Source organism: Gavia stellata, chromosome 18 (assembly GCF_030936135.1).
Source record: "Gavia stellata isolate bGavSte3 chromosome 18, bGavSte3.hap2, whole genome shotgun sequence".
Classification (NCBI taxonomy): Eukaryota; Metazoa; Chordata; class Aves; order Gaviiformes; family Gaviidae; genus Gavia; species Gavia stellata.
In genome coordinates this window covers 17,358,785-17,495,108 of record NC_082611.1, presented here as the reverse complement: position 1 = coordinate 17,495,108, position 136,324 = coordinate 17,358,785, and the positions used below count along the sequence as shown (strand labels likewise).

The window sequence follows — 136,324 nt, the reverse complement described above, 5'->3', positions numbered from 1 at the left end:
AAGTGGATTGTTTGTATTACAATCTTTCTGCCTTTCCTGTCAGCCTGCATTATGCTTTTGAATATTCACAAGTACTTTAGATGTGTGAATTATGTAACAGGAATCTAGCTCGAAATTCGCTCAAAGTAGGAGACAGATCACTTGAAGCAACATTAATCAAGCAGATCAGGTTTTTTTCCACCCCCCAGAGATCAACACACAAAAATCATTGAGAAACCTTTTATTAAGTGATTAAATACTAAGGAATTGGTTGAAAGAAAAAAAGTTAAAATAACTCTTATTTTGGGACTGATGTTTTGCAAATGATTTGCACCAAATGACATAGGTAGGTAATGTTAGGATAAGGTAAGTGAAGTTTAGGAGCTTTATGCTCTGCTACTGCACGAGGTACTTAGCAGCAGAGAAAAGTAGCTATGAGACTAGCATTTTGATTTGCACAAGCATATGTAATCTCATAATGTGGAAAACTGTAAATTTTGAGTTTTTAAATGTTTTCTAGCTGTGTAGAAACAATTTCTAGTTCAAATCTGTGAACCATGAAAATTAAACACTATATACATATGAACAGTAGACCTCTAGGACAGGTGTTCTGGCAGAACACTTGTCTAACACCCACCTAGCGCACGGGCTGGCAGTGTGAGTTACTGCACCTTGCACAGTCACTGCCTTCTCCTCCGAGAGCTCCAGAGTACTGCCGGGATTCTTTGAAGATGATTCTGATACTGAGATAACCATTGTGAGCCATATAATTTCAGAAGCATTGCAGCAGGGTTAAACATCAGGACTAAGGGAAGGCAAGAAATCCCAGGGCAAACAGTACACCTTTCTGCCCAAGGGCTATGGGTCATATTTGTTTTGCTAGAATTCCATTTGCAATCTCATTCGGACTCATCTTGAGCACAGTGTAGTCCTGAAATCAATGGGAACCTCCATTTTAGGCCACTAGACTCTCTGAGAGCCTGCTTTTTAAAAATGTGTTGACCTGGAGAGCTATATGCCTGTCTACTACTCAAGCTTTGTTGCATCTTTGAGAGGACTGATGAGAAACCTGACTGGATCAGAGCCCAGCCTGTTAGGCAGGGTCTAACTCACTTTGGCAGTGCTGCATTCACTTTAAATACCTGGTGGTGGCCATCTTCTGACAAGAAACAAAGAGTTCATACGCTGTGTCCTACATCTCTGTTCCTTCTCAACCACAAGGATTTTTAAACCAACAGCTCCTGTTTCTTAATCTGTAGACTAGGGTGGAATGAAGCTATCCTGTGTCCCTACTGCTTAAGCTGGGTGATTATGTGAAGAACATCACAGAATTCTTGAAACCAGAGAATAAGGATGTGTAAGGTGAAACCTGATGTTGCTGTAGATCATTGGTTGCCCAGCGAGTATTGCCTACTCGTATTGAAGAATCATAGCCTGTGAACAGTCCTAGAAACAGTGCTTGCCATTCTCTTTCTTTTAAAAGAGAGTATCATTAGCTGCCTTTACTTTCTTCTTCTCTAACCCACCACAATGAGATACTTAAAAATAGTTTTATCCCAGTCCTCTAAGCTAGTAGCTAGAGCAGTGTCCTGGGGAGCAGGAACTAGGAGTGCAAATGTTTTAAGCTCGAGAAATCATAGAAAACATGTCTCTAATTCCTGTGCTAGGGCTCTAACAAGACTCAAGAGAGGCTTGCTGGTGCTGCCTCTTAATTTGGGACTTGACTTAGAGGGAAATAAGAATACAACTGAAGTGTGTGTCAGCCACCTGTAGAAAAGATTCTCTGCTATAAGAAACATGGGGTGTATTGGAGCTAACTGATCTCAAGATAGAAGGCAGCAGATTCCATTATCAATTCCTGGAACCATCAAGTTCACAAAGAACAACTACTCTTTAATATAATAAACACTCTCCTTGAAAAGAGCGAATAATCCTGACTCCCCTTTGAACACTTAAGGGTTTGTGCTACTTGTGACACAGGGAGAGGATAATTCTGATGTTAGATTCTAGCAATGATGTGATGGTGACTGCTTTATGGTGGTGAACAAGACACAGCTGTGACTACTAACTTCCAATCAATATTAATTTGGATTATAATTTCTTCAGACACTGTAAACTGACCTCAGGTTTACATTACAGAATTGTACATTAATTCAAATAAATCACACATCCAACCAATATCGCTTGTAAGCTTGGTACAATAAAAATATAATACATGAAGGGAATGCTCAATGAGCTGTTATTGAGTCATTATAATTCATATCTTCCACAAAAGCAAATAGGAAAAATGGAGAGGAGTTGTCGTTATGGTAAACTTGCATTATATCTAATAAGGAATACACTTGATTCACAGGATAAAGCCCATCCTCTGTCATGTTATTTTAGGCAGTAGTGAATTCCTGAGTGTTAGTGCTGACTTGCATGAAAGCATTTTAACTGGAAAATTCTGGGCAGAAAATGTTAGTCTGGGTCTTTTTTTTTCTTCTTTTTTTTTTCTTAGTTCTGGGGATGATTTAAAGGCCTGTGATCTCGACTAGTCTCATATTGTGATCTGTGCCAGTGCCTTACCAATCCTTTTGTCTTCTGTCTCTTAACAATCCTCTCGATACACCCTGGCGTAGACAGTCACATAAATCCTCAGCGATGTGCTCAGTGCTGTGTTACCTCTGATGTTCTGCTCCCTTGGCTCTGACTTGTGGTTCCTGGATGGTTCAGGAGTGTTTCTTACATCCTCTTGGGGCCTTTGACTTCAAGCCTCTAGCCAGCTTTATTAAATCTGGATCTTGCTGAATCTGAAAGGGAAACCTTAACCTAGCCTAAACATGCTAGATGTACATGTAGGCAGGATCCCTATGTTGCTTTAACCAACTGAAAAAGGCATTTATGCTGGTACTTGTTTTGGTGAATTATGACAGCGCAAAACTCCTCGCTCTCAAAATGGCCCAATTTATGTAAGTAATAAGACAGCTCTCGGTGGTGGCACAGTGAAGTGTGCTCTAGGAGCAGTGCTGGAAGAGCAGTTCAGCAGAAGCATTTGGTATACGTTGTCTGTTTTTATGAAGGCTTCTCCATATTTATGCTGCCTCTTTCCCATAATTGTTCAATGAATGGAGATAGTCAAGGGAAAGAAAAGAACTGATCCATGCCATGCGAAATGCACACGTAGGTGTGGAGGAGAACTGGCTGGCCCAGGAAGTAATGAAAATAGGGTGCACGTCTGCATGCAAGAAGGGATCCTAATCATCAGAGCCTTAGAAAGAGGGGAGGGGAAGGTCATGGAATAAAGGAAGATTTAAAGCCTCAAGCTCATCAGAACCAGAGCTGACTTCAGAACTGGCAGAGCTTGTAATAAAGAGCATAAGGTGGCACAGAGCTTGACTGGTATCCTTTCTGGGAGCTTTCGTGTAGCTTATATCAAATTCCTTGAATTGCTATGCATGCTAATATATAGCCCAAAACAAGTACAGTACAGGAATGGAGAGGAGTATTTGAGGTGGAAAGTTTTGGCTTGGTTTTTCTTCTTTTAATAAAAACCAGTCAAAATAGCTAAATAACTTTTAAACCTGCTTTCTTGGTCACTGATTCACAGATTAATTCTGTTCAAAGCAAGGTCAGCTATGGCATCAGACCACACTGCTCAAGACTTTATCCAGTCCAGTCTTGAAAACCTCTTGAAAACCTCCAAGGACAAAGACTGCGCAGCTTCTTTGGGCAGGCTGTTCACCGTTTGACCATTCTAATGGAAAACGTGTAATGTGTAGGCACAGGAAAATAAGTGGAGTAAACTGTGCAGAAAGCTTTTATATTGCATCAAAAGTTGCTCAAGAAACATGCCACTGGGAGAATTACTTATTTACTTTATGAGGATAAGAGGGGAGAGCTGTAGAGAGAAGTAAAGAGAGTTCATACAAAGTTGGAATTCGTCCCCCTGAGCTAATTTGCTCTGTTTAGTCCCTTCCTTTTGATGTCCCAAAGGGAAGGTATTAATGTCTAGGTGAGGCCTTCATGTGCCATCTGCTTATTCAAGAGGAACCGTAACCGATCTGCCTTAAGTCTCAAGATGCTACCTCTCAACTTCAGGTTATGAAGGGTGCTGTTAACTTCCAACTCCTATTTATCTGTTCTGCGAAAAGCGGTTATTGCAGTGTTTGAGCTGGACATACTGAAGCCAGAACTTGCTGAGTAATTCTGGAAGCTTTAGGAAGAAGTGTATGTGAGCAACATTAAACCAATCTAATTTTAAAATACTTATTGTGGATTGTGCTGCATCCTGTTACTTTACGTGCGTTTTTTGAATACACTTCACTGTCTGGCTTCATGTAGCCCGAGCGTGGTATTGTTAAGAGCTGCTGTGTTAGAACAGTGTCAGTGTATGTATCCTAGGTCATAAATTGCATCTTTACCTGTCGCTGCCTTCTGCGACTCGCATGGCCCTGTGCAAAAGCTCAGCTGGGCACCCTGTTCCTTGTTCCTTTTTCCCACAGGTCCCTGATAGCAATTTACCTTTCTCAAGACTTTTCCCCAAAACAAAGTCGTCATAAGAGCCCATGCTAGATTTTTTTTTTTACTACGATAGCTTTCCTTTATGATACGTTTCATTTACATTAGAAAACATTTTGTCTTTTTTCCTAATTTTCATGACCGCATAAATGAAGTTCAGTTATTAACATGCATTAACATTTCAAGAAACTTTTGAGATATTTTTGTGACTTTTGCTGATGAAAGGCCACTTCAGTAGTGATCTAACAGATCTAATTGTTTATTTTTATAACTGTGATCGCTGGAGTTGGTGCATCAGAATTTGTTGGAAGAGGATGCTACGTCCTGTGGCGCCTGTGTACTGTGAACCGACCAACATGAATGCTGTTTGGTCTCCTTCTACTGAGCCTAAGTTGGATCTGACGTTTCACTTGGATAAGTGCTATTCTGTCAGCTTTAATGACTAATACTCTTCTGCTCTATCTATTAAAGTACTTTTACTGTATCTATTACAGTACTCTTAGCGAACAATTCTTCTACAAGAAGCAGCAAAATGCAAGGTTAGCAGGGTATAACACAGGAGAAGAATAACCTAGAAAGACTGAGTCATGTTGTAAAATAGCATTAAGAGTTGCGATTTTTCAAAAGAATTTGATTCTTTTGAAAATAGATATATCAATGACAGGTAGTGGCTAGCTGGGACAGAAGAACAGTTTCAAGATTAAGAAAAACTTTCTCTGAAGAAGGACAATGAATCAAATTAATAATTTAAAATAATGACACTACAGCAGAAATGAATCCCCATGCCCTTCCACCCACACCGGTGGTGCTAGTGTTACGATAACAGTTGGTGAATTTCTGGTGAGTATCAGTTAAGCATATAAAATACTCTCAAGTATGCTTTATATGTGTTTCAATAGAAATGATTACTGTAAAATGACTATTAACGATGAGAGGCGATGACTGTTTCAGCACATGAAAGCAAGGGAGAAGATGGGAATAATGAGAATAAGGAAGAGACAGATGGTCTTATAATAGGGGCTGATGATTTTCAATTCATTCAATGTCTGCTCATCCACTGGAAGGGTGACCTCTAAAAAAGTTTAAATGGCCAGTTGTGATGGCTTTCAGATGCTCCTCAGGCCAGAATGGGGTATAAACGTCTGTAAAAGCGAAGTATTTATTTGTATGAAGCTTGATGAGGGATCCAGAGAATCTGCTAGAACAAGTCTATGTTTTCTCTGGCGCAGAACTCTCTATTTGTAGCAGTGGCTCGTTTGTTTGAGACCACATTCTCCAAAGCACTGTATTTGATCTAATACTGGGGTTTGGGGGGAGGTTGCTGCTTCTGTATTCATCAGAAAGCGTTATCGCAGTGATAGCACCTCATAATTACTGAGGTGACATCATCAGACAAAGAACACCACCTTCTAGATGCAAAATCTCTCTCTGTGCCAGAAGGCCAGTGTCCTGCTTTATTGCCGGCTCTAAGCAGCTGTACGCCAGCGTCCTTGTGGTTCCGCGCTATTTACTGAGTGCAACATGACGTGATATAGAGAGGAATTTTTTAAATTTTCAGTTTTGGTAACTTTTGTAGGAAAGCGAACGTCTCTAAAATTACTGTAGACAAGAGAAGGGAAAACCAAAGGACCCCTCTGGTAATACTGCCAGCTGTGTCTTTTGGTTTTGGTTTTTTTATTGAAGTGAGATGATCTGCTAAGAATAAGCATTTAAAAGTTCAAGGTTAAAATGAACATTAGTTTATGCAGTGTGATCTGTGTTGGTCTTTAGGCCAGCAGTTGATCCTCTGATCCTTAACCATAAACTCTCAATGGGCTCATCACCTATCAGAAGGCAATGTTCAGCGCGTTCAGGCGGTTCCTTGGCAGAGGGAGCAGCCCCTCCTCCTCACCTCCCAGCCTGTGCTTTCTGGAGTGCCTGTATCCATCTAGTGCAGTCTCCAAACATGCAAACTGTCTCACCATATTTCTGTAATCCTGGTGGGATCAAAGCTATGCACGTTCTAATTCCTCCTGTTTTGTCTCCTATGTGCACAGGCACTTGAGATGGGCTCCAGCTTGTGCTGCCTTCACAAGGAACGTACCAGAGCCTCCCCTTCGCTGTTCACAGTGCCCCCATTTCTTGTCAGGCTATCATCATCATTCCAATAGTTTGAAGCCCTCCTCATAGGTTAGCAAGCCTGTTGGTAAAGATTCTTCTGCCCCGCTTTTTCAAATGGATCTTTTCTCTCTCCCATAGTCTTCATTCATCAACAGACTAAAAAGGGAAGAAACCCTATAGCATTGCAGTCACTTTTAGTCAAGCGTAACTATAGCCATGCTCCAATTCAAATCATAAAACCGGACATGAATTTCAGGTGAGGTATTTAATAGTAGTTCAGCATGATAGGAAGCATCGTCTTCAATTCTTAAAGAACAGCCCTGGGCAGGTTGGCACCCCATGCTATCGTGAACTTTAACTGTGCAATCTCAATGTTGTGTTCACTTACCTTTCTGTTGCACCTAACAGGCTACCTCTTGTTAAGAGTACTGTCACATTCTCTCTTCAGGCACCGCACAATTTCTCCTTGTCCCTGTATCTCACCCCTGCTGAATGAGCGGCAAGACTCTATTACGAAAAACAAATGCCATTGTGTGCGTGTAGCAAGAGCTAATCTCAGCTGCTTTGTTCTATAACAAAGCAAGAAACAGCTCCCTAGATTAATAGGCAAGGTGAAGATGAGGCTGTTCAATCCATCATCAAATTGGTTCACTTTAAGTGTACTACAGAGCAGTAGGATTACCACTATTCTCTAGCAAATCACTAGGGAAAAAACAGACGGAAACATTATTTTCCCTTACTAAGATGAAAAGGTTATACATAGAGATGTCTAGAGAGATTTTTAGGATTGGGAGGATGTCTGAGAACAGAAGAAATAGCCTAGGCAAAAGTTGAAATGTTAGAATTGGAACAAAAAAAGTCGCGAGCTCCAGTTGTTGTCTTGTTCTTTCATACTTAACCCTTCCTATTTCCCCCATTTCTTTTCCTTTTTTTTCTACTTAGTGATAATCATGTTGTCTGCCAGATGGCTCCAGGGCACAAATTGTATTCAAAATCCTGCTAGTGTTTTCTCCACAACTCTCCCAACAAAACTTTGAGGTTAACTTTAAAAAAAAAATAAATTGAGGTATTTTAAATTATCAAATGCTGCATCATTTTTGTTCCTTCTGGTTTTGAGCCTTTTTAGACTTGCAGCTTTGCAATCTGCAGGGGCAGAGTTGTCTTCAATCTCATGATTTCGGCAACTTGATTTTATTGTTTAAATCAATACTCAGCATTAGGTATGTCATAAAGGACTGGCAGTGAAGAAATCATGTGGCTTATTCAAACCCTGGATCACTTGCCCTAAGTCAAACACAGAGTCAGTGGCAGAGCTAGTTGTCTGTGGGTCTGCTGCTGGAGGATATTCCCCGTGGTGGCGTATTGGCCTCTGCTTATAAACAAAAAAAAAACCCCTACAAATCCCTCCCCCCCCAGACCCTGCACATAGTTGTGGGTAGTTTGTATGTAGTTGTAATTGCATCCTTCTCTTCAAGAAATTATAATGCATATTAAATAAAATGAAAAAGCGTTTCTACGGCTCTGCTATACAAAGCTTTCTGTAAAAAGATTTTCAAAGCCGACTCCCATTCACCCTGCTGTAGGAACTCACAGTTGACATTTTACTTGTCGGTAGAGCAATATGTTAGATTATATTAAAACATTCTGCCAAACGGCAGTGTGTTTCATTTTATTGTTGTTTTCCAAAGACTTTCATAGCCAGATATGAGATGGAAAGCCATCTGCTTTGCCAATTAAAGTAGATTGAGACATGGAATATCTGTATTGTGCTCATTCAAACTCCATTCTAGAAAAAATATACGCTTGTCTTTAGTGCATTCAGTGTGCTGGGGAAGATGGGTAACATTCTTGCTGAATTGGGCACAGTTGTATTGTAAACGTAAGTGAAACTTACTTGTTTGACAAGCTTTTGTTTGTCCTAGTATGTCAACAAAAGGATTCTTTACTTCCTGTTGCTACTGACTGTATATAGACCACTTATTTCTCTGTCACAAGGTAAGGTACCTGCTATGGAAAGCTGGTGACATAACTGGTGGCTAAGGTGAACCGAACTAAAATGCTAAATAGCATGCTAAAAGACAAGGACAAATTACTAGCAATGAAAAATAGTTCTGACTTGATGAAGTAAGGAAACTTTTTCACTGTTTGGATAGTCAGTTATCAGAACAGGTTGCCCAGACAGTTTGATTGACATCTCTCCTTGGAGATTTTTAAGACCCAACTAGTTCAGGCCCTGAGCACTGTGGTCTGATCCCGTTGCTGATCCTGCGTTGGGCTGGGGGCTTCCGAAGGTCCCTTGGAGCCCGCGTTGTTCTGCGGGTCTAAGCGTTAGCAGCGAAGTCCTGCCTTGCTGCCCAATTCACTAGGCTGGCTGCAAAGGGATTCATTTGGTTACTCGTTAAAGGGCAGATTTACACCTAGGGAAGGCTGCATAATATGTGAGACGGAAGAGGAAAAGTTCCTTTTTAGCAGAGATTTGTCTGCCTCTAAAGCAGGATTTTCAGCCTCAATAATCTCTGGTGTCCTGAAAGGCCTGGGAGCCCCCTCTGACAGGGCAGGCTGGCTCTGCTTTTGTGTTAATTGGCACTTTAATTGCATTAATCTGACACTGTGGTTCCACAGTGTATGCTGCCACTTAATTTGGGTAAAGTTCGCTTGTAGAGTAAGATACGTGCAGTGTTTGCCTGCAGCGTTTCAGTCTTGTTTGTTTACTGGACAGACTGAACAGGGCGCTTAAATGCTGGCTCCTGCTCATACAGCATCCCGAGGCCGTTCCCCGCGGGTGCTTCGCAAGGTCAAGGCCACATCTCTTGTTTTCGTGGAGCTGTCACTCTGCCACTCCGCACAGAAAACCTGACTGTTGTCCTGTGCGGAGTGCTAGTCTATTAAAGTCCGTTATATGACGTTGTGTTGAAAGAGCATCTAACAGCGTTACGGTCCGTCACGCCCTTAGCTTTTCTCCCTTGTCGCATTTCAGAAGCCCTGGGTCACGCAAAGTGGCCAGCCTAAAACTGAGAAACATCTCTGATTAGTATGGTCTTGGTTTTGCTGAGCTGATATAAATCACGTCTGTTAAGATAATGTGAAGTTTGAGGAGTGGTGTCTGCAGCAAAGGTGGAAGCCGGTCAGGCCAAAAAATGCAGCCTGATGATTGCAGTTGTTAGAAGCAGCGGGGAGAGAGAGAGAAGCTGAAGCTGCCACTGACTCAGTGGTTTAAAAGTTGTTTTTAAACCCAAAATCTTAAACCAATGAAGCTGTTGTAATTCTTTCACTAATTTAACAGATCTAAGATTTCTCTGCAGATTCTTTTGAGTATATAACTTAAAAAATTACAAGATAAATTTTGTTTACTTTCTAGAGATACAATCTGCCATAGCTTCTGCCCCCTCCTTTAAAGCTCTTACTTGTTAAGGACTGTAAACAGCACTTAACTGATGCTATCCTGCTTCCAACTAGTTTGAGGCTGCCCTTTTGAAACAGTTTTTCTTGCTGCAGTTTTTGATAAGCTTTTGCAGGGTGTAGTCTGGCAGCACAGCTAAACTGATGCAGTGATGGGCTGCTGCTGAAAGGACGATGTTGTACAGTCTCAGCAGCTCCCTTGGGCTGACAGCGGCATTAGACCAACCGTGCATCGAGCTACTCAGAAATCTAAACCAGTAGAAAAATCAATGTTTTTCTTGCCGGTTAACTCTGGGCTGGCTTGGTACGAGGTCAGCTGAGCTGCTGGCAGCAGTGCAACTAAGAGGCTAGAGGAAAGAGAGAGGAGTGGCTCATCTGTATGGTTAAACTATTTTCTTAGACTTCATTTCTCTTGTATTTATGTCCATAAACCAGCACTGCAGCTGAAACAAACAGTACCCCATCTTCTTACCCCTGCTGTGTTTCCCACAGCTCCAACAGCCCGTCCTCTGTTGTGACAGTCAAGAATTTGCGTAGCCATGTGCTGAACTGCAGTGGAGAATTTGCCTGGCTTGATTTTGTTTTGATGCATTAGTTTTCACCAGGTTTCCTTTGTGTCACTGCACAAATGCTTGCACCGGAGCCAGCAGGGTGAGGAAAAGGAAGGAGCGAGTGGCCCAGCGTGCAGGGGAGGGTGACTGCTGATTTGACTGGATTTGGATTGCCAGCTTCAGCTCTCTTAACTTGTGCCTGCAATTACAGTATTAGGCAATGCTTCTATCTGTACCCAGTATTTCACTGGTCTGTGAACATTTTAAAAATGTTTTCTGGGTTTATGAATTTGTCCCCGTGACTTTGGGGAAATGTTCTCTCTTTTTTTTTTCCCCTCCCTGCAGATTTTCTTTGCCATATGCACTGTGTAGGCTGCAACAGCCCGTGGGGTTGAGATTCAGGTGGCTGACTGATCCCTCACTTATGCCATTTGTCCCAAGGACATAGCAATGGGGAAGCTGTATTTTTAATGTTTGCTGGGGTGGGGCAAGACTTGTTTAAATCACTGACTATCTTTAAATCTTATGACTGACTGGGAGACACCAGATAGGGAGGAAGAGGTAGGGAAAGAAGATAGCAACTATGAGGCTCAGTCAGAAAATGTTGGATCCCAGTGTTGCAGAGGGAGGTCTTGGAATGGGCATGTACTACAGAGACTGAAGGAAACACTGGTAGCTAGAAACCTCTGAAAATTTTGCCTCACGTCCACATTCATTTCGACTTTCATCAGTCTTTAAAGAGGCTTTGCTAACACTGAGGGGGATGGGAAATGGTAATGATGGCAGTGGTGACCCTTCTCAATGGGAGCGAGCTGGGCAGGTTTGCAGGCAGCGCGCAGATGCGTTGCTGCTATGTGGAGGTCACTTGTAGCATGATCAAGAGGAGGCAGGTAACCTTTATTGGCCCACTTAACATAACTGCGTCATCCACGGCATCCTTGCGTCTTCCTTTTCCTTTAATCTTCAGTCACGCTCTTCTGTCCTCACTGTCATTTGTTCCTTACAGAAGGAATTAATATATAAATATGCTTATGTCTTTTCCTTTCTTGTTCTTGCAGATGGAATTAGCTTCTCCCTGCAGAATACATATCCATCACTTCAGAGATTCCAGTAGTTTATATTGTTGCAGGTTGCTGCTGGAGTCTCTCATTCAGAATGATTTTGCATCATGACCTTTCTGCTTTATTACCCCTGGGAGCTGTCATGCCTGTGGTGTTGTTTGTTATTTATGTTATTTTCTATATGTTTTGCAGGGTGATTTCTACAATGCCAAGCAATCATTAGCAGTCTTCCTAGCTTTTGTAGGGCTATTGCCGCTATTAGTACTGGAGAGTTTGTACAGCAGACACTTTGCATAGTTGTCCAAAGCAGATTTTTGGATTAGAATTTATTCCCTCTGTGGCCTTGAGAGAGACACTGACCTGGGTTTCGCACCAGGTACAGGTGATTTACATCAATTCCCCTTACCAACTGTAAGCATCTTCTCTGCAGGCTTTTTCAGCATGAATTTCAACTCCCAAGACGCAGGCGTTTATGCCAAGTTGTGATGCATTGTACCAGCCAGTCCCCAGGCCTCTGTTTGCAGCCACTTTCCTTGTGTGCTGGGTGGGATTTGGTGGTTTGCTACTGCCTAGAGACTGGTAGGAGGAGATTTTCCTTTCTCAGCGAGCACACTGTTGCCATACTTATGGATATACATTTCCACCTGAAAATTTTAAAAGGTTGCCCGCTGTTTAACCATTTTCAGATGTTCTTCTTACTTCCTTCCTTCTGTCCCACGGGTATTTCAACTGAGTCCATATTTCCTTTCTGCAAATGCACTGTAAATGTGCAGATTTGACCATGTCAAAGCAACTGGAGTTCTAATTATATGCATATTTTGCATAGAAAAAAACAAAGACTCAAAAAAATCTTAGTTCAATCCCCAGTTAATTAGCTTTCCTACCTAGTTGTCTTGCTTGAGTGGAATTGAAGAGACTAAAATTAGCAAAATTCATGGCTAAATCCTTCCATCAGTTGTTTGCCACCTGTTTAGTATTGTAGGTTCTATCTGAATCTGATTGTATGCATTCGTATCTTAGCTACTTTATCATGTTTAGTTTGCTATTCACCATTAACGTTACCCAAATTTAAACTAGGTGCCATTAAAAATACATTTTTGTGTCTGATGCTGCTATTGGGATAGTGAACCTTAGTTCCTAAAATTCAGTCTCTTGGTATCTTTGCTAGATTTTAGTTCTGACTGGATGGAGAACTTCACGAACTCAGCGAAACACCTCCTCCAATTGCTTTGTGGTGTTCAGCAATCAAATAGTTGCTTTAGTCTACCTGGTCTGTGCTGTTCTGCAAGTGAATGCATCCTGGAAGATTAAAATTACGCTCATCAGTTACTGTCTACAGAGCCAGCCATGTTTTCTTACTAATCCATTATGCTGGAATGAGAATGTCTGTCTTAACTGCCGCTGCCCTGCTACCATCAGCCTGCTTCTTCCCTTCTGGGCTGCCACATCTCTTACTTGGCTGGCTGCAAGACTCAGGTTTTCTAAGTCTGTGTGGGCCTTTTTGTAACCTTTTTTGTTATCATTGGCCTTTCTTTGAATGGGTTGAGACTTGTGATTTGCTTCTCTTCCGCAGCACTGCAACCACTGTTCTACCTACCTTTTTCCATTTGCTCTTAACTGCATTTATCATAACTTTGTCATACTATCATTACAATAGTGTTTCTCAGCATATTTTTATCTAACAACCTGCTATATTCAAAAAAGAAAACCAACAAACCACCTTGTGCAGTCTTACTGTCATGGTTCTCCTTTGCACCCAAATACTATATTATAGTATATGGCTATACTTCTCCAGCTTATTGATAGGGCTTTTTGCTCCCATTTTGTTTGCATGCGTGCAAATGCATGAATTTAATCTGATTTGGTTTGTGTATTATGAAGCTGCAGTCATTTCACAAACCCCTTCTGGTGTTCAATGGAGTATTGGTTGAAAACAACTACCAAAGACTGCTTTCCAAAGAAAGCCACTTCCATTTTGTAACAGCAGTAATTTTCTGTGGGATGAAGACCAGTGAACTCCTTTTCAATGTAATAAGTGAGGTTTCAGCCACTGGGAATGTATGGTTGATTTTCAGGGCACTGTTCTACCTGGATTACATGCATTATATCCTGATCCTCATGGGCAAAGTAAGTAGGAGCTCCCATGTTTCAATTAAGACCTTTTTCTCAGAAAACATTTTCAATGCTGAAATGTTCCATTCTCATTCTACCTGTGAGTGCCCTTAACTGTTGTTGTAGGACCATCCAGTTAGTTACTTGACTGGGCAATGTGACAGCTTTTCTAATGCAGTTGTTTTCACCTCTTACAGGAAGCAGCAAACATGCTTCGTCTTATGCAGAACAGGCTGAAGGAAGAGGAGCAGCACCTGCTGAAGAGTGGAAGTAAGTGGGATTTCTTCACCGCTTGTGTTAGCAGAAAAATTAAGTGCTGGCTACTTTATGTATAAGTATCCACTTAGAAGCGGAGGGGACATGGGATAGATGGCAGAGTCAACAGGCTATATTAGAAAAGGGAATGATAATAACTTTAAAAGGACAACAGTGAAATGGGGCACCTAACCTCTCTGAAATGCTCCTCTGCCTTGTAAATTTTACCTGTAGTGCTGAGGGACAAAAACAGTCATCCACTAACCATGCTGCGCATTTGCAGTGAGCAGATTTTAGGCTTCATTTTACTATTATCCAAGCCCATGCAGGCTAGCTGTGGACACAGCACTTGTCCCAGCACGATGGGATTGCTGGTGAAAGGTTGGTTTGCGAACAAACTTGGTTAGAGGATTCTACCCAGCAAAATGCTTGCGTGTAGGTGAGTAGTCTCATTGGTTTGTGGGACTGCTTGGCTGCCTCGTAGTACACATGTGCTGGCGTGCCTTGCAAAACTGGGGTATAATTTCTGTCCTCAGCAGTTAGCCTGCCACATTGCATGGCGTGGAGTTCGGTTATGTGTTCGGACCAATTCTTTGTGATGTGTCTATCAGATCATAACTTTCACAGATGAAAAACTCTCAGCTTGAAATCCTTTTCAATATTGCTAATCTTCAAAGTGGTGTCCACGTTTGTCTCCTCGCATTTGCTCGATTTTAGTGTACCTGCAAAATGTGAACGCAATTAAGATATGGGGTTTTTTCTTTTTTTCTAAACTTACTCTTAATTAATTAGAATTCTAGCTGAGGATCAGAAGGGAATAATAACCTCTTGAGAATTTGTAGAAAGCTAACAAACCAGATTTTGCTCCTTTTGAACCAAGCATCAGCAAGAACTTCCTCATTAATTTACCCCTGTGAATTTAATATTGCAGTATGTGCATTTTTTATATGGTAGTGGGAGAAAATAGAAAGGAAGTTAATTCTTGGGATCAGAGAGAGAGTTCATGAAAGCTGAGATTGAGTAATGACATACGTTGCGCTTCACAGTTTGTTTGCTGGCAGAGATTTTCAGAGCAAGCTCATGAAAGAGGAAATTCACTCATTTCTGCCCATCTTTGATCTCATCATCTTATGTCAATGCAGTAAAAAGTGAAGAAGTTTTAGCTGAAACATAGGATTTGTAATACAAATTACAAGAATGTGGAATTGTTTCAGGTATTTACTTGAGTAAAAAAGTCCAGGTCCTGCTATCTGACAGTTTCCAGGGTAAATAAGTTCAAGAGGAGAAGAACATCTATCATCAGTAATTAGCGTTATGAAAATATAATGTGAAAATTTGCTGACCTGCTTTTTCCTCGACTGTGGATTTTTCACTTGCAAAACTATTAGTCATTTTGCATCTCTGAAATAATATCAACCTTGCCTTTTAGTGAGTGATTTAACTGCCACCTAACAACGTATGATTATGACTTTTAAAGGCCTAAAAATACGATCATAATACATCTTTATTCAAGTACTTAGTTGTCATAATTAGTATTTATTCTAGTGATAAGAGCACCAGGGTCCTCGTTTTCAGTGCTGGCTCATTTATTGACTGTCCCACAACCTTGGAAAATCAAGTCATCTTTGTCAGCTCTGCTCTGCCTTTATCTGCGCACGGTGTGGAAGTCTGCAGAGTTGCAGAGGTGTAACTGAGACGATAAATTTGACTCTTGGAGGCTGTTTCCCCAGTCGCGAGCACAGAGCACGGCTTCATTACTGGGTGCTGCAAGGTTAATTTATTGAATGTTGTCAAGCTCTCTGAGACCACGGTTTGCTGACATATAATGATCAGATACCAGGCTGTGCTTTCCCCTCAGACCAGACTCCCCTCCCCTCATTATTAATTAAATGATGCCCTTTATACAATTCAAACCCAAGAGATTTGCTTTGATTAGAGAACGCAGAGGTTGGTGTCTTAAATGGCGTAGTGCCCCATTAGGGGTATGTTTACAGAATGGTTACGTTAATCCTAGCATCCTCATCACAAGAAGAAAACTTATTTTGTGCAAGAGGAAACAAAGAGGCAGCAGCAGAATCAGTGCAACATCACTGAACAGCTTTGCCTACCCAAACCTCCCCAAGGGTTAATTGTGGAATTCATACTAGAAATAGGAAGCACGATAAGGGATGGAGTTTCTGCCCTCCCGAGGGCCCTTACAACCTTGGTCTGGCAGTCAGTGATTTTATCGAGTACTGTGAGTGTTGTGCGTATCGTGGGGAAATGGTGTGAAGTGCTACAGGCATGAGCACTTAAACCTTCTTTCACCTGTGTTCGCACATTCTGCAGGCTACATCCCTCCTTCTAAGATAGGATGTGCCTTGTTAATGAGACAGACACAAGGAAGATTAAAGAAGGGCTTTTCTTCACCATCAGAACATCTTTCTAAAGTAGGTTTTGGGAGAAAAAATACTTATTCCATTTGCATTTTTGAGTAATCCCCACACACAAAGCAAAGTGCTTTTATGTTAAGTTGTCTTACATCTTCAGTTTGTCAAAAAACTTGGGACTTTGCTGTCTGGACCTTCAAACCAACAAATACATCGTGCCTGCTCGCAGGACTGTTAAAGTAGGACCTGCTCTTACCTGGTCTTGCCTGTGCAATGGGTTCTGGAGACAAATGGATTAGTTTCTTCCCCTTGTAGCTGCGCTCAGTGGAAGGCAGGCGGGCTGGCCTGATGTCTCCCAGTATGCTACGACTCTCCGGCTGAATCTTCAAGGTCTGGGGTGGCAGAGGTGAGCTTTGTTTGAACAGATGCATTGCTTTCCTACACAGAGGGGTAGCACGTGGGGCCTGTGCCTCCTGCGAGGGAAAAGGAAGGTTCTCTAACTCTAATTGCACTTTGCCCCTGAGAGCTGCAAAACACTTAATGAGGCTCTTCTCACAGCAGAAGCTGGAATCTGGTGATAAATTTGTTACCATTAACTGATAAAAGTCAGCATCCATTCTGCCCCTGTAAGCACTCTTACCTTTGCGTACCGTCGTAATTGATGCAGTTCTCTTATTGTCTGGATCCTTTGACCTTATCTCCTGCTAATTTGGTAAGAAGGGCTGCAAATTAACAGTTCATTGCAGAAAAAGTTGCAGGAGTTCTGGACAGCTCTCGGTTGAGTTTCAGGCTGAACTAACACTAGAGAAACCTAAATCATATTTCTTGTAAAGAAAAGCTGTGGAATGTAGTTTGAATTGTGCTGGTTTGTATGAAGAATATAGAAAGCCAATGGATATGTATTGGTACTTGCATAAGATTTGCAAAAATGTTTAGTATAATTCAGAAACAGCCTGGTTCTTTTTTTTCTTTTGCCAGCATACATTGCAAATCATCTTTTATTTCCGACAGAGCATCTCCATAAAACCACTGCTCTTAAAAAAAAAAAAAAAAAAGAAAAGCTAACACTAAGTTATATGAAAAACCGTTCTTAAATTATGTAAAGATGTTGAACTCTAGATACAGATCGGGCTTTGAGTATTATTTGCATGATGAAAATATACACAATTAAGCATTTGCAGCAGTGCAGAAATGTTGTTTGTGATGAGTGGTAAGTAAATTGCTGTTATTTTTGTAATCTTTATTTCACATAAGATGCTCTTAGAGAAACCAATATATGATGTGGTGTTTTTCCCACAGCGTGCTGCCCCTGCGGCACATCCGAGGTTGGTGCAAAGTAGCAAATGCCAATTGACTGAAACTCAGGGCATGGTTTCCTTGTGGTTAATGGCACGGCGACTCTGAAAATATTACATAAGACACTGCTTGGATGAGCACTCTGAAGGCTGTTGATAGAATTATTGTCAGGTGTAGATACGTGAAGAGTTGCTCTGATAATGGTTTGGCGTGAGAGGAGAGGGCTAGGAAGCTCACTGACCACAGCAGAAATTCAAGATGTTTTTTCAAGTTCATCCAAGGTTGAAAAAACATGTTTGCTGAGCAAAAAGTAACAAGGGGAAATGTTTCTAGATGGAAATACATTTTTTTTTTCAGACTGATCAGCTTATTACATTTATAGATCTATCTTTCTCACTTTTTTTACACCCTTTTGCCCGTGTGTTTTCTTGCTTTCTTTCTAAGATCTTTTTGGTCAATTTAAAAGCAGACTATATAAACTGTAGTTAAAAAAAAGTAAAACATTTTGGTTTGAAAATATAAAAGTAAACGCTTTGAATTTTTCAGAATATTTCTTGTATTTCTTTTGGGTAACGTTATGCCCAGGGTTTGATTTCAGTTTGCAAAAGTATTTGCTGTAAAACTGCATTTTTCATGGACTGTACCACTTTCTGGTGCGCCGCTCCAGTCAGCCCACCCTGCATACCGTTGCTTGGTCTGTAGAATGAATAAACATCCATGTTACGCAGCGTTTGGAAATTGGCACTACTTCAGTATTGTTCAGCAATAGCAACAGGATTAATTGATGCTCCTGGAGAGCCTCAGTTCTGCTCGATACACAACCAAAGCGTTTCTTTGGCCAGATCTACTTACCGACCTAACTCCTTCTTTTCTGACAACCAAGTAAAACGCGCTTAGCTCTATCGTCTTGCTCAATTAAACAGAGCAAATAGATGTTGTGCTTCGGATAGCAAATCGCATGATGCTGTTGCAGTTTGGTGCTGCACTGAATCTCTTGTACCCTTTCTGCTCCAGAATTGATGCTTTAAAATCTGACAGGAGATAAACAAAAAGTCCCATTGCAACAGTTGCGACATTTGAAGTGTAGCAGTGAGTCGCTGGGTAATTCCCACAAGGGTGAGATGCCTGGATGATATTGCTAATGCTCAGCACTGTCACCAGCAGGATGCTCAGACCATCCATCTTCTTGTAACAGATGCTTGGAATTTGTCCACAACAGTCTTGTGTTTTGCTTGTTAAATAATTGCAAATTCACGTTCTAATTTAATAGTACTTTGATGGATTCTTGGCTTTTAAGATCATAGAAATAGTTATGGTCACTGAATATGACCTCTGTCTAAAACGGGCCAAAAAATATCTTAGCTACTTATTCCTGTGCCAAGACTACAAATCCCAGTTTAAATGGAGCTTATCATCGAGACTTATTTTTAATTATTACAAGTGACAGAGACCTATTGCTTCCCTGGGCAGTGGTTAATCATCCTTGCTGTTAAAAATGGGGGTTTGGATACTGTAGCAATAGACCATTTTAAAATGACCAAGTGAGGTAAGAAAGTGCGCTTAAACCTCTGCAACCTCCTGGTTGGTGTTTGTTGGTATGTTATTGCCCAGTTTTCATATAAACAGGTCTGAACATTCAGGCTTTCTGCTGAAGTTAGTAGGAGCCACAGGTGTTTGGACCTTGATCCAAGCTCTCCCTACCAGGATGAACTTTTCTCAGAGATCAGACAAAGGATCTCAGTTTTGTGCTAAGGACAAAGGATGTTCTGTACTGAAATGTATATATCAAAGCATTTCTTCCTGTCCAAATTGCAGAGCTGCGAATTTGTAAATATTCAGGCTGGTGTACACAACTAGTGTCTCTGAGTTTGGTGAGGCACAAGTATGGGTTTGGTAGAACTGAGTCTTTCAAGTGGGAACTGAACTTCACTCTCCCTTTGGTCACATTAAAATCCCAATCCACCCCTTTTTTTTCCCTATTCTAATATTTCACGCTATTTATTAAATGGATTTTATTTCGGATCAAGTGGCCATCAGTTGCCCACTTGATTTTCTCATGATGGTTTTTTTTCACCAAAATCAACATCCTGCTGAATCCAGTCATTGTCGTGGAGCCAGTGCCTGTGTTTTCAAAGCAGTGGCTTTTATTATGAAATTGAACATGCTAACCAACACTTACATCTAATTCTAAAGCATATCAATAAACGATGTCCTTTGTGCTCATTATCTTCACCACAGTACCTTATTTTACAGTTGGATACATTTACTTGAATATTTATGCAAACTAACAAATCTGTAATGAAATCACTGGTAAGTTATTAAATCATGCTGGGTTTCCTTCAAGCGTTGCAAATTACCAAAAATTAAATCATTTAAATATAGTATTATCGGTCCAGGTATCTGCTCCGTTTTTTTCTGGGAACAGTAGGTGTGCTTGGGAACAAATAACGCATCTTCTGAGAGCAGTGGTTTTCGGTTGTAACCAGGCTGTACTTTTTGTGGCTGGACTGCTTTAAATGAAACCAATTTAGTTGACTTTATGAAATGGAAATGTTGAAATGTAAGGCAAGCGGAGTTTAAATGTATTCTCTCCCAGGTAGTCTGATGTTTTGCCAGTATTCTCCATGCAACAGAGTAAATCACAGCAGTGGGGAAATGGACCAAGCGCAGTTATAGAGTTGTTCTGTTGATTACCTTTTCATAGTAAAAATACAGGAGCTTGTTAAAGTACCAGCCTCAAGCTCCTGTAAGCTGCCAGCGTTGGCCTAGATTTGGGCACGTGAATTGCTGAATAGCAGTTTATTGTGAAAAGTCAAGTAATCTTCACGTAAACCCATGCAAATCTCATAAGCCAGCTCCATTAGAATGTGTTCTGTACTCCGTGTACTAGTACGTGGGAATTTGTAGCAGTATGCTTTATTATCTGTGTTGCTTTATGCTAATACTAAGAAAAATCTGTGTTTTCTCCATAAAGACTGTTCCTTGTCTCCCCGGAATTGATGTATTGTAACTGCTGTTATGCAGTATTACACAGATGTGGTTGTGACTTCTCCTAGGGCAACAAGTAGTTTCTTTCTGTATGTTGTTAAATGAAAGTCTCTGAATTGTCACCTTTTTATGAATACCAAGAATATTTTGTTGAAAACTGGACACACTGGGCATGTACAGTGAGGGATGTAGGACAGCGGAACCCTGTAGTGCTCTAGCTAGGACGTGTCACACACAGCATTAGACTAGTCTGCCGTTTAATCCCGCTAAGAAGTGTGTACTCAGCTCGTCTGTATCTTGTGTACTTAAATGAATTTTCAGCAATATACTCTGCTTCTGTGTCCTTGGGATTTTGGCCCAGCACGATTCTACTCAGCTGATAGCTCGGATTGTATACTGGACAGAGCTGGGCTTTGTGATAGCAGCCGTTGAGCTGGGTTAGAGCAGTACATTTATTTTTTTGCAAACGAAAAAGGTGCTCGATGTCTTTCCAAGTGGTGAGCAGGAGCCTTGGAGGCACAGATTTTACTGTTGCTGAATCTGCATTTGCAGCTGCCACTTTTCTGATCCACCGGCGTGCGTTCACTGTAGCAGCACAGTGACACTTCGTGTTGGGGTACGTGCATTAGAATTCCAGCTAGGCTATTCAAAGAAAATCCAATCTCTTGCCGTAGATCCAAAACAAGATGTATTTCAAGGTCACAACTTGGTAGGAAAAAATTATGCACTGTGCTTTTATGCTGATACTTCACCTGATTGATCTTCTCTTCATTTGTGGTGAAAAGTAATCCAGGATTTTTAAAGGTGTAAATGAAAGCTAGGCATTCAGTTGCTACTGGCTTGGCTTGTGGAGCGCACTGTGAGAGACGAGGGGTAGAGCTGGGGCACAAGGCATGCGTTTCTGGGGCTTGCCAGAGGTATTCTGTGGCATCCACGCGTGGGCTGAAGAGCAGAAAACTGCGGCTTCACCACTGACAGGTGAGAGTTACAACATCTGAGTTAGTGGGGGAGAAGGATAAAAGAAATAGTGTGAGAAAGAGGGGACTGAGAATAGCAGAGAACCTGAGGGAAAGAAGAAAAGGGCTGAGTGAGGGGGGAAAAAAAGCTGTGTTTAAAGCATTGCCTTTCATAAAGCAGCAGTTTGGGGCCCTCCAGCCGCTGATGCTCTCTCCACGGTAGGTATCACTTCTAATGCAGAGCACTTATTCACCCTGGGAATCTTCCTGCAAGTCCCACTTTCCAACAGAAAGATACTGTAGGGAATGATATGATGAAATGAGCTTCCTTTTTGCAAGTTGAAAAGGGTCAGAAGTGACTGGAGTGCCCAGGAGTGGCTCTTCCCAAGGAGTTTGCCTGGGTAAGGACTGAACAAAACCTCGCTTTCCTGAATACCGGGTAAACAGAAACAGTATTCAGGTCACACAGCAGTGAGCAATTCCTTCACTTGCCAAAGAAGAAAGTGCAACACAAATAGAAGTTGTAGCTAACATTGCTGGAGCCTTGTAATCTTACCAGGGTATCAAATGTATCCCTTGCTGTTATATTTTTGTCATTAACTTAATATTGCAATGGAAAAGATTCTGGAAAAATGTCTAATATTTGTATATTGTCCGATAATTAAATATTGCAACGATGTGTCAACTCATTACTAATCATAATTAAAGTCGTTATTTCCATTTTCAGCTCAGACACGTGTGTAATTAAATGTACCTGGGAAAGAATTGCCTATTTTCTCTAAATAATTGACAGCCATTGTTGCTGCGCTGGATGCTGACCTCACACGGGGTCCTGTTGCCTTTGTCGTAGCATGGCTGATTCCGTAAGCTCCTGCAGGCGGGCCACCACACAGCATCATCTCTGAGCTGTAGAATCAGCTGGTGTAGAGGGGCTCATCTCTACACGAGTGAGAAGAGTTCATAAGATGGTAGGAGCTGAGGATCTGGCTCATTGATTGAATGTTTGAAGAGGGAGGTAAATAATTGCAAGTGGGCAGTAGCTGGAAAGTAGAGCTTGGTCTTAGTGAGCCAAGGAGCTTGCACAAGCAGGCTGGCATGAACAAGGAGAGAGGGAAAAAGCTCATGGGATGGAAGGAGACTTAAATGGAGCAGAGCCTGCTCCAAACTTTCCACACACTTCTGCGCCAGCTTCCCACGCACTGTTTTACTTCAGAATAGGGTCAGAGGAGAATCAGTTTGGTTGACCATGCATGTGAACGTCAAGGTAGGACTCGTACAGCTGACATGGAGAGCAGTCTGCCCTTCTCTTTGCAGGCACGTCTAAGTATCTGATGACTTTTGTTACCCTTTCAAACATCTGAAGGACAATTTAATCTAAGTCCTTTAGGTTTGTTCCAATGTGGTGACTGGGGAACTGGGAGTAAGGGACAAAACAGGCTTTAGTTTGGCTAGGAAGAAGAAAACAAAGGCAGATTATGAAAATACTGGAAGAAGTTCTTGCATCCTGGGAAGCTTTCCGGTCTCTCCAGGCATCTTGGGTTTGGCTGTAACTGCTTTCATTTATCTGGGGATGTCATACTGTGCTTTTCTAACCTATGATTAAATGAAAGGCAAAGAGTCTAAAGGGATGGTTTTTGATATTGCTTGTCTCAGAGTAAAAGACTAGGAGATGTATTAATAGGCCCACACTTTCCAAATGCTTTTAAAAGAAGATCTTTATCTTTAAACCAGTTGCTGAAGTAGCACCTTCTGACTGTAGGTATGTTTCATACCCAGAGAGTGTATTTAGAACAGCACCTTTATGGTACAATTTGAGGATTGTCCCAAGACAATTGTTTATCTTGTATGCTGCTTTGGCACTTATGTGTGGAAGGATGCCTGCCTTAGGATATGGACGTTGGCTATTTCCCTGTGCTCGTCAGTAGAGCCAATGCTCTATCTGCGACCACATTTTTAATTAATCTCAGACTTGAACAAAGGTAGAAACTGCTAGCATCTCTTCCATCCAACTGCTATTCTGAGCTGTGGGTTGGTTTGAATGATATTTATCAACTGCTTTTGTTTTAACCAGATAATGATGATTCCGACATAGAGATTCAAGAGAATGAAGGATCCAATAGTGAAGTTGAAGACAGGCAAATCATGAAGCGGCGCACCGCCACGGAAACACTACTGCAAGGTATCTTAACCTTTCCTTAGTTGCCTTTATTCAGAAAGATATGCTGGAATTATCTGAGTAACCTTAAATGTAAGAAGACCCTGTTATCATTCAAGGACATTGACCCTGCTCAGTTCTCGTGAGCTGGAGGAGGACAGTGTCTTGTGGAGAAAACTTAGTGCTTTCAGGGGGGCAGATTAAGGATTATTTACTGAAAAAAGTACCATGTGAGAAAAACCCTTCCTTGGTATCGCCTTACGGATTCTGGAAGTAGCTTTACACAAAGCCTTAGAAAAGTAATACCATTTCTCATTGCAAATGAGACACTCATTCTAGTAGAGCCTTCTTCAAAAGGAGACCTTTGGCAAGTCCATAAAGCCACCTGCACTGACATGGTCACGGGTGCAACACACCTGAATTACTTCTTTCAGGAAAGGACCTCTGGCTTCTGCTGCTGTTTATGTGGCGTGGACCTGCAGCCTCTGGCTGCTGATTCCACTAGGGCCCTCGTCAGAAGCAACTCAGAGAAACTATTGTCTGAGGGTCTGTGTTTCACTTAGGTGGAAAAAGAAATGTTCTACTTAGTCTATAGTCAAGCAAAATGAAACCAGAAAATCAGATTAGTTCTCCCTGGTGTTCTTGTTAGTGGTGAGTGATTCTGACCATCAGCAAAAGCCTCTCTGAGATCTGGATGAAGTGCCTGCGTGGATAATTTCATGTGCCACTACTGCTGCTGGAACCTGTTACTTAGATAAACTGCAAATATGTGGTTTTTTCTGAGTTGAATTCTACTCTCCCCTCTCTGACTGAGACCAGAGCAAGAAGCTGAAGATCTCAAGTCAATATAATTCAAGCATTTTGATCCTCAGTTCCTCTGTTTTTCATAAAACTTGAAAATTCTTGATAAGTGCTAGAAACAATAATATTCGCTAAGGATTTTTACTTTGCAGTTTTTCAAGGAAAGGTTTGTACGCAGTTTTTAGAGCTTTGGAGGTGACTGTGTAATCGTCTGTGATGCCTCACCTCAGAGGACATCATAACCTAGCAATACAGGTACTGGCTGCAGCCAGAGTCAGCTGGACTGACTATCAGTTTTAGGAGTGAAACAGTTTTAGGAGCAAAAAGCTTTATAATAAAACATGTAGATTTTGTTGCAAGTAGAATTTTTTCTGGGGAGAGCTTTGTTATCATTAATTACACTTACTGGAGACTTGGCATTAGCTTGTCAGACTTAAAGCAAGCGGTTCAAATCCCTGAGATGTTTTCTCTGCTGTGCTGTTTAGATTGCTTTCTATGCTTTCATAGGTCTCTTCCTAGTGTTTAGTAAACTACTTCTGGCAGATAATTATCCTCTGACTTTTGCATAGTCTGAGCATGCTGTGACTGCACAGTCACCATCCCAATCTTTACTCTCCTTATCTCTGTGTAAGTTGGTAGCTCTCTATCCTCTTTTTGCCTCTCACCTGCTGTGAACTATTGAAGCAGCTCCAGGTATGTTAAATGGCTCCTGACATACCTTTCCTAAAGGTCCTCCAGAAGGAGTAAGGTTGTATTCCCCCATTCTAACTTGCAACACTTCAGTCCTACAGTGCTCCAGTGCAATTTCTGCTGGCAGAGATGGATACAAACGTTGTTAGACTCTTAGGGGAAGGGTTGTTGGCTCACTTTTCTGCTTTGCTGAGGTTACTCATCATCCTCTTGGGCAAGTCGCCCAGTTGCTTTAGCTGTAGCTGCACTGTGAGATTAACAGCGAGCACTCTGTCCATACCGCTGACTTTGGATCAAAGTGCCTACACTTTTTGTTTAGGAAAACTCAGCCTTGGGATATCTCTGCTTCTGGTGCTAGAGCTTGCTCAGTCCTGCCCATTCTTATCTGTCCAGAACATACAAACAAAAGCTTGGACTGTATCAAGACACCAGTCAGGCCAAAGGTTTCCTTCGGGAGCTCCAGCCTGATCCAGAGTGCGCACTTACGTGACAAGCAGTTCTAGCCTTGAGAACAGGCTCAGATCTGCACCTCTCCATCTGTGTAAACGGGCCCCTTTGGTCCAGGACCCTCACTGATAGTGTGGTTATATGTTTGAGTGCATGACCCTCACCATCTGAAGTGCTGGAGACATGTCAAGACCTGAGATTAATGTCAGGTGCGTCAGCTTCTTTTGAACATCAGGCCTGAACATTCACTGGCCGTTTGTCATTAAACACACCAAGAATCTATACATGTGCTTCAGGATGGGTAGTTTGCGTTTAAAAGGTACTTAATTATTAAGGCAGTATGACAAGAATATTATTTGTATTAATTACTGCTTTTTTCCTTGACTCAATTCAAGAGATTTCAATCACTTTCTTTTGAAGCATTATGTCTCCTTACACAGTGGTGCTTCTGAACCATATTTGCTCTCAAACTAAGGAGAAATGGTCCACTGTGGTCATTTCCTGTAGATGCTGTGATTCAGTTTTACATCTCTAATTTCCAGGTTATTAGTATTGTAAGAGGAGACTTCCTCCCTCTGCCTGTAATAGGTGGGGAGGTATTCCAGTGTGTTTTGCCATTATAGAGGCAAGATTTGCACGGAGGGATAATCTCTTTTATTAAGCCACTTGGTATAATTGAGAAAAATCAACACACTTTCACCCTCAAGAGTCCTTTCATCAGGTTTGTCTAGATGCAGCAAAATTCAAACTAAATGCAGCTTTGACAATATCACTCCTGGTTTTATTCTTTTAGCCAATTAAAAGACTTGAAGGTATAGGATTTAGTCTCCCATGGAGCAGAAAAGAGTGTTAGCTAGGGGAGACATGACAGGCTGCTAGCTCCTGTGGTACAGAGAGAAAATCGAACCCTTATTTCCCATGTACAAAGAGGAATAGGCAGTAACAGGTTAAGAAGGAAGCTGTAATGCGCTATGGAGCTTGTATCTCCTTTGAGGTCAGTGGTTCTGATTCAACAGTACAGCAAACCCAGCTTTAGGAAGCCAGGAAGGCTTCTGGACAAGGTGGGAACAGGCATGGGGAAGAAAATAAATGGCTAAAAGATAGTCGCCAAACTGACACTGGCTTACTGGGTTTGTGAAACTACAACCCGTTTTGTTATCACAATTGCAGGCAAGTCTCCTCCTTGATGGGGCTTGTTATAATAAAACCATGTGTCACTAATCATTTGCTTTTGTAACTAAGAACATTGATTTATTGTCTGTAACTTTTAATTTGAACATTGTCAATGTGAATAAAAATTCACATCCCCTTTTATTCTGTCTGGCAATAGGTAAGTGAGGCTGTTACACAAATAAAATAGAAGCAATGACTTCCCTGAGGTCAAACCGTGAGTTAGTGATGGCGTTTGGAATAAGACTGTTTTGTCAGAGAACCAAAGAAAAAGAAATTCTTGCTGTGTTGAAGGTCTTAACTGTCTGCAGTGTGGAGAAACCTCTTGCCTGAAACAGGCCATAAACCAGTAGTTTGCAGCAAGATGGTTGTTCATGTGCAGATGGGGTGGACATCGGGGTGAAGAATGCAAAGCCTTGTCCTAGGAATGTGGAAGCTGCCAGGTCAGGCATGAGGTCTGTCTAGCCTGGTCTTCTGTCTCCAGTGCTGGCTGAAAGAAAATGCCTGGGGAGGAGTGTAGGAACTTCCCTCAGGTTCCCTCTCACTCTCAAACCATTTCAACCCTCATCAGGATTTCCTGAGCTGGATGTGGTTTCCATGAATTTAGTTTAACCCTCAGTAGATGGTTGTGGTTTGTTTTTTTTTTTTTCTAAGAACCTTTCCAGTTTCCCCTTGAACTAAAGTGGATTTTTTTCATCCATGCTATCAAAAGTGGCAGATTTTGAAGCGATGTTGTGCAGATCTGTTTTTCCAGTCTCATTTGGACCAGAGTTCTGAAATACATTTTGGAATTGTGAGCAAATTCAGGATCTCTCCTCTTCCCAGCGGTGGCACTGGCTGGTTGCACAGCCCATGGCACTCAGGCCCACACTGTGTTTGCAGCAAGGTAGGCAGTGGAAAAGCTGCTGAATGAAGCAGAAATGATCCATGCTTGCAGAACTGTGGAACTGTACCTGTCTATAGTAAATCACCCTCTGTTCCACACTGCCAGGATCTTTCAGCTCCTGTAAACCAATTATCCGAATGCTTTAGCTCTTAGGTTTCCTTCTGTAATGTTGGTGTTAAGGGACGTTTTTGTCCTGTTTGGACCACAGAGACCATTTCACTACCGAGACAGTAACAACTTCAGTTCCGTTTGGTCTTTATTGTAAGAAGACAGCTTTATAAAACTCTGAATGTTTTTCAGTAAACAATCAGTCCAAAGTCAAACAGTGAGAGAGCAGCTCTCTGGGAGCCTCTTACCTCCGCAGAACTGACCCGGAGGATCAGTGTGGTAATGATGCGCTGGCAGCCACGTTAGTGAGTGTACTTGCTACAGAACGGATAAAATCTTTGCCGGTGAAAACCTGTGCTGTTTAACATCGCAAGAACAAATATGCCTCTGGATGCAACAGATGAGAATAAAGGATTTTTATTAAGAAAGCAAAGTGTACCTCATTGGAGAAGGTGGAAGCAAGTATGGAACAATCAAACCAGAGATGAGTTCAGGGGCAGACAGAGAGCATGGTCCCGTCTCTCGGTGGACGTGGGCCGGCTTGCCAGTGCCAGCGGTTCCCGTGCTGTAGCCAGGCCTGCGGGATCCCCAGTCCTGTACAGATGCATCTCAAAGAGGCAGCGTGCGCAGAGCAGCGCATATCCAAAGCATACTGCTGATGCTATTGTGGCAGACACTCGGTGTTTTGAGATGATGATGTTTAGCCTCCCTGTCTTGGTTTTCTTCTTAAACGTGAGCTTGTGATTATTAAGTAGGAGCTGGCTAGCAGACGTTGGGAAAGGGCCGAAGGGGGGGAAAGGCTGCGGAGGCTGAATTAGCCCTCGTTTTTTCAATCCTGTAGGGAGAATGGGAGCTTTGACATAGTAGCAAGAAATCTCAGGTGAGCCTACACAGTCCTGTTTCCAAATCCCTCTGTACAGCATGCAAGTTGAAAAGGTGAAAAGTCCTGTTCTCAGTAGAAATGGTCAGGCTCCGCTTGTGGAAATTCTCTCTCCAGCTTGTTCAAATTTCTGCTACTGAATTTCTAGCATGTTTTCCTTCCCTCTAACCTCCCCAGGTGTGTAGAAACCACAGGTGTGCCATCAATGTGCAGGGGAGTGGAGGGATTCAGTTAGGAATGTGCAACAGCAGTCTGCTCCTTGTTGGATATCTTGTTCGCGTTGAGTTCCTGTGGCTGTCACCTGCCTAATTTTGAAAAACACATGTTAACTGGTCTATTTCTTCCCTTCTCTCTGGTTCCTGAAGGAAATAACATCTCTGAGTCCAAGACCAAGGAATGTATGCAAGTGCATTTATCTTTACAAATACAATATGATAAGAAATCTGCAGGTTTTCTCAAAGTGTTGCATTCTTCTCAGTTGTGGAAATGAGTCTTGATAAGAACATGCTGAAGCCCACTACAGTTGTCTTGGCATCATTCAAATGCTGTGTGATCCCATCCGCTGATCTGTCAGCTTCATCCGTAGGGACAGCTGCCTCTTACTGGCATGCAGCTCAGTGCAGGATGTGATCTCCCTCGTTACTGTTCCCAAGTCATTCAGAAACCCTTAAGAAACAGTGATCGGGGTCTCCCCACTGCTGCAGTCAGACTACCTGGAGCTTGTGTTTTTGAAAAAAAAAAAAAGCAGAAGAAAATGTCTTGTTCAGAGTCATGCCACACTTGATAACTAGGGAGGATTTGCCAAGGGTGTTGCACATGCAAACTTCAACCGCAGACTCAAGAAACTGTCAGTGTCATCCTGATGTCCCAGCAGTTCCAGCATGGCAAGGCCTGAGCCTCAAAAATACCAGGAATCTGGAGTTCACATACTCGGTGGGGCTTGCAGGTTCTCTGCATCTTATGCTTTCAGAGGCCAAAATAGGTTTTGATGTCTGCACAGTAAGGGAGAACTGTAGACCTGATGTGGTGTCAGGCGGATAGAGGTGAGTCAGATGTGAACAGCAGCCATGAGACGGCTCAGCTGGGCACTGAACTCTTCTTACCTTTCCTTTCCATGTGGGATTTCTGATTATTGTTTGTAACCCCAGAGCTCATCTGAAAATCCCTGCCTGATTTCTTGGCAGTTAACAAGAAGTACAGAGCAACAGAAATAAAAATCTCTTCTAACCTGGCCAGGCTGCTCTCTTCCTGATGGTTCTTCATGAACCCTGCTGTTTGCAGGCATCTCGTTGCATGTGTTTGCCCTGGGATGTAGCTTGATGGACATGGTGCTGTGTGGTGTTGGGTGGGTTGTGGCTTGTTGTTGTTGTGTGGTGGTTTTTTTTTTTTTTTTGTTGGGTGGTTTGTTTTTTTTTTTTTTTCCCAGGTTGGACTTGATGATCTTACAGGTCTTTTCCAACCGTAGTGATTCTGTGATTCTGTGATTCAAAGCCTGTGAGGAGAAGAATGGGTCTGGATTTCACACATACCGTGGTGGTGGCAGAGGGAGAAGGCTGAGGCATAAAGAATGGGTCTGGTGGGAAGGTATTTGGCTGTGCATTAGCAGGATTCGAGTTCTGCAGCTGTTTGATAATGCATGAAGTCAAGGGGAAAAAATTCACAAATGTACCTGCTCTCAGAGCACCTCAGAGGACTCTTCCAAACCGGTATTGCTCTCCATCAACTTTTAAAAAGAAATCCCTTCCTTGTGAACTTCACAAAGTGCAATTTTATCCTGACGGGGGCTTTGTTTACATGGCATACAGTGGGTCCTTGTGACTGTGCTCCTGGAGTGAATATGCTTTTCTGGTAAAGCAAATCAAGTTCTAATTTGTAAACCTTAAAAACATTGTGGAGAGTCAGATTAGTCTCTTCTTCCGTGCCTCTTCGGGTCAAGCGGGAGGGGAATAAACAATCAATGCTAAGTTTTTGAGCCACTGGGTCTGACTGCCAGTGCTTTGAGAAATCTAATCTGTGGAGGGAGAAAGCTGATATAATTGCTTTTCTCATTTTCATGTATTTCTGTGTGGATCTCTGCAGATTCCTACCCCCAGATAAATGTCTGCAAAGTCTTTAGTTTCCTGATATAGTAGCTGCTGGACAATATTACCAGGTTCATGTAGCTGGGGAAAGAGGAGCAATCAAATGAGTTTGGAAACACCGAAAAGGGGCTGCAGTTTGGAATTCACAGAAATGAATTTGTCTTCACTTGAAATAGAGCTTCCTCCCACCATGTCGGCATCTGCTTCCAACAGAGCTGTCTTTGGCTGTATGTTTTGTGTCAGCAAAGTTAAGCGTTCCCTGGGAGGGAGGAGGTGTTTCTGTACGTTTTCAGCCTGTATTATGGCCATTGTGACACTGGACCTAGTGGAGAAGGAGGCAAGGTTGTAAGTTTGAAGTGGTGGGATTGAGACAGGCAAACGAGCAAATTTCTTCTTCATGGAGGGTGTAAGAAATAAATAGAAGTATGCTCATCCTGGGTAGCAGCTGTATTGTGCTTAATTAATCATTGTACTTTGGCAATGCCTGGAAAATGCTGCTGAGATCAGAGCCTTGTGCTAAGGGCTACACTTGCGCGTAAGAACGCAGTGCCCAAAGGGCACACAGATTGGAAAGATCAGGCAAAAGATTTATCCCAATTCCCTGTGTGTGGAGGCGATGCGGAGGGAAGGGAGGTGTCTTATCTGAGCTCACGCTGTGAATTTGCATTAAGAGCTGGAGACTGAATGCAGATCCTCCAAACTGGGAGAAAAATGTTTCAGCTGCAAATCTACCTTCCCCTCATAGCAGGTTGTCCTAACCTCTCAGGTTAAGTGTCGCTTCTTGCTGTCAGGCGCAGGGTTAACATATACCCACTGCTGGGTAAGAAGATGTAAATCATTCTAGTCCTGTGGATCCATTGTAGGCAGCTGCACGGGTTAGTACAATGGCAAGCATCACACGCAGAGGAAAAATGGCAAATGCTCACAGGCTTAAAATCATGGATACACGTTCGCTTCTGATCTTTGATGGCTCAGTGGCTATAAACCGTGGCAATGCACGGAGATTAGATTTGAATCCAAAGGTGCAGTGAATTACAGTCTGTTCATTACTAGCATTTTACCTAATTATCACTTTGTACAGCCTGTCCCAGCTGAATTCACATTATCTGTAAGTAAACATAACAGGCTCTCACCCGCTTGGAAGCTGCGTGAGCCTCTGTGGCCAGAGTGGTGCAGCACTAATGCCACAGCAAGCTGAGCCCAGCTAAATTGAACCCAGGAAATTTCAAGCGACAAACACCCCCATACCTGCCAGCTCTCCCTGTCCTGTGCAGATGACTCCTCTGTTTCCTGCCTCCCCCCAGTACATGCGGAAATGCACCGCCGCCATCTGTCACTCCTTGCTCCCACACACGGAAACTTGGTTTACGATCTGAAAGTTAAAATAGCGCTTTGTCATGGAAGCTCTTCTACCAATGTGGAAAATCTGCTTTCTCTTCTGTTTAGTCTCCAGCATTAATGCACAACGTGGAGCTCCAGATCCTTTGCATCCTGGAGTGTCTCCTGTGAGTGTCCCAGGGTTGTGCTACAGGACCTAATCCTGCTGATCCCACCGTTGCTAGTTCAAAGAGGTGCTCCTGGCTTAAATGATGTAGGGATCAAAGTCTGGGCAGTACCTGATTCTCGTCTTCCTCCAAATGTAAGCAGTTAGATACCCATAAGATGTCCTTACTGTATCTACTGATGGAAGAGCAGCATCCTGCAGACCTTCTGTTAACACTCTCTAAGCTCTTCCTGTGGCATTTTTGAACTGTCCTATTTCATCAGCTCTCCTTATGTGAAATCCTGACTCTCTTCTATGCTCAGGATCTCTCTCAGCTTTGTCATGTCAGTAGATTTTAGGAGCTGCTGCTTTCTCCTTTGAGGTAATAATTCCCTAACACTTTATGCTGAGCCTTTTATGTAGCAAAATTGCAGTTAAACTCTTGGAGCCATCTGTAGGCTGGGCAAAAATGTGGTTCTGTGGTCCTCTAATGATGTCAGTTGTAATTGTCTCCGAATTTACATAGTTTAGTCTAGTGTATATTAGAGCAAATGTCTCTAAAGCTTGAAGCAAGATCCTCTGTCCAGGAATCTTCTTATAATTCCATCTCCACTGCCTGTGTTATCAGTAACCAGACAGATGGAGGACACCGCTTTTCAGATCCTTTAAATTACTCGCCTTGACGCAACAAGGGGTTTTTGGTGACTTCTGGTTGAGTTAGCCAGCTTTTTGCTACAACTAACCCAAAACAGTCGGCAAAGGGGACGAAAGGGACCTGTCTTCTTTTGTACTTTGGGACGTACAAAAGAGGTTTGACAGGATATATTTCAAAGTTGCTTTGTTTTAATACTAAAAAAAATAAAATAGATTTTGTCTCGATTGGAAAAATCCATATTTGGCATAGAGAAAACTAGTGATGACAGGAGATAAACAGATGGTGAAATGCAGTGGTCACAGCAGGACTGTTAAATAGACATCCAGTTAGTGCTGAGTGACTTCTGGTGGCTGCAGGAAGCAGGGCTGAGTCAACCAGTCAGCCCACGCGCAGAATTTCCCCAGTCACAACTCTGCTATACCCATTCCCAACACCTTCCGGGCTCCCTTCTAGCAAAGAGACCATCTTCCCCATTTCATATGGCCTCTACATAGCCAAAAGCAACAAAGCAAGGCCGCAAATGTGTTCTCCCTTTTCAGTGAACTCCCTACAGCCTTGAGATCTCCACCTGCTTCTTCAGACCTACACATCCAACTCTCAACAAGAAATTCTTGAGGTTTGCCTTGGCACTGCCTAGGAGTCCTGTGAAATGTCAATCCCTACTGCAATATCAGAAAGGATCTGAGCAGAGCGAGCTCTCTAAAGGACAGAAGGCTTACCACGTGGAAAAGATGGGCTTTTGTTCTCTGTGCACCAAATCAGAGGAAGGAATATGCCAGTTCACGGAATTGCTTAGGTTGGAAGGGACCTCTCTAGATCATCCAGTCCAACCCCTCTGCTCAAACAGGATCAGCTAGAGCAGGTTACCTAGGACCACATCCAGTTTGGTTTTTAATGTCTCCATGGATGGAGACTCCACACCTTCTCTTGGCAACCTTGTTCTAGTGTTTGACCACCCTCACAGTAAAAAAAAAAAAAAAAAAAAAAAGTGGTTTCTTGTGTTCAGATAGAATTTCCTGTTTCTTAATCTGTAATTGCCTCTTGTCCTGTCAGAACTGTCATACCGGCATAAGGTAGCTCTGGAAATACCATCCTGATTGGAATTGCTGTCAGCCTTACCCTCTTCTACCTTCTCCTGAGCTCTGAGGTTTAACAAGGGGGGTGACTTTACGTGCATTGGGATCTCATCCTGTCACTGCCATTTGAGTAGTCCTCTAAAAGGTAAATCCTGAACATCATCTCTCAATCTCCCTTGGTGTTAACCATGAGCCAGACTTTATGGTGATTCTCTTTGCTCTTGCAGGAAGAGCTGGCGCACGGATCGTGGGAACAATGCAAGGTGGAGACATGGAGGAAGATGTAAGTAACCATCCCATGTGCCCGTAGAGCTTCTCTGACAGTGCTTTAGGATGACAGTGCTCTCCTCAGCTAGACAAACACCTTTTTACCTGCCAAATCTTCATGTCCCAGGCCTGCTTCTCCCCTCCTCTTCTCCACCTGACTGTTCTCTCGTCTGCATAGACAGATATTTTCCTATTTTTCTTTTGCTCTTAGAGTCTCTGTGCGCTGCCCTGTGCTTTAACCTCAGCCTGCAGTGTCTAACTAGCAGCACACAGGCTGCAGGAATGCTGTTTTGTTGAGCTGTTGGGGCAGAGTGCTAGAAAGAGGGGATCAGTGCAGTATAGCGGGAGTTAGGTGTGTGGGTATAAATCGCCTGCATTGCTCTAAAATCACATTCCTTGGAGCCCTCTGAGCAGCCTGTACTAACACACAGCATCAGTCTTCCAGCTGATGGGACAGGGATGAGAGCTGAACTGTGAGCTGTGTCCCTTGGGATCCCTGCCATGCAGATAAAGCTGTCCCATGGCTCCTGGCTTTGCATCTGGTTACGGTTGACCTGGTGAACGGACAGTGGCTGAACAGGTACACCCAAGTTTGTACAGCAGGCACTTGTTCTGACTGCTGTGCTCAGCCTTTGGCATATGAACAGCTCCTTTGGCATATGGGCAATCTTTTTATACCTCTGGGCACTTGTAAGTGGCTATATCTGTGCTAGGAAGCTGAAGCCAGCTGCTGTGATACGGTTTGCATCCATACAGTAAGCTCTCCCCACCATCCCAAAAAGGTGCTTGCATCCAAGCTGCCAACCAGGAACAGTGTGGGGATGTCCTGTTCCCCAGGTGATGCTGGAATGTTGTTTTGGAAAGTGCTAGTTGGCACAAGCCAAAAATGTGCTAGGAAATAGCTCAAACACTTAAAAACTATGATGATTGTGAACTTGTATTTGAACCTGTGCTGTCTAATAATTTCCTAGTGTAGATGTAGCCTTTCTGTCTCACTGTCCAGCAGACACCCCACGCAGTGCTGCCTGTCTAGATGAGGAGGACATGCTAGGAGTTCAGATATCTTCTCTGGGCCCAGCAAGAAGCCCTGTGCTGCTGGGGGATTATCCGTATCTCTCAATACTGCCCTGCCTTTCGCTGTCTTTGTGGCATAGAAATTAAGCCACTCTTAAACAGAGGATTTGCTTTTTGAAAAATCCCTTTGCAAAAGCCCATTCCAGACACCAGACCCTGGGGGAGCAGGCTGGCTTGGATCAGGAAGCGGAGGTTAATGGACAAGTCGTGAGCCAGCATGACTGCAGGGTCCCAAGGAGAAGGTTTAAGATGGGAGGGAAGTTGGTGGGGGAATGCACCTCTACAGGACATAAGAATAGTAGGAAACTCCCGATGTTCGCCACCGCATACAAAAGCCATTTGCCACGGCTGCGTGACACTGCTAGGTTAGCTGTGCAAAGCTCTGGGCAGACTATTTCTCCTGCAGGCAGGGCCAGAAGAGAGAGAAAATACCACTGCTGTTAAGTGTTCATTGCAGAGACCTGGAGGCACTATAGTGATAAAGGAGTTAAGTCTCTTGCTAGAGAGGGACGAGCTGCCCTTCTTTCCGCCCATCCTAACCTTTTCTCTGGAAAGAAACTTTCACCCTGTGCTCTGCTGTTTGCTTCTGCCAGACTGGATGTGGTTAAGGCTGTTTGTTGCCTTCTGGGGAATGATTGTATGGCTGTATGTCCAGCCTCTGTCACTTGCTGGTGTGGTGCATGATGCCTGAGCTGTACCTGGCTTTGCTGCCTTCTCCCCTGCTCCCATTCTGGTTACTTTCAGTTTTCTTTTATGTTCTTTTACTTTTTTTTTTTCCCCTTGCTCTGCCTCTCCTGTTCTTCCCACTCTGGTTCGCCAAGGGGAGATCTGCCCCAGCACAGCCGGGCATGCGCAAGATCACCTCCAAGGCGCAGGTGGGTTTCTCTCCTGCAGTTGATTTTCTTCCACTATGCTTTGATTCTTTGGTCTCACAATAGGTATCACTTTAAAGTTAAACACCCTGCAAGGTTTTTAATACCACAGATTCAGCAGAAGTCAGGGCGTTCATTTTTGCCAGCACCGTGAAGTGGGGAAGGAGGTTTGCAATAAATTGAGTGGAGCAGCCGCTGCCTAGCAAAGTGGGGAGCTGCTGGTGAAAGCCACGTGGGCTGTCAGCTCCCAGAGGCAGCTGAGCTCCGGCTTTTCATTATTTTGGAAGGCCAGCAGCACAGCAACCTGAGCTGGAACAAAACCTCTTGCAGAATCTGCTGCTGCTCCCCGGAGCAAGTCCAAATCTGGATCCATACCAGTCCAGACAAACAGCCTTCCCCATAGCCCCCAGGTGTGTGATTACACAGAGTGCAGGGGAGGAAGCGACTTAATGTCAGCCAGCAGTGCCATCCTTTACTTTTGAGCTGGCAAAGATGCCTTGCCATCTGAGAACTGAACTGGTTATGAATTCTGTTTGCTTTCCTGCAGGAGGACTCGGGGGATAGTGAGATTGACCTGGATGAAGATGAGGAGGAGGATGATATGGAAGATGACAGCATGGAAATCTCCCCGAGCAAATCCAGTCACCGAGCAAGGAAACCAGAGCCACTAGAGGAAAGCGATAATGATTTCTGACCCTTTAGTAGCAGGACCAGGAGGCATCTGGAAATACCAACTTTGGGGAGCATGCAGGCCAGGAGCTAATATCCATTGCCATTTGAAAACTGCTTGTCAGCATGAATTCAGGAGTCGGTAAATAATGTTCATTAAACTTGAAAATTAAACTTGGATTGCCAGTCTTGTGACTCCCTAAGCATGAGCAGTTTATCCGTAATGAGAATCACAGTAATGTGGTGCGGTTATTTCCATAATTGCATTAGAACTGGCCCTCATGCACTGCAGTGCCAAAAGTCGCACTCCAGTGAGCATCATGTGCTTGATTTCCCTGCATTTTATTATGTTGAAACAGATTTTTTTGGCTTAATAAAACTGGATGAAAAGCTGCTCTGGGAACACACTTGAATTGATTTTAAATCTGGCTTAAATCTATTTATCCTAAACATATCCTTTACTTAATCAAGGGCTTGCCTCCACGAAGAGCAGCACCAGTCACACTAAGGGAGTGGGAAACTAGTGAAGGGGTCCTCAAATACCACCTTCAGTGTAGCATCTCTCAGTATTTCAGCTGTGTCAGTGGGAGTTGTTCTCAAACTTCAGCGGGCTGTGCTTGAGTGTTCTGAGAGCAGCCGTGCGAGACTGTGCTGGAAATAAATCCGTGTGAAATTAGCCCTTTAATTACACTGGTGCTTTGGGGGTGGACTGAGATTTAGGCACTCAAATGGGCCAGAAGTTGGGCTTTTGTTCAGCAAGTTATACTGATGCCATCAGTGAAAGTGTATTCAGGTGAATGCAAAGGCTGGAGTTTGTCTGGTGTGTTGCCTCTTTTCTTTTAGTTCTGCTTTAGCGTCACAATTTGTCTTCAAGGGAGCAGAAATCAGTGCTTGATTAGAAGAGTTCATTTTGGTGTGTGTTCATCAGGGCAGACAAGAGCCCAGGCTGTTCTCCTGCCCTTCCCTTTATTTTTTACATCAGCAAGGTACTTTGCTTTCCCTTCATCTGAAGTCTAGAGTCAGGTCCAACCCCTCCATTATTGTGCTGAAGGAAGAAATACGCGTGAATTACTTGAAAAACCAAGAGCTTTTTCATCTCTCCATGTCTCTGGCCCCATGGGTGGAACCTTCACACCCAAGGCAGTTCCCCATCAGCAGAGCTCAGAGCTTGAAATGTCACGTCAAGGTGGGACAACAGTTTGCAGGTAAATACAGCAAAGTTTTTGTGTAGTAATGGGACGTATGTGGGTGCACTGATGTGCTGAAATGCACACAATCGTACAGGCTTGAGCTGAACTAGCTGACAGTTAGGACGCTTCCTTGCACACTATGAAGTTAATTGACATTTTGCACCTCGTTTTAAAGAATGCAGACACAGAAGATGGTGTTCTTAGTGCTAGATACCTGCTGCAAAGCCATCAGGGTGGTCCTGCGACAGCCAGTGAGAAAGTGCATGCACTCGCCACATCCCTCTCCCAAGGATTGAGAACATCCTGATTTTAGGACCTGTACTGAAAACGTTTTTCCATGTTATGTAGGGAATCTGTTCTGGTCCTCCCTGTGTGCTGAGATATATCTGACCCGTGAGAGAGATTTCCCACGACACTGAGCCCAGTCTCCAAGTCTGGGCTGCAGTTTGAGTTACGGTTTTCTATGTTGTTTCCCATATTGTAGGCTGAAACGGAAAGCTGACTTAATACCTTTTGTGCTCAGAACCAGAGCCTCTTCAGGCAGCACTGCCACCTAGCCTTTCGACACCGCTGGCCAGGTTTTAGGGTAGCCATGCTTTGCATTGCACCTTCTTGTACCTGGCTTGAACAGCAGCGCCGTAGCAGCCACCCCACCCCGGTGCCAGTTGAAATGCATCCTCTGAGCACGTGAGCTTTTAGCTCAGAAGTGTTTGTGTATAGCTAGGTATGTGCATATGTGGACAGACTGATGAAATATATTTCAAATTGCTGTTAACCCCCTGTTTCCTGGAGCTGCAGGGCATGGGAGCTGGCTCGGGGTTGTTGATCGCTGTCTCCATTGGTGTTTCAGGTAACGTTTCAGCTCAGAGTTAGGCACAGGCTTTGAGCAGAGCTGGACCTGAGCCTCGTTCTGCCCTGAAATAATGGTGAAGGAGGTAGGACTTAAGTCACTCAGTGTCACTGTATCCTGTTGGAGAGCGTGCACCAGCCCCTGACACCTCACAGAAAAGCCATGAGCCCTTTCGTCACACCAGGACAGGGTGCGGGGTCTGCAGCCGGGGCAGCGGAGCACAGTGCGCCCCGAATGTCGCATGTAATGATCCACAACCAAGAGAGGAAGGCAGCGCAAGGCATCTTCTCAGCTAGGAACCAATTTATTTCCAAGTATGTACGTATCGCACAGCTCAGCTCAGTGTTTCTCTCGGATCAGCCCACAGAGGTCCCTGAAGCAGTCGCCCGCTGCCCTGGCTGCAGCAGCAGCGTGTCTCGGTGTGGGCTCTGGCTGGGGTGGAGTGGGGAGAGGGGACAGTGGCTGGAGGGGGGGCTCGGGGGGGGATTGTATAGTTTGGCTGCTGGTCTACCTGCAAACCTGGCACCTTCTGGAGAGTCGCTGGGTCTCTGCCGCGCACATGAGGGCATCACCTGGCACCTCTGCTTTCAGCAGCTGCCTGCCCAAAAGGTGACCTGTTAGGGGGAGGACCCTGCCTGCAGGGACTTTGGGAAGACTCGTCCCAAGGTCACACAGCTTGTCACCGATGACAGCAGCAGAAGACCCAAGAAGTCCAGCCTAAACTTGAGAGGCAGGACTTCATGATAAAGCAGTCCCAATGTAGCACCGAGAAGCATGTGCTGAAGATGGCCCGTCCTCGTGCAGTGCTATTCCTTTTAGATTCACCGTCCCACTCCTCCTCCCATTATCCTGAGGGCTTTTTATTTCCCACAGCCTTTCTAGATGGTTCCACTGCTATGCCTTGGGATGCCTGTCTCTTCCGAGAGGCTTTGATAGAGAACAGCACTAACAAATGCTTCGGTCATGCTCAGCCAGCACCAACCTCTTACTGAGGGCATGGCAAACAGCACAGGTTGCTCTCACTGCCTGGGACCCTGCTCTGAAGTGCCCAGGTCCAGAGCACCACCCGCATCTGAGCAAGGAAACAACAAACCTCTCATCTTTCTCTGGGATTTCAGTGGGACAGGACTGGGCTGCAGGACAGGGCTGTATGTAGCCAGGTGAGAAGGGACTGCTGTGAATCCTGCCTGTGTTTCACCCTGTGTTTCACTCCCGGGATCCCTGCCAGAACTAGAGGGAGAAGAGCTGGCGCTGGGAGCAGAGCCCGGGAGCCCCGGCTGGGGTGCTGCAATGTTTGCCCGCTGCAACTCGGGCTGGGACAAGAGCAGAGCTCCGGGGCGGTCAGGATGCGCCCAGTCTGGGGCAGGGTCCGAGCACAGCGCTCTAACCCTGTGGAGATCACAGGAGGGGGTCGCTGCTGCTGGCGGTGGCAGGTAAGTCACCCACAAAAACAAGAAGGGCTGGCATGTGGGATCTGCCCCCTCCTCCCTCCTGTTTGCATTTCACCCATTCCTTGAAGCTTCCCCAGGGCCTGGATGAACAGGAACATGGCCGCACATCCCTCAGCCTTCAACACTAGTGGGTCTTGACCCTCCTGCACTGCTGATCCGGAGGCCCCAGGTACTCCTGGGCCGTGCCAGGGAGCTCAGGAGCTTTCCTTGCCCCAGCTCTCCTCCCTGAGACGGGTGGGCAGAGGGCTGAGCAGCTCCCCACAGAGGCACGCTGGCCAAAGGGACCCGCCAGGCCACCTGCTCGCTGCGGCCAGGCACCCTCACACGTCCACAACACAGTTGGGTGAGTTTGTCCGGATAGCGTCGGAGATCATCTTGGCTCCTGACTGGCCGATGCGGTTCCCCTGCAGGCTGGGAGCAAAGAGAAGAGGAGTTCAGGCTTGGACGCGAGGCAGAACAGGATCCTTGGTGGGTGTGAGAGATGCTCCCCAGCTTTGCGCCAGCATCATCTGCACCCTCCCTATGCCATCCAGGAGCTCTTGCTGGGACCCGGTCACAGATGACGCTGGGTTTGAGAGGCCAGAGGCAGCCAGGTGAGAAGCTGGAGAAGGCCCCTGGGGAGCTGGAGGGGCTGAGCCAGCACATCCCTGGGATATTTTTCAGAGTATTTGGCTTTTGGGGTGGTTCTTTGCCCCAGAGGCATCCCCAGAGAGGAGCTGTGGGGTTTGGAGCTGTGTGGGGATGGTGGCTGTCACACTGGCAGGAGCACAGGGCGCCCCTGCCCCACTGGGGAGGTCCCTGTAGGGCAGCCGGGAATGGGCAGTGCCAGTGGTGGGGAAGGTCCCTTGATGGTTCCTGTGGTCTCCCCCGTCCCTGCCTTACCATCCGGCTCAGTGGCCACTTACTTCACGTAGGTGAGGCCGTGGTTGCCCTTCAGAGCGGTGGCGATGCAGATGGCTCCGTCCATGCCCAGGGAGTTTTCCTGCAAGCTGTGGCAGGCAGGAGGGTCAGAAAGCACCAGCCGGGGAGATGGGGCCACCAGGAGGGAATGCATGGCATGGGCATTGGGAAAAGCCACCAGCTCAGGGGTTTGCCCCACTGAGAGCTGCTGGCCTGGCCATCCCCTCCCTGCTCCCTCCAGGAAGGTCTGGAAAGGCTCTTTCTGGCTTCCCCCGGGGAGTGGGATACTTACTTGAGCCGGCGGAGGCTGCGGTTCACCTTCAGCGCATTGGCCATCGCCTTGGCCCCTGCCACGCCAATGGAGTTTCCCCGCAGGCTGCGGATGAAGGCGGGTGGTGAGGAAGGACAGCCCGGGATGGCCCCGTGCTGTCCGTGGGCAAGAGGAGGAGGTGGGAGAGGTGGCCCCACACCAGTGAGTCAAGGGACAGGCAAACCAAGTCTGGTAGGACACGATGCAAGGGTGGAAGTGGTGCTGAGCTAAGGAGCCGGGTCTCGGACACCCCCAGGGCACAGTGTGGCAGCCATGGGGACTTGGTGGCCCCACCAAGCACTTACTCCAGGATCTGCAGGCTCTTGTTGACCGTCAAGGCTTCTGCCAGGGCTTGGGCACCAGCTGCGCCAACTGAAGCTACCTGCAGGCTGCAAGAGAGCGAGGACCCTTCAGCGCATGTCGTGAGGTGGCCATGGTGTGCTAATTAGACAAGCTAATAGACAGGCTGCGATGCCAGGGCCCCGCAGCAGCCTGGACACTCACTGGAGATCTGCCAGGGTCGTGTTGACCTTCAGTGCGGCGGAGAGGGCAGCCATTCCCTCATCTCCGATGGCGTTCTCCTGCAAGCTAAGACATGCAAGTGCTACATCTGCCCGTGGCCCGGGGAACCCGGGAGCAGGGAGACAGGCAGCGAGCAGAGGGCACAGTGTGCTGGGCTTTCCCAAATGGCTTGGGGGGGCCCTGGGCCACCATGCACGTACAGCATCCCCAGCCAGGGACATGCGATGGGAACACGGGATAGACTGGAGCGCATGGAGGTGGCAGCAGGCAAAGCCACCTCCCTTGGAGCAGCGTGAGGGCAGAGTCCTTGGGCAGGTCCCAGCAGGAAGATGCTGCCCAGGATCTGCCCGCCCGTGTCCCCACTTACTCGAGGCTGGCCAAGCTGCCGTTGGACTGTAGTGCTTGTGCCAGGGCCGTGGCGGCTTTTGCCTGGATGAAGTTCCACTGCAAGCTGCGAACGGGAGAGAATGGGAGGTGAAGTCCGGGGCTGCGAGGACACCCCAATCCCTGCAGGCTCAGCACCCACTGCTCCCATCCAGCGTGGTGGAGGCTGGGAGGTGACCCATGTGCAAGATCCCGGGGGTCCATCCGGAATGGCACAGCACACGTCCCGTGGCAGGGTGACCCGCTCTCGCAGCCTGGAGGGGCTGAAGCCCAGGAGCAGTGTCCCTGCCCTGCATCCACGCAAGGGGCTTCAAAACCATCCAGGTCCAAGGGGAAACTTACTGGAGGGACGTGAGCGCCCGGTTCTCTTTCATCGCTAAAGCGATGGCCTTGCCGCCTTCGTCGTACAGCAGGTTTGCAGCTAAGCTAGAGGCAGGGGACAGAGGACACAAGTCACACACACAGAGTTTGGGACAACTCCAGCGACACCTCGCAGCAGCGTGGGTGCCCTCCTGGGGCCTGTGGGACTTACTCCAGCTTCCTGAGGGTGCTGTTGGTTCGCAGGGCACGGGCGATGGCAGGGCCCCCCTCCTTGCTGATGGAGTTCTCCCGCAGGCTGGGGAAAGACACGGGGCTGGGGAGCGGCGGCCGAGGCCAGGGCATCGGCTGCTCCCCCTCGCCTCCCCGCTCTGGGGCTGAGACCATCTATTGCAACGGGCAGTCTGTCTGACTTGCGTCCCCATCAGCATCTGCATCCCCATTCCCTGCGCATCCTACAGCGGTGGGCACCGGTGCCATCGGGGCTTTTTCCCAACCTCCTGTCCCTGCTGTCATCGTTTCGTTGCCAGACACGGCAGAACCGATACTGTCCCAAGGGGAGAAAGCTAACGATGGAGAGAAGATGCTTGCAGCCAGAGGAGGGACAGAGGCTACTTTCAGCATCCCAGAGCACTTGTGGAAACAACCAGGCACAAGGAAAAGTTCTTGCGTCCCGCGTCCCGGCAGCAGCTTTTGGCCAGGGTGGCCGGAGGGACTGTCACTTACTTGAGGTTGATGAGTCCCTTGTTGGAGCAGAGAGCCGCTGTCAGCGCGGTGACCCCGGCGCTGCTGATGGAGTTGCTCTGGAGACTGAGACAAATGGGGGAAGGCATGAGGACAGGCCAGGCTTGGCATCACGGGGTGGTGTTTGGGGCAAAAAGTGCCCATTTGCCCGTTTCACTCAGAAAGGCATCTCCCAGCCACGGGAGCCGGGGGAGCTGAGGCTGAAGGACCAACTTTGGGAGCAGCCAGGCCAGGATCAGCATCTCCTGGTCACCGTGGCAGCACCAGCCCCACTGAGCAGAGGTGACAGGGCTTGCCAGCACTTTGGGGCAGCGTGTCCCCAGCCGGCCATCACCACGGCTGCCAGCTCAGCTGGGGATGCGGTTCCTGCAGTCTTTGGGTCCTTGTCACACCGTGGAAAGTCAGTGATGAACCCAGGGCACAGCAGCTTGTCCCCAGGAGCCATCAGCCCTCTGCTCTAGCTGGGTGGGACGAGCTGTCCTCTCTGGCTGCTGTTCCCAAGGGGGATGAAGGTTGCAGCATCCCACCCTGACTCTGCCAGGCCCCAGCCCGTTACCTTCCTCGTTGGCCAATTCCCATCATATTTGAGAGAGAGACAAGGCCCAAAGCTACTAGTATCCTCCAAAAACGGGGCGGGGGGGGAAAATCATCATCTGGGTTGAGGATTAACTCCTTCAGTGCTCCCTTGGTGAAGGCAAGGCCAGTCCGGCTGCTGCCGGCGTTGCCTGGGGCTGCTGCACGGTGCTTCAGCCTTGCACGGAGCACCCACAGCCCCGTGCCCCTCCAGGGAACGTTGGGTGGGAGAGATGTGGGGAGAACCTGGGGCAGTACGAGAGGCTCTGGGGGCAAAGGAGGAAGCCTGGAGAGGGTGGGAGGTGCTGCTGGAGTGAGGAGGCTGGACTGGGCTCTGTTGGGCAAGCAGGAGACCAGGCGTGGAGGGGGGACTTACTCGAGGCTTTGCAGACTGTGGTTCATCTTCAGAGCTTCGGCCAAGGCGACCGAGCCGTTGTCTCCTACTGAGTTGCTGGAGAGTCTAAGACACAAGAAGAAGAGCAGGCATTACCGGCAGCTGCGCTGCAACCGGTTTAGATCTGCCGGCAAAGGATTCGTCTCCCCCAGGCTCTTTCTGCTCCAGCAGTAAGCATGAACTTGCTGTGGTCTCATTTCCAACCTACATACACCTCTACTTGTGTGTTGGTTTTGAGCTGAAATAGCTTTTAATGTATCCACAGGGCCTGGAGACCTGCTGCTTGCCTCTGCTGGAGGGAAGACTTGGCCTCTCGGTTCTTTACATGATTTCCTACATCCCCGGAGATAAGGAAAGCATCTCCGCAGGATCGCTCCGAAAGCAGCGCTGCAGTCCTTGCTCCTCCTCCACCCATGCCAACCCCCGTGGGCAAAGCTAGCAGAGTTCATCCTGCCTGCGTCCCATGGCCCAGCCCCCTGCCCATCACTCCTGCCCGCGGATGCCGGGAGACGTGGCGCTGGCACGGCCAACCCTCCGCCTTGTGCTGCTCTTACATCAGCTCCTTCAGGCTGCAGTTCTTCTTCAGCGCCTCCGCTATTTTCCTGGCTCCGTGGGCTCCAATAGCATTTTTCTGCAAGCTGCAAAGGTGAGGAAGGCACCCATAAGTATCGGGTGCCACGTCCTCATCAGTGGCACCTCGGTCTGCTGGGTGGCTGGGAGGGGGGACAGCAGGTCTCTGTCACTCACTGCAGGGTCGTCAGTCTGTGGTTGGTCAACAAGGCCTCTGCCAGGAAGGTGGCACCGTCCTCCTTGATGGCGTTGTGCTGCAGGCTGCAAGGAGAGAGGATTGAAGCCGTGCGCAGCAGCCACTGCAGTGGGGCAAGGGGCTGCGCAGGGTGGTGGTCACCTGCCCTGGGATTTGCTTGCCCCCATCCCAGGTGTAAGAAGGGCATCTGGCCCCCAAGCATCCCTGCCTGGGAGTCTCCCTCCCTCCTCTCCCATGGGAGATGCCTCCTCCCATGCACCGGCACCGTAGGAGCTCCCACACGAGGGATGGACCTGGACCTCAACCCCAACCCACCGAAGCTGAGAGGCAGGTGAGTCCCAGCACCTCTGGCCCAGGGCTGCCCCGGTCACCGGGTCTCGGCCAGCTGCACTCGTGCTGGCTGCCCGGCACAACCAAACCAGGTTGTGCCCAGGGTCTCCCGACCCGCTGGCCCTCGAGGTGGGGAAAACCTCGATGGGACAGGAGAGGGCTGGATGGGGCTTGTCCTGGGGATCTGCTCCTGGAGGTGCTGCAGAAGTTGAGACTTACTTCAGGGAGAGCAGGACTTGATTTTTTTTCAGCGCATCAGCCAGTGCTTTTGCTCCGGTGGGGCCGATGGAGTTGCTCCGCAGACTGGGGCGAGACGGGCAGAAAAGCCAAGGTTAGCAAAGCCAGAGTGGCATGTGCCCAGTTTAAGCCAAACGCCTCCACGTGGCACAATCTCAGGCACTGCTGAGGTGGGACGTCAGGCTGGCAGCTCGCAAGAGTTACGTTCACCTCTTGAGCGGTGGTGGCTTTGGGGGCTGGAGACCCTCCCCAGCTCGGTCAGGCTGAGTGGGATCTGGCCCCGCTGCGGCTACGGGAATGGTTCCCAGTGGGGAACGTGTGCGTGGAGGGAGCTGGTAAAAAGGGAACACTTACTCCAGTGCTGTCAGGCTCCTGTTCACCATCAGCGACCTGGCCAGTGCTTTGGCTCCCTTATTGCTGATCTGATTTTCTGCCAAGCTGCCCAGAAAAAGAAAAATCGGGTGTTTTTCAGGGGGAGAAAGAGGCTTTCACAGTCCTGGCATGTCCCAGGACGCAGGTGGGGTGGGTGAGCAGAGGAAAGCCATGGGGAGCATTTGGTTCATGGTACAACCAGGCAAAGTGGTGGATGCTCCAAGGTCTGCTTTCCTGGAGTGAACACCAGGCAGCAGATTCCAAGGACAGGGTGGAAAGGGAGTTTCTAGATTTAAAATTCATTCACGTCATAAAAAGGGAGCTCAGATCGCAGCATGGGGGACTCTGTACACAGCCACGAAGAAGGGCAGGGAGGTGGAGAAAGTGGGGACCCATCTGTCTGGGGACAGGCGTCTCCCTGCATGGGGGTCGGGAGCCCATCCCCTCCATCCGTCAGATGCTCTGTGCAGAGCCACAGGTGTCCAGCAAACAGCCGGGACCTTGGGAAGCAGTTTGTTGGGATAAGACATGGATTTCTACCCAAATTTTTAGGAACAGCGAGGAGGTAACGGTCCCAGGAAGGCTGGGTGAGACAGCCTGCCCAGCCTCCACGAGGACACAGGAGGTAAGGTCACCATGCCGGGGTGCAGGAGATCGTGTGGGGCAGTCCTTGGCAGCGGGCACCCTAGGGAGCCAGTGGGGGAGATGTTCCTGGAGGACCCTCACCCTGATTTCTGAGGTGCCCCCAGCTCCACTCTGCACCCCCAGGAAGAGCCCGTCTGCCCTGGGCCAGGTCCTACCTGAGCTTCTGGATCTGGCAGTCCTTCACACTCAGCACGCTGCCCAGCAGCTCCATCACGTTGTCCTTAAACTGGTTATTGTCCAGCCTGGAGAAGATACAAGGAAAGAGCAAAAGCAAGTGTTTTGGAGAACAGAGAGTGGAGAAAGGACAATCGAGGACTGGATGGTAACATAGCCCTCCCATGACATCTGCCCTTCACAAGTGGAAAACCTCAAGCGCAGAAGCAAAACTGACCCAGTGCCACCCCCAGGACAGCGCTCTGCTGATGGACAATGTTGGTGGGCCCACGTCTCCCATCGATACATGGGATTTTGAGTCGCAGTCCAGCATCCCTGCTTGCTTCTCCCAGTGCAATCCCACCGGGACTCACCTGAGGTTGTGGCAGAAGAGGAGCTGAGAGAGCAGGCTCTTACAGACGTTGTAGGTGAGGCAGTTGGAGAGGTTCGTCTCCTCCATGCAGACGTCAGAGACCTGCAGGAGATAAGCCAGGGCAGAGCAGTTCACGGGAGTGAGCATCCCGGCCAACCGCTCGTTCTTCATTGCTTCTTCCACAGTCTTAGCAATTTCCGTGTGCTGAATTTCATACAGGCAGTGCATGGTGTTCACTGTCCGCGAAGAGATGACGTAGTCAGTGTTCAGGCAGCCCTGGAGGAAGCCAATTGCTTGGCTCCTGAAGCTGTTGTGCTCGTCCCTCACCAGCAGCCACCCAGAGAGCAGCTTGTTCACCTGCGGGGAGAGGAGCCCAGAGAGAAAACGCACAAAGATGTCCAGCTGCCCGTCCTCTGCCTGCAGCGACCTCTGAACAGCACTCTTGAAGTGGTTGAGGAAACCCAACTTAGGCCAGGACATCCCGCTCTCCGTGAAGAGGTCAAATATTGCCCGCTTCGCAGCCGTGTAATAATAAATAGCCGCTAGAAATTCCTGTATGGTTAAGTGGGAGAAGTAGTAGGCTGTGAAGGACTGCATCTCTTCTTTGAGTAGAAGTCGACTGCACAAGCTGCTCTGCAGCAAGGAGAGGTCGATGCCATACGCCTTCATGTCCTGCTCGTAAAACACATATTTCTTTTTGAGCAGCCCATAGAAGGCCAGTCTGCCCAGGCTGCCCACTATCTTCTTGCTGTTGTTCACCGCTTGCTCGATCCTGAGTGTTTCTCTCGACTTTTCTGGCCAGTCGCTGCTCAGAGTCATTTTAAAATAATAGGAGTAGATTTCTGATAGGGTCTTAGGGACAACAGTCGTTTCTTGGGATTGATCAGTGCTGTTTTTTAGGTAATAACCGATTGAGGAGCCAGATATCCAGCAAAAGCCAGGAACGGTGCACATGACGTGTAACGACCTGTTAGCCCTGATGTGATGCAGGACTTGGCCAGATAGGTCTCTGTTGTCAAGGAACATCTGGTCCAAGAAGTCCTTCATCTCTGCAGTTCCGAAACCTCGTATTTCCGTCATCCGGTCAACAAGCCCGCCGGGGATTTGGCTGGCTGCCGTTGGCCGCGACGTGACCCAGACAGAAGCCTCCTGCAGCAGGTTGCCACGTATAATGTTGGTGATCAGGTTTTCCACTTGGATCTCCTTTTTGGGATCGGTGCATACTACCGTGTTGGAAAAATCCAAAGGCATCTTGAACTCATCCAAGCCGTCGAGGATCAGCAGGGTCCTGGCGGCTCCCGCCGAGATGCAGTTCGGCTCGGTGATGTGAGGGAACGCCGAGCGGATGAGCCTCTCGGCAGAGAGCTTCTCGTAAGTGTTGAGCTCCCGGAAGGTGAGGGGTAGCACAAAGATGATGTCCCTGTTGATTTCCCCCTTCGCCCAGGTGTAGACAAACAGCTTCACCAGTGTGCTTTTGCCAATCCCGGCCACTCCGATGGTGACAGAGATCCGAGGTGGGATGCTGACCTTGGAGAGAGGCAGGAAGAGCTTCTCCAGAGGGATGCTCTTGGATGCTCTTCGTAGGCCTTTGGTGGCTTCGATCTGCAGGATGTCATGCTCCTTCTGCTGGATGTCGGTCAAGCCTTCCACCAGCAGCAGGTTCGTGAGTCGCTGGAGGGAACCCGTCTCCAAGCCATTCCCATAGTAGCTTTGGAGGCTCTCCAGGTGCTTCTGCACCATGGGTTCTGCACAGAGAGAAATGAAACGTGGGGGTGAGGAGGATGGTAACCACAAGTGCAAATGAGAGACACTGCTTCACTTTTCTGCCATGCCCATGCAGAGGGGAAACTGCACGGAGCCCTTATGTCCGCGCAGAAAGGTATATGCCACGGCCCAGAGGGCACTAATAGGCTTAAATGGCCCTGACCAGCCTCACGCATTGGTTCAGGAGCCCATTTAAGCTCAGCCCTGGGCCTTCAGCCCCTGCCTAAACTATGTTGTAGGAGCACTCGTCTACAGCGCCATCGTGCCTGTGCCTGCTATGGACCTTGTTGATCTGGACCTTGATCTTGGACCTCATTGCTCTGCACTTGCCTGGTGACCACTGGAGTGTGCTTGAACCTGGTTGCCCTCACTGGACCTGATCCTGACCTCTGGATTGACTTCCTGGCTTGACCTCAGCTCTGCCTCATCGCCATGGACTTGTCTGATGAGTTGGACTCCTGGCTGAACTTGGTAACCCTCTCTGGACCTGTCCTCCTCACCTGCCTCAGGTACCATGGCCCCTGGTACAGCGTATTTAAACCCTCCAGCAAAGGCTGGACAAGCAGGGGATGGTGCTGTGAGAGATTCAGAGCAGACACCAGCCAAGGTTAGAGCCTTCCAGCCAGGAGGGGAAACCAGGGAAACCTCTCCTGGCAAGAGAGTTGCAAGGAGAGCCTGAAGTTGGGGCAGCCACCAACGGATGGGTCCAGAGATGCCCAGCCGTCCTCCTCCTGCCGTCCCCCTGTTCCCAGCCCAGCTGCTGGGAGTGACTGGTGTGATCTGGACGTTGAGGACATTAGAGACTCCTCGGGCTGCCCAGAGAGGTGTGCTGAGGGCAGCGGAGGGGCTGGAAGAAGGTCCCTCAGACCTGGCAGAGAGCCCTTGTTACCCCCTGGCTGTGTCCTTCCCCAGCAGAGACCCTGAGATGGCACCGTCACTTGCATGGACACTCCCATCGGAGCTGCCGACTCTGCCCAGCTCTGTGCACATCTTGGGGTGCTCCAACAATCGCCCACAGCCAGGACATGTGTGAAACACCCCTCATTGGGTCCGAAGTGGACTGCCTACCATAGACAGTGATGTGAAGGTAGAGCTGGGAATTGGTGGTCTCGATGAAGGTCTGCAGGGACTGGGAGGCGTAGCTGCCCTTGCCAGCCAGGACGTCCACCACTGCCCTCACCTGCTCGGGCAGGGAGCTCGGCTCCTGCACCCGGCTGGCCTCCTCCGCCGTGAGGAGGTCCAGCCTCCGCAGGTAGCAGATGATCTCCTCCAGGAACTGCGGTGAGATGGACCTCACCAACTGCTTGCGGTAGCGATTGATCCAAGCCTCTGCGGGAGAGGAGAGCAGGAGAGTTGGGTCTTGAATAAGCCCTGGGCACATTGCTCGGGGGTGATGGGGAAAGGCAGCAGTGGAGCACCCCATCTGACTCTGAAGGTAGCAGGGGGTAAACTAGAGCCCTCCAGAGTGACCTGCCAAAGTCCTCCTTGAGATGATGCCATCCCAAAGCTGTGGCAGGCTGTTTTGTTAGGAGCTGCTTGGTCAAGGCAGCAGCTCTCAAAACTGGAGTCAAAGAAACCGAAGAACACAATCATGAAATGACATTTCCTCCTGGAAACCAAGCCCATGCAACGATAAAAGTCTGAGCAAGATCATTTCTCTTCGGAGACAGCCGTTCCCCCTGTGCCAGCACAGTGGTCCCCAAGCCCTTGGACTAGGAACCACTGCCAACCCTCACACCTTGGTGCCGAACCTCGTCCCATTTTTGAAACCGAAACTCAGCCAAGGTGATGGATCTCCACCTGTCCAGCCACCACTCACCTTCCATCAGAGGCCTTCAGTGACATGGGTGATCCCTGGGCGAGGAGCGCTGTGTTGGCAGCAGCACGGCCGTCCCATGGACCACCCCGTGTTCTCCCGGCCGGCTCACAGCATCAGTTGAGGCTCCTCAGCCTTTATCCATGTTTCTGGTGGAAGAAGAGGAAAAGCATCAGCAGCAGTGTGGGCGGGGGTCCACCTTGAGCTAACGTGGTGCTGACTGTGGTTGAGCCAAGGGTCCATTCGTCAGTTTTTGGCTAAGACCAAAGTCCCCGGCACTGTGGACCTGGCAGGGGCAGAGCCGGGACCATCACACTGCAGCATCTTTGCCTAGACCTTATGTGCTACAAACTTGGTGCCTTCACCACCACCACTTATGCCGGTGCCTTTCTCAGGCAGAGTGATTGCATTAATCGCCCTGACGATGCCCCCGTGCCATCCGTCGGCCACCCGGTGAGCGCCTGAGTGCCACCGCTGTCACCGGAGGGACAGCAGGGCTGTGAACCGCTCGTGCCTTTTCCTTCTCTGTGTTGTGAAGGAAGTTGTGGGGCAGCAGGCAGAGCGATGAAGGGCCTGTTTCAGTTTCGAACCCACCTCGCCACCGTCCAGAGCCTCCGTCAGGGCTTGCTGAGCGCGGCCACCACCACATCCTGTTGCAGAGCTCTGTAGATGCTCCACTTTTGGCAGCACTGGTGAACCATCACCCGGAGAAAGAGCATCTACCTGCTCCCTTCCCCTCGGCTGCTGCCAAACCACGCTGAGGGTTTGGTGTTTTGTTTTTAAGAAATTTATCCGCTCACTGAGTCCAACTGTTTTTTGAGCAGAGGTGGAGAGGGAAATGCCTCCACGCCTGAGAGTGCTCCCAGCTTCACCTACGTTCACAGGCGGCGCTGTGCTGTGGCCTCTCCACCAGCCCCAAAGTCATCCCCAGGAGCTGGCCCCGTCCAGGTGGGAACTTCTCAGCCCCAGGGGCTGTCTGATCACGGCAGCGATGCAAACACAGTGTCCCAGTGCCCTGGCCCGTGTCCCGGCGTGGCATCCTTTCCTCACCTCCACCTGGCCTACAGGATGCTCTAGATCCATGCCGTCACCCCCATGCGTGCCGGTCAGAGGCACTGCAAGGAGGTCTCTGCCCACAGGCAGTGTTGCCTTTGTCCAAACCCACTCCTGAGTGGGCCGTGGGCACCGTGGGGGCTTCGGTGCAGCCAAGAGGCACAGGTAACACTGGCTTTCTTTGGTCAAACCCAACCTCTTCCAAAGAGAAAGCACAAATGTTGCTTGACCAGGGAAACTTGGCAGAGTCTCTGGTCCATGGTTAGGTCCATAGTGCAAGGTTAAGGTGCTTGGGACATCCCCTTTGCAGACTCTTCCCTTCATCCTCCTGCCAGGAGATCTATGCCGAGGTTTATTTCCCCCACCAGAAAACACAAGGGCTCAGTCAGCGGCAGCAGCCCAGCCGTGCGGATGGTGGCCAGGCTGCAGGATGGAGGACCAGGCACAGCGTCTCCCAGAGCCGAGTCCCTCACGGACCCCGCTGGCTGCATCTCTCATCAAGACCCCTTCGCAGCATGTCCTACGGAGCGGGGTAAGTGTCCGAGAGGCACTGGGTGACAAAGCACCAGCCCATCCGCGCCTGCCCAGAGGGTTTCACGTGTGGCTTGGACAAGCCCTCGTAGGGGTGGGAGGTGCTGTTGTAGCTGGGTCTGAACCCACAACCTTTCCCTCCAGGAGGGAAACCCGGGTCCTTCCACTCTTCCTCGGCTTCCCAGCTCTGGTTTCAGAGGTCACAGAGGTCCGTGCTCCCCCCTGGCAGTGATGGTGGCCCCACAGCAAAGCTCTGCTCTCCACACAGGGAGCAGCAGGGCTGCGGCAGCAGCTCGCCTTGCTCTTCATCCCCCAGGCAGCAGCTTGGTCAGTTAAGATACCATAAATTAAAGGAGCTCGGTGAGCAATTCACAGTGAAATTGTCACCCTTTGATGTCATCTTGTCTCTAACTTGGAAAGTTCAATTAAGTCTTTGCATGCAGCAGTCCCCGGGTGTCTCATCTTTGCTGTGCAACCAAGAACACGGCCAAACTGCAAGGGGGTTTTGCTGCTTGCAGCAACGTTCCCCGCAGCCTTTCCTCTGCAACACAGCTGGCAAGAAAAAGCCCTTTGATGGGGGGAAAGCCTGCTCTAACGCTGGAGATTATTTGACCGTGTCCTCTGGTGCTACTTCAAAATGTGATCCCGCTGCTGGAAACCAGCAGCCGTGGGTCAGCTCGTGCAGAGGCATCTGACTGGGAGAATAAGGCAGCAGAAGACATAAAGCAGCAGAAGAAATAATGCAGCTGCTGCAATTTTTTTCTGTTTCCAGTGGAAAAATTTCAGGTGGAGCTCTAGGACTGCCCAGTGACGCTGGAGGCTGCATCCCAGGAGGATGAAGGGTGTTACCCACTCTTACGTTGAGCTGTCCGAAGGGTACAGGCCAGCCAAAGCCAATCTCTATAACCCCTCCAGAGATCCGAGGTGTTTCCAGGATGCAGCCCAGCCCATCCCGAGGCTGCCAGGATGAGTTGTCTTCTGGAAGTGCCTCTCTCCACCCTGCCTGAGAGTGGAAAGCGGCGTTCACGGCCATCCTGCACGCACGGAGCTCAGCCCCGGGTTTGCAGCTATCGCTTGGCCGGGATCAAGCAGGGACAAGTGCTCGTCCCTGCCCCACCGGCAGCCGGAGAAGCAGCGATCCAGCGATGGTTTGTGTCTGGCCTGCCTTGCTGCCCGCGTCCCCGGGGGCACCAGGATAAGAAGCTGGAGGGTGGGAGGCTGCCCGGCTGAACTGAATGGTATCTGCAAGCCCCAGGGAGGGGAGCTGGAGATTTTGATGGGAAGAACTTGGCATTAACACGTTTTTTTGCCTGCTGTGGTCCAAGAGCCCAGCCCAGGGAAAACCCTCCTATCTAAGGGTGTCCAGTCAACGCGGATGTGTTCTTCTAGCAGCTTCAATCCCACGTCCTGCCATCCCCACGTCCCTGTTAGGAGAGGGTCCGTGCCCAAAACCCATCAGTGCCTGGGAGCCACAACCACCGTGCTGGAAGGTCCCTGACCGCGTGCACAGACACGTGCTCTTCCAAACAGCCGCTACATTTTTCACAACGTGTGTCGTGTTCCAGGATTCAAACTGCCTGGCATCATCGCTGGAAAACACGGACCTAGACGTAGCTGCTTCTGCTCATCTCTGGCTCTAATTACGTACGTACGCTTTTGCTCCTGGAACTTCAACATGGACCAAAAGCAGCTTGCCGGGGGATCCAAGATGAAGGGACGGTCCTGGGATGGCCACAGCATGAAGGTGGCTGGAGACAACAGATATTTGCTGCCTCTCTGCTCTCCTTGGCCTCTCAGATCTTCCTCCTGCCGGGAGGTGGCTTTGGTTTCATACGGCAGCCGTGTCCCCCCCCCCAGACAGATCCATCACCCTGTGCTTTGGGAATCTGCTGAGGACTCGGGACTGTCCTGCCCCAGTAGCCATCACAGCAGTCGCCAGCAGCATCACAGCCACGTCGGGCTGCAGCGCTCAGCCATCGGAAATCTGTGGCCATCGCCCCGCGGGGGGCTCGTGGGCAGATTCACCGGCAGCGTCAGGGGACGCTGGTTGGCACCTCGGGCAGAGCTTTCCAGCTGGCAGGGGCCTGGGGACCCAGCTGGGCTGGGGACAGGGCTGAAGGATGCCTAGTCTGGATGGGCACCAAAGTGCGTGCTGGTCAAGAGCTCCTGGACGGCTGCAGGGACCCACATGGGGAAAACATCGGAAAATGGGCTGATCTGCAGTATTTAGGTACGTTCAAAGCTTTTTATATGAACTAATAATTGCATCGTTAACCAGGCACTGCAGGAGCGGAGAAACGCCTGCTCCAGCGCAGCTCCGTGCCCCTCAGCCCGGCTGTTGCCCTCTCCCCATCCCATCATCGCAGGGGGGTCCTCAAAGGTCTCCAGTTTGGGGTGATGTGCCTCGGTGCAGCTCGAACCCCTGCAGCACAGCACCCATCTCACCGCTGCTCTCCCTCCCCCAGACAGGGGAACGGAGAGAAACCAGCCCCACGAGACCGTCCCACCACTTCCTGGCGCGCTGGGTTTCCTCCAGCGAATCTCAGGCTCCTTTACCAACGCATCCTCGGAGCTTTTATTTGTTTCTCCTGCCAAACATCCGCCCTGAACTGATCCCGTTCGGCAGGTCAGTGAGCTGCGCACAGAAACATTTGCCAAGCCAACATCTCCAGCCATTCCCCATCACCTGGGGAGCTGAGCAGACCCTGAAGCCAGGATACAGGCTGCCACCTTTTGGCAGAACCATAAAGACTGCACGTTATTAATTTATGTTAATTAAGCAAAGAGACGAAGTATCTTCTGCGTTGTACCCAAATACAAAACTTGCAGACTTGCAGGTAACTCAGTTAGTTAAGCCCACATATGACTTTCAGATGCAGTCTTATTTTTTTTGGTCTGGATTTAATGCTAGCAGAATTTATTGCAATTACAGAGTGACCCCCTAGGCCAAACCTAACCCCTACCAGGCTTTTTTTTTTTTTCTTCCCCAAAACCCCAACCAGAATAACAGGGCCTACACAGAGCAGGAGTTAAATAGCAAGCTGTGGAGGCGAGGAGCTACGAAGGACCCCTGGGGTGAGTGCCAACAGCCCCAACACCAAATCTCACCAGGAAAAAGCAAAGATCAATCTACGGGTGATTCCAAACAGATAAAAACGAAGCTAATTTCAGAGATAAGCTCTCTTGCAGGGTACTGCTGCACCTCGCAAGCTGCAAAATGAAGGAGGATGCGTTTACTGAGCTGATCGTGCCCCCAGAACACTTTACTACGGACGTGCACTCAGCTGATTGAAAAGCGGATCCTCTCCCGGCAAACAGCTCCTGCCCTTCTCGCCTATGGGATCTCAGGACATCAGCATGAAAATTGGGAACGAGCTGCTGCCAGCCTGCCTCCATCGCCAGCGCCAGCCCCATCCGCCGGCCTCAGAGGGGACGCAGAGCTCAGGGACGGTGAGTGGTACCCACCCCGGCACCCCGCCGGGGTTTGGTGCTGGGGGTCAGCCCCAGCTTTCTGCGGTTGCAGAGCATCCCTCCGAAACCGCGGCTTCGGACCGCCAAAGGCGGCCGCGAGTTCTCCAGAAAGAAACCTTCGTGCAACGTGGACGTTGCCCAGGCTGCCCCGAACGTCTGGCCTCGGGTAACCCAAACCCCGGGTGCTGGTGGCATCTCAGTGGGTGACAGCACCCAGCCAGTGCTCCAGCTGGTCCTCTCCCCAGCAGGCCCGTACCTATAGGATATATAGTGCCCCTAATGACCTTAGAGTGCTTAAATAACAGCAGGATTAAGTGTAATGCACTGACGCGGTCCGGCGTGCCTCAGGCACTGTGCCACGCGGGCGTCCCTGCTCAGCTCCATCGCCTCAACCTGCTCCCCGCGCCTCTGGGCCCCACGCAGTGTTGGGGGATCCCCTGCGGTGAAAGGGGCTGAAGAGGGTACCAGCTGCAGCGTTGGAGACCTCGGTATTGCTGGTCCCTCCGGGTGAGCTCCGTGCTGAGCCCCTTTCCCGACGGGGGACGCGGGGGTACAGCTCTGGGTTTCAAGGTCCATCGGTCTTGGACCACCGACCGACCCAGGACCCTGCCTCGCGCTTTGGTGCAATTTTGCACCGTGCCACGGGCAAGCATATCGCTAACCTCGTCCTTTTCTACTTGAGGTACATATTGGTTTTGAAGTGGAATGAATTCAGTAAATGACATCATTAACATGGAGGCGAAAGCTGATGCTGCGGAAGGCGGAGAGGCTCTGCGCGGGCAGGGCAGTCTGGCTGCGGCTGCCTTCGAGTCTGGGCAGGCGGTAGCAGGCAAGGGGACAGAATTTGTGACAAAGGCCCCCACGAGGTCCCACGCGCGTCTCCGTCGCTCAGGGCTCAGTGCCGTGCACCGCCACACCCGCTCCTGCCAGCACCGGCGGCCGTGCCGCGCCAGCCTGCTCTGCCGGGTGCTGCTGGCGGTTGGTCACGTCGTGCCCATCGCAGGGACCTCTGCCCGACAGCTCCTGGCCCTGCCACGTGTTGGCCCAGCGACTCCGTTTCATGTGGCCGTTGCAGCAAGAGGTCTGCAGGAGCACCAAGCGGTGCCCCCCCCTTCTCCCCGTACCCCTCCGAAGCAAAACCAGCCCCACCAAAACCTTACCTCGGCTTCGTGCTGCCTTCCCCAGGTCTGCGTGGGAGCAGGAGGGCAGAGAGGGCATCCTCGTCACAGCGGGAGGATGCAGCCCCTCCGTGCCCCCGCTCAGCCCTTTATCCCCAGAGCTTTGCTTCCTCCTCGCCCGGATGCTCACGTTCGAGGTAGAAAATGGAAGTCCCTCCGGTTGGTGGCCCCGGGGGACCCACAGAGGCAATGGCACGCGGCAGCTGGGGCGATGGATGCTCCAGGCAGCACCTGGGGAAGTGGGTCCGGCTTCCCCGGCCACCGGCTGCCGCTGTTTCTAGCCCGGTGGCTTTTTCTCTCTCTGTTTGCTCCTCACCCCTTCCTGCGCCACGGGTCTCGCTCGATCTTCCTTCCTGTCAGCACAGGGCTGCCGCCTATGCAAATTGATGCACATTATATTTGTGGAAAAACAGCAGCGTGCTGTAACCACCCATAGCCTATATGACCCCCCGACAGCAGTGGCGCGGGGTCTGTCCTGCTAGGATGCTCGGTGCACGGCCGTTCCCCCGGCCACGGCCGCTTTCTCCCAGGAAAGCCACAAACCCAGGCTGACCGACGTCCAAATTGCAAGGAATTCCCCCAAAGCAGAACCACGAGCTCGCCCCGGCCTGCGAGAGCCGAGGTTTTTGCTATGTAAAAATTCTCGCTAATCAGAAAGAGTGGGGAGATCCCATGGAAGAGGCCGGTGTCGCAGCAGCTCTGCCCTTTGCTGGACCATGAAGAGCGATGTTTCCATGAGTAAATTCAAATTGTATCTTGAAAGAGCAGAATAAAGGGGCAGGAATAAACTCCCCTCCCTCCAAAGCCATTTTTCTGCCAGTGCTGAATGTTTTCTCGAATTACGAGTTTATCTCTAAGGAGGTGGATCGCATGGCACCAAGGAAGGCTGCATCCGCACCCGAGGAGCCAGAGCCGCCGGCAGCAGCGGGATCGGCAGGAGCTCCCCTCCCCAGCTCCGCTCAGGCAAGTGGGGTTGATCGTTATTTTGCGTTTTTCTTCTACAAAACCTTAAATTGTAAATCCTGTAACAGGTTTTGCAGTCCTGCAGTTCTCCGCACTTGCAGCTTCGGGGCCAAAACGTGCTGCGGTATCAGAAACCCCGGTCCTTCCCCAAGGGCTGTGTTCACCCCGGGACGGATTTCGCAAGGTGGCACGATCGCCGTGCCTGGATGGCAGTGAGCAAAAGGTATGTTTAGGGCAGGGACGTTGGCGCCGGCGCATCTCTTAGGGCTGGTGTTTGCCTGCTGGGTGGAGGAGCTAGCACCAAAGTTGGGGGGTGTGTGGTCTTTCCAATGGAAGACGGCGTAAGCGGAGGACTCGGCTCCACCTGGGCAGCTCCCAGGGCTCGCTGGGTCTGCTCAGCCCTGGTTCCAGCTGAGTGTGTCCCTCCTGCCCCGTGCAACGAAGGGGAAGGGGGGCTGTGGGGATGATGAGATCCCCCCCATGTGTCCTAAGGGAGCCCTTCCCCTCTTCATGGCCGGTTTCAGGCTTCACCCAGGGAAAGCGGCTTGCTGAGCTGTCGAAGCGCCTCGGTCTGCGCCGCGTCGGGTATGGCAGCCTGGAGAACATCAAGCAGCTGACAAGGGGCCGGCCGGAGACGCTCCACTTTGACAGCAAAGGTGTGGTGGAGGAGCACTTCTAGAAAGTCGGTGTTCCCACCGCGACCATCCGACTGCCATTCTACTTCGAGAACTTGCTCTCCGTCTTCAAGCCGCGGAAGGTCACACAGAGAGACACCTTTGTCCTGGGGAAGACAAGGTCCTGTCTTGTGAGGTCCCTTGCTCTCCAGGTCACTGTCCGGTAGGTCTCATCTGCTCCCACCATGCAGAGGCTCACTGGGGGTGAAGGAACCACCACGGCTGCAGACTGTGCCGGCTTGACCACAGCGAGTTGTAGCTGCATGATGGTCCATCAGACCTGCTTGGTGGGCTGCAAGAAACAAGTGAGAGCCCATTCCTGTTTCTGGTGCTGAGGGCTGCTCTGCAGATCCCCGAGTGTTTCTGGACACCCCAAGTCCCTGCAGTGGGGATGCTGGAGGTCAGAGGTGGGGCTGCACATCCAGGAGAAGCACGGTGCTGCTCCGGCCGTTCACGGTCTCAGCTCAGCCCTGTAGGTGCTCTCGTGGCTTGCCACGTTGATGGGTGCTCTCAGCTCTTCCTCACCGTGTGTTCAGAGGCTGGGTGCTGAAAATTCCAGTCGTACCTCCTCGGAGCTGCGCTGCACTCTGACCGGGGTCAGTCTCTCCTGTACAGCGCTGCCCGTGGGGGACACCCCCATGGATGGGATGGCGGTGGAGGACATTGGGCCTCTTCTGCTTTGCCTGCTGAAGTCCCCGGAGGAGTACATAAGCCAAGGGATCGCGCTGAGCACTGGCAAGCTCACTGAGGCAGAGTACGCCACTGTCCTCTCCCAGCAGACGGGCAAGACCGTGGACGCCAGCAAGGTAGGAAGCGTCTTTTGGTGTACGTGATGTTCTTGAGGTGGGGGAAAGCTGGCTCAGGGCCCCGCAGCCCGCCTTGAGGCGGTGGGGGGACGATCCCGGTGCCTTCCCAACAGCTAGGTGCTCCGCAGGTGCCCGCCCATGCCCGGCTGCTGCTGGCTGCGGGTGGGCACCCCGGCCTGGCAGCAGCAGAGGAGCAGCACACCCAGGCTCTCCCGTTGGTCTGGAATAGTGTGTTGGGGGTGCCTGTACGGGGGGGCTGAGCACAGCCTTTGATTCAGGCAGGGGAGGCAAGTGCTGGGGTGCCAGGTGGCAGCCTGGGTTGCTTGGGCTCTCCTAGACCCCCCCAAGCCCGTGTTTCTAGACCCCCTCAGCCACGGCTCATACCCCGGTGTAGGGAAGGGCTCCCTCGTAGCTGCTCCGGGTCTCTGCTGCTGGGGAGAGCAGGTTGCATGGCTGAGCCGGGTGCTGGCCCTAGGCAGGTTGGGGTGTTCCCTGCCAGGCAGGGCTGCAGGGCGCTCAGCGGCACTGCCCTGCCGGTGGCTGCAGCTTCGGAGGGCAGCCGGCTGGGGATAGAGCCGGAACAAGCTCCTCAGCATCCGCGCGGCACCGTTTCCCCACCACCACCCTTTCTCACGCTGCGCCTGGAGGAAGGGTGGACTCGGGGGGAACTCCTGGGTCAGCACCAAGAGGCAGTGGTGTGCTTCATCCCACCTCCCACCAGCGTGCTCTGGCAAAGGCTTTCCTCCGCCTCGCCCTCACGCTGCAGGGCTGCTGCTTCCTTTACACAACCCCAACCGAAATGAGTCGCAGAGCAGCAGAGCCCTCCTCACCAGTGGGAATAACACAGCCCTCTTCGGCTTCCCCGCATGGTTTGAGGGAAAGGCCCCAGCAGTCCCTGCCCTGTGGCAACAATGGTTCCCCCCCCCGCCCCCAATTCTTTTTTGCAGATCTCACCAGAGTAGTACGAGAAACATGGCTCTGCTGGGACCAAGGCAATGGCCACTATGTTCTGCTTCTGTACCCTGAAGCCGAGGAGGTGAGCCGCGCTGAGCCACACTGCCTTCCCACGAGCGCCCTGGTGAAAGGCTGTGACCCCACCAGAGCTGGGAAGAGCTTTGGTCCATGCGAGCGCTCCAGGGCTCTCCTGCGACTTGGTTGAGACTGTTGAGACCAGCGCGACTAGAAGAAGAGGAAAGGCTGTACAGCTGCAGGCAGGTGAGAGAAGCGCTACCTCCGCACGCTGCCTTCAGGGAGGTGTTTGTTTAGGGATGCTGGGTGTTTTCACGGCTGTAGGGTGGCGGCGGCTTGTTTTCCCAGTTATCACCTTCTTTCCTAGGCAGCTCTGAGCATGCAGCACCCCTCGGGGAGCTGCATGCATAGTACCTCTGGGCCCCGGAGGGCAGTGCCTTCTCTGCAGGTAACCCACGGCAGGCCCCCAGCCAGCACTGGCGCAGGCTCCTAAGCAAACAGACAACACTGGGGTTTCTCCCCGGACCAGGTTCAGGCACCGCAGGTGAGCCGGCGGGCAGAGCAGCACGCCTGGAGAGACGGAGTGCTGCGTTAGCACCACCCCGCTGAAAGGGGACTGCACGGTGACATCCTGCACAACATGAAAGCTGAGCCAATTCCTCAACTCAGACAGCTCTCAGCTGTGGCCCGGCCTTTGGGCTCCTAGAGCTAATTTCAATCGCTGCCCCCCTGAGTTGAGTAAAACCTTTGTAAGACTGTCCAACCTTAGGATTTAAGAGTCATTTAAAAAGCTCCTTCCCCTACACCACAGCTTAAGGTGCTGCATGGGTAAGAGCTCTGGGATGTGGCAGTCTCTGCCTGTGCTTAAAGTCAATCGCAGCACACAGAGATGCTCCAGACATCCAGCCCCCTCCTCCCCTCGTCCGAGAGAGGACCTTCGCTCCTGTGACTGCGGGAGGGAAAGGGGGTGACAGACAAGGCTGGAAGAGTAGACAAGGCAGCGAGGCACAGCAGGTGTTAAATATCTTTATGAAGTCAATCTTATTTACATGGATAGAGAATCACTTTACAGACAGTTTAATCAGGAGGCAACGCGTGCTTTATTTCAGCAAATATTAAGAAGGGCAAGACTACGACATGTCCTTGTTTAACTGGTCGATTAGTATGTGGGCTGATGGTACCTGCACGGTGTAACTAACAACAGCGGGCTACAGTAACCATGAAAATACTCACTGCAAGAGCTCGACTCCACCCAGAAGGAGTGATCCACTTCACTTGTATTCTCACATATGTAGGAACAATGACTCTTTGACCAGTCATTTATGCTACGGGTGTTGCGCTAATGTAATAAAAGACTTTGTCCCAAACTGGCAAAGGGCTTGGTGATGAACCTGTACCCATTCAGAAGCGACAGCATTTGTGTTGTAACTTTATAGTTAATTTTGGGAGGAGGGGAGGGAAACCTGAGGCAAAGTGCAGATTCCATCGCTGCACTCTGTGCAGGAAATCAGCAGGACAAAGAAACCCCGGGGCTCTGAGGAGTCCCAGCCGAAGGGAGACTTCCCACTGGGAGATGCGCAGGACAGCTAGGAGGGCTGTTGTGAAGACAGGGTTAAAACTCACTGACCCACCAAGTCTCCTGGGAGAAGATACGCGGTGCCTAGTTCACCAAGCACATCTAGCATTCAGAAGGGCACCTGAGTGAGCAGCAGCCATCTCGGACTCTGTACAGCAAACTGCTCCACTCTGTGGTGGAAGGACAATTTTTATTTCACATTTCCACTGGTTTAGATTCTAAATAATATTTCAACTTCAATTTTTACCAAATAAGCTTCCAGCAGCAGTAGGGACTGTGGAGCAACCTCGAGAGAGCGCCGCATTTTCTGCAAAGCTGGCATTTTCCTTCATTACCGTTTCCTAGGACGGTGGGTGGGTTTTGTATTGTGATGACTGTTGCTGCCTCAGTGGGTTGTAGCCCCTCCAGCTGGGATTCTCACTGTGCTGCTGCCCGACATCCTTGGCTCTCCAGAGCCCACTGCCAGAAAGATTCATCCCCGACTGCAAAGATGATCTGCTGCTGCTGGCTCTTAGTTTCCAGTGGAACGCTTCCCTGCAGTTGAAGCGAGAGGGAAGTTCAGCGTTTCCTGACTGAATCGGCAGGCAGCAGCCCCCGCAGCCTGCTTGGCGAGCACACCTCCCCACCTGACCTGCCCTCACGCTTTGTCTGCCACGCAGAACAGACCGGTCGGCAGCCTGCGGTGACAGGAAGCTGAGCCCCCGGAACCCGAGACACCAGACTCTGCCATAGATGATTTCAAGTCTGCAGCACTCCCTCACAGCAGGCCAACACCAACTCAATGGCACCCTGAGTTATAATGCTGCGCTCGTTCGTGTGACGGGGGCTTCGCTGTGCTTTACGACAAAGACTGATTCCTTCCTGGTGCTGTAAGCCCGTGGTAGGGGCGAGTCCAGCCTGAGCATACCGGCACCGGAGGCTCTGCAGGCCCACCTGCGCCTCCCGGCAAGCCTGGCCTTGCGATGGCAGCGGAACTGCCCGGTCCCAGCTTTCCCAGCTAACGGCAACGCCCTCGGTGCTTTGAATGGGTACAGCCGCTGAGTGGGTAAGGAAGCAGAGCTGCAGGAGAGGCCAGCAACCTCCCTGAAGATGTATCTAGCATTTTTGCTGCTTTTTGCTGCAGCAACAATGCAAATTAGTCCCTGGCTTTTTGCTCCAGGTCACAGGGGACAGCTAGGGCTTTTCACACCAGTGGCTGGAAGGCCTGAGGCTAAGTGAGAAGCAATGCTGTGTTTCTGCTGCTTCTACCTCCCAAGAAGTGTGAGTTCTGCTTAGTGTGGGGGAAAACCGACAATAAAACACAAGAGGCCTCCTACCTCGGATGGGGTGTCAGGAGCTAAACATTTTCTTAAGTTTGGAGAGGAATCCCTCCTTGTTCTCCTCAGCCTCAGGCCTATCCCCGCCTGCGTCAGCGCTAGCCGTGGCCCTGCCACCTGGACACAAACAGCAAAGGGCTGCAGTCAGATACATCTCCCACCAGTAGCCAGCACCCCTGACCAAGCGAGAGGGTAATTTTAGACAGGGAATGGTCAAGTCAGCTGGTTTTGCCAGCATCTTCGCGTACAGGCATCTCTGCCCGTGAGCGGTCACCCAGGGCTGCGCCTGGCAGCGAGCCACAGTACTGGACCACTTGCAGCAAAAGCACCGGAGAGCCCGGACCGCAGAAGCGGAAGAGAAGACCGTGAGCCCAGGTAAGACTGTTCCATTCCCCTCTCCCCTGCCCTCCAACTGGCGAGGGAATTCTCATGCTGCACAATCAAGTCAGGGACCCCACAGGCTTTGGAAACAAGCACTTGGAATTGACAGTCTGCCACTAAAAACAAGTTGTTAACTTGACCACAGCCAGCCATGACTTTACAGGAAAAAAAAGCTGTGGTGGTGGTCCCTGGAACAATCTCTCTTCCTGTTTCATTGTCATGTCATGACCCTGTAGAGCAAAGCACTGTGAAAGCAGACCGGGAACCTGCCTCACGTACTCCTCATGCAATGCTCTGACAAACAGTATCAAGGAGAAAATGAACTCCGGCTAGAATGAAAAAGGCTACGAGTATTTCGGGACAAGCATCCAGATAAGGAATCTTTCCAGCAGCAACAAGCATAATTTTCCTGTATAAACAGATCCTGAGAAGATGCTTGGCCCTCCAGAAGTGGCTACAGCAAGAACAAAGGAGACCTCTTTGCTAATCTGCTTTTTCTACAGTAAAACCGTCAATAACAAGACCCCCAAATCCTCCTCGAGCTTTCTTTGCACGCAGAGAACAAAGTCCAGTCCTCCCCATCCTCCCACAGCTGACTGCTGAGTTCAGACTGATGCAACGGTATGAAATACCGAGGCCTGCAGCAGAACACGCCTCCATCCACTCAGGGTATTTCTGCTTCCCAGAGCAAGGACACGCTTTCAGCAACAACCTCTCTGTACACCACAAACTACTGGCATTGTTTTTAATCTACCTTGCTGCTTAATTGTGGTAAAAACTGGCAGGCTGGCTTTTTAAAAATTAAGTTTGGAGAGCGTTTTTTTCCTTTGGCACATAAACGTCCTTAAAAAGCTGGAATGAAAGTTTTGTGCTTGGAGATCTCTCCCTTTCCCCCCACGGCTGACCTTTAATGCGTACCCTCAGCGGAAAAGATGTAACTTCTGTGTTATGAAAGCACTATAAAACATAACACTGCTAAGTATTTGGCAAATACTGCCTTCCAATATCCTGAACTTCAGCCTATATTCCTCAGGCTTTGGCACTTGTAGTAGAGAGGACCCAAGCTCCTGGGATCATTTAGCAGCTTTGAAAGACTCTCACCTTTGCCTAGCTGTACACAGTCCTAAACACCCTTTTTGGTTTCAAGCACACAAAGAAATCTAACCAGCTTTAAGTAGTTCATTGTTCCAATATGAGCAAAGAAAAAATCGCTTTCCAATAGCGAAAGACAAAGCTCTTGCCTTACTGTTCTACCGTATGTTTTGCCTTTAGCTGCTACCGGTGCCAGGTACCTCACCCCTGAAACTTAAACCACGTAATTGCTGAATCAACATTTTTGGCCTGGAACTGAAAGAGCAGCTTTACAAAGCTCCCAGCTGACTTCGCTCCCTCCATCATGCTGGACGCTGTCTACTGACTGGAGCCACGACTTGGCACCAAGGGACATTCCTATCCCAGGTTCCCCCATGTGCACAGAGAACGGCTTAGAGCAGCCTTGAGAGCAGCACTCCCCTTCAGCTTTCAAGGAGAAACATCCCCACTGCGGTCAGCAGCACAGCGGATTAGCTCACACAGAAGACTAGCCTGAATCACATTCTCTTTTTCTACCTCTGCTACTAAGACAAGTTACTTCTGGCACAGGGGCAGAAGCAGGGAGCGGAAGGCATTCATCACCACAGCGAGACTCACCACAACTTGTCAGGACCCCAGAGTATCTCAATACCTGCTCTCTATTCATGCACAGATTTGCCCACTAAGTATTCAAGTAAAGCTTTCTGGGAAGAGGCTACCTCCTTGCTTTGTGCTACAGCCCATGAACATCACACTAAACCTATTTATTTCCGATACAACATGCTTGGCAGGTTATGCTGACCTTGGCTCACCTTCCTCCCCAGGAACCCGCAGGAAGCGCTCACCTGATGCCGTATTTGTGACCCCGTTCACCGTGCCGTCCACATCTGCCTCGTCCTCGGCATAGCTCATCATTAAGGCTCTCTGGCGGTCCGTCAGCCTCCTGCAGGTTGAAGACAGAGGTGTTGGCTACGGCCGTCTTTAGCTACAGACCTCCTTAACCTTCTCTAGCAGCACGCACGAGAGGCAGCTACTGGAATTAATACACCTGGCATACACTGCAAATCCCTACGGTGCTCTTAGAACGGGCAATCTATAACCAATAAGCCTCAGTGGAAGAGATATGACCCACTGCATTTCACCAAACCACAGTGAAAAAAACCCCCAAGATTAAGTGCTAAGAACAGTGTAGAGCTGCAACAGAACACACATCTGGTGGGGAGACGTCAGGAAATGAACTCCCTTGCCAAGTGCAGCAATACAAGCTAAAAAGTTTCCTTCACCACAGGAGCAGAGGGCAGCCAAGGAGTCTGAAAAGCAACAGCCAAGGACTTCAGTTCTTTACGCTGTAGGTGTGAGAGCACAGACGCGTTATGAGCCAGAACACTGAATTTATGTAACTGGGATCCAGACAGAGTCACAGACAGCCAGGCAGGTGAAGAATGACTTATATATTTCCAGGGTTTAGGATTTTTAAAGCTGGGTTGCCAAATGGTACTATTAAAAAAAAAAAAAGTCTACCTCACATTAGAATTGAAAGCAGAGTGAGAAATTAATGATCTTGATAAAGCAGTACGCAATTTTCACAAAATCTTTCTGAACAACGTTTTTTGCAAGAAGTTCAAGATTTCACAAAAACTTGCATTAGCTCTACTTACTGAGGAACTTTTATCTTTATGTGAATGTAGTGGTCTCCATAGCCGTAGCTGTTAACCTTGGGAATGCCTTTCCCACTCATCCGAATTCTCTGGTCTGGCTGAATACCAGGGGGTATCTATGAACACAGAAGGGTCACGTTTATTACTCTAGTTTAACCATTTATGTAGTAATTATATTACATGTCTACAATAATTAACTACTTCTCCAGCAAGCTTCAAAGTAGGATGGGAGAGATCTGGTACGCTCACACATCTGGACACATGCAGAAGCTGAGTCAGTAATGATGGAAAAGCTTTTGAAGGAACGAGTGAAGAACCTCGCACAGTCTGCAGACCTTGGAGGGGATCTGTCCAGCCACCCACCTGGCCCTTCCTTTCCCTGTCCCTACACAGCGATAGGAAGGGAGGTGTGACCAAGCAGGTCACAAACTACCTGACACTCAATCCTGAAGCAGTGTGAAACTCTGGACTGGCTGACTTAGGAGATTTGCACCATCTCTGCAGCAAAGGAGAAGTCTCCGCTGCCCCACATCCATTTATGCCCAAGCTCTTCCACATAACGGTACTTACTGTGATATTGATTGTCTCGTACAAGCCTTGACATCTGGCTGTGCCTCCCAGAACAGCCTGTGCTATTGAAATAAGGAGGTCCGAATGGATATCTGCTCCATTTCTTCTGAACACAGAACTTTTTTGAACCTAAAAAGCAGGCAGTGAGCACAGAAGTGAGCACAAATAGAAGTGAGCACACCACCACGAAGTTCTCAATGTAAATGGCTTTGAAAGTTCTCATAATAAAACCTGCCAGAAAGCTGTAGTCAGACCCTTTACCATCCACAAACTGCACAGCTAAGTCCAAGTTGATGTTCAGTCTTTTAGAAAAACACAGATCTTGACATAACTGTAATTAGCCAGAGGCTTAGGAGGATGCCTGCTTCCTGTCTCAGCAACTCCCTCCCCTAATCCTGTTTGTTAATTATCAGTGTCAGTATGATTCTGCAGAGACAGAAAAGACACCGCCTTATCCAGTACCTGAAGGGGGAAAGGCAGAAGAGAAGAGGGGGGGGGAAAGGCAGAAGAGAAGAGGGGGGGGGGAAAGGCAGAAGAGAAGAGGGGGGGGGGAAGGCAGAAGAGAAGAGGGGGGGGGAAAGGCAGAAGAGAAGAGGGGGGGGGAAAGGCAGAAGAGAAGAGGGGGGGGGGAAAGGCAGAAGAGAAGAGGGGGGGGGAAAGGCAGAAGAGAAGAGGGGGGGGGAAAGGCAGAAGAGAAGAGGGGGGGGGAAAGGCAGAAGAGAAGAGGGGGGGGGAAAGGCAGAAGAGAAGGGGGGGGGAAAGGCAGAAGAGAAGAGGGGGGGGGAAAGGCAGAAGAGAAGAGGGGGGGGGAAGGCAGAAGAGAAGGGGGGGGAAGGCAGAAGAGAAGGGGGGGGAAAGGCAGAAGAGAAGGGGGGGAAAGGCAGAAGAGAAGAGGGGGGGGAAAGGCAGAAGAGAAGGGGGGGGGGAAAGGCAGAAGAGAAGGGGGGGGAAAGGCAGAAGAGAAGAGGGGGGGGGAAAGGCAGAAGAGAAGAGGGGGGGGAAAGGCAGAAGAGAAGAGGGGGGGGAAAGGCAGAAGAGAAGAGGGGGGGGAAAGGCAGAAGAGAAGAGGGGGGGGAAAGGCAGAAGAGAAGAGGGGGGAAAGGCAGAAGAGAAGGGGGTGGAAAGGCAGAAGAGAAGAGGGGGGGGGAAAGGCAGAAGAGAAGGGGGGGGAAAGGCAGAAGAGAAGGGGGGGGAAAGGCAGAAGAGAAGGGGGGGGAAAGGCAGAAGAGAAGGGGGGGAAAGGCAGAAGAGAAGAGGGGGGGGAAAGGCAGAAGAGAAGAGGGGGGGGAAAGGCAGAAGAGAAGGGGGGGGGGAAGGCAGAAGAGAAGAGGGGGGGAAAGGCAGAAGAGAAGAGGGGGGGAAGGCAGAAGAGAAGAGGGGGGGAAAGGCAGAAGAGAAGGGGGGGGAAAGGCAGAAGAGAAGGGGGGGGAAAGGCAGAAGAGAAGAGGGGGGGGAAAGGCAGAAGAGAAGAGGGGGGGGAAGGCAGAAGAGAAGAGGGGGGGAAGGCAGAAGAGAAGAGGGGGGGGAAGGCAGAAGAGAAGAGGGGGGGGAAGGCAGAAGAGAAGGGGGGGGAAGGCAGAAGAGAAGAGGGGGGGGGAAAGGCAGAAGAGAAGAGGGGGGGGGAAAGGCAGAAGAGAAGAGGGGGGGGAAAGGCAGAAGAGAAGAGGGGGGGGGAAAGGCAGAAGAGAAGAGGGGGGGGGAAAGGCAGAAGAGAAGAGGGGGGGAAAGGACCTTTGCAGTGGCCTCACAAGCTGGAAGAGAATTAAAACCTCCTGCACCACAAAAAAAGGTGCTGAAGAATAAGTCTTCTCCTTGACAGAGATGCATATGACAGGATACCTACAGGAGAAGAGGGCCCTAGCTGCAAAACACATGCAAAGTGGCACTTAACGTGTATCTGCAAAAGGAGACTGGACCAGGCAGCCTCTCACGGGCATTCCCGCAGCGTTCCCACCGCTGCAAGCAGACAGCTCCTTCACATTTCCAAGTCAAAGACTCAAGGCATCTAGAACCTACTCTGCACTTTGATGCACGCTACTGTACGGGCCTCATCCTGGAACAAGCAACGCAATTCTTCATGAGCAGACTTAACGTTACACCACTTGGTACAATGCAGATCTTCTGCTATCTCGGAAAGTTCACGGGGATCATGTTACCTCAGCTGTTTCAAAGGATCACTGGCTCTTCCTCCTCCAGCCCCCATTCAGTCAGTCAGACTTCCCAGGCAGTTGCAAAGGGAACAAGCAACCAACTTAAATAGCAACAAGATAACAACAGCCAACGAGATAACGATGCGTACCCTGAACGTAATGAAAATTTCTTTCTTCCCCACAGGCATCCGAACTGTCTGCCCATCCTCAACGCCTGCAATCAGAAAAAAAAAAAGGGAACGTTACCTTGCGTTATAATCCACGTGTCCCTTGGATACCTACACCTCTTGCCATCCCCAAAAGCCTGCCACCACAGCAGCACCCGCACATCCAGGAGCACGAGGCACAAGACCTACCAGCGGGCAGCACAGCAACACTCTCCACAGGAGCCCAGGAGCTGTGGCTGAAGGAAGGAGATGTCAGCACATGTTTATACCTCTGAGGCGATCACTGCGCTCCAAGCAGGCTCGCCGCTTCAATCCCTTACAGAATTCTTTGGGAAATGCATCAGACTATGGAAGACTGGGCAGCCTCCACAAGCTGCAGAAAAATTACAGGCTGCTCACCCAGGGCGGTCTTGAAGAAGCAAGTCTTCAGCCCCACCACTCATTTTATCCTCTCTGGTGAGGAAGGCTGTCAGCACGCTTTTCTGAGCCAAGCTAAAGCTTTCAGGATTCCCACCCTCCCTGCAAGCTTCATCAAGGACAAACGAAAGACCCAAGGCAACAAAACCTTTTGAGAGTCTCACTCTTCGAAAGCTCTCTAGAAGGATCCATGCAAGAACCAAAACCTCAGCTCAGGAAGGGCAAAGCAAACATTTATACCCATGGCCAGAAAATTCATCTCATCACTAGCGTTTTCAATTGCCAAGCTATCAACCTGCTTTGTTCTTACAACTGCTCCGCAGCAAAACTTCTTACGTTGCTCTCACATTCGTACCTGGCAGGGACCAGCCTTGCTGCCGGCCGAGTGGAAGCAGATAATTACAGTTATTTAACAGTTATTTAACAGCTGTACATGAGTACAACACTAACCAGCTGGCACAGGAACCATCACTGTCTTCTTTTGTTTGGTTTGCCCCGTTCCTCGACATACTACGCATGGTGTTGTTATGATGGAACCACGACCACCGCATCGTCGGCACGTAGATCGCATTACAAAAGGGCCGGTATTTATCGTCTCCTAGGGAAGAAAATACAGCTCGTACAAATATTTGGTACCGAGATGGTGCTTTTCACTTCCACAAAACGCTGCCAGTGACCGGCCCAGCACATTTGAGTCCCTCTAATTGCACGTGCAACCTGACAGCAATACCCTTTAGCAAGGAGCAGAACAGAAAACTGGCTCAGAAATCCCAAGAGAGTGCTGCTTGCGGGAAGCTGGATCAGATTCAATTGCCGTTGCATTCTGATTTCCACTGAAAACCATCACTACTATGACCAAGCATCTCATGGCGAGGGGAAGGGAAACACACCACCTTCCATCTCTAGGCTTTAATGTGCAAGCAGGAACAAAGCTTCTTACAGTGCTATTTCACAAGGAACTACAAACATCTGTATTTTGAGGAATCCAAGGACAATCCACTTGTATGAATTATTGCCAGTGTCCAGGAAAACATTATGGAGACTAAGCTATGGTCCGAACTGTGAAAGCCACCCACCAGACTGAAGTGCATGAGGCAATGGTGGGAAGAGCTTGCAGTCTCCTCTGACAAACTACAACTGTTCTGTGCAGAAAGGTGCTCTGGTCACAGACTGACTGTCAGTACCCATTTTGATGCGTGGAAATTGAAAGCCTGAAGCTCAATCACAGAATGGTTTGGGTTGGGAGGGACCTTTCAAGGCCATCTAGTCCAACCCCCTGCCATCAGCAGGGACATCTTCAACCAGACCAGGTTGCTCAGAGCCCCGTCCAGCCTGACCTTGAATGCTTCCAGGGACAGGGCATCTACCACCTCCGGGCAACCTGTGCCAGTGTTTCACCACCCTCAGCGTAACAAATTTCTTCCTTGTATCTAGTCTACATCTACCATCTTTCAGGAGAAGGGACAATGGTTTTCAACTATTGCAACAGGCCCTGCTAAAAAGTCTGTCCCCATCTTTCTTATAAGCCCCTTTAAGCACAGAAAGGCCACAATAAGGTCTCCCTGGAGCCATCTCTTCTCCAGGCTGAACAACCCCAACTCTCTCAGCCTTTCCCCACAGGAGAGGTGTTCATTTCTTTATTTACTGTAAGCAGCATGCACCTTCTCATTTCATGATTACCCTTAGGCTATCATCACCTTCCTCCTCCCTCCACCCCTCCATTCAAAGTATCCCATTTAATGCCCAAGTAATTTCAGAATTGTTACATTACATAAATGTGGTTAAGTAATTTCAGAACTGTTACACTATATAAATATAGTTTGCTGGATGTACTGATCAGCTGATCTAGCCCTGATCAGCTTTTAGCTGGGCACAGCACTTCTTTAATACGAAGAAAATCTTCCTAGTGCCTATTAACATCGAGTCCCCATTAACTCGGCTTCACCCAAGATACGCTGATGACCCTAGTGAGAATTTTTCACTGCGGAAGGGACTGACTTGCCCCAACAAGGAAAAGCAGAGCAGAACCTGCGTCTTGAAAAGCACTTACCATGCCAGTGCCATTGCAGTAGTGACAGCGCTGGGCTTTGGTACCAGGTTCATGTCCTTTACCATTGCATCGCTCACAGGAGTCGTTAATGTTCACCACAATCTCCTTGTTAACACCTTTTGCAGCTTGGCTGAACGTCAGTTCCATGATATACTGTACGGGAAACACAGACGTGAATCTACAGCTGACGTGCGATGGGGTCTTAAGCAGACTGAAATATCAAACAATGCTTAAAATACATCCAGGTAATAGATGGGGGGGAAGAAATGGATGGATGCACAACTCATTCAGAAGGGTTTGCCTCACTTGAGGAAGCAGTATCTGTCTCGTATAAATAAAAATGGGTACAAAAGGATAGCAAACATTACAGGAATGATGATTACACCAGTCTGATGAGCAGTTGTGTAGCAGAAATGAGATTTAAAAATAGAAAAGGAGGAAGGTAAAATACAGATCAAGTGTTTTTCTGCTCTCTGGAAAACTCTTAATATTTCTAAAGGTTTTGTTTAATGGGAATGCAGCAACAGGTGAGGGTGAAGGCTTTTAATCCCAATGACAGTATCTGCTCTTCCTCAATAAACTCTTTACTTACCAAGGGAAGTCATCAGCAAAGATGACTGCACAAAATAGGAAATTCTGTTTATAATAAAAAGGTTGGTTTTAGTAAAGCCAGAAGTAGCGAATACCAAGCATTTCTGAAGAGAGCACATGAACCAACACCATCAATACTTAAAAGAGCGTTTAGCTGCAGTACAAAGGAACAAGACATAGCTTTTGTTTTATTATGGGCTCCACTGCAAAGTTAAGCCAATTAAGTTGCAAAATTAAGCCAATTAAGCAGTCAACCTAATGCTGGAAGGCTTGGTTTATAGTTAAAAGGTATTTTGTGGTTTTTAGCATTACAGATCAAAGCAGACACATGTAAATCAACGTAGAGCAGAAAAGATGCCTCTACAACGATGGAATTGTTTGGCAGCACCCACGGGTGTCAGTAAACACCAGATGAAGTAGCTGAAGTCCAGAAAAAATATTCTGTCTGGAGATGTGGAGACTGTATCTACACAGCCTATCAAAAATACGTGACTCTCCACCCATACAATGGGACACTCATGTGCTGAGATTCCCAGAAACAAATTCCTTGCTTAAACTCACTCCCGGAGCAATCTGTGACAGACTAGTGTCCCTCTCCAGCTTCTGAGTTTTTCATTTCTCATTTTCATTTCATTACTCAGAAAATAAATGCACTTCATACCTCCTGCGGCTGGTCAAAGACATTCTGAAAGTCGCCGAAAGGGGACCCTGAAAACTCTCCGAAGATTTTTCTGAAAAGCTCTTCCGGATCAATCGATGGACCACTGCTCCAGTACTGCCGCCCAGCACCGGCACCCGCTGCGCCAGGATCAAAACTAGCCGTGCCGTACGCATCATATTGTTTCCGCTTCACTTCATCACTTAATACCTTTGAGGCAAAAGAACGATGCCATCAGGACACTGTGCAGCTCCCAAGCAACTGGACAGCCTGCATCTGCAGAGCGGCATCTTTCTGGAGAATTCAAGGCTCCTGGTATTTCTGCCACAAGCCCAAGTTCTCAAAGCTTATTGTCACCATCCCAGCTCTCAGCAGCATATGAATTACTGAAAAGCCGTTTCTTCCATGGTAGCTCTCAGCTTGTCATCAGGAAAAGGGCAAGATCTTACTCATTTATAATAAGCAAGCATATCTTATATTATACATTCAATCATTCATACATTGGGTGAAAGCTAGTGGTAAGGGTGCTGGGGTAAATCTGAAAACCCACGAGAGCAAAACCCAGCATAAGAAGATTTCTGAACAAGCTGAAGAGCAGGAAGAAACGGGGCTGAGGGAGCAGAGCGGAAGGTACCTTTGTCTCAAAAAGCTAATAGCTGCTCACAGGTTTTTTTGTTTATTTAAGCTGACCAATAACTCCACTGCAGTGACCACTGCATCTGTGCCAGTCACTCACTGCTAAGAAAGAGCACAAATTGAAAGAGCCCAAAACATTCCCGCTAAATCAGATATTTGGGCTAAGTAATTTCCTGGGGACACTGCTGGGACAGAGCCACTCAAGCCTGAAGTAAAAGACATTAAAAAATAGCCACGGTTTTACAGGAAAACGCACACAAGAAATGTTTCCCCCCATCTACCCTCCAATGTCTCCTCCTTTTCACGACAATAAAATCCTGCATATTACCTCGTAGGCTTCTGCCAGCTGAGAGAACTTCTCTTTAGCTTTAGGGTCATCCTTATTCGTATCAGGGTGGTATTTCTTTGCCAGCTAAACAATGAAAATTGAATTATTAGAGACAGACAGAAGTAATTTACTTTAGCATATCTCACATGCCAGGAAAAACACACTAGGCAAGGCTTGGCACTTGCTATCTGTATTTTAGGGAACTACAAGCCTTTGTTTTCCGTTATCATCCCAATATAAGGAACTACAGAAGCTGCTCCTGGACCTCTCAGCAATCCCCCAGGACCTTTTGGAAAGAGACCCAAGATGACAGCACAGGAGGACCACGCTTTCAAAGAGACCCCCAAACCGACGTGCTGAGCGTTCCCACCGCTACCTCCCCTTGTCTTCAGAGGGTCCAAACACCGGGATCTCAAAGCCGTTTTTATTCCTTCCCATACAAGAGAGGCTGCGGGCGGCTGTGACTCCTCTCTCTGGCTACGGGCCCTCGGACACGGCCTGCCCCGGTGGGCTCCCCCCCGGCAGGGCCCGCGGTCGGACGTGCCTGGTAGTAGGCCTTCTTGATCTCCTTCTGGGTGGCGGTGCGGGGCACCCCCAGCACCTGGTAATAGTCCTCCTTGGCGTGGGCCGCGGCGCTGCTGTGGAAGGAGGCGGCGGCGGCGGCAGCGCGCTTCGTCCCTGCGGGAGAGGAGGGCAGAGGGGCCGGGCTGAGGGCCGGGACGGCGCCGCGAAGGGCAGGAGGCGGGACAAGGCCGGGGGAAGGGGCCCGGGCCCGCCCGGCCCCGGCAGAACAGCCCGCGGCTCGCCGCCCCCCGCCCCGGCCCGCTGAGGCCCCGCCGCCGCCGCCGCCCCCGGCCCCGCTCACCCGCGGCGCAGAGCCCGGCGCACAGCGGCAGGAGGCGGCGGGCGGCGCGAGCCGAGGCGGCGGCGGGCGGCGGCGGGACGCTGAGCCCCCGGACGAGCCAGAGGAGCGGCAGCCGCCCCTCCCCCGGCCCGCGGCTCCTGGCGGCGGCGACGGCGGCGGCCGCCCCGAGCCAACGCGAGGAGCTCCCGGCCGCCATCTTGGCCCGCGCGCAGCGCTGCGCCTGCGCCACCGGCGACACGCGACGGCACCGCGCCGCGCAGGCGGAGGAGGACGCAGCAGCGCGCTTGCGCAGTAGCCCCGCGCCGCTCCCGGGCCCTCGCAGCTGCGCATGCGCGCCGCCGCTGCCGGGCGCGGCTGCCGTCGAGCGGCGGCGTCACCCCGGGCCCGGCTGTGGCGGCCCGCGACGGCGGCGGGGCCGGGGCCGCTGGGGGTGGCCGTGGTGTTCTGCCTGCCGGGGAGGGGAACCCCAGCAGAGCCCCGGCGTGGCGGCCCTGGCGGGGGAGCTCCGGGAGGGCCCCTGCGAGCGGTGCCCGGGGTGACTGTGCCAGGCGAGGGGCAGCGGGAGCTCCGTGCTGAGGAGGCCCGGGGAGGGAGCGGCGGGCGGCACCCTGGGCGGGGGGAGCCAGGCCCCGCACCCCCCTGCGACACCCTCCTGCGGAAGGGCCGAGGCCGCCCGGCCTGGGGAAGCAGCCACCCCGCAGCCGGGTTGGCGGCTCGGTGCTCCGTGCTTGGGGCCTTCTGCTCCCTCCCGAGGGCTGTTCTCCGGCCTTGGCGGATGAAACGTGATCAGAGAACGGAAATAAAGGCTCTCCCCATCCCAGCACGGCTGCGCTAGCACACCGCCTGCGCTGAGGGCAGGAGCTTTTCTCTAGAGAGGAGGATAAGTCAGGCCAAGCGCAGTTCTCTCCTGCCTTCCTTACCAGGGTGGGCGCTTTCAAGCGCTCGTCAAGCGCAGAGGTTCGGCTCCGCGGCGCGTGGGAGGCCGTGGCAGCACGGCTGAGCGGCGAGGGCGATGTGTCGGGGCCTGTCTGCTCTGGCCGCACGCACACGAGTGTCACAACCCGGGCGGTGGGGAGGGAGACCTCGGCTCCACCGGGCATGGGTGATGCCGCGGCCAGGCCCGGAGAGCTCGGTGGGCCCGGATCCAGCCCTCTTTTCTCTTCCCCTCTGCGGCAGCTGTCTCTACACAAAGGTTTCTGTTCACCGCCGGCTGCGGGGCTGGGGAGGGGACAAGGACGCTGAGCCCACCGGACTGGAAACCTCCCGCTGTCCCCATCCTCTCTGCCCGGAACCCGAAGGAACAGCTGCCCTTCACTCCGGCGGGACATTTGGGTGACAGCGGGGGGGGTCGCAGCCCCGGGTGCCCGTGGGCGGGTGGCTTTCGGTCTGGCGATCCCGAATCCCTGCGGGAGGCAGGGAAGGGGCTGCACCCCCTGGGACGGTGGCCCCCGGGATGGCTCCAACGCCGGGACTGAGCCCCACGGGCAGGAGGCTCTGAGGAGGGTCCCGGGGAGCTGCTGCACCGGGGCGGGGGTCTCTGCCCGCTCACGGTGCCCTCGCCGGGGCGGGCACGTCCCTGCGCTGGGGACAGCCGGGGGCACGGGGCACCCGTGGGGCGAGGGGTCCGGAACGGGCGTGTCCACGGCGGAGGGGCGGGGCTAAAGAAGGGCGTGTCCCGGGGCGGGGCCGCGGGGGAGGGCGGGGCCGACGGCGGCCCCGGGGCGGGCGGAGCGGCGCGGCTGGTGCTCGGCGCGGCTCGGTGCAGCCGGAGCACCATGAACCGCTTCAAGGCATCCAAATTCCGGCACACCGAGGCCCGGCTGCCCCGCAGGGAGGTGAGCGCCGCGGGTCGCTCCCCGCCGTCCGGTACCGGGGGAGCGCGGGGGCGACGGGGCCGGGGCAGGGGCGGGGCGGCCCCGGTGGGGCGCGGCCCCGGGCCCCGCTGCTGCGGCACCGCCGGTATGGCGGGGCCGTGCCCAGGTCCCCCGCCCGGTGCCCGGCCACGGTGCGGCAGCATCGTCTGGGCAGCCCCTCCTTGGCACCCACCACTTCCCGCCCGGGTGTCCTCGGAGTCTCCCTGGCACGGGGTGCTCTGCAGCCGGGTGCCGGCGGGGACCCCCAGCCCTCTCCCGGGGCGGTGCAGCCCCTCCGGCCGGGAGCTGCTCCGGTTCGTGCTGCCTGCTGTCCCAGCTCGGCTTGGTACCTCGCCCGTGCTTGGTCCTCCCCGGGCAGCGCCGGCTCCCCTGTGCCAGCCGGGGAAGTGTGCACCCTGAGCGTGAAATGCTGGGCCCTGCTCCCACCACCCCGCTTCCGCAGGCAAAGAGGAAGCGCTGGGGCCCCGCGGGACGGTGCTGAGCTCCGTCACCCTGCCCGCGAGCTGCAGAGCTCGGCACCACCGAGGCTGGGTGGGTCTGGTGGGTCTCACCAGGCAGCATGGAGCCAGGTGGTGCCAAGCTCCGGCCTCTGCCCCACGAATAACCAGCCCCAGCCGTGCCGAGCGTCGTGATCCATCTTGGCTCGTGAAGAGATACTGAGTCAGGGGTGGGTTGTGCTGGGGGAGCCACATCGGGGAGCGTTGTCAGGACACGGAGCCATTCCAGGGGCTCCCCGAGCCGGACACCCTTTGCCCAGCATCTCCACAGCATCGTGGCCGTGATCGAGGCTGCCACCGCTCTGCTGCGGTGGAGGCGGGTGGTGGGATCCTGCCCGGGTGGTTCCCAGCCTTTGGGGCAGACAGGAGCTGGCACAGCTGGAGCAGAGGCCCTGCCACGGATGGTCCCACGTGGGGAAGGGACAACGTGGGCCAGTTGCGTGGCACAGGCTGCTCTGGTTACCAGTCGTGCTGGGGTGGCACGCAGGTGCGGGAAGCTGGTACCCTTCAACATAGGCCATGTGAGCAGAAGCGGAGGGCTCAGGCTGGACGAGTGATGCTGCTAAAAATCATTGCATCCTGCTGCTTTTGAAATGAATTTGGGGGCCCCCCAGGGCCACCAAAACATTTGTCTCCCAGTCGTTGGACTTCAGCACTCTCCTTCCCTGTAACTTCCCGGCCAAGCCATCCTTGCGCCAGGCTGGCCCGTCCTGCGCTCGCACGCCTCTGAAGACCTGGCCAGCACCCGAAACATTCCCCCGGAGCTTCAACTGTAGGAGGGGACAGGGTGGCCCCTGCCATTGTGCCCAGCCGCGAGCATCCCACCATCCCCGTGGCGTGCCAGCCTCGGTGCATCTGCAGAGCAGGTGGCAGGTCACCGAAATCTCAGCCGGCCGAGCGTTTGGCTCTGAACCTCAGGGTGCAGGTGAGCTGCTGCCAACAGCCAGCCCAGGGAGCGTGTGCGTCTGTGTGGTGTGGGTGCTGGGACGCCTGGCCGTGGGGGGGTTATGGCATCCTCTAGGCAGGGATGTCCCTGTCACCACTACCCTGGTGTTGGTTCCCAGGGTGGGGGAGCTCTGTGGGACACCGAGGGACAGCGTGCTCTCGCCCCGATGTGCAGGGAGGCGTCTGCTCTGCCTCCGGCAGCCCACACCGGGCTTGGCACACGGGAAGTGGCCTTTCTGAGAGGCATTTCCCATCCAGGCGTGAAACATGTCCCTGGGAAGCGAGGCCACGTCACCCAACTCTGCGGGGCAGGAGGTGGGAGATGGACGTCTTGTCTCCAAACCCATCTCGGGTGTCACAGTGGGAAACGCTGTTCCTGTCTCCGGCCGAGCAGAGCAGCTTGTTTACAGAGGCGAAGGCAGACACTTGAGCTGGCCGGATCAGGAAGCGCAGTGTAAACACGAAGGATCACATCTGAGTCGCTTCTCCCCTTCAGGCAGCGTCTGCAGGGCTCTTCCAGCAGATGCGCCCTGAAAGCTTGCGGTTCGTTTTAGGGACGTAGCCAGGATGGTACCATATGCTTTACTGGCCACCCTGGCATGCTGCGGAAAGGATCGCTTCTCCGAGGGCTCCCGCCTGCGTGCGGGGACGTTGTGGGGCCGAGATGGACTAGCTCAGCAGTCCCTCTGCGAAACCTTGCTGCAGGGGTCCTGTGTGGTACCCCTAGATGCTGGGAGCCAGGTGTGGCTAGTGACTCCCCTCACCGAGGGACCAGTGCAGGGTGACGGGGCGCAGATTGTGAGACCTTTCCTCCTGGGTCTTGGTCACACTCCAGACCTGTTCCCCATCCTCGCTGCAGCCCCCGGCCCGTCTGCTGGCTGTGGGGAGAGGAACCTCCCTTAGGCAGAAGGGTTAACAGGTCTGCCACCGAGCAGGCTGCTGTGACAAGGACCAGAGGAAGTGCTGCAGGAACTGCTGCTCTCTGTCAGGCCTCAAAAGGAAGCCGTGCAAGGAGAGGAAACCCAGGGCTCGGTCCTTTTAGGGCTGCATATGCAGCTCCCTTCCCTGCAAAGGGCTCTGCCTTGCTTGCAGGGTATCCACCGCTCTGGCCGCCCGTGGGTGTGCGGGCATGGTGGCAGCCGTAAAACACCCGCCTTTGCTCAAGGGTTGGACTTGGCCCTGGGTGTGCCGCAGAGCTCCTGGTCCTGGTGGTCACTTGAGGCTGGGTGTCTGTGTCACCTGGAGCGGGTCCGGCTGATGCTGGGCATCCCGGTGCCCCACAGTCGCAGTGCTTGGCCATGGAGTAGTAGTGTGAAATATTGCAAAGTGGGATTTTGGTTTTGGAGCTGTAATGAAGTTCCTTGTCCAGGCGGGAAGCGTGCTGCCGGAGGTGTTTATCTGCCTCGGTCAGCCGCGGCCCGACCTTCTGGTGCTTCGCAGCCCAAGAGCCTTTGTCCCATCCAAAATTCCCCAACATCAGTTTATCGCAAAGTCCTCTGAGCCTTTCCCACCACGGGCGAGCCCAGGGCTGGGACAGTTTCAGGGAGATGAAGCACTGGGAGCCGGGATGCTCCCGTTTCCCGTTCCTGGCAAAGCTGGCCCCAAAGCCCCCAGCCCCGGCGAGGGGCTGCGCTTTTATGCAGGGAGCATGAGCAGCCACGTTGCCCCGGCCCTCCCAGGGGACAGGGCCCTATAAAGTGTCTCTGGCACAACTCTGATGGTGTCGGCAGCCTCCAGCTAGTGCCAGGTCCATCGGTGTGGGAGCTCCGCTGGGGCTGAGGGTCTCTAGCGATGCTGTGCCGATGCTTCGTTGTCTCTCCTCCAGCCGTGATCTGGCCACGGCATTGGGCTCCCCCGAAACAGACACATCTCTTGACATGGGTTTTCCCTCTCCATCCCAGGCCTGGATCGGGGGTATCCGGGGTGGCTCCGTCACGTCCTGCGGGAACCACGTGAAGGCCAGCTGCCGCTGGATCGCGTTCAATGCCGATGCAGCAGGTGAGGCACGAGGGAAGGTGTGCCAAGTGCGGCTGGGGGAGTGGGATGGATTTCCCCCTGTAGTCCCTCCGGGACTTGTTGCTGGGTCAGCCCCACAGACCCCAGGAGGCACGAGGGCGAGTGGAGGAGGCTTTCCCCAAGTTCCCCCAAAGGTGCTGACAGTCCCGCACCTCTTGGCTTGCATTGCAAAGCTCTGGGTGCCCCTCCACTGTGTCCCAGGCTGGGGGGGCGGTCCTGGGAACATCGTGTGGGCGATGGGCAGGCTGGTGACCTGCTCCTGTGTCCTCTCCTGCAGGTGTTCTGGGCATTGTGCCACTGGAGTGCGAGGACGGAGGCAAGAGGACTGTGTCTCAGCTCTGCTGCCACTCAGGTGAGCTGAGTGTCTGCCGGCCCCGGTCCAGCTTGTTCTGTGCCTCTGCCATGCTCTGCACCGGGGCACCAAGGAGTCGAGTACCACCTCCCACCTCCGCAGGCGGCATTTGGCCCAGCGTGGGCTGAGCGGAGGGGCTCAGGTGCTGAGTCCCAGCCTGGGATGTTGTGTTGGGCTGTCTGCTTCCCAGGCGAGAGGCCGGGGGAGCTGCTGGAGTCCCCAGGGACCATCACCCGTGGGCAGGGTGACCCTGACAAGTCTCACTTGTGTGCAAGGCACAAGCCAACTGCAAACACGCTGACCACTAAGGGCTCTGCCAGGCTGGGCTTTTGCTAAGGAGCCAGATTGATCCATGTCCCTTCATCTCTCGAGCTGCAGCGAGGTCTGGACACGTAGCTCTTGCTCACGCTCTTGCTCTAGTAGCACACCCTTCCCGTGTTACTCATTGCACGCCCTGAAGTTCCCGGTACACCCAGTGCCAGGCTGGCGGAGGAGCTGGGGACGGCATCGCCGCAGGTGTACCCGGCTCCAGCAATGGAAGGAACAGGCCAGACCGGCAGCCCTGACGTGGCCCTGAGCAGCTCTGATGTGGGCAGAGCAAGTGCTGCACGGGAAGAGGCGGCTGGTAGCATTGCTGCGGGCAGAGGAGCATGTGCTGCGGAGGCAAGGGCTCTGCCTCCTGCCCGGGCATGGGGACAGAGTTTTGGGGAGCCCAGGATACCCCTCTCCTGGTGTTGGAGCAGCGTTTCCCAAAACCACCCGTTTCCCAAAAAAATTGCACCAGAGCAGCAAGATGGGAGCCAGTCCCAGTGCCACCTTCCTGCATGCAGTGCCTTGGCATCGCTGCAGTACGGCGCAGCGTGCCCAGCCTGTGCTGCCTCCGCCCAGCTCGGTCCCTGCCCCAGTGGCACAGGGCCGGGCGCGGGGAGCTGCACCATGCTCACGAGCAAGCCAGCGAGCTCCACTGCTCCCAGGGGAGCGCTGGAGGGGTGCGCAGGAGCCAGCGCAACATTAACAGCTTCTTAACGAGATTTCGCACGAGCCCTTTGAAGCCAGCCGTGCCAGAGCAACGCCTGCAAAGCGGGGAAGGGATTTTTCTCTCCTCCCAGGGCAAATGCAGCAGAGTGAGCTGCTCGCTTTTTGTGCCTCCTGGGCCTGTCTCTCCGCAGCCTCCTGGAAGCGGAAAAGTACACAGTGACCTACTTTCCCGAGCATGCCAAATGCATCCGAGGGGCTGCTGCTGATGGTGCCAGCCTTTCTCCCGTGGGGCCCTGACGCCGGAGCCGCGAGGAGCGTCCCTGCCCCTGGCATGCCAAGCCGGAGTGTTACAAAGGGAGCCTTGTTACTAGCACGGCCCCAGCTGGCTGCGGCCTCGCTCGCCGGCATCTGGGCCAGCACAGCCGCCCTTGTGCTGTGCGTGCTTCTCCCTGTGCCTCCTGGGGATGTCCATCCTGAAATGAGAGCCAAACCTGGGTGGCGGTGGGTTAGACAGGAAGCTGCAATTGCGCGGTGCTGCCCTTCAGGGCTCCCGTCCCCCCAGGAAGGGGTGCAAGACCCTGGTGGACAGCGTGGAGGGACTCAGGCTCTCGCAGCAAAGCTGAGCTGCTCCAAAATGCCTCGGTGGGACTGGATCTGACCCCGGCTGCCCGGGCCTGCCTGCGTGTGTGTGTATATGAAAAGAATCTGAGGCTGGGGAATAGCGAAGGCAGGTGGACATGCTGTCTGCAGGGGTAAGATGAGGACAAACCTCTGCCCTTCTCCTTCCAGATGTGGTGACGGACTTTGATTTCTCACCCTTCGATCAGCTTCTGCTGGCTACAGGCTCTGCTGATGAGACGGTGAGTGCTTGGTGCTGGGCACCGTGTATCCCATAGCGTGTCTCTGGGATTCATTGTAGAGCCCGGGGGAGGTGGAGCCAGAGTGATGGGAATAAGAGGAGCCTGGGGAGGAGGGTGCCAGCCTTGGGGAGCGCTGTGGGACGTCCCCAGATTGCGGGGGACAGGGGAGATGGTGTGCGCCGGGGATCGGCCCTCTTCCACCTGGGATGCCTGCAGCTCTGATCCCACCAAGCTGCGATGAGTTGTCACCTGGTGTCCTCAGGGACCAAAGCCTGGAAAAGCAGCAAGTCCAGGTTGAGCGCTGTCGGCACACAGCCGGGTCCGGCTCTCCTGCCCAGGGACTGACCCACCTCTCCCTGGGGCTGCAGGTGAAGGTGTGGCGCCTGCCTGAGAGTGGCCAGGACATGCCCGGCAGCGCGGGGCTGACCTTGGGCCCCAGGGAGGGCCCAGTGGACGTGCTGCAGTTCCACCCCACGGCGGACGGCATCCTGGCCAGCGGCGCAGGGAAGCAAGTCACCATCTGGGACGTGGGGCAGCAGCAGCCGCTGACAGGTAGGCATGGCCGTACCTGCTGGTTCCTGCCTGTGACGTGTATCTCCACCGTGCTGGTACCTGGGCTCAAACAACGGGCTCAAGTCTGGACCTTGGTGTCACCAAACAGGTGACAGGGTGGCTTTTTGGGCAGGGAGCACTGCAGCCCCTCGTCCGTGTGCATGGGCTCCCCTATGCTCTGATGTAGCGGCGTAAAAGGCTCCTGTGCTGCCCAGGGTGTCTGTAGCAGCTTTGCTGGGGATCTCCTGGGGTGACAGGTCTCTATCCCTGCGTGTCCCAGGGTAAACGTGGGTGCTGTGGGCTGTTGCTGACCAGCCTTGGCCAGACCTCAGCTAACCCGACGGGGAGAGGAGACTGGGCGGCAGCGTGGGGGTGTAAGTGCCCTGTGGCTTTCCCAGGGCTCCTGCCCTTCGGATCAAGCTGCCAGCAGCATGGGGACGCTCCTTGCACGGACACGGCAGCGTCCTGATGGGTCCTGGTCCCCACTCTGGCTGCCACCGGCCCTTCGGAAAGACCAGATCATTTCCCCTGGGAAACACTCCGGTGCTCACGGGTGGGAGAGCGATGGCTCCTGCCCATACGCCTGCCTCATCGGCAGGAGGAGCCCTGCTTGATCCCGGTCCTGAGCCTGCTTTCCTCCCGCAGGCCTGGACTCCCATGGGGACCAGCTGCAGAGCCTGGCCTGGAAGCGAGACGGCCGCCTCCTCGGCACCTCCTGCAAGGTGAGCGGCTCCCATGGGCGACCTCCCTGCGGCATGGCCCGGCCCGGCCCAGCTGCGCCCTGGTCCCGGGGGGCAGACGGTGATCCTGTTTTGGGGAGAAAAGGGCAAAAATGGGGTCAGCGAGCGGCGCCGGAGCGGGGGAGGACGGGAGCGCTAGATGGCGCCTGCTGCTCGCTGCCCGCGCGCTGCCGGACACGCTAGGGCGCGTGGGTTGTGTGTAGGCCGCGCATGGAGGCCGAGCGAGCGGGCAGGCCGAGCAAGGAGACAGGCTCCCAGGCCGAGCGGGCAGGCCAAGCGAGCGGGCAGGCTCCCCGGCCGAGCAGGCAGGCCCACAGGCCGAGCGAGCAGGCAGGCTCCCAGGCCAAGCGCGCAGGCAGGCTCCCAGGCCAAGCGCGCGGGCAGGCTGAGCGAGCAGGCCAAGTGAGCAGGCAGGCCCACAGGCCGAGCGCGCAGGCCAAGCAAGCGGGCAGGCTCCCAGGCCGAGTGAGCGGGCAGGCTCCCCGGCCGAGCGGGCAGGCTCACAGGCCGAGCAAGCGGGCCGAGCAAGCGAGCGGGCAGCCCGAGCGAGCGGGCAGGCCCACAGGCCGAGCGAGCGGGCAGGCTCCCAGGCCGAGCGCGCAGGCAGGCTCCCAGGCCAAGAGAGCGGGCAGTCTGAGCGAGCAGGCCAAGTGAGCAGGCAGGCTCCCAGGCCGAGTGTGCAGGCCAAACGAGCGGGCAGGCTCCCAGGCCGAGCGAGCGGGCTGAGCAAGCGGGCAGTCTCGCAGGCTGAGCGAGCGGACAGGCCGAGCAAGCGGGCAAGCTCCCAGGCCAAGCGAGCAGGCCTAGCAAGTGAGCAGGCTCACAGGCTGAGCGGGCAGGCCGAGCGAGCGCACAGGCCTAGCGTGCGGGCTGAGTGAGCAAGGCATGCCTTTGTGCTGAGTATGCAGGCAGAGCAAGCGTATGGCCTGAGCAAGCGGTCTCCCCTCTGCGCTAAGCACACGGGCCCAGCATAGAGGCCAAGCGTGCAGGCCAAGCGAGCTGCCAGGCCCCCAGGCCATGCACAGGGGCTGGGTGAGCAGGACCGAGGGTGCAAGCCCAGCTGAGCGCGCAGGCCAAGCCTGCAGGCTGAGGGAGCAGTCAGCCCCCCTGTGCCGAGGGTGGAGGCTAAGCGTGCGAGCTGAGCGAGCAGGTGGGCCCAAGATGGAGCATGGAGGCCAGCCAAGCATGCAGACTGAGTGTGCAGGCGGCGTGAGTGGTTGGAGCCCCGTCCCAAGTGAGCAGGCTGAGCATGGAGGCTCAGACCCCCAAGACGTGCCGTGGGGTGTGTGTCAGCCCCCAAGCCACACCATGTGGCCCCCAAGGCCTGCAGTGCCGCCGTGCCGTGCCATGTGGGTCTAGCTGGCATGGTGTGTGCTTCCCAGATAGCACCCTGGCAACAAGGCTGGCACCGGGGCACTTTGCTCCTGCCTCTGCGCCCCAGCCACCCCTTTCCGCGGGGCATCCCACCCCCCATTTGTCTGTGGGGTGCTGGGCAGGGGAGGGCTCGCTCCCCTGCCCACGGGAGGCTGGGGAGCGCTGGCAGGTTGGCATCTGAGGCTTGGGCTTCAGCCCTGGCTCTGCTTTGGAGGCTCCCCCCTTCTCTGGGAGCAGTTTTGAGGGTGTTGGGTGAGGCTGTAGGGGTCCTGGGGGTGCACCCCTGCCCGTGATGTGGGACAGGACCTGGAGGACGCTGTGCAAGCCATCCGCAGGGGCAGGCACTGCAGGCAGGAGAGTGATGGGCAGGAAGGAGGGGGGCTACTCGCTCCAGCCTTCTGCCTAATACGGCCTGACATCCCGCTGGCCCTGGGGTCCTTAACCCTCCTCTGTTTTCTTTTTATCTCCACAGGACAAGAAACTGCGGATCTTTGACCCCCGAGCCAGCCCAGCTGCCTCCCAGGTACTATCCCTCCCGGGTGTGCTGGGTGACGTGGTGCAGGCAGCCCTGCCTGACCAGGGTGCCCACTGCCTGCCGTGGGGTGGGCTTGGTGCCCCAAACTGTCCCAGCCCTGGCATAGCTGGGCAGAGGCAACGCGACGGCATGGGCTGAGGGCAGGGGGAATGGGCAGCCCCTCCTCAGGCCCCAGTGGGGTTCGGCACAGAGGACCCCTGCCCTCCCGCCGGGGCCAGCGAGCTCCCCCGGGTGCACTGGCACGCTGCTGCTGGGGCCGTCGGTCTGCAGGCAGTCATCCTGAGCCCCGGGGGTGCAACGGCTGCAGCGGGGCTGCAAGCTCCCGGTTTCTGTGCCGCCATGCAGGAGCTGAGCGAAAGGCTCTCAGGGGTGAGGACCTGCCAAGGGTGAGGGCTGGGCGGCTGGATCCGCACAGCTCAGCAAATAACAGTGATTAGGAAATAAGTAGAGGACTTAAGCCTTGACGTCGAGTTTAAACAGCCTCTTATTAGAGGTTTCCTGTGGCTTGGGGGCTCTGGCTGCTGGCGGCCGCTGTCCCTTGCTGCAGAAGGGACTGGAAGCCTTTGGGAGGGGAGGGATGCAGCGGAGAGCAGGGCGAGACGGCCGCAGCGGGCTCTGCCGCTCCTTGTGCCTCTCTTGCCACCGGTGTGCGCGCGCCTGTGGGCTCGGGAAGCCGATGGCCTCCGGTGCCTGTGCTCGGGCACAGGGGTAACCCCGGGCACTGACCAGAGGGAGCCAGTGCCCCAGCGGTGCACTGCACCGGGACTCTCCTGCTGCCGGCTGCCCCTGCGCAGAGCCCGGGTGCTGAGTTCCCGTAAGGCCCCTGGGTGATTTCTGCGGGTACGAGCGGTGCCCTGACCCTTCAGGCAGCCTCATAAATACAGCACCACAATATATAAATATAAACCCAGCGGTTACACGTGCAAGCGAGCCAGGGCAAAGTGCTCCCAGCCCTCAAGTGGCCCCCGTGACGCTCTCCTGCTCCAGGTGCCATTCGGCATGGCTGGAAGGTCCTAGTCTCTGTTCCCAAATTCATCCTGCGCCTATCCACCGATGGCCCCAGGCGCTGCTCCCCTCCCCGCCTGCCCCCCGCTTCTCCCCCCTGCCAGACCTGTCGGCTTGTATAACGATGTTTCGGCGAAGCTTTGAGCGCGATGGGCTTGAGCCAAGTCTCCTGGGGAGGGTGGACTCTGTCTCGCTGAGCTATTAAAAATAATGTGTGAATGATGGTGGCTGTTCAAAGCAGGCAGCTCACTTCCCTCCCCTGCCGTCTGATCCAGCCCGGGCCCGGCGCTCGGGGTTTGCCAAGAGAAATATGCACCTTCGCTGCCGCGGCCGAGCGCTGCCACGCCGCAGCTCTAACCCTGGCCGGCTGAGAATTGATGAAGATGTTTAGTCTTGGAGAAGTACTGTGCTGAAGGGGAAAACTTTAAAATGCCATAAATCCTCTGGAAGTTTGCACAGGGCTTGCTTAGCCAAGAGGAATAACACTCCTGTGTTTTGTTTTTTCTTTTTGCCCCGGTTGCTGGAGGGCCGGGTTATTTGGAAAGGCTCCTTCTCCCCCGGGCCAGCACAGTTACGAAACCGGGTGATGCCGGGGCCGCCGTACGGTGCCAGCACCTTGCGAGCTCCCGGCTTTGAAGTCGCCTGGTTTTTTGCAGCGGTGAGCGAGGTGAGCGGCGCGATGGGTTTTCCAGCTGGGCTGGCCCCTGCGGCGCCGTGGAGTGGGTTTCCGCAGCAGCAGGCAAAGAGCTCGGGCTCGGCACCACTGATGGCTCACCCCGGTCCTTTTGCGGCACGCGGTGCCAAAGCTGGCCTCAGCAGAGAGCTGCTCCTCCGGCTGGTTTTCTTAATTTGCCAAGCCTGCCTCATTAAACCGTTCCTTTTTTTAGAGCAGGGGAAGAGAATGAGAAGGAGCTAAAATAAGAGCCTCGAGAGCGGGGAGGAGGGGTCGCTGCCGCGGTGCTGTGATGCCTGACGGTGCTCTCGGGCCTCACAGATGCAGCATGCACGGGGCTGGGGACTGAGGATGGATGGCGAGGAGGGTATGCTGTCTGCCCGGCTCCAGGGCCATGCTGGCAGGCTGCCCGCACCCCATGGCCGTGCCCCCGCCAAGGGCCTGACCCTCCCATTCCTGGCTACGTCCATCGCCGCTATTTTGAGCATGTCCCAGCAGCGGGCAGGAGTGTGTGACGCAGTGACAGTGGCATGGCTGGGGTCTGGCTGACCCCAGAGAGGGCCTGGTACATACCCAAGGCCACCATGTCCCTTGGGAGAGCAGTGGCCTCATCCTGCTGGACCACCAGCCCTTTGTTGCTGCGTCTGGGCTGGAGCGCGGAGATGCAACCACAGCAGCCCCTCTGCGAGCATTAGAGCTGAGCTTGCACCCTGTTGCTGCCCAGCGTGCCTCCCTGGGCCCCCTAAACTTGCCTTGGAGATGCCAGGGCCGCCCCTTTGCTGCAGCGGGTCCTGCCGTGCCTCCCCGTGCAGCTGCGCTCCCCCTGCCTGGCTGGGTCTGGGTGTCGCTGTCCTTCTGGAGCAGTCCCGTGAGTCCTGTCCTCTGCCTCATCCCCTCCCAAGGCCACGCTGCCCCAGCCACAGCCCGCCCTCCCCTCCCATGGGTGCTGGTGGTCGCCCTCCTCGCCTTGACCCTCTCGCTGGAATCGAGTCACATCCTCTCCTTCCCGGCTACAGCTCTGCTGGGGCTCAGCGCTTCTCTGTTCCCGCCCTCGCCCACCCCGCAATGCCTGGGCAAACCCCACAAATCGGCCATCTCGCGTTCCCTTGGGCCATGCCCTTGGGGTGTATTATGCACCAGCCGTGGCCCTTCAGGCGTTGGGGGACAGAGTGCTGAGTGGGGGATCGGAGCACCGGGAGGGTGCCCATACCCCGACCGATGCCCCGGGTGGGTCACCAAGACCAGTGCAGGGCAGCGATTTGGGTATGGCGTGGGATACAAAGGTGGCATCTCTGTTTGCCCACTCCCCCCGCCACCCTCTCCTCTGGGTCCTGGCAAGCCCTGGGTCCCCAGGATGGGTCCGTGGGCTTCCTCTCTCCGGTGCTGGTGGGGGCAAGATAGACATGCCTGCACAGCGGGCCAGGGTCTTGCCTGTCCTCTAAAGCAGCGCTCTCCAAAGCAGCGTGCACACGGCAATCCATGGGGTGCAGGGAGAAAATATTAGACCTTCAGCTCTACATGCATATCGTTTATCCATCAATCAGTATACATCTGCTGGGGGTGCATCCTCAAAAATATTTACTGACAGGGCTGTGCAATCAAAAACACTTGGAGATGTTGCTGGAAAGAAGAGAGGTGGCTCGTGGGGGCAGAAAGCTGCTACATGGGGGGGACCGTCCCACGCCATGCGGGCAGCATGGCCACCCGCAAGCTGGTGCCCCGGTTTGGTGCGGCAGAGCCGTGTCCGCCGGACACAGCATCGCTCTGGGCCGGCAGCGTGCGGAGCCGATGGGCTGCATCCCGCCTCCGCACACCGCGCACTCGCGCGAGGGGCTGCGCGCATCTGGCCGGCACCTGGCTCCCATTACGGGGCCGGGGCGGGCGCCGTCGGTGCTGGGCTGCGGGGCCGCCGCCGAGCGCGGCCAGTGTGGGATGGAGAGGAGCCGGCTTCGTTCTCACGAGAAACTTCCCCCGCCAGCGTTTCGGCAGGACCGGGGGCGAGGGAATGGCTGCGTGCGCCGGGTGAGCGCACGCTCCTGCTCACGTTTTAATGAGTTCTGTTTTAATGAGCGAGACTGGGGCTGAGGGCGGCTGGGGACAGCTCGGATTGTGGCCCCGTGGGTTTGTCCCCACCATGGGCTTGTCCCCCCACCTCGGGCTTGTCCCCCCACCTCGTGAGCCACGTCAGGGGCAGAGCTCAGTGCCTGGGAGCACCTGGGGCTCACAGCCCTCCAAACACACCCGTGCAGGGCAGGACCGCGCTGTCCCCCTGAGACCGGGGGTGCCCCACCTCTGCCCATGGCCCCAGGGGTGGGAGAGGGACTCCAGCCCCTCTCCCAAACCATGGCCACCATCCCACGGGCCACAGCAGCCCCTGCCACAGTGGGAGAGCACAGCAGGGAGAGGGTCTCTGTGGGCAGCGTGGTCATGGTGGCAGGGCAATGCTGTGGTGAGGCGGACATCCAGGCTGGGGTAACCCAGCTGTGCCCACAGCCAGGACCCCACGGACCCCGATGTGTAACCTCTGCCCAGGATCTGGCTGTCAGCCTGGAGCCGGTTGGGGACTGCTCGCCAGCGGAAGGAGCATCAGGACATGGAGAGACTTTTAGCCTTCCTCCCCCCCACCCCATCAGCACGGTATCCCACGCCAGGGTCACCCCGGGGGTACCTGACTCCCAGCCTCAGCAGCGGCTTCCTCCAGGCTGGGGGAAGGTCCGCAGCATCCCACATTCCCAAGGAGACCGTGGGAAGCTTTGAAAAAGTTGGCCTGGCTCTGGGCTGCCTATTTATAGCACTGCGCGCTCGGCGCTCTCATGCTTCTGTTCCCCAGCGTAGCTGCACGGGACTGTTTATATTTCCTCTGCTCTGCTTCCCCCTTGGCCATGCTTCCCAGGAATGCCGTTTGGTATGGCAGACATGGGGAAGTTGAGGAGGATTCAGGATGAGCCAGTGGTATCACAAGGGATGCGGGCGTGTGGAGGCACCGGCTCGCCCTCACCTGGGTGCCCTTCCCTCCTGCTGGGGACGGCCTCGCCAGCTCAGCAGGGTACAGGCATGAGGATGCGGGTTGGCATCTCACTTTCCTGGGGCTGGGGCTCCAGCACAGCATTTTGGGAGCCTCCCGGCTTGCTGCCCGAACTGGGGCTCCCGGCAGCCTTGTAGTCAAGCGGGCAAAGGTGTTTTGGGGATTTAAGAACAGCCTTGTAGCAGGGCTTGCAAGGCTGGCGGGTAGAAGAAGATACGAGATGCCGGAGTGGAGCGATGGGTGTGGATGGGTGCTGCAGTCTGCCCAGCCCATGTGGCCCTGCTCCCATCCCAGCCTGAGCATCCGTGCCGCGGTGGAGCCTCCACAGCCATGGTGGCTGTCCCGGTGGAAGCCCGCTCACCTTCCTGCCCTTGCTAGGCTGGCAGCATCCTCGGGACATTGCGTTGGCCTCGATGAGGGCAGGAGGGGCTGGATGGAGGCAGGGGCTGTGCTGGCAGCGGGGTGGGAGAGGCAGAGCCTGCACGCGCTGACAGTGCCCCGGTCCCCGGGGCGCGGGGGCACCATGGCCATGCTGCCCCGGCCGGCAGTATCTGGGAGGCATTGGGCAGGAGGGGGACTCACCCCCGTCCATCCCCACCACAACACAGACACCCCACACCCAGCAGCGGGCAGGGGCCAGTGCCGGCACCCTGTGTGGTGGCTGGGCTCCCTGCACTCCCCGGGGGGCAGGATGCAGCTCAGGGTCTCCGAGAGATCAGGAGTAGGGTTGGCCTGGGAGAGGCTGCTTTGCTCTCCTGGCCACCTCTAGAGTAACCGGGATTTGGCAAAGGAGGGAGATCACTCACATTCTTGTGCCGGGAGGAGGATGCGGTACCGTGGTTAACCCCCTCGGCTCCCCAGGAAGCCGTTCCTCCGGCCCACAGCTGTCTCGTGGGCTTTGGAGGGAGCGATGGCTTCCCCTGCTTTCATGGACCCATCTTTTCAGTATGGGGAGGAGGTGTCTGTCCCCAGAGTCTGCCGCAGTGCCCTGGTCTGGAGGGGACCCCTCCTGCCCCAGCACCCACTGGCAAAGGGATGGCTCAGCCCGGCTTTGATGTCTCCTGCGCCCACTCAGCTCTCTCTGCTGGGGTTGCTTCCCACGGGGGTCAGAAGCCCGCAGTCTGCTAGCCATGCTCATGGTCTGCTAGCCACAGGCAGGGCTGAGCTGTCCTGACCCCTGCCACAGGGTCTCTGCCAAGGGCAGAGCTGTGACACACACACACCCCTCAGCTATCTCTCTCCCATCCAGCCCCACGGCTCTGCCCTGGGCTCCCCATCTCCAGCTCTCCCTGTCCTGCATCCCAACTGAGGGTAACTGCTCGCGCGGAGGCAGGGATCGTCCCAGGGATCACCCTGGCGCTGGAGCAGCGTCGGGCTCTCCCAGGCAGCTGAGGAGCCGAAGGCGGTCGCTCCTTGCGGGCAGCTGTTACCAGCTCCCCCGGCCCTGCCGCGGCATCACTGCCAACAGCTGCATCCGACACACCAGCCCCGCTCCCCGGCGCTGGCCCCGCCACAGTCCCCCGCATCCCGCAGCGAGGGCTCCGGGGTTGCACAGGGAGCAGGGCTGGGGACCTCCATGGGTACCAGCACCGTACCCCAGCCTGTGCTGGGAGGAATGGGTTGAGATGGGGAGAGGGATGGTGCCAGGAAATCCTCCCCAGGCAGACAATTGGGCTCTGAGGAGGGAGCACAGGCTCCCCCTCCCAGCCTGGACCGCTAAAACCAGTTGGGCTGGACCCACACAATGGGCTGGAGGAGGCTGGGCTGCCTCGGTGCTGGCATGGCCACGGAGCTGGGAGGCCTCTTTGGCTCCCCGCGTGCCAGCCCGGAGCTGGTAGGCTCCTCTCAGCCTGCCGGGAGGACGAGCAGCTTGGGAAGGATGCCGGTCCCTCTGGCTGCGGCTGGTCCCCTGCTCCAGGGACACAGGGGGAGTCCCAGCATTGCCCTGGGCTGGGTGCCAGGGTCTCTGTCCAGCTCTGCCAGCCCCAGGGACCCGCAGCAGCCCCACGGCCGTCCCGGGGCTCTCAGCTGACTGAACCACACCAGTGGCCACCGTCAGTACCAGGTCACACTGCCCCATCCCTGCCAAGACCCTCAGCACCAGGGGAGAGGACATGGGGCGGGGGGTCCCCAGGGAGACCCCCCTTGGCCTGACTGCCGTCTGGCCCTGCACGCTCACCTCTGGCAACATCTGCACAGCCGGGTGTCTGAGCCGCCACCGAAAGCAGAGCACCCCGGCCCCAGCCTCCCCACATACTTACTGCCATACGTACTGCTCAGCTGGGATGGAACTAATGCAGAAAACATGGCCCCGCGCCGCAGCCGGCACAATGTGGGCTGGGAGCGGCAGCAGCATTGCCCTGCCCTCCGCCAGCCGTGCCAGCGGCCCCGAGGGGCTGCCACCCACCGCCATCTCTCAGGTGCTGTGCTGGATGGTCCGGGGGACCGGCAGTGCGCGGGAGCCAGCGGAGCCGGCGTGGTCAGCTATCGAATCTCCAGCTGTTGAGTTTTGGCTGCCACAGCCACACAGCTCAGGTGCAGAAGTGCTCTCCCAGCCGATGAGCGGGATGGCCCCAGCTCCCGGGGTTTCCATCCCTCTCGGCACCGATCCTGGGATGCATTCCCTTCTCCAGGCCCTTCTCCCCCCTGGGAGACAGCTCCAGTGCCAGCATGCTGGAGGTGGGGGACGGGCCCCTCCTGCCCCATATCCTGCCCTCGCGGCTGGGAGCGCTGGGTCTGGCTTGGCCAGCGCTGCCTCTTCCAAGTGAGCCGCACTGGCTGGCGAGTGCCGTGTTTGTGCTGGCAAGGAGGCTCATGTGCCGGAGCCAGGGGGAGGATGAGCTTGGCACCGCGTGCTTTCTCCCGCCCCAGCTGCAGGTCTCTCCGGAGAACAGGCACACTGCTAGGGCCAGCAGCTGGGACCGGAGTTCGCTGCTCCCAGCAGGGTTTTTCTGGTGGGATGGTGGGAGATACAGCACCTCTGTACACCCTCGCCGGGCTGCCGTGGTGGCAGAGCCTCGCTGGCGGTCACAGTGCAGTCATGGCCAGTGAGGCACGGTGCTTGCACCGAGGGGGCTGCAGCTCATGGGATGTGGCTCCTCTGGCACCAGGATCACCGTCTGCATGGCAGCCCGGGGCTGCAGAAACGTGGGCACCCTCCTGTGCCCACCCCATCCCTCCTGCCCCCACACCGGGTTCCCACTGCCCTGCGCAGAAGTGCCGGAAGCGCCACGCCGGGTTTAGCTCTGGCAGGGCCCTCTGCTTTTCCATGCCAGCTCCGAAATCGTTAGCAGTCTTTTATTGGTGCTTGATAAACGAGAGCGAGGGGGCTGCGAGCGCTGCCTGCACCATGGGGCGAGCGCTGGCTGCCGGCTCCCGCTGGGACGCCGGGAACCGCAGGACCCATCTGGGGGCCACATGGGAGCCGGCAGGCAGCCACCGCCGGCCCTGCAGTAACTCTTCCCCTCCCGTCCTTGGCAGAGTGGCTCTGGGGCTGGGGGGGACACACCGGGCTGGGGATGGTGGGCAGGAGGAGGCGGTGGTGTGGACTGGGGGGGTCCCGGCCCTGCAGGAAGCCCAGGGGAGAGGCAGAGCGGGGCTGCAGTGGATTGGGGTGGTGCGGGGAGCGCAGCCGGGCTCAGTTTGCCGTGTGTTTCGGTAGCATCCGGATATGCACGGGGCACCCAGCTCCTGCAGCCGGGATTCGGCGTGGATTGAGATCCCGGGAATGCAGCCAGGGAAGTAAGTCCCTGTGACCCCAGCCACGGCCGTGGCCAAGCCTCTTCTCATGCCTGCCAGCATGGAGCAGCTTCCTCGCGGCACACTGCCCCCTGAGCCCCCTTGCCGGGTGTGGGGAGAGCCTTGGGGGGCCAGGGAGCCATCCCATGCCCCCTCATGCTGACATTACCTGCTGCCACCCTCTGCTCCAATCCGGGAGCCAGGACAGCCGCTCCACAAAGCAACCACGCCGGCACCGGCACGGGCACGGGGCAGCTGCAGCCACCTCCCTGGGTGGGGGCTCCAGACTGTCACCGCTTGCAGGCTGTCCCCACTGCACTGTCACCATGGGCACTTCTCAGTGGGAGTCAGAAGCCAGCGCTCGGCTCTGTGTGCTCAGCCCCGGGGCAGTTCACAGGCACTGTGGGTGAAGCACACGTCCTACATGGCGTTGCCGGCGTGGCCGATGGCGATACTGACAGCCATGTCTCCTGTGCCTTGCAGATCGTCCCAGGACATGAGCACAACAAGGACTCCCGGCTGCTCTGGATGGGCTCCAGCGATTGCCTCATCTCTGTCGGGTTCAGCCAGGTATGGTCCTCGCTGGGGAGGTGGCCCTGGCGCTACTGGGATGTCTGAGCCCCGCGCCCTGCGGCGGCTATGCTGGGGCCCCAGGTGCTTTTTGGGTGGCCTGTCCCCCATGAAAGCAGCAGGTCCCCTCGCCGGGTGACCTGGCCCTCGCTGGGGACAGAGAGAGGCTGTTTGGCGAGGGAGGTGGTGCCGCGGGGCCGGACTGGCAGCCCCGGTGCCCCACCGACGCTGTGTCTTTGCCCCTGCAGATGCGGGAGCGGGAGGTGAAGCTGTGGGATGTACGGCAGTTCAGCGGGGCGATGCTCACCGTGGCGCTGGACACCTCACCTGGGTAGGGACGGGGACTTGCCACGGGGCGGGAGGGTGGGCGGTGGGGACACGGGGCAGCGTGGCGGGGACACCATGGTCAGAGACCCACAGGGAGTGCAGTGGCAGAGCAGGAGGTGGCACAGAGCTCCTGGCACAGGCAGCGCTCGGTCACAAAGCTGGGGATAAGGCTGGGGACAGCGTGGCCACATCCTGGGCATGATTTGGGTGGGATGGGAGGGCAGTGGCAGTGCTGGGTATTGCACGGAGGTGTCCCCGGCGGTGCTGAGGTGGGACGGGTACTCTGTGGCACTGTGGTGGGTGGTGGCACCACTGGGGACAGCACCGGCAGTGTCCGAGGTGGCTGCTAGCTAGGTGGGCATGTGTACTGGGGCGGCACGACAAGATGCTGAGGGTGAGCGAATCCCTTTGGCACTGCCCACGCGCTGGAGCAGCTCGGCCCCAACCCCCTGCTCACGGTGGGGCCACGGTGCTTTGTGCCATGGTGCCGTGGCAGCTGCCCAGCCAGCCGTGGCCAGGCCAGTGGCAGAGTCGTGCTCACCGAGCGTTCCTTGGGGAAGTGGAAGAGTAGCTTTCGCGGCTGTGAGGGGTCAGCGCCCTTTGTCAAGGTGTGATGGAGCCGTCTCCTGTCTGCGGGGCGCCGCCGAGGTGAGGAACGCTCTGGTTAGACCTGGCCTGGCCTCTCCCATGCTGCCCAGCGAGCTGGCCCAGCGTCACCATACGGGCGATGAAATGGGAGGAGGAGGAGGAGGCAGCGCCTTCATCCCGCCAGGGTGATGGGGGTTTCGGGCAAGGTCCTTGCTGGGCTGCACTGGAAGCCGCCGGCTCTCCCCAGAGCTGCTGGCAAAGCACAGGGACGCCAGGACCCTTGCGGCACACCGGCCTGGCTCCATGGCGGGCCAGGACACCGGAGCAGGCTGGGTGGTCGGCAGCCGCCGGGTGCCGATATGGGGCCTCTGGCAAGGAGCTGAGTGAGCCATGACAGCAGGGCTGGCCCTTGGCCGGCATCCCCTTCACCGAGGTGTCAGCTCCGAGCCGGTGCTGGCGGCTGCCGGGACTGACAGGAGGGGAGACGATCAGCCGCGGGCACAGTGGGGAGGTGCTGGCACGGTTGCCGGAGGAGCAGCACCAGGTGGAAGCAGGCAGGGAGGCTGAGGGAGCATCCCTCACCCTCCTGTGAGGTCCCGGGGTGAGCGGCTCGCAGCTCTCCTGCTCCCCAGCTCTGCCGGCACAATGGACAAAGGCAGCCGTGGGGTTGCCATGTCCAGCCTCGGTGACCAGCCATCGTTAGTGTCCAGAGTAAACACTCCCAAGGGAGGCCAGGGCACACAGCGTGCTGCAAGGGGACACTTTGGGGTCCCTTGTTGCTGCTGATGGAGAACCCAGTGGGAATTACCCCAAATCCCGCTGCTTCTCACACCCTGCGCGCGTGGGCCTCCCCGCCGGCACTGGGCTGGGGTGAGCCAGCCCGGCTAAATTGGATGCAGACGCCAGGCTGCGCTCAGCCCCCTTTGCGCGGGCTGGAGTTATTTTGGCTGCCGGGTTTATCGGCCGCCAGGAATGCAGCTGGCAAGCGCTGCCTGTGCGTCACGCCGGGGCTCTGCCGGGTTGCGGCTGCGTGGCGGGGTGATACGGAGAGGGGCTGGGGGTGGTGGGGGTGAGCGGGGACCCCCCGTGCCGGGGAGCCGCCAAGGAGCGGGAGGTGCTTTTTTTAGGCAGCCGCGCCGGGGCTGGCTGTGCTTCCAGCCCCAACCGCTCCCTGCCTGTAAATCTCACGGAGATGACAAATGGCGGAGGGGGATTTGGGCTGGCTCCCGGCAGAGGTGCCGAGCGGGGGCCACACTCTCCCTCTGGCAGAGCTGTCCCGACTGGGGGCTGGTGGGGTGCGATGCTCAGGAGCCCCAGAACCGTGGCTAGGGCAGGGGGTGGAGGGTTTGGGGGTCACTGGGTTCCCCCCGGCAGCAGTGCCCAAACAGGGGAGCTACAGGCTCGGTGCAGGGGGGTGCTGGATGTGGCTGTTACAGGGAGGGCGATTCAGCACCCTGGAGCTGGCGGAGCAGCCGTGGAGCTGGGGTGTGCGTTGTGGATCTCCAGCGTGGCCATGGGTGCCCAACGTGGGGCATCGAGGACCGTCTGGCAGCGCGGAGGTGCCGGCCATGCGGTGAGCTGCACGCGGGGAGCCGGGCGCAAGCAGCAGCAGCTCGTTGAGGCTCTTTGAGGAAGCAATCAGTGGGCGGGCAGGAAACTCATACCATTCATTACTGACGCCAGGCCGGCAGGAAGGGGAGCCCGCGTCCCCACCGCGTCCCCACCGCGCCCTGCAGCCGGGGCCCGTGCCCGCCAAGCCGGCACCATGTGTCCCAGGCACCCTGTGGCACCCCAAAGCGGAGCCATGGTGTGCCCCGAGGTGGGGGACACCCCCAGCGTGCCCACCCCAATGCCCACAGTTGTACCGAACCCCATGGGGTGGCTGTGCTTCTGCCCAGCATCCACGGGGGAAAAGGGCAGAGAGTGGGGGGGGGCACCGGCCCTGTTCACCCCCACATCAGCAAGTGCGTTTTGGGGGTCCCTCATCCCAAGTCCTGAGCAGGCGAGATCTTTGCGATCGCATAAAACTCATTTTCAAAGCACCCTGGCTGCGCGGGGCTGTGCTCAGGAGCTGACACACCCCCCCACACCCCCCCCGCCGATGCCCAGACCCCCAAGGGAGCTGGTGGCGGGAGGTGTGGGTGGCCCCGGTTCCTCTCTGCGCCGTGGTTCTCAACGTGCTGCCTTCGGGTACCCACCGCTCCCTTCAACTCAGGTTTTGTCTTCCCCCCCCCGGCCCCCTTTAATTAGATCAAGGAGCAGCAGGGCAGGAGCCAGGAAGGGGCCTCAATAGGTTATTGTTGCCCTAAATTGTAACCAGCACCGGCGGGGTTGGGTTACCGGCTCCGACTTGGGGTCAGCGACCAGACCCCGCTGCCGCGCGCCCGGCAGCCGGCACAACACTGCCCAGGGATGGTGCCGTCACCACGCTGGGGCCAGTGAGAACAGCGGCTCCCTTGTGTCACTGCATTTTTCGGTGTCCTGAAAATGTCCCCAGGGAGGCTGGGGGTGCCCGTTTGCCGAGCAGGGGAGCGGGCAGCCTCCTGCCCACACCACGGCCAGCTCAGGGTCGGTAGGGCTGCGGTGACCGGATCAGCAGAGGTCCCGGGGAACTGTGTCCCCATGGCATGTGCCGGCACTGGGCAGATCCCTGCCGGGCAGGATAGTGGTGAGGGCTGGGAGATGGGGACAGCCAGATCCCCGCTGCCCTTCATGGTGCGAAGTCTGCCAGAGCTGGGAGATGCCGGAGCTGGGACTTGCCAGCTCCCTGCCACAGCCAGGATGTTTGCGGAGGGATTTGGGGCTGTCTGGCTCCCCCAGTGCTGGAGCAGGACATGGAGGGGCCTGGGCAGTTCCCTGGGGATGCTGCCCGGGGATGCTCAGCCCCCCAGCATCTGCCCACTGCCCCTGCCCCAGCCAAAGCCTGCGGCTGAGCCGGCTCCTCGGGGCTGGGCTCGCAGCCCCGGCATCTCCCAGCTCCAGCCCTCATGTGCACCGAGGCCCATGACCCCAGCGAGGCACATGTCCCCACCGTCACCCTGCCACCTCTCCCTGGTCACCAGCTGTAATGGGACCTTGATGGCCGGTCCTGCTCCCATCCCGCCCGGCCCCAACGCCCTGTGCACTGCTTTTTCCTGGGACTTAGCAGCCCTTTTGGGTGGTGCTGGGTGTTTTGGGGGTCTCTGACACCACCCACCCGAGTGGCCAGGTCTCGGTGGCGAAGCCCGGAGCAGGGCAGGTCTGTCCCTGTCCCCATCCCTGTCCCCCTGCAGACCCCTGCCCTCACCCCCTCCTCCCATGGGTGCCTGGGCTGGCGGCTGCTTGCCATCAGCGGGGAAGGGGCTTTTCCTGCTGCTCCCGCATGGCTGCCAACCTCAGACACGAGGAGGGGGGAGAGACCACGGCATCAGGTGCCACCCCAGTGGGACCCATCCCCGTGGGGTGAGATGCTCCTGGGAGGCCGCAAGAAGGGGTTAATGTGGGGGCGGCCGCCCTGCCACGCTGCCTGCCCCGGTAATTATGCAGTGCAAAAATAGCCCTGCGCCGCACGCAGGGCTGCTCGGGCGGGAAGGCAGCGAGCGGCGGCAGTGCCGAAATCGCTCCCAGATGGGCCACGGCCTCGGCCCACCGCCGCCTCCACGGCCAACCAGAGCTCCACAGCCTCTCCAGCTTTCCAGGCAGCCGGTGGGATTTCTGCCTCTCCGCAAGCTCTTCCTGGAAGCCAACACTTTGCGGCAGCGCGTGGGGCTGTGGGACAGGCGCACGCCTGCCCTCGCCCCAGGGGAGCGCAATGGGGACCCCCAGCACCCTGCACCGAGGCAGCATGTCCCCCCGGGGCTCTGCTCCGGCCGGGGGGACCGGGGGGACCTGGGGGACCAGGCTTTGGTTTCCAGCGGGCCATGCCCTGGGCCAGGGATGTTTCTCTGGAGGCAAGAGCCCCCAGGCTTGCAGCCATCAGGGTGCAGGCAGGATGCTGCCTGCGCCTGGCAGGGCTGAGCCTGCGTTGGGGGCAGCGGGACTTGACCCAGCGAAGCCGGCAGCTTCTCCCGTTGTGGCTCCCCGCCGAGCCCCCCCCATCCTGCCAGTGCCTTCTGGCCGGGGCTTTCAGATACCAGCCCCGCTGGAACACATAGCAAGAGGGATTTTTTAATTTTCTTTTTTTTTGGGTTCATTTCAGGGGGTTTTGCAATCCTTCCCCGGCGCTGATTCAGCTCGGAGGAATTAGCAGCACCGCACGATGTGCTGCTCGGAGCTGCTCCTGGCGTGTGCTGGGGCTGGCAGCAGCCAGGGGTACTTTTGCGCTGGGGTTCGGGAAGCCACGGGGGCTCGGGGGCTGGAAGGGCTCCCACGGAGCCACCTGGGTGCAGATGTGGGTGTCAAGGGGGTGGGGTGTCTGAGCCCCATGGGGCACCGAGCCCTGTCCTGGCCACAGCATCCCGGTACCCCTCTGTGCCAAGGCCGAGCCCCGCTGTCCCCTTATGCTGCGCTGGCTCCTTCCCCGCACCTCCCGGCTGGCGCAGAAAACCTTGGCTTGGGGCTTCCCGGCTGTGCTGCACCTGCCAAAGCCGAGCCCCCACTTTGCTCCTGCCGTGCCGGGGCAGCTGGTGTGGCATCTCTAACAAAGATGCGGTCACTTCGGAGCTGCTGCAAGTCCCCCAGGAGCGATGGGACCTGCCGAGGGGTCGTGGGGGTCCCCAGCACCCACCTGGCATGTGGGGGGTCCCCTGCAAACCTCCAACTAATTGCAAATGGGGAAAAAAAAAAGCTTCGTTAGGGGAAGGGCACATCATGAAGCCAAGCGCCAGGAGGGAAAGCGAGGGGCCAGGAGGGAGGGGGCTTGAGGGCCCCTACAAGGTCCTTGCTGCCGGTCCCTCGCAGCCCGGTGCTGGCGAGGGGACATGCAGGGGCCGACCCTGCGCTCGGCCGGGCTCGGGGGGCTGCAGCAGCAGCCGGCCAGTGGCACCCGGCACGAGGCCACGGCTCCACCAGGGACTTTTCTTCTCTCCTCCTCGCGGGGCTGGAAAATATACAACGCTCGCAGTGAAAATATTTACACAGCAGCAATTTTCAGAGGAATTCGGGATGTTAATTTGAAAAATCTGTGGGGAGAGGACCACAATGGGCCCTTTGAGCGGGCAAGCGTGGCCATCACACCGACCCGCCCGCGCCGGCGAGGGGCCCCTCCTGCCGCTGCGCCGGCCCTAATGGGAGCCAGCCCTGCCGGAAGCCCACCTGGGAGCCGGGGGGGCCGCGCCAGACGCCCCCACCGCCACCCCGTGCCCCTAATTGCATCCAGAGCAGCTCCCTCCCGCCGTCGGCCCTGGGTGAGCAGGACTGGGGCACTTGCGGGGTCAGGGCCGTATCCTGCGGTAGAGCAGTGCATCCTGAAGAGCCCCCGGCCCCGGTGCGGCTGGCAGCTCGCGTGGCACGGTGGTGACCCTCGGCTCCGCTGGTGGCAGCCACGGTGCTTCAACTCGCTTTTGCTCATTCTCTCCAAATCAAACATACCTCAGCGGGCAGGGCCCCAACCTGGAAAATTCCAGCCCGAAAGATAAAGGATTGGAAAACGATTAAAACCAGAGGGTTGGAGCAGAAACCACTTGGCAGCGGGAACCTGCCGAGCGCCGGCTCCCAGCCCTCCCCACCCGGGCCAGCGCACGAAACCGGCTGTTCCCGGGGCTGGGCGGTGGGGGCTCACCGCAGGGGCCCCAAGTCTTGGCTCTGGCTGCAGTCCCTGCTTTGGGGGGACCAAGCAGACTGACACTCAACCCAGGCATGTTTTGGGGGTCCCGGTGCTGGTGGGGGTGACATCAGGAGGTTATGGAAGCTGGGCTGGGCTGTTTGTCCCGCAGCCGGCCCCGGAGCCATCTGGCAGGCGGGGAGGGATGAAGTAAGGCTGGATGATGCGCAGGGCAGGGGCTGATTTGAAACCCGTGGCCTATGTTTTGGGAACACCTCCTCAGCACCCACAGTGGGGGGGGGGGGGGGGCAGCACCATGGGGGTGAAGCCTCCCTAGCACCACCGCCAAGAGTCAGGAAAACTCCCCCCCGCTTCCATCACCCTGACTCATCCCGGCGCTTGCCAACAGCAATGAGAGGACGCAGCCGACCTTCCCGTTCCTCTGCAGGGGAGGCACCGCGCTGCCCGCACACCGGGGTGAGACAGGCAGCGCCTGCAAAAGCACTCAGGGCTGAGCAGAGGTTTTCATTGTTGTTATTTTTTTTCTTTTTCTTTTTTTTTTTTTTTACAAAAAGACACCCTTCTGGTCTGCCTTACAAAAGAGATGTACACAAACCTGTACTAGAAAAAAAGAGTTTTCCCAGAAGAAATGGGAAATAACCATGTATAAATATTCTCTCCGAGTTCTTAAAGCTTCAATTCCCGGTTTGCCTGCTTGGCACTTCCTTTGGCCCAGGGGTCCCGAGGGTCCCAGCACCTCGGCCAGGCCTTATTGCTCACATCAGCTTCCAGGGAGTTGAGTCACTGGCCATGCTCTGCTAAAGGACCCTTGTTACCAGCACCTGGACGTCCCTTAGCCGAGTCACTGGCAGCTTTCTTTTTAGCAGTAGCTAAAAAAAGCCCACCCAAACCCCAAATTAAAAACCCAAACCCCTTCTCTTTCGCTACCCACGTTCTACGTAGAGTCACAGAAATCAAGGCACTGAGCGGTAAAATTAGTGTCTCCTCCAGAAATGTGGCAGCCTCTCGGAAATTGCACGTTACGGGTTCGGGGTCCTTCTGCCTTAATTCAGTTACCTCCTCGCCGTTCCTCGCCCCGGAGGGACACGGCCAGGTGCCGCTGCTGGAGCTCAACCCTCGTCTTTCTGGGGCTCCCCTCGCCTGGCAGCCCTGTCCTGCCCGGCTCAGAAATAGGAGGGTTTGAGCCCTGGGGTGTTGTTGTTGCTGGGGTAGTGCGACTGCATGAGCGGGACCTCACACTCAGAGCCACCGGAAAGCATCGCCGCCTCCGGCACCTTGCGGCCATGGCTGCTCAAATCCCCGTTTTCCAGGCAGGCTTTCACCCCTTCCAGCTCCAGCGGGCTGGCGTCCACCCCGGCACCGGCATGCGCCTTCGCCCGGCGGTGCCGGCGGTAGTATGTGCCGGCAGTCACCACCACCACCAGCAGCAGCACGGCAGCCAGGGCAGGGACGATCATCAGGGTGAGGTTGCTGTCCTTGCTCTGGGTGACGGGGGAGTGCTGCTGGTGGCTCACCGGCAAGGTCTGCGCCTCGGCACAGTGCTCCTCCTTGGAGACCTTCTCCCCCAGGGGCCCAATGCAGACGCGGTAGGTGCAGTTGGGCTTCAGCGCCCGCACCGTGTACTCGGAGAGTGAAGCTGGCAAACGCAGCATCACTGGCCGCTTGTCCGGCCCGGAGAGATTTCGGTAGCTCAAGCGGATGCCCTTCAGTTGTGCTTTGGACTGGACGTAGTTCTGCAAGTCCACTTTGAGAGAGGTGCTGCTGACCTGTGCGATGCTGATCTGCCGAGCGGGCGGCGGGGCCTGCGTGGCCGGGGATGGCGTCGTCCCCCTCACTTCCACCTGGCAGTATGCCCCAGTGAAACCCTCCAGGCACAGGCACTCCAGGTGGTTTTGGGCACCCAGGTGGCAGGTGCCACCGTTCAGACACGTGCGAGGGGGACAGATGGGAAGCAGAGGGCTAGTGGGGGCTGGGGGGCCACTGAAGGGCACCGGCGTGGAGCTGCCCTGGGGGCCCCGGGCCGCCAGAGTGGGAGCGGCAGTGGTGGGCTGCGGCGCCGGGCGGCTGCTGGTGGGGAGCGGTGCGGGCGGCGGCAGCGTGGTGGTGCGCGGGGTGGTGGGGGGGGTGGTGGTGGTGGTGGTGGGGCAGCCGAAGTCAGCGTACTGCAGGTGGTGGAGGAGCTTGCCGGAGTTTTTTGGGGGGAAGTGGCAGCGCGTCTCCTCAGGCCGCCGGAGGACCACGCTGCTGGCGTTCACCCACTGCACCAGCCAGCTCATCTGGCAGATGCAGTTGAAGGGGTTGCCGGCGGCCGTCATGGCCCGCAGCCTGGGGAAGAAGCTGGAGAAATCCCGAGGGATGGTGTTGATGTTGAGGTTGCTGATGTCCAGCTCCTGGAGGTTGTGAAGGTTGTGGAAGTCCTCCGCCGGCAGCTGGGAGATGCGGGCGTTGCCAGCCAGGCTGAGCTTGGTGAGGCTCCCCAGCCGCCGCAGCACCACCGGGACACGCTCCAGCAGGTTGTCGGAGACATCCAGCTCATGGAGGTTGTTCTGGGCCTGGAAGAGCTCCTCGTTTAAGCTCGTCAGGCCCAGCCCCGCAATCTTCAGGGACTCGATGTTGACAGCATGGAAGGCCCCCGGTGCAATGGTGGGGATCTTGTTCCAGCTGATGTCCAGCAGCAGGAGGTTGGGCAGGTCGAGGGGGGGCACAGCCCAGAGCTGGTTGTTCTGCAGCTTCAGCTCCAGCAGGTTCTCCAGCGTGTCAAAGGCGGCAGCGTGGATGTGCTGGATCCTGTTCCTCTGCAGGTAGAGCCGCTCCAGCAGCCGCAGCCCGTGGAAGGTCTCATTGGTGATCTCCTGCAGCTGGTTGGAGGACAGGTCCAAGTTGACAAGCTCTGTCAGGGGCTGGAAGATGTTTTTCTGGATGCTGGTGATCTTGTTTTGTGAGAGGTCCAGGAGTTGGAGGGCAGGCAGGCCTGCAAAGCTGTCCTCACTCAGCATCGTGATGCCGTTCTCAAAGACGTAGAGGGAGAGGGTGTTGGGGGGCAGCCCCCGGGGCACGGTGTGGCCCCGTCTGGCTGCGCATAGGATGGTCTTGGGGTCTTGGCACTGGCAGCCTGCGGGACATGCCCCAGCTAGCTCCCTGGGGGCCAAGAGAAGCAGCGTGCAAAGGATCAGCCGGTTCATGGTGTCAGCTCTGCGGGAGAGAGAAACCCAGCCAAGGTTAGGGGCCAGGCCCTGCCGTGGGGGACGCCCCGGGCTGACAGGGCTGTGGGATCCCTCAGATCCCCCCCGCTGCTAGCCCTGCACCACTGCTGGGGTGTGAGAGCCATCTCCCCATGCCCTGCCCGGGACCCTCTGGCCCCAAAGGGACCGTAGAGGGAGCAGGGAAGTCCCCGCCAGGCTCCCGCCTCCTCTGTGCTGCTCCAGCCCGGAACAGAGCCAGCGAGAGTGAAGCAGCACATGGGCTCCCACTCCAGACCCACACTCTCCCCCTCCCCAGACGCCCAGGATTTAGGGACTTGGTACCTTTGTGCACCCCAGGCTCTACCGTGAGACATGTCCCACCGGCTTTGGCCGGGCCTCTTGGTCCTGTCTCCGGTGGGGCACCGAGACCCCTGGTACACGGCAGGGCAAGGGCCCCTACCGCCCCGGCTGCTCTCGGCAGGGTGCAAATCAAACATGGGGGATGCGAAGCAGAGGCACTGCTGGGCTTGGGAGCCAGGGGAGGGGGAGGGAGCCTGGCTGGCCTTCCCAGCACACCGAGCACCACTTAACCCTTTGCTTGTGCCGCCGTCCTGGCAGCTGCACCCACAAGGTCTGCTCCTGCCCAGATCGCCGGTGGTAGCAATCCCCTAAGGGACTGGGGCACCCAGAGGAGGCCCCCACTGTGGAGTGGCCTGGGCACAGGCTGTGGGGTCAAAGGAGCTGGGTGCTCCCCTGCCCCACAGGTCCCTCCTGTGCCCTTTAGAGCCGGCTGCATCCCTGCAGAGTCCCAGGGCTCGTACTCACCCCTGAGCTGGCTCCCGTTCCCTGGGGCCTGCAGGCCACCTTGCTGCTCCCCTTCCTGCTGGCATCCTGGGGACCCAGCACAGCACCCTGGGCTGCATCCTCATCCCTCAGGGACGGGGACTGGGATGGAGGAGAGGATGCTCTTGGGGTGAGCGAAGCTGTAGCCACCCCAGCCCGCTGCGGGTGCCCGGGACAATGTCCTTGCTTTGGAAGCGGCTGGCTCCCCTCTCAACCCTGTCTTCCAGCCCGTTTAATGACACTCCTAATTAGCACGGGTGAGGGGGGTGGCAGCAGGATCTGGGGCTGGGCTGGAGACTGGATGTCTCCTGCCACGCCATCTCAGGGGCACATTGGGGTGGCAGAGCGGAGTCCTTGGGCAGGGAAGAGGCAAACCCCACCAGGCTGCTGGAGATGAGGGTGCCACCGGCACCCTGCCCTGCCAGCACCTTCCCCAGCCCCAGCCGCCTCCACCTCAACCTCCTCCCCTGCTCCAAGCTGTTCACAGCTCCAGCCAAGCCCGCCCTGCGGCTCGCAAGGGGCCCCCCGCCGTGTGTGGGGGGCTGCCGGGTCGCACAGCAGCACGTGCCGCCTGCCCCAGCGGCCCCTCCGCCGCAGGGGGCCCTGTCCTGCGCAGGGACACCACATCCTGCACCGGAGGGTGTGGGAGAGACTGGATCCGTGCTGTGTCCCCCCGCAGCGCATCCCAGACCAGTGGAGCCCCCGCCATGCTGCAGAGGCACCAGCGCTCGCCCACAGCCAGATGGGGTTAACACAGTGGCTGGCTCTGTCCTCGCCTCTTCCCTGGGTAGGCCCCCCCCCCCCAGGGTGGGGTGCACCGGAGGGTGGGGTGCGCCCGCGCCGCTGGGCAGGGTCACCGCAGCTGCCTGAGTCACTTGGCCTGATCGGCCCTGCCCCGCCGTGACCCATGCCGTCAGCCCCCCAAAGCCGGGGAGGAGCTGTGCCGTGTCCGGGGGGGGGTCACCATCACCGAGTCCCCTCCCTGGTACCCCTGGCTCAGCCCCCAGCCCCCTCGCTGATGCCACTGCCGGGTCCCACCACACCCCCACATCATAGCCAAGCCGTCGGTGCCCAGAACGAGGACCGAGCAGAGCCGAAAAAGCATCATGGAGCCCTTGTGAAGCACTTTTTGGGGCTAAGGGGGCTGGGGGCAAACCCAGCACTCCTAACCACTGTGCCACCCCTCGAGGGGGCTCTGGCAGCCTGAGGGTGCTGGCTGGCAGGCAAAGCCCTGGGTACAGGGTGCTGGGCATGCCCATGGTGCCGTCACCGTGCCAGGCCGCCCGGGTGGGCAGCACCGGAGCCCGGCCAGGCCTGCGGGAGGCTGGCGAGGCCAGAGCTGGTTTTGCAATGCCAGGGTCGGGTTTCGCTGACGTGTCCGTGCTGCAACCAGCTGCTGACTCCAAGTCTCTCTCGTCCCTTTAATTATGCTGGCATTTCCTCCCCTCCCCGCCTGCCAGGCTCCCCGCTCCAGGCAGGTTCGGCAGGCCGGCGGTGGCCACGGCCGAGCATCCCCGCCTTGCCACGAGCGCCGGGCAGGCTGACACGGTTGCTCCACCCGCACGCCTCCACCACCTCTCCCCTCGGCATCACCTCGCTCCGTTGGCACACGCCAGCATCCTGCCCTCACACCCTGATGCTATTTCAAGGCAGTGAGGGGTTAACCTGGCCCAGGCTCAATGGGGTGCACACCCCTCTGAAATGGGGGGCAGGGGAACAGCCTCCCCAGGTCCCGGGGGGTCCCCCAAGGGTGCAGAGGGGGCCCCGGTTCTGCTGGAAGTGTTAGGACCGCCCTGCCAGCGGCCTGCTGCTGCCTTGGCTGGGCTCCCCTGTGCCTGCACCGCAGATATTTGCCGAATTATTCATATTTTCCGGCTGCGGGGAGGATCTGGGCTCGGATTCCCCCAGTCCCAGCTCAGCCTTTCCCTGTCAGCCTACTGGAGTGGGAGCGCCATGTCTCCCCTCCCTGCCTGCAGCCCCCCGGGCCGGGCCATCCCGCTGCCTGCCCCGGGCAAGGGACTCAGCTGGGGACACCCCACTTTGCACCGGCCGCATGTTTTAAGGACAAGGCTGATGCTGTCCCCAGCCCACAGGGTGACACCTGCGCAAGATGGGCTGGAGGAGCCCTCCTGGGGGTCCCTGCCCTTCCCCACCACTCAGGGATGCAGCCGTTCTCCCCAGGGAATCCAGCACAGCCAGGATGTCCCTTCCCGCACCAGTGAGCGAGGCCCCGCGACCAAACAAAGCCACCGTTGTTGCCAGCAGGCAGCCAGGCTGGTGGGCTGCCTCCGCAGCCGGTGGGCACCAACACAGACAGGACAGGGGCCCCGCATGAAGCCAGGCCCTGGGCTCTGTCCCCGGCACCGCAGGGAGGGACACGGCGCCTTCGCTGGGCAGGACGCAGGCCCTGCTCCCCTCCCTTACGCTCCCCCCCCCCACCCAAAACAAGGCCATGTCAGCACGTGCCCCCTCCCAAGACCCAGCTGGGGGGATGCAGGATTAAGCCCTTAATCTTCCTCCCCTTCAACCCACCCTGCGCCACCGCAGCTCCCACCTCCTCCCGGGCTCCCCTCCCTATTTAATTAAAGTTTCCGCAGCAGCCCCGGAGGAATGCAGGCCTGGTTATTGCATTCCCCGGGGCGCTCGCTGGCCCCTCGGTCCCACTCCTGCCCCTTTGACCCAGCCGCGCTCCCCAGCTCAGGTGCTGGCAAGGAGAAAAACCAGAAGAGCTGCTTTACTGGCAGCCAAACCACCTCCAGAGGAGCCCAAACACTGGCGGAGGTTGGGAGGAGGCCGGCGATGCTGCCACGCGTGGCCCCGGCAGCACGGGCAGATTCCTACAGCGTGACTGGGGCAGCCGTGGCTGTCCCCAAGCGCTTCCTCCTGCCGCGTCCCGCCGGCAGAGCCAGCCGGGCAGGCAGCGCTTGCGTCAGGGCCACCCGGCGAGGCCACCCGGTCTTGGTGTGGTGCAGGGAAAAATAGTAATTAGTGTCATCCTTGACAGCGGCACTGCCCAGTACCGTGTGGGCAGCGGCACGGCCCCGGCTAGGTCAGGCCAGTCCAGCCGCCCAGGTCCCAGCAGGATGAGACCTACTGGCATGGGGCACATCAGCAGGAGCGGGCATGGAGGGGACAGGAGTGGGGTTTTTTGGTTGGTCTTGGAACTGGAGCTTCTCTGCTGGGATGCACTGGCTCTCATGGCAGCTGCCAGCCCAGGAGGGAGCCAGGCATGGGAAGAGACATGTATCTCACAGTGGCCCAGAGTCACACCCAGGGAGGGTGACAGGCGCCAGCATCCCCCCAACACGCACCGGGTGATGATGAAGCACACAGGGAGCTGGCGGCAGGAAAGGCAGTGGGGCATCCCCGCCGGCCGGCGGCCAGGCTGGCTGGTGGCCCTGCTGGCACGCATCCCTCTGTGCCAGCCGGGAGGGGAAGCCCTCGCGAGCACTTCCCAGGGACCCCGCTCGGCCCCACAGTGGGTCAGCAACCTGGGATGCCGGCCCTCGAGGACAGGCAAGGCCAGGGCAGCCAAACCCCACCCCGGCCGAGCCCTCCGCTGAGGAGGGTGGTGGTGGACACCGCTGCCAGCAGCTCCCACCTCTGCCTGACACCACAGGGCGAGCCCTGCTGCCATGTCTACCAGGACGGGGGGAGCATGGGGTCAGCCCAGGACCGTGCTGGTCCCGTGTGGGTCCTGGAACCCTTCTGCTGGCAGGGTGGCTCACAGCCACCCGGCCACAGCTGGAGAGAGCCAGGCGCCACATTAGCCCCAGCCACATCTTTCCCTTTCCCCATGACAGGAACAGCACCAGGCCAAGGTCCCCGGGCCAGACCCCGGCGCATCCCATGGTAGGGCAGGCACAGGGGACCTGCGGCCCTGCCTGCACCCTCGTCCCTGCCCACCACAGTGCTGTCACCCCAGCACAGTGGAGGCCTCGTCACCAGCCCAGGCAGGGGACGGCTGGGTGCCCCCTGGCTCAGCCAAGGCCTCGGGAGGAGCAGGGCACACCGACCCCCAGCCAAGGCCTGGAGTGAGGTGCTGGCCCCGGGTGCCCGGCCTGCAGCCGAGGCCTGGGTGACACCCTGTCACCCAGGGAGGACTGCCGGCCCTGGGTGCCCCGTGGCCCAGCCGAGGCCCACCAGGCCCCCTCAGCCCCGGCACCCCCTGAGACCCTGGGTGTCCAGCAGAGCTCCGCCCCCCGCCCGTGGACCGCCGCCCCACGAGCCCCCGGCCCCGTGGCGAGGGGAGGGCCGGGGCAGCGGCGGCCGAGGACGCGGGACTCACCGGGCCGGGCCGGGGCGGTCAGTCCATGGCGGCAGCAGCCTACGGCCGGGCGGGCGCTCCCCTCTCTGGCGGCGCCGGGCGCGGGGGGCGGCTTTAAAACCGCGGGGCGGAGCCTGCCCTCCCGCCGCCTTCCCATTGGCTGTCGGGGACAGGGGAGAAGGGGTGGGGCACGGCTGCCCCGAAGGCTCCGCCCCCTGCGCACCTGGGGCCCGACAGGGGGCGGGACCCCCGGGACCTCCGGGACCCCCCGGGGACTGCACGGGACCTGCGGGCCCCCCGGCAGCTCCAGCAGCCCCCAGGGTCACAGCGACCTCTGGGACCCTTGGCAGCTCCAGGACCCCCAGAACCCTCCAGGGGCCCCCAGGGCCCCCCGGGACCTCCAGCATCCCTGGGGCCGGGGTACCTGGGACCCCAGCATCCCTGGTGTGTATACACATAGGTATAGGGGTATAGCTATAGGTGCAGGTATAGGTATCCCCCTCATATCCCCCGCATCCATGGGACCCCTGGCACCTCCAGCACCTCCAGGCTCCCGGCAACCTTGGCACCCCTGGTAACACCAGGGGCTGGACATCCTTGGCACCCCCAGGGTCCCCCATACTCAGCTGACCCAGGGTAACCGGGGACCCTGGCACCCATGGGCCCCAATGCCCTTGTACCCTGGTACCCCCGTGCCCCTGCCACCATCTGCTGGGGACAGGGGGGCAGTGAGTGGCCCTCACAGGGCTGCCACCATGTGCCGGTGACGGCAGAGCTGTGCCAAGCGCTGCAGGACAACGGTCCCCGTTTGGCACTGCAAGGATGGCACGGGCCGGGCTGGGACAACGAGGCACCCCGGGTGCCCTTGTCCTAGCCCTGGGCCCCGGCGGTGGCGGCAGTGCTGGGACGGTGACCGCAGCCAGGCAAGGCGCCCCGGTGCCTGCCGCGGCCGCCGCGGAGGTGTTTGCCTACATTGTGCCAACGGTCCCAGGGCAGGACCATGCCATACCGGCCACAGCCATCCCTTGTGCTGTCCTGTGGCAGCACCGGGGTGTCCCTGCCATTGGGACCTGCTGGGGCAGGAGCGTGGCACAGCCTTGGTCTCACCATATTTCCTCAGACGTGTAAAACACCAGCACGGCACGACACGGCACGGCACGGCTCCGTCCCCTCAGCACAACCACAGAAACATGGCACAGCACCCCCCGGCCGCAGGCTGGGACGGCGTGCAGGACAAGGAGCAGGGACACACTCCAGCTGGCACAGCCCCTGCCACAGGGCACTCCCGGGGCTGGATGGCACGGCAGGTGCCGGGTGAGGCGGGCGGTATGCCGGGGTGTGCCACGCGCCCGCCCCAAACTGGCCGAGCCGGCCCAGCCAGCCCCAAGGCTCCCCCGCGGGTGCCGGTGGCTTCCCCCAGCGGGGCTGGGTGCCATCACTGGGCGCAGGGTGCAGGGCTGGGAGCGGGATGCCCCACGGCTGGGCACGGCTTCGCAGCGGGCACCATGCGGCCGGGGCTGGAAGCAGCCGGTGGCGCCGGCGATGCCTTCCCACTGCAACCCATCACCCTGGGGGGTGGGACGGTGAGGGTCGTGCCATGGGGAGCTGTAAGTCAGGGGAGCAGCCTGGCACACCAAGGGCACCCCCCTGGCACCGGTGCTGCCCTCCCACTGCCGGCGTGCACCAGCGGGGGAAGGTGCAGGATCTGGCCCTGCGGCCGTCAGGGTGCGGCACTGATGGGCGCCCCTGGCTCAGCACCCTCCTTCCCTTGCAGGGCGGCCATCCCGCTGTACGACGCCGACACGGGGCTGCTGGTGCTGGCGGGGAAGGTGAGGTCCCACGGCAGCGGGGTGCAGCAGGGTGCAGGGGGGTGCAGGACGATGCAGTGTGGCGCAGCGGGGTGCAGCAGGGTATGGTGGGGTGCAGTGGGACACAGTGGGGCGCAGGGGGGTGCAATGAGGTGCATGTGGGTGTAGTGCAGTGCAGGAGGGTGCAGAATAGTGCAGGGGGTACATGCGGGTGCAGTGGGGTGCAGCAGGGTGCAGCGAGGTGCAGCAGGGTGTATGTGGGTACAGTGGGGTGCAGCAGGATGCAGGGGGGTGCAGCAGGGTGCAGGGGTTGCAGTGAAGTGCATGTGGGTGCAGTGAAGTACAGGAGGATGCAGAATGGTGCAGGGGGGCATAGCGAGGTGCAGTAGGATGTATGTGGGTGCGGGAGGGTGCAGCAGGGTGGGGTGGGGTGCTCCCCACAGCCCCACTCATGCCCTGTCCCCTCCACCTCCCTTCCAGGGAGAAAACCTCCTATACTGCTTCGAGGTGGCACCCACGCAGCCAGCGCTCACCCAGGGTAAGCAGGATACGTCCCGCGCCGGGCTGCCGGCAGCCCCAGGGGCCTCGCCCCTGCCCTCGCTGCCTGCCCCACGGCCACCCTGCCCGTCCCCCAGTGACCCAGTGCCGGACGGAGGGCAGCACGCGGGGCCTGGCCGCTGTGCCGCGCCTGGCCCTGGACGTCATGGCCTGCGAAGTGCTCCGCGTCCTGCAGCTCACCGACACCGCCCTCGTCCCCATCAGCTACCTGGTGCCACGCAAGGTAAGGGGGGGCTGCGGGTGGCACTGTGTCACGGGTGCCACGTGCCATCTCATGGGTGCCACCTTGCTGGCACTGCGTGACAAAGGACACCCGGGTGCAGGGGGACCCCAGTCCCCAGCCTGGGGGGAGCAGGAGAGGAGGGAAACCTGGGTGCTGATGGTGGGTAATGGAGCAGGAGGGTGGGTGCTGGTGCTGGAGGTTGAAACCTGGGTGCTGATGGTGGGTAGTGAAGACTGGAAGGGGGATGCTGGGTTCTGGGTGCTGAAATCTGGGTGCTGTGTGCTGATGGTGGGTAACGGAGGCTGGGTTTGCTGGGTGCTGGATTTGGGAAGCTGGGTGCTGCGTGCAAGATGCTGGGTGCTGGAGAGTGGATCCTGAAAGCTGGATGCTACCTGCTGGGTGCTGTTGTGCAGTGGGTGCTGGGTGCTTAAAGCGGCTTAAAGCATTTGAAATTTGGGTGCTGGGTAGCAGAGTCTGAGTGCTGGAGGCAAGATCCTGGGTGCCAGATCCTGAATGCTGGGTGCTTAAAGCTGGAGGCTGAGTGCTGAAACACGGGTGCTGGGTGCAGGAGGCGGGCTGCTGGGTGCTGCAAGCCATGACGCTGGGAGGTGGGTGCTGTTTTGGAGGCTGGCTGTGTTCAGGGGTGTGCAAGGCAGCCCAACGCCGGGCAGCGTCTGACACCTACAGGCTTCGGCACGCAGCTTGCGGGGACGGGGCTCCGCAGCTGGAGTGGCTGGGGTGCCTGGGGGTGCCCGGGGGTGCCCAAGGGGTGCCCCAGGCCAGGCTGGCAGCAGGATGGGGGCTGCGGGGTTTTGAGGACATCCACCTCACCCTGTCCCTTCTCCCACAGTCCGTCCAGGACTTCCATGAGGATCTGTTCCCCGACTGCACAGGGACGCTGCCGGCCACCGGCGCCCAGGCCTGGTGGGCAGGGGACAGCCAGCAGGTCAGTGTCACCCGGGGGGATGTCCCCACCAGTGGCATTGCCCAGGGCTGCCACCGCCCCCTGCCCACCGCTCTGCCCGCCGGCAGGTGGGGAGGGTGAGCCTGCACCCTGCACGGAGATCCACGGAGACCTTCAGCTCCCCGGTCATCGCCTGCACCCAGCGGCAGGCAGCCAACGCCAGCTCTGCGGATGCCGACGCCGACCGGAGCGTGAGCACAAAGCACTGGGGAGTGCGCCGGGGCTGCCAAGGGGTCAGGGGGTCCCCGCCACCCTCGTCCTGCAGGGAAGGAGGAGGGCTGGGACACTGGCCGCCCCTGCCCACCCGCTCTCTCTCCCGTAGGAGGGCAGCGGCTACTCCTCGCCATCCTCGTTGGCCTCGCCAGGCAGCACCACCACCTCTCTCTCAGCCAGCACTGGCCCCTCCAGCGGCTTTGCCAGCAGCCCCAGCCAGAAGTCGCTGCAGAGCATTTTGGGTGAGTGGGCAGCAGGGTGGGCTTGATGTTCCCCAGCTGGGGCCACGGCAAGGGGGGACCCGGGCCGCTCACCCGTCCCCCACCTGCACCAGGGCCCAGTTCCCGCTTCCGGCACGCGCAGGGCAGGGTGCTGCACCGCGACACCCACCTCACCAACCTGCGGGGGCTCAGCCTTACCACACCGGGCGAGTGCGATGGCTTCTGCGCCAACCACCAGCGCGTTGCCCTCCCCCTGCTCTCCGCCGGTGGCCAGATCGCCATCCTTGAGGTACCCTCGGCGCGGCGCGGCAGTCAGCATGGCACCAGTGGGCACAGCACGGCTGACCCCCTGGCTCTCTTCCCCAGCTCTCCAAGCCAGGCCGTCTCCCCGACGCAGCCGTGCCCACCATCCAGAACGGCACGGCAGTGGCCGACCTCTCCTGGGACCCCTTCGACCCACGGCGACTCGCTGTCGGTATGCATGCTATCCCCAGGGCAGTGCGCCAGGCTAGTCCCCCAGCACTGGGCACGCCAGATCGCCATATTAACCACCGCCCATCCATTTTGGTGCCATAGCGGGTGAAGATGCCAAGATCCGGCTGTGGCGGATCCCCGAGGGAGGGCTGCAGGAGACACTGCAGGAGCCCGAAGCTGTCCTGCGAGGTGAGGGGCGTGCAGGGAGGCACACCGAGCACCCCACGTTGGGGACAAGCCAGCTCGGCGGTGTCCCCATCCCGGCGCAGGCAGGGATGGCCACGCACCACTCACCCTTACCAGGTCACACGGAGAAGATCTATTCCATCCGGTTCCACCCCATGGCATCTGATCTCCTGGTTTCCTCCTCCTACGACATGACGGTGCGGATCTGGGAGCTGAGCGCTGGCCAGGAAGCCTTGTGCCTGCAGGGACACACCGATCAGGTAAGGGATGACACACTTGGGGACACCCGAGGGGCGCATTTGGCCAGGCAGGGGACACGGAGGGGACACCCCATCCATCTCCCCAGATCTTCAGCCTGGCCTGGAGCCCCGATGGGAAGCAGCTGGCGACGGTGAGCAAAGATGGCCGGTTACGGCTCTACGAGCCCCGGCGCAGCCCTCAGCCTCAACAGGTACCATCATGGCGGTGGGGACGGGCTGGACCCCCCCCCTGCGGGCACCTGCCTGCACCCCCAGCTCTCTCCAAGCAGGCAGGGTGACCTTCACCCCATGCAGGAGGGTCCGGGTCCCGAGGGGGGCCGCGGAGCACGCCTGGTTTGGGTTTGCGGTGGCGACTACCTCCTGGTGTCCGGCTTCGATAGGTAAAGAGGGGGACACACGCTGGGGCAGGAGTCCCCAAGGGATGCTGTGCCCCCCCACCCCATTGTCACCTCCCCACAGCCGCAGCGAGAGGAGGATCCTCCTGTACCGGGCGCAGGCTCTGCCCGAGGGACCCTTGTCTGTCCTCGGCCTCGACGTGGCCCCTTCCACCCTCCTGCCCTTCTATGATGGGGATACCGGCGTTGTCTTCCTCACCGGCAAGGTGAGGGCTTGCACCCCCAAAAAACGGGGGGGCTACGTGCCTACAGCACCCCAACAGTGCAGAGGGACCCTCCGTGCACCCCCCTGCCAGCCCCCATCTCAATCCATCCACAGGGTGACACCAGAGTTTTCCTCTACGAGGTGACGCCTGAGCCCCCCTATTTCCTTGAGTGCAACAGCTTCACCTCCAACGAACCCCACAAGGTAAGGGGGGGGGCCTCACTGGGGCCATGCTGTCTGTCCCTGACCCCCCTGCCTGCGCTGCCAGACCCACAGCAGGCCCCACTCACACCTCCACCCCATCAGGGCTTCGTCTTCCTGCCCAAAACGGCATGCGACGTGCGGGAGGTGGAGTTCGCCCGGGCGCTGCGCCTGGGGCAGAGCACCCTCGAGCCGGTGGCTTTCCACGTGCCACGTGTCAAGGTAGGCAGCGGGGACCCAGCCGTGTTTGGGGTGAAGCAGGAGGTGGGGGATCCCCCCCCTCAGCACCCCTTTCCTCTGCAGAAGGAGTATTTCCAGGACGATATCTACCCACCCACCCGTGTGTGGTGGGAGCCGGCCCTCAGCGGCAGCGCCTGGCTGGCGGGGAAGGACGGGCAGCAGCGCTGTGCCAGCCTGCGGCCGGCCAACATGACGCCAGGTGGGTGCGGAGCGGCAGGGCGAGGGCCCCGGGCCCACAGGGATGGGTGTGGGGTGGGGGGGTGTGTGTGTCAGCCGTGGGGTGAAGCCCTCCTGCCCCATGGCGATGCCGCTCTCCCAGTGAGCGAGGCCCCGAAGGAGGCTCCGGCGCGGAAGTTTGTTCCTGCATCTGTGTACCTGGAGGAGAAGTCTGATGAGCAGAAGAAGGAGGAGGTGGGTGCTGGGGCACCCCGGGACCACCCCACCGCAGGGCCTGGGTTGGGGGCGACGCCCTGGACCCCACGGCTCTGCCCTGCCTCCCTGCAGCTCCTGAGTGCCATGGTGGCCCGGCTGGGCAACCGGGACGACCCGCTGCCCCAGGACTCCTTCGAGGGGGTGGACGAGGACGAGTGGGTAGGTGCGGGGAGGGGACGACCCCCGGGGCCGGTCCTGCCCCGCCCCGTCGCGCCCCTCACCCCCACCGGGCCTCCCGCAGGACTAGGCCGAACCCCGGCACGCCGAGGACCACGCCTGGGACCCCCGCACCCGCCCGGGCCCGGCGGGGAGGACGAAGAGGAGGAGGCGGCGGCGCGGCGGGGCCCGGCCCGGCTGAGGGGAGTCGCGGCGAGGCCGGGGGCCGCGCCCCACACTAGGCCGGGCAGCGGCGTTGGGCCCCGTGCCCGCCGCGGGCAGGCCCCGCTATTAAAGCCACTGCACCAGCACCCGTCTCCTGCCGTGACTGCGGGCTTGGGGGGGGGGAACCGGGGACCGGCGACTGGGGCGGCGGGGGACACCCGGGACTGGCACCGGGTAGAGGCTGCGGCCTGGGCCTCGCCCGCCCTCTGCGCATGCGCAGCGGCAGCCCCGCCAGCCAGCTGCAGGACCTCCGGGGCTGCGCGGCCGCCAGGGGGCGCTGTGCCTGGGGAGGGGGCGCTCCGCCCCGCACCGCCCTCGCCTCTGTGGCCGCCGCGACCTTCGCTCCCTGACCCCGTGACCGCCGGGGGCGGAAGCGGCGGCGGGGACATGGTGAGAGGGGACGGGTGGAGGCGGCGGGCCCGGGGGGGGGGGGGGGGCATGGCCCGGGGGCGGAGGGACAGGGCCTGGGGAAGGTAACAGGGCCCGGGGAGGTGGAGGACCGCGCTGGGCAGAGCCCCCGGGCGGAGGGACAGGGCCCGGGGAGGCGGAGGGTGATGCTGAGCAGGGCCCGGGGGGCCGACAGGGCCCGGGGAGGCGGAGGGTGATGCTGAGCAGGGCCCGGGGGGCCGACAGGGCCCGGGGAGGCGGAGGGTGATGCTGAGCAGGGCCCAGGGGGCCGACAGGGCCCGGGGAGGTGCGAGGAAGCTGGTTCTGGGGGGACAGGGCCTGGGGAGGGAGGGACAGGGCCGGGGCTGGGCAGGGCCGCGGTGTGACAGGAGCCGGGGAGGGGCAGGGCAGGGCCCCGGGGGAACGGGGCCAGGGCTGGACAGGGCTCGGGGAGAGGTGACAGGGTAAAGGGCCGGGCTGGGATGGGGCCCGGGGCGGCTGTGACAGCAGGATGTCCCCGCAGGCCAAGTACCTGGCACAGATCATCCTGGTGGGGGCCCAGGTGGTCGGACGGGCCTTCATGCGGGCGCTGCGCCAGGAGTTCGCAGGTACGAGCCGAGCTGCCGCCCCTGGCACAGGGTGCCGCTCCCTGTGCGGAGCGTGCCCACACTGCTGGGCACCACATGGCACCCCCACCCCTGCCCGGGGCACGGCCGCACCCCCCTTCCCCATCCCCTTCCCCAGGGCACCCCGCTGCTCCCCGTCCCCCGGGGCTGTGCCCGGAGGGGATGCTTGCCAGGCTTGCCGCAGGGTGACAGTCAGCACCCACATTCTGGCACCGACTTAATGGCGTTTCAGCCCGGGCCAGGCTCCCAGCAGCCATCCAGGGCACCAACCTGGACCCGGCACCGCTGTCAGGCTCTGAGACGTCCCAGCAGCCCCAAAGGGGAGAGCGGGATGGTCCCCTGGGACATGGCAGCCCCAGCCCTGCCCTGCCTGTCTCTGCCTGCCTGCGGCCCGGCTTGCTGAGGGTGCCGACAGCAAACGGGTGCCCCCCCGGGTTCCTGACACCTCCCCAGGGCTGGGGACCTCGTCTGGGTGACCCCCGTGAACTGGAGGCAGCGTGAGGAGGGCAGAGGGGTGAAACTGGGATCTGAGCACCTTGGAGCCCGTGGGCTTTGCTGCCCAGCCCCTGCCCAAGGCCTGGGGGTCCCCAGGGGGGGCAGCATTGGGGGGACTCATGCCCTCGGTGTCTCCGGGCAGCGAGCCGAGCGGCGGCAGATGCGCGAGGGCGCTCGGAGAGGCCCCAGTCCGCCGCTGCCTCCAGGATCATCGGCATCAGCCTCCAGGAAGCTCAGCAGATCCTCAACGTCTCAAACCTCAACGCAGAGGAGATCCAGAAGGTAGAGGCTCCCTCGGAGGCAGGGAGAGCTGGTGCTGGCAGGGCCCTGCCCTCCCTGTGGCTGCTGCCTGGTATGGGGGTGATGACTCGTCCCTGGAGGGAGTGTGGGTGCTGTCCTGAGCCCAGTTAATCCCAGTTTGAGGTTTTCCTGCCCCAGCTGGAGGAGCGTGCCGGCAGCTCGTGGGCATTAGCAGCCTGCCAGGCTCAACCCCTGCTTTTGCCTGGCGTTTGTGCTCGGGGAAGGGGACATGGGCTCCCCGGAGGCACCCGATCGGGAGCGTGGGGACCTGCCGGGGGGTTGGGCACAGCCAGCCGTGTCCCCGAGATCGCACTCGTCGTCTCCAGCACCGCTGCGGGGAGTGGGAGGCCACCGGGGTTCGAGGCCAGGGAGGACAGAGGAGATGAATCTGATGGGGAACTTCTCTTTGGCAGAACTACGACCACTTGTTCAAGGTGAACGACAAGTCAGTGGGAGGCTCCTTCTACCTGCAGTCCAAGGTGAGGAGAGGAGGGGGGCTGCGCTGGCCCCCAGCCCTGCCCTCGGCACCTTCCCCTGCCTGGGATTCGGGAGAGAGCAGAGCCTGAGTGTCACCGGGGATGAGGCAGGGAGAGGAGGGGGCAGCCGCGGCCCTCCGTGTCACCCTGTCACCCTGTCCCCGTGTCCCGCAGGTGGTGAGAGCCAAGGAGCGGCTGGATGAGGAGCTCCGCATCCAGGCCAAGGATGAGAAGGAGAAGGGCTGGAAAGCCGAGACGTGACTCCTGCCACCCCCGCGCCCCGCGTCCCTCGCCCTTAATTTATAGGTAGCCAATAAATGCCATGTCCTCCAGCACCTGGCCTGGCTGCTCTGTGCCCCGGGGAGGGAGAGGGGACTCGCTCACCTCTGCCCGCTGCCCCGGTGGGGATCGGCCCCTGCAAAGGGCTGGTGGGGCTGGGTTTTGCCCTGGGGAGGAGGAGGAAGGAGGCGGCTGGGGAAGAAGGGGTGTCCCCGGGGCACTGAGGGCTGCCAGGGCTCAAATGGCACCCAGGGAGGCTACAGGAGCTATTTTCGTGGTGGGTTCGGATGCTCTTGGCCTGAGCACACGGATACCTCTGGCTCCATACCACGGGAACGCCATTACCTTTCTCCCACCACGGGCAGGCAGCCAGGACGGCTGCTGGGTCGGGGCGATGGGCTGTGGGGACACACACTGAGCTGTCCCCACCCGCGGCTCATCCTGCAAACCCTGGCAGGGCTTCACCGGCGCCGAGGCTGCCCAGCCGGGAGCGTGGGGACCCACCGGGGGGTCAGGCAGAGCCAGCCGTGCCCCTGCGATCGCACCCATCGCCTCCAGCACCCCTCTGTCCCCTGGCTTTGTCCCCATGTCGGGCTCCTCGCGGCCCTCGCCACCATCGTGCACTGAAACAGGAACTTACTTCAACTTCACTTTATTGTTTTCTTAATAAACTTCCTCTCCCCTGGAGGAATATAGTGTTATAGTCGTTAGCTTATCTCTTACTTCTGCAGTCCTTAAACGCTATGCTAACAGCGATGGAGCCCAACAGGAGGAAAATAAAAACAACCCAGAAACTACGATAGAAAGGCACTTCGAGACCGTTAAAATACTGATGTCCTGGAATGTGCAACAACAAATCGACAAAGGAGCGAGGAGACGTACACCGGCCGGGGTGGCCTGGTCGATGGCCCGCGGCCATGCTGGGGCTGTGACAGCGCCGGCTGGCCGCCGCGCCCCAGCCCCAGGAGGGTGAGGGCAGGGAGACCGGCTCCCCGCAGGGCGCGCGCAGCCGGGGGGGCTCCTTCCAGTGGGGAGAGGGCAGGATCGGGGAGACCCCCCCACCCCGGTTTGGAGAAAGCCATGGGCGGGGGTCCTGCCCGGCAGCGGGAGGTACGTAGGACCCCCTGTGTGTGCCGCGGGAGGCTCCAGGCTCTGCCCGAGCGGAGCCGGGCATGCTGCCCGCTCCTGGCACTGCGGCAGCGTCCCGCCCGCCCCAATGCTGCCCCGTGGCCCGGGGGGGCTCATCGGGGAATCTTGCTGAGGGGGGCCCAGCAAGCCCTGAGGAGCGGGTGCCCCACCAGCCAGTGCCAACGCGCCGCCGGCAGCAGCCCTGCCGGCACCTGGAGTCCTGCCCGCGCTGCCTGCTGCCTGCATGCGCGTGCGGTACATGGTTAGGTATGAACGTAGCTAAACAGGGTGGCTCTGCCCCGGCGCGGAGCCGGCACGGCGAGCGGCACACGTGGCCGTGTGCCTTGTCACGGGGAGTGCCGGGGAGGCGGTGGGGGGACGAGGGCGGCCGCAGAGCGGGAGGGATGCGGGTGGCCACCGGGCCAGCGGGTGCCCAGCCAGCTGGGCCTGGCACGGCAGGGACCGTGCCGAGGTGCCATGGCCATGGCATTGTCCGCAGCCACGCCAGCCAGGTGGGGTCGGACGGCACGACCGGGCACAGGTCAGAGCTGCGGGAGCAGTCGGTCTCTGAGCTGTCACCCCACTGTCCCCACAGTGGGAGGCTGGGGGCTGCAGCCCCCCCACGCCAGCACCGGCAGTGCCGAGGCCTCAGGCAGGGAGACGCCGAGTCGGCGGCAGCAGATGAGCCCAACCGGGGCCCCGTCAGAGCAGGGAGCTGGTCGAGAAATAAATAGCGGTGTCTCCAGCTGCCCAGGCCAGGGGGGAGCAGGGGGACCCCCCCGTACCCCCAGGGCTGCCCCCGGCACGGGGTTGCGGCTGGCTCCGGCCGCCGAGGGATTATTGCTTTTCTCAGAAGAGTCCGTTCTTCTTTCGTGACGGTTAAAAGCGCGAGCGAGGCCCCGCCGGGGCTGGGGGGCTGCGGGGGGGAGGAGGGGGCGATACCCCCCCACCCCCGGGGAGCAGGATCTGCCCGCTGGGCCGGTGGCCGGCCCCGGGCGTCGTCGGACCCCTCAGTTGACGGCGGCGGGTTTGAGCAGCAGGGAGCCGGGGGGGATGAGCACCCAGCCAGGCGGCAGCGCCTCGGGGCTGCCCCCCGAGCTGACACCCGCCGAGAGGTCGAGCACGGCCCCTGGCAGCAGCGCCAGGCTCTCAGGGGGGGCCCGTGGCCGCCCCGGCTCCGTCCTTTCGCACCTCTCCTTCCGGCTCTCCGGCCCTTTGCCCACCTTGGGCAGCCGCCCCTCGGCCCCGGCCCCCTTCTCCCCCTCGGCCTTGGCCCCGCCGGCCAGCAGCGACATGACGGGCAGCCCCAGCCCCGCCGCGAAGGGCGAGGGCAGCAGCGGGCTCTTGGCCAAGTTCAAGGGGCCACCGTTGAGGGGTAGGATGGGACCCGGCAGGGCCGGGAGGGCACCGGCAGCCCCGCAGCCCAAGGCGCTGAGGTCGAGCGGTGCCGGCGCCAAAGGGATGGGCAACGCCGGCAGCCCCGGGGGAGCGAAGAGGGCGGCGGGGTTGGGGATCACAAGCTGCGCCCCGTTAACGTAGGGCACCTCTGCCGAACCCAGGGGTGTTTTGGGAGGCGGGTGGACCTTGAGCATCTCCGGGTGCTCGGGGGAGACGAAATGGCCGTGGGCTTTGATGTGCTTGCGGAGGGAGCTGGGGTCGGTGTAGCGCTTGTGGCAGCCCGGCATCTTGCAGGAGTAGGGCTTCTCCACGTAGTGGGTGCGGGTGTGCTTGAAGCGGTCACTGGAGTTGGAGTAACGCTTGTTGCAGCCTTCGTAGGGGCAGATGTAGGGCTTCTCGCCTGCGGGACGACACAGCACCGGGTCTGCCGGGGGCACGGTCAGCCCCACTGGGTCCCCTGAGTCCCCTCCAAGAGCCTCCCCACTCCCCCGGGCGAGCGCGGTGGCCAGCGCTGACCTGTGTGCGAGCGGTTGTGGATTTTCAGGTTCTCCAGGCGGGAGAAGCTCTTGTTGCAGGTGGGGCAGCGATGCGGCTTCTCGTTGGTGTGCGTCCGGATGTGGATCAGCATCTTGTACCTGCCAGGGTCAGGGCGGGGGGAAACGTCACGGAGGATGACCCCAGCCCCCAGAGCATCTTCTTGTCCCCGCGCCCTGGCTGTGGGGTGGGGGGACGGGGACATCCAGGCCAGCACAATCATCCAGCCCCCCCCCCAGGACTTTGCACCCCGCGCTGGAGGGCTGGCTGGATAGAGACCTCCCCCTGCACAGCCCCCAGTGCTGGGCTCCTGTCTCCCCACAGCAACTCAGAGCAGCCCCCCCAGGGACCCCAAAGCCCCCGACCCACACCCCATGCCCAGAGCCCCCCCTGCCCACCTGGCGTTGAAACCCCGGCCGTGGCGGGCGCAGCCCTCCCAGTGGCAGCAGTACCCCGCGTCCTTCTCGGGTTTGACGTGGAAGTCGTTGACGTGGTCCACCAGGTCTTGCAGGAGATCAAAGAACTGGTTGCACTGCGGGCAGGAGGCTGGGGGTGAGGGGGCCTGGTGGGGTGGGGGCAAGGGGGGGTGGGACCCCCACCAGGGCCAGCCCCTGCCCCTCACCCCCCCCAGCTCCTACCCGTACCCCGTGCGTGGCAGCACCAGCATCTGGGGAGATGGAAATGGCCCTTTGCACGACCCCCCTCCAGCATCCCTGCATGGCCCCCGGCTCCCCATCACCCCCCCCTCCAGCCCCCCATTGCCCCCCGCAAGCCCCATAGACCTCTGCCATGGCCTTCCAGCCCCACATCCCCTCCCCAGCCCAAAAATGCCCCTGCGTGCCCCCCCCCAACATTCCCCCCCCCCATCCTCACAATGCCCCTGCATGGTCTCCGGGCCCTTTATCGCCACCACCAGCCCCATATCAAAGCCCCATCCGCCCTACATGGCCCCCAGCTCCCCACTGCTCCCCACTCCACCCCTCAGCTGTCCCTGCTTGCCCCCCCCAGCCCCATATCCCCCCCCCCTAAGCCCCATAGAGCTCTGCCATGGCATTCCAGCCCCACGTCCTCTCTCCAGCACCAAAACGCCCCTACATGTCCCCCCATCCTCACAATTTCCCCGAGTGGTCTCCCAGCCCCTTTTCACCACCCTCAGCCCCATAAAGCATCTGCATGGACCCCCCCCCCAGCCCCACAACCCCTCCCTCTCACCCCCCAGCCCCTTAACCCCCCACGGCCCCCCCATCCCTCCCCGCTGACCTTGGACCAGCGGCAGACGAGCTGCTTGGGCAGGGGCAGCTCGGGGGGGAGGCGCTTCTCCTTGCTGGGGGGCAGGAAGGCGGCGGGGGGCAGGTGCAGGGCCCCCCCTGCCCCCAGTGGCAGGAAGAACTGGAAGGAGCTGGGGAGGCCATCGATGTAGCGCAGGGACTGGAAATCCTGGAGCAGAGCCCGGGGGGAGCGGTGGGGGACAGGGCCGAGGCGGATGGAGACCCCCAGAGCCCCCCAATTGCCCCCCAGAGACCCTCCCAGGGGCCACCCCGGGATGCCACTGGGATCGCGGGGCATGGGGGGGGCGGGCAGGACATTGTCCCTGGGGTGTGTGTACACGCTGCAGGGGGGCTGTGTCACCGGCAGCACCGGGCACACCGCCGAGGTCGGGAGCACCGTCCCGGGCACAGTCCCCGCTGCTGGGGACACCTCGGGGGGGGACGGGACACGGCCATACTTACGTGGGGGGTGAGGGGGCCAGGCAGGTCCCCGCTGCCCTGGCGCTCCGGGGAGAGCGAGGTGCTGCCGGCCGGAGATTCCCCACCGGAGCGGGGCGAGAGGCTGAGGTCCACCACCGGTACGGCAGCGAAGCGCCCGTCCCGTGGCTCCACCAGCCTGGAGTGTGCCAGCAGGCCGGGGGACGGCGAGGCCGGCACGGCCCGGCGACCCCCCCGGTTCCCCCCTCGGCTGTCCCCGGCCGGCGGGGCGTCCGGGCGCTGGGGACCGCGGGGTCGTGGGCCAGGGGGACCCCGCTTCTCCCGGGCGGCTCGCAGCTTGGAGATGCTCAGCTTGAGGTCCAGCGGCTCCTCCAGCGAATGCATGGTGCCGGGGCGGGTGCTGCAGGGGACACGTGGGGGTCACCGCGGGGCTGGGGGGCACCGGTGCCACCCGAAGCATCGCCCCAGCCGCACAGCGATGCCCGTCTCTGCTCTGGACCAGAGGCCAAGTGGGTGCCGGCGGCCTCGGTGCTGGCACGGGGACCATGCCGGCCCTTCCGGCCACCCTGCCGCGGCCCCCTCCCGCAGCGGGCAAAGGGCAGGGCATGGCACCGGGCCCCCCCCACCGGCCCCCGCGGCCCCTCGGTGTCCACAGCGTGTCCTCTCCCTGTCGCCAACCCCCCAGGGCCGGCACAGCCCCTTGGCCGATGACCAAACCTTGCCCTCGCCGGGGATTGCCAAATCCCCCGGGAACCCGCCGCCCTGGGGCTGCGGTGTCCCCGTTCTGTCCCCCCTGTCCATCGGTCCATCCGTCCCTGCGGGCCTGCCCCAGCGAGGCCTTTCCCAGCGGCAGAGGAGGGCGGTGGCGGCCACCAGCCCGGTGGTGACCCCGGCGGCCAAGCCCGCTGGCCCCAGCCCCGGAGGCGGCAGAGCTTCCTCCCCCGCCGGGGCCCCTTCCCCGCCGGCCAACGCCGCTGCTTGCCGGGGCCGGGCAGGGGCTGCGGGCCGCACGGCACAGCGTGGCATGGTGTGGCACGGCACACTATGGCATGGCACAACATGGCACGGCACAACGCGGTACGGCACGGCACAGCCGCTGTCTGCAAGCACCCCCTCACTTCCCAGGACGTGGTGGGGGACCCCGACCCCCCCCCCCCATGCCACGGTCCCCAGGCTGACAGCTTCACAGTGCCAGGCCACCCCGCGTCCCCACCCCTGCCCCCCCCCCCCCCCAAACCCGCCACCCCCATGGCGGGGACCCACACATCCGGCAGGCGGCTGAGGACGGGCAACTCAGTGCAGCAGTGAACGCCCAAGCCCGACCCGCGGCAGTGCCGATCCGGTGTGTGTCCCCCCCCCCCCGCGGCCACCCGCATCGCCCGGGGCAGGGTGGGGGCGGCCGAGGGGCCGTGTTGGGGGGGGGGGGGGGCACGGCGCACCCAGCACACGTGGCAGCAGGGCCCCCCCCATCCCCACCCCACCCCGCCCCGGGGGGCCCGGCCCCCGCCCTGCCCCGCCGGCGGGGCCCCCCTGCGCTGGCGGGGGTCCAGCCCGGCTCAGACGCTGAGGAATGCGGAGGAGCCGCGGGGGGCGTGGGGCCCGGCCGGCGGGGCGGGGGACCCCCCGCCTGCACCCCCCCCCCGCCAGGGGCGCCCCCGTCCTGGCCGTGGGGCCGGGCCCATGAGGGGTCCCTGTCCCAAGCGCCCATGGTGGGAGGAGCTGCCCCATAGCAGGCTGCCCTGCCCCGCGGGGGGGACATCTCCCCGAGCCCCCCCCCAACATGGCCATGGGGCCTTCCCTATAGCGAGGTCCCTCCTCTGCAATGGGGGGTGGTCACTGCCTGAGCCTCCACCTCCTCCCGCAGCTGTGGGGCGGGCCCCACAGCAGGGTGCCATCCCTCGTGGCAAAGCCACCCTCCTGAGCCCCCACGGCCATGGGGCCTGCCCCACAGCAGGCTCCCTGCCCTCCAGGGGTTCCTCACCCTGTGCCCCACAGCAGGGCCTGCCCCATGGGGGGGGGGTCCCCGCCCTGAGCCCCCCGTGGTTCTCAGGCTCCGGCCACCCCCCATGTGCCCCACAGCCTGGTGGCACAGCTCGAGGACAGACGGACAGGCGGGACCCCCCAGGCGAGGCTGCGGCACAGGGCCCTGGCAGCCCCCCAGAGAGGGGGGTCCCGCAGGGGGGCCGGGCAAGGCGTCAGGGCTGGTCCCACCGTGGTGGCCGCGGCCCCACGGGAGGGAGTTTGGGGGGTCCTGGGGCGGACGGTGTGGGACGGGGGGCCATGGCCAACCCCGGGCGGGGCCGGTGGGAAAGGGGCCTCCAGCCGCTGACGCCACGGCTCCCAGCGCGGCCGCGGGCGGGTGGGCAGCTGCCAAACCACGCGGCCCCGCCGCCGCCGCCGGTGCTCCTGGGAACGGGCCCCGCTCGAGGCCGGGGCGCCGCGGGGGCCCCGCCGGGATGGGGACGGGGACGAGCCCCGCGGTGGCTTGGCCGGCCGCCCCAGCACCTGCGGCCCCCGCGCGAGGCCCCTGCCTGCTCCTGCCTGCTCTCTCCCCCAAGGCCTCTCCTGCCCGCGCCAGGCGCTGCCAGCCCGGCCCCGGCCCAGCTTCCCCTCTGGCCGCCCAGCGAGCCCCCCCCGCCGCGCCAGTTCAAACCAGTCCGGCGCAGCGCTGGGCCCAGGGCTTCCCAGTCCAGGCGGGGGCCGCTGGGACGGAGCCCGGGTGTGGGGGAGCCCCCCCCAGCTCCGCTGGCCGGACTGGGGTCCCCCGGGGACCACCAGGCCCCCCACGCTGCCCCGCCGGCCAGCGGGGCTGGGGGACCCGGGGTGACCCCGGTGCAGCCGGCGGGGTGCCAGGTCTCCGGGCCACCCCGCTGCTGGCATGGCCGGGGTGTCCTCCCCCCCCGCGGCCCCAGCTGCGGCACAAAACCCGCCAGGAATAGCGTGGGCCCCGGTGGGGGGGACACACGGGGCAGAGACTTCCCGGCGGCGCAGTGGGCTCGGGGATGGCGGCGGCAAGGGATGCCAACGCCAGGCCTGCGCCGCCCCGAGAGGGGACGGTGACCCCAGGGCTCGGCGAGCCGGGAGCGATGCCAGCGCTGCGGGCAGGCAGGGCTCGGCCCCCCCCCGCCGCGGCGGCACGGCTCTGCCGGCACTTGGCAGGGCTGGCGGCGGCAGGCTGGCACTGCCGCCAAGGTCGGGCAGCCCCGGGAGCCCCCCGCGCCAGGGTGGCATGGGTGGGTTTGCAGGATCTGGCCCTGCCACCCGGGTCACCGTCCCCACTGCCGCTGTCAGGACATGGGCCACCATGGGACCCGCCACCCCATCTCGTCCCACTGTGGGTGGCACTGGCACTGCCGCTCCTCACCGGAGCCCACTGGTGCCCGCTGGGGCTGGGGGGGGGTCACATCCTGCTGGTGGCTCCAGTTTGTCACCGTCCCCCGCCCCCAGCACCCACCACCCCACAGGCTGACCGCAGCCCCCAAAGGTGTCCCCAGGAGTGGCCATGGCTCCGGTCCCCAAGCCGAGGCCGGTGCCATGGTCCCCCCCCTTCCATGGCACGTGGCGGCCATGGGGACACCGGCGGGAGGCTGAGACCAGCCCGCTCCCCCGGGAGTGGGCCCATGGGTGCCACCAGCCGCACACACCCTGCCACCTCCGCCTGGGGACACGGCCGGAGCGGGGCTGGTCCCCAGTCACCCAGCGGATGGGACCCTCGGCAGCAGCGCGGGCCCGCGCTGGGGGGACGCGGGGACCCCGGGCTGGGGGGATGTGGTCACAGCAGGGTGACACAAAGGCGCGGGGAAGGGGAGGTGGCCGCTGGCAGAGGGGTTTCTCCAGGCGGGCAGGGGACAAGCCCCCGCAGCAGTGCTTGGGGACGTGAGGGACAATTTGTGGCAGCCCTTGGCTCCCGCTGCTGGTGCCTCAGGCAGAGGGGTGTCCCCAGCCGGGCCCCCAAACCCCCCCCGCACCTCAGCCCCACGAGGCCACGGGAGCGGCAGCCCCCGGGGATGGGGGTGACCGGTGGTGACGGGTGGTGGCACCGCCGACGGGGGGGCCGGGACGGGGCTGCCCCCGGCCAAAGCCACCCCTCCGCCCTCCCGAAACGGTGGGGCCACCGGGGGGGGGGTGGGGGGGGTGTCCCCGGCCGGGCACAGCCACCGAGCACGTCCCCGCCGCAGCCCCCGCCCCGCGGCCAAGGTCAGGACACCCGCCCCGGGTGCGGGGGGACAGCGGGTGACAGCCACCCCCCCCCCCACCCCCCGGCACCCGCTGGGCAGCGGGGGGGCCCCTCTCCGCGCACCCCTGTCCCCCCGGGGAGCCCCGCGCTCCCGCCGCCTCCCCCGCCTCGTGCCCCGGGGCTGCGGCGGGGCCACGTCCGTCTGTGTGTGTGTCCCCCCCCCAAACCGCCCCCAGGGCGCGGGGGGCTGCAGGTGCCCGGCCAGGGCCCCCCCCGCACCCCCCGGGCCAGGGTCCCGGCGCTCCCGCCGGGGAAGGGGCTTCCCGGGAGGGTGTCCCCCCCTCGGTGGCGGCGGCAGCGGCGGCGGCATCATCATCATCATCCTCCTCCTCCTCCCCCCCCCCGCGGGCGCGGCGGCGCGACAAAGCGCCGGGCCCCGGTGCGCGATCGTACCTGCGGCGGGGGCTCAGCGCCGGCGGCGGGCGGGGAGCGGGGCGGGGAGCGGGGCTTGGCGGAGCGGGCCCCCCCGCTGCCGGGCCGCCGGGCCGCTCCGCCACATCTGCAGGGGCTGGGGGCGGGGGCGGCGGCGGGGCTCTGCCCCCCCCTCCCCGGTCCCCCGGGCGGCGGCGGCGGCGGAGGGCGGCGGCGGGGCGGGGGCTCTGCCCGCCGTGATTTATGGCCGCCCCGCACCGACCGGCCCGGCCCCGGCTGCGGGCGGGAGCTGGGCGGGGGCCGGGGCCGGCCCCTCCCCGCCGCGGGGGGCACCGGGGGGCACGGCGGCGGCGGGGGGGGGGGGGGTGTCAGGGGGGCGAGCCCCGCCCCGTGGGGGGGCCACGCACGAACATGCGGGGACACCCCACCCACCCCCCCCCCCCGCGCAAGGTCACCCCGGCGCTGCGGCAGAGCCGAACCCCCCCGGTTGTGTCCGTGTCCCCCCCCCGGGGACGTGGCGGGGTGGGGACGGGGGGGGGACCCCCCGACGGCGGCGCGGGGAGCGGCGGGCGGCGCCCACCGGAGCGGCCTCCCCGCCCCCCCCCCCCCGGCACCGGGGACGTTGGGGGGGGGGGGGGGGTGTTACACCGGGGGGGGGGGGGATCCCCCTCCCGCCTGGAGCGGCGCCGCCCGCCCGCCGCGTGACGTCACAGAGCACGGCTGGCGTCACGCCTGGCGGGGGCCTCCGCATGACGTCACCCCCGGGGGGGTTGTCCCGGGGCGCCGGGGCCGCGGCTCCTTCCGGCGGCAGGATGTGGCGGGGCCGGCCCGGATGCTGCAGCCCTCTCCGGGGGGGGGAACTCCCTCCCCGGGGCCCACGCGGGTCGCCGGGGGCACGCCCCACCCACGAGGATTTTGCGGGTGGGGCGCAGCTGCTGTGTCCCCAACAGCCGCGCCACAAAAGGGGGGGGGGGGACACGAGTGGGGGGGGACACTGTCTTACGCGGTTGGCGAAGTCACACCCCACCCGTGGTAGGTTTTTTTTGGGGGGGAGCTACAGTGTCCCCGCCACAAAAGGGGGGGGACACACGGGGGGGGGGGGCAGCACTCAGGCGCGTGGCCGAAGCCACACTCCACCCGTGTTTTTTTTTGCGGGGGGGGGGGCACAGCTGCGGTGTCCCCAACAGCCCCTCCGCAAAAGTGAAAACACACGGGGGGGGGCAGCAGTGTCCCACGCGGGTGGCTGAAGCCACACCCCACCCGTGTTTTTTTTTGCGGGGGGGCTGAGCTGCTGTGTCCCCAGCAGTGACCTCCTCCTCCTCCCTGGGCCGGTGGCTGCAGAGCAACTGCCACCACATTGTCACCCTTTTTTCCCTTTTTTGAGGTTTTTTTCCCCAAAAATGGGGGGGGGGGTGAACCCCGATGTCTCTGCCCGCCCCAAAGAAATGGAAATGGGCTGAGGTGCGTCTTGGGGGGTGCGTGCAGGGGGGGGCTTTGATGCCACCCGTGGCGGTGGTGGCCCCGGTGGGGACGGGGACACGCAGCGGTGACAGGGTGGCTCGGTGTCCCCAGCCCCGCTTCCCTTCGGGCCACCGGCACCCCCTTCACCGGGCGCCAACGTCAGCCCGCTCCCCCCGTCCCAAAGTCCTCCCGGGTGGGGGGCATGGGCCCCCCACCCCGGGGACACCCCGTCCCCTGCCGCAGGCAGGCAGGCGGCAGGCAGGAACAGCCGCCAGCACGGTTTCGGGGACCCCTCCGGCTGCTTGGCAGCAGTGTGGGGCGCTCCAGGGGTGGCAGGTGGCCATGGGGGGGTGACAAGGGATGGGGGGGCCATGGCAGAGGGTGGGGGTCCCTTCGTGCCCCCCGGTTCCAGCCCATGGCCGACCATGGGTGCTGAGCACCCGGGCGATGACGCGGCCTGGCGGGATCCCTGCCGCAGCGCTGGCTGCCAGCACCCAGCCCCCGGCCAGCCCGGGGGGAGACACGATGGGGGGGTCACTGGGGTCCCCGCGCTGTGGGGGGACGCCCCACTCCCCAGCGGCGAGGCCTCCGCCGGAGGGATGGGCAGGGGGCCCAGCGGGACGGGGACAGGCAGGGACCAGGCAGAACCTGTCCTGCCAGCTCCGGAGTGGGGCTGGGCTGGGGGGGCTCGGGGGGGGGGGGGGCGTTGCACCCACCCTGTGCTGCAGGGCCAGATCCTGCCCCCCCGGGGTGCCAGGCCGGCTCCGGACCCGTCCCCCCCCTTGGTGGCTCCCCATGTCCCCGCTCCAGTGGCCCTGGCTGGCCCTGGCCCCATGCAGACAGCGCTGGGGGGGGCTTTGGGCAGGGGGGAGCGGGGATCACCCAGCCCCCCCTGCCAGCCCTGTGCCCCCCCACCAGTCCCCAAAGCCCCCCGCCAGCCCCCAGACCCCCCTGCCAGCCTTGTGCTCCCCTCCCAGTCCCCAAAGCCCCCCCACCAGTCCCCAGACCCCCCTGCCAGCCCTGTGCCCCCCCGCCAGCCCCCAGACCCCCCCACCAGCCTTGTGCCCCCCTGCCAGCCCCCAAAGCCCCCCGCCAGTCCCCAAAGCCCCCCGCCAGCCCTGTGCCCCCCTCCCAGTCCCCAAAGCCCCCTGCCAGTCCCCAGCCCCCCCTGCCAGCCCTGTGCCCCCCTCCCAGTCCCCAAAGCCCCCCACCAGCCCCCAGCCCCCCCCCAGTCCCCAAAGCCCCCTGCCAGTCCCCAGCCCCCCCTGCCAGCCCTGTGCCCCCCTCCCAGTCCCCAAAGCCCCCCACCAGCCCCCAGCCCCCCCCCAGTCCCCAAAGCCCCCCGCCAGTCCCCAGACCCCCCTGCTAGCCCTGTGCCCCCCTCCCAGTCCCCATGGCCCCTACCAGTCCCCAGACCCCCCCCCCCCCCAGTCCCCACAGCCCCTGGCACCCCCAAAGCCCCCTGCCAGCCCCCATGGTCCCTGCCAGCCACGTCACCCCTGTCACCCCCAAACCCCTGAGACCCATGGCAGCCCCAAGGCTGCTGTGACCCCCCCCGGGGCCTCTGGCAGCCCCCCTGAGGCCCCCGGCAGCCCCCGCCCCCTGAGCACCCCGGTGTGGTGCGGTCACTGTGGGGTGGGGGGGCAGCACCCCGGGCAGGGGGGAGTGGGGGCTGCGGAGAGGGCTGGGCTGGGGGGGAGAGTGGGGCCTGGGATGGGATGGGATGGGGTGGGATGGGATCGGATCGGATCGGATTGGATCAGGTGGAGTAGAACAGGATGGGACGGGGATTGGGCAGGCCAGGATAGGATAGGATGGGATGGGATGGGACAGGATGGGATAGGGATAGGATGGATGAGCTGGGGATGGGATGGGACGGACGGGACGGGACGGGACGGGACAGGACAGGACAGGATAGGATAGGATAGGATAGAATAGGATAGGATAGGATAGGATAGGGTGGGACAAGATGGTACAGGGATAGGACAGGGCAGGATGAGATAGGATAGCATAGGGATAGGATGGGATGGGATAGGATGGGATAGGGATAGGGCAGGATAGGATGGGGACAGGACAGGATGAGAAGGGACAGGGTCGGATAAGGTCGGACAGGATGGAATAGGATGGGATGGGGGCACATCAGGATGGGATAGGATGCAATGGGGTAGGATAGGATGGGGTAGGATAGGATCGGATGGGGATAGGGCAGGATGGGATGGGATGGGATGGGATGGGATGGGACAGGATCAGATGAGGGTGAACAGGATGGAATGGGATGGGGTGGGGACACGACAGGATGGGACAGGGATGGGATAGCATGGGACAGGGACAAGACAGGTTAGGATAGGATAGGATAGGATAGGATAGGATAGGATAGGATAGGATAGGATAGGAATAGGATAGGGGATGGGATAGAATGGGATGGGTGGGGATGAGACAAGTTAGGATAGGACAGGGATAGGATGGGATGGGGACAGGATAGGATGGGGACAAGCCAGGTCAGGATAGGAGAGGATAGGATAGAGACAGGACAGGATAGGATGGGATGGGACAGGATAGGATGGGATGGGGACAAGACAGGTCAGGATAGGATGGCATGGGATGAGATGGGATAGGATAGGATAGGATAGGCTAGGCTAGGCTAGGCTAGGCTAGGCTAGGCTACAATAGGGTGGGACAAGGTGGTACAGGGATGGGACAGGGCAGGATGAGATAGGATAGCATAGGGATAGGATGGGATGGGATAGGATGGGATAGGGATAGGGCGGGATAGGGATAGGGCAGGATGAGATGGGACTTGGTCGGATAAGGTTGGACAGGATGGAACAGGATGGGATGGGGACACGTCAGGATGGGATAGGATGCAATGGGGCAGGATAGGATGGGGTAGGATAGGATGGGGATAGGGCAGGATGGGATGGGATGGGATGGGATGGGATGGGATGGGATGGGATGGGATGGGATGGGATCAGATGAGGGTGAACAGGATGGAATGGGATGGGGTGGGGACATGACAGGATGGGACGGGGATGGGATAGCATGGGACAGGGACAAGACAGGATAGGATAGGATAGGATAGGATAGGATAGGATAGGATAGGATAGGATAGGATAGGGGATGGGATAGGGGATGGGATAGAATGGGATGGGGAGAAACAAGTTAGGATAGGACAGGGATAGGATGGGATGGGGACAGGATGGGATGGGGACAAGCCAGGTCAGGATAGGAGAGGATAGGATAGAGACAGGACAGGATAGGATGGGATGGGACAGGATAGGATGGGATGGGGACAAGACAGGTCAGGATAGGATGGCATGGGATGGGATGGGATGGGATGGGATAGGACAGGATAGGATAGGATAGTGGGAGATGGGACAGGATGGGCTGGGGCTAGGGCAGGATGGGCTGAGGTGGGCTGGGGTGGGTACGGGACGTTACGGGGACAGGAGAGGTCGGGATAGGGTAGGAGGGGATGGAGACAAGACAGGTTGGGGTGGGATGGGGCTAGAGCAGGGTGGCATGGCGTTAGGGCAGGACGGGATGTGACAGGGCGGGACGGGACGGGGTCGCACAGGCCGGGCCGGGCCAGAAGCAGCCCCCTGCCCCGCGCGGGGGGCGGTGCGGGGCCGCCTCCCTCCCCCGCCCCCGGCCCCCTCCCGCGCCCTCCTTTGTTTACATGGGCCGGTGGCTGGCGGAGGCGGAGGCGGCGCCGCCGGGGGCGGGGGGAGGCGGCGGCGGCGGCGGGCGGGCGGGAGCCGCCGCGCTCGCACCAGCTGTTTCCCGCCTTGAGCCGCAGGCGGAGGCCGCCGGAGCCGGAGCCGGAGCCGGGCCCGGGCCCGGCTTTCCCCCCGCGCCGCCGCGGCATGGAGTACTTCATGGTGCCGGCCCAGAAGGTGCCCTCCCTGCAGCACTTCAGGAAATCCGAGAAGGAGGTCATCGGCGGGCTCTGCAGGTGGGGGCGCGGGCGGGCGGGGGGCGGCCCGGCTTTGGGGAGAAAGCAAAGAAAAATGGCGGGTTTCGGGGTTTGGGGGGGGGGGGGATGGCGGGGGGGGGGGGGGAGCGCAGCGCGGCCGCCGCAGCCCCACCGCCCGCACGTGGTCCCGGCCGCGCACATGGGGCCGGGCGGCCGCGCGGGGCCGGGCGGGGGGAGGCGCCGTCCGCCCGCTCCTCGTGTGCCCCCCACGGCGGGGCGCGGGGGTGGGTTTGGGGAGGAGGGGGTGCTTAAAGTGGGGGGGGGGGGGTCCGGCGGGGGTGTGCGTGGTGGTGGGGGGGGGTGTGTGTTTACTGCCGGGCCTGGCCGTGACTCTGCAGCCCTCCCGGAGGAGGCGGGTCGCGGCCGGGGCTGCCGGGACATGTAGTGCGGGGAGGCGGCGGCACAAAGCCCCGGGGGGGGGGGGGGCAGCCCCGGCGGATCGCGGGGACCCCCCCCCCCCCCCTTCCCCCGCAGCGGCCGGGGATGGGGCTGGAGCCACGGGGCTGCTCGGAGCCGGTGGGGCCTGGCGGGGAGGCGGCGGGCGGGCCCCCGCCACGCGTGGGGGGCGGCCCAGGCCCCTCGGGGCCACGCGGGGCGGCCCTCGGCGCTCCGGGCCCCGTGGGGCGGCACAGGATCCCCTCTCCGGGCCCTGCCCCGCCGTGGGGCGGGCCCGAGCGGCCCGGCCCTGCCGCGCGTGGGGGGGGGGGAGGCCCGGGCCTCGAGGGGGGGCCCCGTGGGGCAGCCCAGGCCCGTGGAGTCCCTGTGCGGCAGCTCGGGGCCCAGCCCGGCGGTGGGGCAGCCCTCGCACCCAGGCCCCACTACACGTGTGGGGCGGCCTAGGCCCCTCAGGGCCCTGCGGGGCAGCCCCGGCTCCTCCAGGCCCAGCCCCGCTGTGGGGCAGCCCTGCCTGAGCCCACCCGCTCCCCTCTGGGGGCAGCCCTGCCCCACGGCCCTGCCCCACCTTCCCACTGCCCCACAGGCCCACCCGGGGTGGGGGGCTGCATCCCGGTGATGCTCAGAGGGTGCGCACGCCCGAGGCCCCCGGGGGTGCATCTGTGGCGAAGGGGCCCAGGGCGGTGGGGCGGCTTCACCGGGGTCCCCCACGTTAGTCACTGCGGGTGGCTGTGGCCCGTGGCCCGGGTGGGAGGGCAACCGCTCGGGGCAGGGAAATGCGGCCATACTGCCCAAGGCGGGGGGGCTGCCCAGCCCCACACCCACCCCCGGCATGGGGCAGAGCTCTGGGGGAGCCTCGCTGCCTTTCCACCGCCCCACGCTCCGGGATGCCCTGCCTGGAGCTCCATGAGCTTGGGGACACTCTACCCGTGAGCTTGGGGACGCCCTGCCTGCAAGCTCCAGGAGCTGGGGGATACCCTGCCTGCGAGCTCGAGGATACCCTGCCTGTAAGCTCAGGGGAGCCCTGCCTGCAAGCTCAGGGTGCTGGGAGACACCCTGCCCGTGGGCTCAGGGTATACCCTGCCTGCGAGCTCAGGGTCAGCCTTGCCTGCAAGCTGCCTGCAAGCTTAGTGAGCTTGGGGATGCCCTTTGTGCAAGCTTGGGGGTGCCCTGCCTGTGAGCTTGGGGATACCCTGCATGCAAGCGTGGGGATACCCTGCTTGCGAGCTCAAGGACACCCTGCTTGTGACCTCGAGCTTGCCTGCAAGCTTGGGGACGCCCTGCCTGTGTGACCATGCCTCCCCTGCCCACCAGTGCGCACCACAGCACTAGTGGGCAGCAGCAGAGACGAACGGGCAGAGTGGGCAGAGCAGGCGGCTGCCACGGGCCCGCCGAGCCCCCAGCCTCCTCGCCAGGCAGCAGCAGCGGCTCCAACACCCCCGTGGGTTTGTTTCCCTCGAGGTCCAGGCGAGCGTGACGTCCTCGCCGGGCTGTGCCGGGGGCCGCTGTGCTGCCAGCGTGGGACGGACCAAATTCTACTTGCCTGACCCAAACCCCGCAGCGCTGGCACCAGTGGGGGCCGAGGACATCCTAGGGGCTTCTCTCCTGTGCCAGGGCTCCAGTGGGTGCCACCCGCCACCCCGTCTCTGTCCTGCGCCATCCCGGGCGGTGCTGGGTGCCAGGCCGGCTTTTGAATCCATGGGGTTTTTTTCCCTTTCCGTACTTCGCTGTCACTCCTCAGGTCTCTTCCCAGGAAGGGCAGCTGGGGCAGGTTGCGGGAGGTCTGCCGGCGAGGAAGCAGGCTCTTCCTCCTGCCCCGGTATTTAAGAAACCGCTTCCGCGCTGCCCGGTCCTGGGCCTCTCCGTTCCATTCCCCTTGCGTGGCTGCGGCTGGTGGTCCGACATCCCGAAGTGGTGCTCCGGCCACCTCCCCGGCCCCACCAGGCATCACTGCAGGGAGACGGGGGAAAGACCCTGCCCATACAAAGGGACGACGTCCCCGAGATCTGCCGGGGTTTGGCATGGTTTGGGGACAAGTTTGGGGCTGGTTTTCGGCAGAAGCAGGGAGGCAGGTGACGGCCACTGCCGGATGGGAGTCCTGAACC

At 57.7% G+C, this 136,324-nt stretch overlaps 8 protein-coding genes across 11 annotated transcripts in view; 4 read left to right on the top strand and 4 right to left on the bottom strand.

The window, feature by feature from the left end:
- The window catches only part of CLUAP1 (clusterin associated protein 1), a 69,488-nt gene extending 32,524 nt beyond the window's left edge, over positions 1–36,964 (top strand). Inside the window, exons 9-13 of one of the 2 annotated variants that reach the window (XM_059826493.1) lie at positions 13,900–13,972; positions 23,638–23,745; positions 34,226–34,281; positions 36,161–36,214; positions 36,759–36,964. In XM_059826493.1, the coding sequence (XP_059682476.1) occupies positions 13,900–13,972; positions 23,638–23,745; positions 34,226–34,281; positions 36,161–36,214; positions 36,759–36,905 (438 nt within the window). In that variant the 3' untranslated portion in view covers positions 36,906–36,964. The remainder of the gene's footprint in view (positions 1–13,899; positions 13,973–23,637; positions 23,746–34,225; positions 34,282–36,160; positions 36,215–36,758) is intronic. The other variant, XM_059826494.1, reaches the window with a different exon arrangement.
- A 3,727-nt stretch (positions 36,965–40,691) lies between these two features.
- On the bottom strand, positions 40,692–51,001 carry NLRC3 (NLR family CARD domain containing 3). The gene is made up of 18 exons (XM_059826533.1): positions 50,976–51,001; positions 50,337–50,485; positions 47,394–49,137; positions 47,022–47,108; positions 46,204–46,287; positions 45,832–45,915; positions 45,264–45,347; positions 45,071–45,154; positions 44,499–44,582; positions 43,532–43,615; positions 43,020–43,103; positions 42,830–42,913; positions 42,471–42,554; positions 42,086–42,169; positions 41,887–41,970; positions 41,564–41,647; positions 41,277–41,360; positions 40,692–40,782 (listed from the first exon to the last, which is right to left on the bottom strand). Exons 1-18 carry the CDS (start codon positions 50,999–51,001, stop codon positions 40,692–40,694), a joined length of 3,189 nt encoding a protein of 1,062 aa, XP_059682516.1.
- Positions 51,002–55,892: 4,891 nt separating this feature from the next.
- NMRAL1 (NmrA like redox sensor 1) lies at positions 55,893–60,730 on the top strand. Its single transcript, XM_059826611.1, is given in 5 exon segments — positions 55,893–56,006; positions 56,080–56,193; positions 58,704–58,968; positions 59,458–59,648; positions 60,596–60,730. Coding segments are annotated over 5 exon segments (819 nt in total).
- A 1,958-nt stretch (positions 60,731–62,688) lies between these two features.
- DNAJA3 (DnaJ heat shock protein family (Hsp40) member A3) lies at positions 62,689–76,151 on the bottom strand. The gene is made up of 13 exons (XM_059826610.1): positions 75,972–76,151; positions 75,052–75,373; positions 74,731–74,864; positions 74,187–74,270; positions 73,226–73,432; positions 71,974–72,126; positions 70,374–70,521; positions 69,489–69,553; positions 67,190–67,318; positions 66,620–66,735; positions 65,807–65,904; positions 63,510–63,626; positions 62,689–62,727 (listed from the first exon to the last, which is right to left on the bottom strand). The coding sequence occupies exons 1-12, from the start codon at positions 76,149–76,151 to the stop codon at positions 63,523–63,525; spliced, it is 1,740 nt and encodes a 579-aa protein (XP_059682593.1). The 3' UTR covers positions 62,689–62,727; positions 63,510–63,522.
- Positions 76,152–76,826: 675 nt separating this feature from the next.
- LOC132318581 (mitochondrial import inner membrane translocase subunit TIM16-like) lies at positions 76,827–119,715 on the top strand. Of its 2 annotated transcripts, XM_059826258.1 has the most exons (32): positions 76,827–76,886; positions 80,269–80,365; positions 80,661–80,735; positions 82,503–82,573; positions 82,942–83,125; positions 83,771–83,847; positions 85,712–85,762; positions 94,699–94,785; positions 95,034–95,116; positions 111,468–111,522; positions 111,982–112,039; positions 112,137–112,282; positions 113,133–113,228; positions 113,315–113,437; positions 113,569–113,701; positions 113,794–113,969; positions 114,047–114,155; positions 114,257–114,343; positions 114,458–114,600; positions 114,687–114,791; positions 114,895–114,980; positions 115,060–115,201; positions 115,315–115,404; positions 115,507–115,623; positions 115,705–115,840; positions 115,961–116,052; positions 116,146–116,232; positions 117,365–117,449; positions 118,105–118,244; positions 118,676–118,741; positions 118,913–119,044; positions 119,475–119,715. In XM_059826258.1, the coding sequence occupies exons 1-31, from the start codon at positions 76,827–76,829 to the stop codon at positions 118,997–118,999; spliced, it is 3,144 nt and encodes a 1,047-aa protein (XP_059682241.1). In that variant the 3' UTR covers positions 119,000–119,044; positions 119,475–119,715. The 2 variants fall into 2 exon arrangements, with proteins under 2 accessions (XP_059682241.1, XP_059682242.1); XM_059826259.1 differs by lacking the exons at positions 76,827–76,886; positions 80,269–80,365; positions 80,661–80,735; ... (23 more) ...; positions 116,146–116,232; positions 119,475–119,715 and adding an exon at positions 116,834–116,844 and having other exon boundaries at positions 118,913–119,070.
- On the bottom strand, positions 102,565–109,740 carry VASN (vasorin). The gene is made up of 2 exons (XM_059826306.1): positions 109,715–109,740; positions 102,565–104,593 (listed from the first exon to the last, which is right to left on the bottom strand). The coding sequence occupies exon 2, from the start codon at positions 104,581–104,583 to the stop codon at positions 102,565–102,567; it is 2,019 nt and encodes a 672-aa protein (XP_059682289.1). The 5' UTR covers positions 104,584–104,593; positions 109,715–109,740.
- A 1,440-nt stretch (positions 119,716–121,155) lies between the features above and the next one.
- On the bottom strand, positions 121,156–124,167 carry GLIS2 (GLIS family zinc finger 2). Of its 2 annotated transcripts, none has more exons than XM_059826482.1 (5): positions 123,796–124,167; positions 123,338–123,514; positions 122,476–122,609; positions 122,060–122,178; positions 121,156–121,943 (listed from the first exon to the last, which is right to left on the bottom strand). In XM_059826482.1, exons 1-5 carry the CDS (start codon positions 124,165–124,167, stop codon positions 121,156–121,158), a joined length of 1,590 nt encoding a protein of 529 aa, XP_059682465.1. The 2 variants fall into 2 exon arrangements, with proteins under 2 accessions (XP_059682465.1, XP_059682464.1); XM_059826481.1 differs by having other exon boundaries at positions 123,808–124,167.
- A 9,549-nt stretch (positions 124,168–133,716) lies between these two features.
- TFAP4 (transcription factor AP-4) overlaps positions 133,717–136,324 on the top strand; it is an 8,281-nt gene continuing 5,673 nt past the window's right edge. Inside the window, exon 1 of the mRNA XM_059826521.1 lies at positions 133,717–133,805. Within this exon, the coding sequence (XP_059682504.1) occupies positions 133,717–133,805 (89 nt within the window). The remainder of the gene's footprint in view (positions 133,806–136,324) is intronic.

Excerpts from the sequence above, each read along its gene's own strand:
- NLRC3 (XM_059826533.1), bottom strand. The coding sequence starts at position 51,001 with ATGTCACTGAAGGCCTCTGATGGAAG. Across the intron at positions 42,914-43,019 it reads AGCACCCTCAGGAAGCTGGA|CTTAGCTGCAAACCTGCTGT; the intron begins GTAAGTCCCACA and ends CCCTGCCTCTAG. Across the intron at positions 42,555-42,829 it reads CGGGCGCTCACGTCCCTCCA|CTTGCAGTGGAACTTCATCC; the intron begins GTAAGTTTCCCC and ends TCCCGTTCGCAG.
- DNAJA3 (XM_059826610.1), bottom strand. The coding sequence starts at position 76,151 with ATGCCCGGTGGAGCCGAGGTCTCCCTCCCCACCGCCCGGGTTGTGACA. Across the intron at positions 75,374-75,971 it reads GCTTGAAAGCGCCCACCCTG|CTGCGAGGGCCCGGGAGCGG; the intron begins GTAAGGAAGGCA and ends GCGCATGCGCAG. Across the intron at positions 66,736-67,189 it reads ACGAGACAATCAATATCACA|ATACCCCCTGGTATTCAGCC; the intron begins GTAAGTACCGTT and ends CTGTGTTCATAG.
- LOC132318581 (XM_059826258.1), top strand. The coding sequence starts at position 76,827 with ATGAACCGCTTCAAGGCATCCAAATTCCGGCACACCGAGGCCCGGCTG. Across the intron at positions 114,344-114,457 it reads GCCCGAAGCTGTCCTGCGAG|GTCACACGGAGAAGATCTAT; the intron begins GTGAGGGGCGTG and ends CACCCTTACCAG. Across the intron at positions 116,233-117,364 it reads GGGTGGACGAGGACGAGTGG|GCCAAGTACCTGGCACAGAT; the intron begins GTAGGTGCGGGG and ends ATGTCCCCGCAG.
- VASN (XM_059826306.1), bottom strand. The coding sequence starts at position 104,583 with ATGAACCGGCTGATCCTTTGCACGCTGCTTCTCTTGGCCCCCAGGGAG.
- GLIS2 (XM_059826482.1), bottom strand. The coding sequence starts at position 124,167 with ATGCATTCGCTGGAGGAGCCGCTGGACCTCAAGCTGAGCATCTCCAAG. Across the intron at positions 123,515-123,795 it reads CCCCCCACGTAAGTATGGCC|GATTTCCAGTCCCTGCGCTA; the intron begins GTGTCCCGTCCC and ends GCTCTGCTCCAG. Across the intron at positions 122,179-122,475 it reads GGCCGGGGTTTCAACGCCAG|GTACAAGATGCTGATCCACA; the intron begins GTGGGCAGGGGG and ends TGACCCTGGCAG.